The sequence below is a fragment of the Bubalus bubalis genome, chromosome 5 (assembly GCF_019923935.1).
Source record: "Bubalus bubalis isolate 160015118507 breed Murrah chromosome 5, NDDB_SH_1, whole genome shotgun sequence".
In the NCBI taxonomy this organism is placed as follows: Eukaryota; Metazoa; Chordata; class Mammalia; order Artiodactyla; family Bovidae; genus Bubalus; species Bubalus bubalis.
Window position 1 is genome coordinate 128,309,854 of NC_059161.1, and position 141,101 is coordinate 128,450,954.

General features: G+C 52.4%; 3 protein-coding genes and 2 long non-coding RNA genes across 8 annotated transcripts in view; 2 read left to right on the forward strand and 3 right to left on the reverse strand.

Moving 5' to 3' along the window:
* Positions 1–18,439: 18,439 nt before the first annotated feature.
* On the reverse strand, positions 18,440–86,209 carry LTO1 (LTO1 maturation factor of ABCE1). Of its 4 annotated transcripts, none has more exons than XM_025286865.3 (5): positions 85,993–86,209; positions 84,529–84,634; positions 83,409–83,479; positions 40,390–40,540; positions 38,808–39,165 (listed from the first exon to the last, which is right to left on the reverse strand). In XM_025286865.3, exons 1-5 carry the CDS (start codon positions 86,040–86,042, stop codon positions 39,160–39,162), a joined length of 384 nt encoding a protein of 127 aa, XP_025142650.3. In that variant the 5' UTR covers positions 86,043–86,209; the 3' UTR covers positions 38,808–39,159. The 4 variants fall into 4 exon arrangements, with proteins under 4 accessions (XP_025142651.2, XP_025142650.3, XP_006072420.1 ...); XM_006072358.3 differs by lacking the exons at positions 38,808–39,165; positions 40,390–40,540 and adding exons at positions 78,932–80,295; positions 80,550–80,667 and having other exon boundaries at positions 85,993–86,187; XM_025286864.2 differs by lacking the exons at positions 38,808–39,165; positions 40,390–40,540 and adding exons at positions 78,932–80,295; positions 80,550–80,667 and having other exon boundaries at positions 84,529–84,656; positions 85,993–86,149.
* CCND1 (cyclin D1) lies at positions 57,944–70,468 on the forward strand. Its single transcript, XM_006072357.4, has 5 exons — positions 57,944–58,368; positions 59,945–60,160; positions 60,660–60,819; positions 64,637–64,785; positions 67,184–70,468. The coding sequence occupies exons 1-5, from the start codon at positions 58,171–58,173 to the stop codon at positions 67,346–67,348; spliced, it is 888 nt and encodes a 295-aa protein (XP_006072419.1). The 5' UTR covers positions 57,944–58,170; the 3' UTR covers positions 67,349–70,468.
* Positions 86,210–106,464: 20,255 nt separating the features above from the next.
* Positions 106,465–111,795, reverse strand: FGF19 (fibroblast growth factor 19). Its single transcript, XM_025287218.3, has 3 exons — positions 111,331–111,795; positions 110,829–110,932; positions 106,465–108,065 (listed from the first exon to the last, which is right to left on the reverse strand). The coding sequence occupies exons 1-3, from the start codon at positions 111,569–111,571 to the stop codon at positions 107,754–107,756; spliced, it is 657 nt and encodes a 218-aa protein (XP_025143003.3). The 5' UTR covers positions 111,572–111,795; the 3' UTR covers positions 106,465–107,753.
* Positions 111,796–112,624: 829 nt separating this feature from the next.
* On the reverse strand, positions 112,625–113,326 carry LOC123333594. Its single transcript, XR_006550969.2, has 2 exons — positions 113,179–113,326; positions 112,625–112,738 (listed from the first exon to the last, which is right to left on the reverse strand). It is a non-coding gene; the product is annotated as an uncharacterized LOC123333594 (long non-coding RNA).
* A 20,950-nt stretch (positions 113,327–134,276) lies between these two features.
* LOC112585236 overlaps positions 134,277–141,101 on the forward strand; it is a 13,639-nt gene continuing 6,814 nt past the window's right edge. The window contains exons 1-2 of the long non-coding RNA XR_003109705.2: positions 134,277–134,605; positions 136,763–136,888. This is a non-coding gene — a long non-coding RNA (uncharacterized LOC112585236). The remainder of the gene's footprint in view (positions 134,606–136,762; positions 136,889–141,101) is intronic.

Here is a 141,101-nt window from a genome sequence, read left to right on the forward strand (position 1 = left end):
TAATTGCATATTAGTTTTCAATGTAATAATTTAACGTAATTTTAGTTGAGCACCTACTGTATCCCAGATGCTGTTCTGGGCAGGGAGAGCCTGCATGGCCATTTTTGTCTGCCCTGCCTTTGTGAGGCTCACAGTCTGCAGGGGAGGCAACAATAATTGTTATAGATTATGCAAATATATTCTCTTAGACTGCCCATGACATGAAAGCTACCACAGACTAAATTGGGGGAACAGATGGTGAAAGCTGGAGCTGAGACAATGGGAAAATAACGACATATCTCTCTCCCAAGTGCCAGACACCATTTTAAGTATCTTTATATTGTCCCCTGTGGCTCAGCTGGTAAAGAATGTGCCTGCAATGTGGGACACCTGGGTTCAATCCCTGGGTCGGGAAGATCCCCTGGAGAAGGGAAAGGCTACACACTCCAGTATTCTGGCCTGGAGAATTCCATGGATTGTGTAGTCCATGGGGTCGCAAAGAGTCGGACGCGACTGAGTGATTTTCATTTCCTATTGTCAGCTAGGAAAGGTGGTCTCACTCCAAGATGCCCTAATTTATTCACCTAGCATTTCCTGTACAGTTTTCCTGGGTTTGCTTCTTGTCCTTTTTGCTTTGTCATTCACTGATTTTCAGTCATCTGGTGTTATTTGGGTATAGAGCATAAGTGTGGATCTAAGGTTATATTTTTTCCACCCACTCTGTTAATTTATATACAAACTATATTCTACACCCTTTAGGCCTGATACTGAATTTCCTCTTTCATTCCATTAATTTGTAAGTCTGTTCCTATATATAGGCATCATATACCATTTCTATATCTGCACTGCACTTTCATGGGTATTTTCTTCACTGTTCTTGAACATTTATTCTTCTAGATTACTTTTAAATTCTCTTTGTCAGCTTCTTCCAAATATTCTGCTGCTGCTGCTAAGTCGCTTCAGTCGTGTCTGACTCTGTGCAACCCCATAGACGGTAGCCCGCCAGGCTCCCCCATCCCTGGGATTCTCCAGGCAAGAACACTGGAGTGGGTTGCCATTTCCTTCTCCAATGCATGAAAGTGAAAAGTGAAAGTGAAGTCGCTGAGTCGTGTCTGACTCTTAGCGACCCCACGGACTGCAGCCTACCAGGCTCCTCCGTCCATGGGATTTTCCAGGCAAGAGTACTGGAGTGGGTTGCCATTTCCTTCTCCGAATATTCTAGTGGGATTTTATTTGAATTGTGTTAAATATGTAGATTATTTGGGGGAGAGAATTGATATCTTTAAAGCCATAGGCAACCTATTAATAGAAAAGTAGTCTCTGTTACTCAAATCTTCTTTTTCCTCAGTCAAGTTCTAAATTTTTCCTGTTTTATGGTGTTCTTCCTGCAGGTTCCTTGCTTATTACTCAAGGTTTTACAAATTGGGTTGCCTTTGTGAATAAGTCTTGTATATTTCCTACCTGGCTATTATCTGTATGCAAGATAGCTCTTGGTTTTTTGTGTTTTTTTGTATAATTAGTTTTTAACCAGCCACCTTCCAAATTCTCGTACATTCACTGATCATGAATATTTTAGGATTTGTAGATAGACAATCAGATTACACAAAATGGGTGTATTTTATCTTATTCTTACCAAAACTACACTTCTGCAAGGACTTTTGGAAAAATATTGAAGAGTAGCAGCAATAATGAAACACTCTGGCCTGTTCAGGACTTATGTAGAAATGTGTATAGTGCTTAGTCATTGAGTGTAAAAGTAGGTGCTGGAAATTATCTGGATGATTATAGTGATTTTTCTTCCTTTTTAATTCAATGTAGAGAAATATGTTACTAGATTTAAAAATCTAAGCTCATCTTCCTTTCTTTGAATAAACCTGCCTGGTTAGGCTATATGTTTTTAAAAGTCAGTTGGACTTGGGGACTTTCCTGGTGGTCCTATGGTTAAGAATCCACCTTCCAATGCAGGGGTTATGGGTTCAATACCCGGTCAGGGAACTAAGATTTCACACACCACAAGTAACACACCGCCACATGACACAGCCACTGAGCCCACATGTTCTAGAGCCCACGCTTGCAACGAGAGAAACCTGCACGCCACCGGCAGAAAAAGGCTGCATACCGAAATGAAGACCCAGCGAGGCCAAAATTAGAAAAAGAAAAAAAAGCTCAGTTGGACTCGACTTGCCTTTTTTCTCTTCTGGAATCTTATCTGATGAATTTCTGAAACTATGTTGAGAATTTAGGTATGCATGCAGTTTTGTGTAAATAGAGAGACTTTTTATCTTTTTTTTTTTTTTAATTAGTAAAAACAGTCTACATTGGATAGGGGTGACCACTGAGGGTTTAATGGAATACACCCATTTGGGGAGATATTTCTTTGATAACTTTTCAATTTCTCTTATGGGTGTTTGTCTTTTCAGGTTGTCAGCCTTTTCTTAATTCTGCCATTGAGCCATTTGCACTTCTCTAGGCAACAGTGGACTCATCATAAGTTCCCAGTAAACCCGACGGATATATCAGCAGCAAGGGTCACCCAGCCTTCTCTGGAATTGAGTGAATTATCCCCATCTCCAGGACCACTCCCCATTCTCATTCTTATTTTTCTCCTTATTACAGCTTATTGATAAAAATGTTTAATCTGTCTCTAAAAGCAATCTTGACCACACCCCATAAATGTCAGCATGGCTGTGATTTCAGTTTTTACTTCTGTTTTGTCCTAATTTAGAAGAGTGTTTTTTAAAACCCTGTAGCTGGATTATAAATTTCTAGCTTTCTAGCTTTGTAATCACAGCAAATGATTTATGTAAACATGATGAAAGAGTCAGAAAATATTTCTTTTCTCTATTTGTATTTTATATCTACATATATATATATCACACACAGTATCTAGAAAATTTCATTATATGTAATTATATCATATGCTCTATTTTTTGCCTATTTCATGAATCTCCTTATTATAGGTTCACAAACATTTACCCAAATTCATTAGAGTGGGCAAAGATTCAGAATTCAGAATTTTTTAGTTTTTAGAAAGATAATTCCTGGTGGAAAAAAACTGAAAGTGTTAGTCACTCAGTCGTGTCCAACTCTTTCTAACAGGTTTCTCTGTCCATGGAATTTTCCAGGCAAGAATATTGGAGTGAGTGGCCATTTCATCCTCTGGGGGAATTTTCCCAACCCAGGGATCAAACCCGGGCCTCTTGCATTGTAGGCAGATTATTTATCATCTGGGCCACCAGAGAATTTTATGCAAAACCCCAAGAGATTGACTGAATAATATTTCTTTAGTGACATACACAAATATTCACAGTGAGTGAGATGAAACTCTACATGAGTTACTTAAGCTCAGGTCCGGTTTTTCTGTCTCTTTGGCCTCAGGTTTATGAAGCAGGTTTTGCCTTTTAGAGTTTTAGGGGGATTCAAGTATGAAAAAAAAAAAGATGGTGAACCTTGGTGGATTTCTGTCCATTTCTCCTTATAGTTCTAATGATTTCACATTATATATTTTGGGGAATAATTACCTATCACCAAAAGGCTCGGGTCAGTTTGTCTTTATTGTGAGTTATATCATTTCTCAAAAGGTGATTACCTTCTTCCATCTGCTTATGCTTCTGTTGTTGGATTTTGTTTGGGCCAGTTTTATCCTTGTGATCCACGCTTTCTCTTTTATTTGCGTTCATTTAGTGTACCTCCACACTTACTTTCTGCCTTCTGAAAACTATTTTTAAGTGCATTTCATAGAAATGGCATGTTTCAATTATTTTATCCAATTTTACAGTCTTATGAATAAAGAATCTATTACATTTACATTTACTTACTATTATAACTAAGCTATTCAGTCTTATATCTGTTGCCTTAATCTATGATCAAGTGCATGGGTTTCTGGTCATTTATTTTGTTTCTGTCTTGGTATATATAATATATGCTAAGTTTAACACTGTAATTGCCTATAATCAGACATGGGAATTTTATAGGGTTTTGCAAGGTTTGGTCTGATACACAGCCGTTGTCTTTTCTTTTGCTGTTTTGTCCATGTTAATCTGTCTCTTGACTTTTTTTTTCTTCTAAATCCTGTAGGTCATTTCCACGACACTTCGTCCTCTGGACACTCTCCCATGTTTCCTGGTTTGTCCTGTATCAGTAAGCTTGTTCTTTTCAGCTTGTTTTCTTGCTTTTAAAAACTCCGAGCAAGCAAGATCTGGTCAGGTGCTATGTTTGTAAATGAACAGGCACATCAGTCACGTTTGTTGGGTTCCTTTTCTGAGATCCCAACAGGAAAGCAGATGTTGCTCAGTTCCCATCCTGACTCCCAGGTTCTTTGGTAGGTTCTTGCCCAGGACACCATCTCTCTCTCCCACAGGAGTGGATTTTCATCAGTTTCTCCCCAGTTTTGACATGAGGCTTTCCTCTCTCTGTTTTCTGTGGCATCACACATTTTTATGTTACCAATGTCTTTGGGCACATTTAACTAGAACTTTGAAAAGAATGATCTCTGGTTTCTATCTGTCTGTACTCACTAGCTAACCCATCTCCCACCAACTCATGCTACCACATCTCATGTAAAGTTTGGCTCTTCTGAGTCATGCACTGAACATCTTGAAATTTCAGCACAAACACGTAAACACAAAATGATGATGGTGAACAAGACAGACCAGAGTGTAAGACACGTACCTTCCTCTGCTGCTGCTGCGTCGCTTTAGTCGTGTCCGACTCTGTGCGACCACATAGACGGCAGCCCACCAGGCTTCCCGTCCCTGGGATTCTAACTTCATCTAGACACATATAACATTGGCTTTCTCAACCTCATACTGACCACACGTCCTTTGCCAACGATCAGGGTGACAGGCCCAGCAAAAACTCTGGCAATCACAACATCAGTGCTTAGCCTTAAAAAATAATGCTCCTGAACTTCCCTGGTGGTCCAGTGAATCCACCTGCCAACACAGAGGAGACAAGTTTGATCCCTGGTCCAGGAAGATTCCACATGCCGTGAGGCGACTAAGCCCTGCAGGCTCCGCACTGAGGCCAGCTTCATCATGCCCAGAGGCCTCCTCCCCGCCCCCTGAACATCATTTGTCCTCTCCGTGGCTCTGCTCCATCCCTCAGCATGGCCCACCCACCAGGAGGAGCCCCCCTCCTTCCACCGACCTCCTGCTCTTTCTGGTAAATCCAGCTCACCCTTTAGGACCCACAGTCTTCCCTGACATACCACAGCAGGCTCAGTCGGTATCTCTGGGTCCCATCAGAACCAGGCCTCATCCCAGCAGGTGCCCTAAGCCATCACCTCGTGTTCTCATGGCATCACAGTCCTGGGACTTTGAAGGACGTGCCCAGGGATGGGCCTGGGAGGTGTGCGGCAGAGAACACGGGTTTGGGCTCAGACCTCCCAGATGCACAGCCCCGGGAGGGTCAGTGGTCCTTTCCACCTCACATTCCTCATCCAAACTGGAGTGACCGTCCACAGCATCTGCCTCGTCCTTGGGACAAGATGAGAGTGTTCGTCACGGGCTTCCCCATATAGCCCACAACAGATAAAGAATGCTTGCTTTTTGTTGTCACTGTGATTGTAGTTCGGTTATCTTCATCACCTTTGTCTCCTGGAGCTTCAGATGTGCCCCTGCCAGGGTCAATGTCTGGAATATAAAGGAACGCCTGTCTGGGAAGCAAAGTCACGCTCTCCCCACATAGCAGTCGGTACCTGACACTTTCCGCTCACCTTTTCACTCACTGTTACACTCCCTCCCACCGGGACTGAAGTTTAAAGCAAAAGAAGTAACTTCCGAAGAGATGAGTCTGGACCAGTGGTGGTCCGGTGGCTTGCTTTGTCTTAAATGCTGTTTACAAACCACATCTAACTGTTTACAGCAGCTCCCACATCAGATGGTTCCCTGTTCACCCCACCCCGGGTGGTTATCAGCTAGGAGCTGGCACCCCTTACGGTTCCTGGCCACACCCTGGGGAGAAAGCCAACAGGCAACGTCATGAACATTCTTTTGCATCTCAATCATGTGTTGATGTTTTCCTGCAGAAAATCTACAGCGCATCCATCGGTAAACAGAACTCAATAGAAAAACCTGCTGAATTTTGACTTTCAAAATTTGCTTGTGGCTCCTTCTCCTTCTTGGAATAAAGAACTCAGGACAGACCCATGCTTCCTCTGACCGTATTCAGGAAATGAATTTTGATGACCAGGATTACGTGTATCTGTGGCATGTTTCCGATCAATGGGAGTTCTCTAGCGGCTGGTGTTTTTGTGTGTTTTTTTGGATTTTTTTCCAGTTCTGTAAGAGCTTGTTGGAACTGGACACAGAAGAGTTGAGTCAAGTTCCTCAAGTTAGTTCTGGATGTTCAATCAACAAATTCAAGTTCTCTGCATGACCCAAGGCTGAATCACCCACAGTCTGGCCTCTGCCCAGGAGAATAAACTTAGATGCTGACGAGTCAACTACATAACTTTTATAACAAAGTCCATTCACCAGGAAGACCGATGGCTGACCTAGGATAACATAAGCCCTGGGAGGGTTAAGGATCTCTCATATATAAAGAGCTCTTAAAAATCAATGATAAAAAGAAGGAAAATCTATTGGAAAATGTAGGAAACACATAAGCAGGCTATGCACAGAAAAAGCCATCCAGTAACCAAGTACAAATACGAAAAGTGTCCAACCTCACTGCTAGTTAAAACAGTGGAGATTGAAATAAGGGCTTTTGCTTTTGTTTTTGCTTTCTACCAAATTGGCAAAGAAGGGCAAGGCTGGCAGCGCCCAGTATCGCTGATTGTTGGTGGGAGCATAAATTGGACAAGGTGGGGACCACGTGGACCTACTGATCAAACTTTAAACTTTATACATTTTAATGGCAATTACACATCTAGGAATCAGTCTAACCTAAAAATATACTTACGTGCACAAAGATAGATATAAAAGGATATTTGCTGTGGCATACCTCTTAAAAGCAAATTTTATAAATACCCCTCCTCCTCGAAAAAGGACCAAGCCTGTATGTTGTTCAGCTGTTAAGTCATGTCCAACTCTCTGTGACCCCCATGGACTGCAGCATGCTGGCTTCCCTGTCCTCTTTCACAATAAAACAGTCCCGAGCCTTTCCTTCCAATACTGTTGAAAACTCTCTCCAGCAGAGAACAAGACAGAAAACTTTCCAGTTATTCTCATAAAGCAAGCGTAACACTGATTCCAAAACTTGATGAAAGCTTTAGATAAATATCTCTTATAAATACCACAGGAAAAATCCAAAACAAAATAGAAGCAAACAGAATTGAGAAGCACATTAAAGAATACTACATTAAGACCACGCCTAAGACAATACTAGGAAATGCGCTAATATACTTACTTGATCGTATTAATTGGACTGCAGAAGAATTAAATGATTGTTTCCATAGTTGGAAAAGCATTTGACAAACTTCGATAAAATAAGAATAGATGGAAATGTCCCCAATATGACATAATGTATCCATCTCAGCCAGGCTCAGTCTCCACAAGGAAACTCAAAAGGCGTCCTGTCCCCACCAATGTAGGCAATAATCATTATCTCTATTGCTATTGATTTGTTCCAGAATTACTGGCAAATGCAATTGGAAAAGAAATTAAAAGTATAAAAATTGAAAAGGAGAGAAAGTCTTATTATGTGCAGAAAACTTGCTTTGATTCTGGAAAACGCCACATGATTTGTTAAAAAGTGATTACAAGCCATAAAAGAGCAAGAGAACCAAGTTACATTAAAAAAAAAAAACAGTATCTTTCATACACACACACATACTCGCACACCCAAAGTTGCATTGGAAGAAAAAAAAAATGATTTCAGGTACTTTTTTAAAAAGATAAAATACTAGACATGAGCTTTATAAGAATTTTTAAGCTCTACATGCTTGGGGCTGGTGCACTGGGACGACCCAGAGGGATGGAATGGGGAGGGAGGAGGGAGGAGGGTTCAGGATGGGGAACACATGTATACCTGTGGCGGATTCATTTTGATATTTGGCAAATCTAATACAGTTATGTAAAGTTTAAAAATAAAATAAAATTAAAAAAAAAAAAAAAGTCTTAATGATGCACATGTTACCCGGGAGGTCATTGTTTTCCCTAAAAAAAAAAAAAAAAAAAAAAAAAAGAAAAAAAAAAAACTTTTTAAACTATTGATGAACACAAAAGAAGACAATTGGAAAAGCAAGCCAAGTCCTAGAGGCCAGTGCTCCCTTTGCTAATTTAAAAGGTTAACTTGATGCCAATGAAAATACAGTTTCTCTTCCTTTGACAAGACAAGGCGATACTAAAATTCATGTGAAAAAACTAAAAAGACAACCAGGAAAACTCTGAAAAAGAAGAGGAACAAAGAGAGAGATTCTCCTGGCAGATATTAAAACATATTATAACACATCGGTTATTAAAACAGTGTGAGACTAGAAATGAAACAGACTGGACTAAGCCACAGCTACAGACGGTCCACATAGACTCAGGTCACGTGTAGGACTGTAGTACAGGAGAGAGAAGGCATCTCACATCAGCCGGAAGAAAATGGCCAGCCTGTGGGCCACTTATCCCATGCGCCAAGATAAACTACAAATGGATTAAAAAGTCAAATGAGAAAAGAAAAAAAATCATCCAATATATAAACAACTCGGCATTTAAAAGCACAAACTATCTGATTAAAAAATGAGCATAAATGAATAGACATTTTTCCAAAGAGGACATGCACATGAAAATATGCTCAACATCGCTAATCACTGGGAAAATGCAAACCACAAGCACAGTGAGAAATCACCCCACACCTGTCAAAATGACCCTCATCAAAAAGAACATGAGTAACAGGTTGGTAAGGATGCGGGGAAAGGGAACCCTCATGCGCTGTTGGTGGGAATGCAAATGCATGAAGCCAGGATGGAAAACAATATGGAGGATTCTCAGAAAACGGAAAACAGAGCTGGCGTATGTCCCAGCAATCCCACACTGGGCACATATCGAAAACTAGTGAAACTACTAATTCGAAAAAACACATGCCCTCCAATGTTCATACCAGTACTGTTTACAAGAGACAAGATATGCAAGAAACCTAAATGCCCATCAGCGGATGAATGGACCTTCACTCATGTCCATGCATGATGTGGTGGACATACGTATACACAATGCAATACTCCTCGGCCACAAAAAGGGAGCAGACTGTTGCCATGCGCAGCAACATGGATGGAGCTGGAGGGCGTTATGTGAAATAAGTCAGACAGAGAAAGACAAATACTGTATGATCTCACGTGCATGTGGAATCTAAAAAATAGAACAATCTTAAAAAATAAATAAATGAAAGAATCTAGTAAGTAAATCCAAAGAGAAACAAGTCACAGACGACAGGGAACAAGCCGGTGGTTACCGGTGGGGAGAGAGTTGGGGAGAAGGGAAAAAGGGAAAAAAAGATTATTATTGAATTACATGAAATCATGTGCGTGAAACAAATCATTGACGAGTCAGAAGAAAACATGGAAGGCTATAATGGGGAAGGTCTTTTCATTGTTTTGATTTCTATACAGACGCTCACAAAACCATGAGTCGGAAGGTGCTGCCATCCTTGTCTTGTTCAGACAGAACTTCTTGCTCTGATAGATGAAAGCAAAGTTCACTTACAGTATCTCCCCACCTCCCTCATACAGTAAAATTAGACTTTCGTTTCCTCTGTGAGATACAGCACATGGATGTGTATATGTGTGTTTCCTTATTGAAGTAGAGTTGATTGACAGTGTTGTGTTAATTACTGCTGTACAGCCAAGTAATCCAGTTATACACATATATACAGTCATCTTTACATTCTTTTCCGTCATGGTTTATCATGGGATATGGAACATAGCTCCCTGTGCTCTACAGTAGGCCCTTGTGGTTTATCCATCCTACATCTGCTAACCCCAGCCTCTCACTCTATCCCTCCCCCAACCCCCGCCCCCTGGAGAATCACGTCTCTTCTCTGTGTCCGTAACTGCTTCTGTTTCGGAGATGGTTCGTTTGTGTCATATTTTAGACTCCAGGTATAAGTGTTAGGATAATATGGTACTTGTCTTTCTCATTCTGACGCACTTCACTTCGTATGATAAACTCTGGTTGCAGCCACGTCGCTGCTCATGGCACTGATTCGTTCTACGTAGTATTCCGTTGCGTATACGCACCACATCTTCATCCCTTCGTCTGTCGGTGGACATGTAGGTTGTTCCCGTGTCTTGGCTATGGTACATACTGCTGCTATGAGCATAGAGCGGCATGCGTCTTTGAACTACCGTTCTGTCTTGATATACGCCCATGAGTGGGATTGCTGGTTCGTGTGGTAGCTCTGGTTTTAGTTTTCTGAAGAACCTGCATCCTGTCTTCCGCAGCGGCTGCACCAGCGTACACTGCCACCAGCAGAGGAGGAGGGTTCCCTCCTCTCTGAGATACATTTTTAATGAAGCAATTAGTTTTCACACAATTGTGACAGGCTCTGGGAATTTTAGAAAGAGAAGAAACGTGAGCGCTCATCTGAGATGACCCCATCAAATCAGGCTGATGGAAAGTCTCATGGGCTGAACTGCACCCACTGACCAAATTTAATATTTTGAGGTGCTGACCCCCCACGCCTCAGAATGTAGCTGTATTTGGAGATAGGCTCTTTCAAGAGGTGATTAAAGTGAAATGAGGGGGCTTCCTTGGTGGCCCAGTGGTGAAGAATCCGCCTGCCAGTGCAGGGGTGGTGGGGGTTTAGTCACTCAGTCGTGTCCGACTCTTTGCAACCCCGGGGACGGTAGCCTGCCAGGCTGCTCTGTCCATGGGATTTTCCAGGCAAGAATCCTGGCGTGGGTTGCCATTTCCTTCTCCAGTCAGTGCAGGAGATGGAACCAATCCCAGGTACAGGAAGATCGCACGTGCCACAGAGCAACTAAACCCACACACACACCACAGAAAGCGAGCCCGTGCTCTGCGAGAAGGGAAGCCGCTGTAATGAGCAGCTTGAGCACCGCAGCCCCTGCTCACCACAGCTAGAGAAAAGCCCTCGCAGCGACGAAGACACACCCCAGTTGAAGTAAATTGCTGTTGCTGTGTTCGTCGCTAAGTCTTGTGTGACTCTTTGCAATCCCATGGACTGCAGCACACCAGACTCCCCTGTCCTTCACTATCTCCCTCAGTTTGCTCAAGCTCATGTCCATTGAGTCGGTGACACCATCCAACCATCTCATCCTCTGTCGCCCCCTTCTCCTCCTGCCTTCAGTCTTTCCCAGCATCAGGGTCTTTTCCAAAGAGTTGGCTCTTCACACCAGGTGACCCAAGTATTGGAGCTTCAGCTTCAGCATCAGTCCTTTCAATGAAAATTCAGGGTTGATTTCCTTTAGGATTGACCAGTTTGCTCTTCTTGCAGTCCAAGGGACTTTCAAGAATCTTCTCTAGTACCACAGTTCGAAAGCATCAGTTCTTCTGCACTCAGTCTTCTGTAAAGTCAAGCTCTCACATCTGTACATGACTATTGGAAAAATCATAGCTATAAATAAATAAATAAAATTATTTTTAAAATGAAGTAAAATGGGGTCACCAGGTCAGGCCCTAACCCACTAGAGAAGAACAATGCTCCTTGCAAGCACCATCTTTTTCCCCAGACGTTGGTAAACAATAAGGACCCATTTCTGGGTGCTATAACCAGCTTCATTTCCACCCTGAAAAATTCTCCAAAAGCAGTCATGTTCCTTGCAGCGCTGCTGCTTCTTCTCACCCTTTTAGAAGCTCAAGTATTTTGAGAGAAATTTAATCCTTATGCACCAGATTCATTTATACTGAAATCATCAAAATGCTTTGTGTCTGTCTAAAGGGATTGTGGTGTTCCTTTTATAGACCCATCTAAGCCATTTTTGCTTTGAATCACGTTTCGGCAGCTATAAATGAATTCAGACCCTCTCCTGTCCCCTGCATCCCGTTCTGTTTCATTGTGAGAACACTCAAAATCAAAAAAAAGCGCTAAATTTGGCCAAACGAGTTTTGCCCTCGTCCCCTACTGAGATTGAATTGCTGCTTATGGAAGAGGTTGCAGGAGGTTCCGTGGGCTCCTGGGACCTGGGGGGCTTACCTGGCCTGTGGCCATGGAGTCCCCTGGTCTGGATTACGAACAAGGCAGAGACCCCAGCTTTGGGGGTCTCTGGGGGCAGCGGAACCCTTCATTTGGAGGGCACACTCCCCACTCCTGGCCTGAGAAACTCTACCTGGTATCTGGCCCAGTGCTTCTCAAACGTGGCTACATCTCAGAATCACCTGGAAGCTTTAAACAAACCCGAGTGGATTCAGCCGGTCGGCCAGTGGGTGGCCTGCCCTCTTCTCTCAAAGCTGCCCCTGGTGCCCCTCCAGGTGAGAGCTGCCTGCACAGTGCCATGCACGTAAGGAGTGCCTGACAGAGACGTAGGCGGGAAGGTTCTGAGGCATGAGGCTCGGACAGCCCTGGGAAAGTGGTCAAGGGCACGGGCCTCTGAAGCATGGCTCTCCCAGCCTCTGCCCGCGGTCCCCACCCACAGGGAAGGCAATGGGGAGCCTCTGGCCACTGGGGTTGCCTCCTTGGCTCCACACTCCTGTCCAGCCTGCGGGGGCCAGGGTGGCCACGTTACCCCTTTAAGTGTCTTCTTGCCTCCTGGACTTTTAACCTGTGTCTCCTCGGCTGGATGTAAATTCCCAAAGGCAGGGACTGTGTCTCTGAACCGCTCGTCCTCCTAGGGGACAGCGTGGGGAAGTGGTCTCCAGGGCAAGAATGAAGATGGAGGACTTGGCTGGTCCCAGAGACCTTGGAGAGTCATCAAAAGGCATAAAACAGAGGCTGACATCACGCAGTGGACTGTCAAGGGGGTGAATGGGAGAATGCGGGAAGCACTTAACGTGGAGCCAGGCAAACCTGCCACAGCCCCCTGCAACCCTCAGACCATCGGCATCCACCTGTCCTGGCCGATGGCCGGACCACCAAGGAGACCAAGATCCATCTGCTACCAGAAGAAGCCAGAGGTTCTTCCCTTAGTGGCAACAGGCCGGCACCTCCACCCCCAGGGAGCTGTGACCAGCGGAGGGGTAACCAGTACCTGCTGAGTCTGCCTAAAATTCGGGGACCCCGGAGTGGTCCTCACGTCTCCCTCCAGCCCTGAGGCCTGGCTAGCTTATAGCACAGCCTGGCCACCACACGGGTCCTCTTGGGACCACTGACTCAGCTCTCCACCAGCTTCATCACAGACGTTTCCCTTCAATGACAACAAGTGGGCCCTAATGTGTCCCAGATCCGGCGACCACCAGACCCTAGGGAGGCAGATGGGGGCGGGGCACAGAGCCAGCCTGCCCAGTGACTCTCTGACTTGGGGCCACCAGGTGAGGGGTGCTGTGACCAGCCTGGCCCTCTCCAGCACCTGGTTTTAACCACCATCCCCAGAGGCAAGAGACAGGCCCTGGCTCCACCTGGGGGTCCAGCTTCTGGGTCCCATCCTCTGGGGCTGCAGTAGGAAGAGGACCTGTCAGGTTGGGCCTGAAACTGGCCCCCCAGGTGAAGATGGAGGGGACGCTACCTGCGGGGCTGCCCACAGTCACCTCAATTCCTGCTGTGGTCTCAGATTCGGGCTGGGAAAGCCTGGCCCAGCCCCAGGCTCCAGCACGTGACTCTGAGTCTCCTCCAGGACTGGGTTCGGCTTGCACACAAATCCAGGTGCATGGAGGCCACCCCTGCCTCCCAACCGGAAGCCCTGGTGATGGGAGAGGGGACGGGAAGCCCCCCAGCATTGTGTCTTCTCTGCCCAGGCAGGCTGATCACCCTGTCCTCTGTCCCTGGGACAGCATCTCTCCAAAGGGTGGTTCCAGCCCACAGCCTCTGTGAGCAGGACGAAGGCTGATTCACAAGATACATCAGTCGCTCGGCTGCAGCGACAGCCCCACACACGGTCCCTAATCAACGGCATTTATCTCTCCCAGTCGGAGGCTGGAATCCCAGACCCAGGTGTGGGCAGGGCTGGTCCTCCTGAGGCCTCTCTCCTGGGCGTGCAGACAGCCGTCTCCTCGCCCTGTCCTCACAGGGTCGTGTCTCTGTGTGTGTCTGCGTCCTGACCTCTTCCTATAAGGGCCCCAGTCCCGTGGGATCAGGACCCACCCTAGTGACCTCATCTTAACTTGATCATCTGCAAAGACCTTGTTTCCGACTAAGGCCACACCCACAGGTCCTGAGGGTTATGACCCCCACATCTTCTGGGGGACACAGGTCAGTGCAAAGCACAGCCTAAAGTAGATGGACTCTACACGTCCATCCCTCCAGGCCAGGAGATGCACTGCCCCGCCCCCACCCCGGGAAGCCAGGCAGGAAGCAGGCCCTGCCCTCGCACTTGCCCTTGTTCCTGTGGGTGAGGGAGCCACGTGAGATTCTTCCTCTCTCCTGGTGGTCGCTCCAGGCAGATGCAACCGGAGGCCAAGTGTGCGGAACTGACCACGCCTGGCCAGAATTTTTTCAATTGTTTACTACTGTTGTCCCTGGGTCAGGAAGATCCCCCTGGAGGAGGGCATGACAACCCCATCCAGTATTCTCGCCTGGAGAATCCCATGGACAGAGGAGCCTGGCGGGCTACAGTGCATGGGGCCGCACAGAGTCGGACACGACTGAATGACTGACGTTTGTACTTGTTGTTATCGTGATGCAGCCACCGTTCCTCTGTTCAGAAAAGAAACAGCCTCAAGCCCCTGTCACTTCTGATCTTGGCGTAAGAACAGGTGTCCCCCAGGTGTGAGCACTGGGCCCTGTCCCTGGCACCTGCCCCTGGCACCATGGGCAAACACCCACTGAGTCCTGGTCTGACGGAGAACTTCTCCAGGAGTCCGACCAGGGAGATGGGACCCTTTCTACAGGTCACCTGAGTCCCACAGCCCTGACCCTCAGCTTGGATGACCATCCCGCCCCGACAAGGAGCTTCTGAAAGGAAAACTGCGACTCTCCTCTCCCGGCAGGACAGCCCTCCTCGCTCCTGCTGGGGGACCACCCGTGGCCCCCAATCACAGTCCCAGCGTCAAGTCTGGGAAGCTCTGGTCAGTGGTTACTCATCCCCCTCGCCAGACCCTGAGGGCCACTGGCTGGACAGTAAGGTGTTCACAGGTGGGGTTTATACCCTGCGGTGCAGCCCCTCCACAAGGAGGGGAGAAGTAGGTACTGGAAACCTTGAGGGCGGGGCTTAGGAAGATATCTGCGTCCACCTGGTCAAAGCCTGCAGGGACCTCTGGACCCCTGGACTCTCCCAGGACTCACAGGCAGGCAGAAGTGGGGGGTGCTTCCCCTCTGCCCAGAGAAGCACCCTGGATTCCAGGCCCAGGAGCCAGAGGCCTTGGGGACTGGCTGGTCGTAGAGGGGCACCAGGGCATGTCCACCCCAACCACTGGACTCCTGCAACCAGAGACGAAGACCCTGGCGGAGAAGCCAGGGCGGCAGCCAGCCTCCGAGCTGGCCCGGGGGCCCGGGGGCCGCTTGGTATTTGTGCTTTTGTGTAGGTCCCTCCCATGGAGAGCGGGATGCGCTGGAGAGGCCGGGTCCTCCCTGGGACCCTCGCTCCGGTGCAGCTGGCCGCCACGTTGTGAGGATGCTCATGCAGCCTGTGGGGAGGCCCGGGGTGAGGACACGAGGCTCCTGGAGGTGGCTTCCCCGGCCCCGTCAAGCCTTCAGATGAGGATGCTCCAGCCACACCTCAAGTACAATCTCACAACAGACCCGGGGTCAGGGCCACTCACCTGGAGCCCCTCCCCAGTTCCTCACCCTCAGAAACTGAGAGAACGAAAGTGTACCCCTGCCTTCAGGCGCTGCACTTGAGGGGTCATTTGTTACACAATTTGTTACACTAGGTAACTGATGGGCTTCCCTGGTGACTCAGGGGTAAAGAATCCACCTGCCAGTGCAGGAGACGCTGGTTCGATCCCTGGATCAGGAAGATCCCCTAGAGGAGGAAATGGCAACCCACTCCTGTATTCTGGCCTGGGAAATCCCATGGACGGAGGAGCCTGGAGGGTCACAAAGAGTCAGACAAGACTTAGCGACTAAACAACAGCAACAAAAGGTAACTGATACCCGCAGCGAGGTTCACAAGCTCGGGATCAGGGAGTGAAGTCTGGAGGCTTGGAGGCTCTGGTCAATTCAGCTGTACAGCCCTGGGTCCTGGCCTGGAGGCGGACACCCACAGCCAAGGTTCCCAGAGGAAGCCACAAGTTATGAAACAGGATCTCAGGCAGGGCAAAATGCTCAGAGAGGACAGAAAGAGCAGTGACTGGGCATCTATGCCCCTCCTTCACCGCCTGCCAGCGTGGACAATTCCAGTGAGGTCGGCCAAGCCAAGACCCAGGTCTTAGACCCCAGGTCTAGTGCTATGACCATCCAAAGTTATATCTGATTATATTTGACAGCTGGTTGTTACCAAGTCACTGGCTCACTCCAGCTAGGCACTGGAGAATAAATCCCATTTTCCAGAGTTGAAAACTGAGAACAGAACAGTTAATTAAGTACCTAGAAGTGAGAGACAGAGACAGGTGTTCCTGGGGGTCTGGGTGCGGTGGAGGTGCTTCAAGGTCGGAGGGACCAAAGTGCCTTCCTCCACCCGAGGCACATCGCTCCCTGCGTGAGAGGACCTTGGCCAACCTGCATGACTTCAGCTTCCCTCAGATGTAGGTCCCGGGAGATACCGAGCCAGCCGGTCCCAGGTCCCACATCCTCAGCATCTGCCTGCAGGTGTCTACGCAAGGCAAAGAGGAATGGCTGACCACAGGCAAGGAAATAGGTTAAAGAGGCTGGAGATGGATGTGGAGACACTCATTCAGACTGAAAGAGAAAAACAAATACCGTGTAATAATGCATGTATGTGGAATCTAGAAAATGGTACAGAAGATCTTACTTGCAAAACAGAAATAGAGACACAGATGTAGCGAACAAACGTATGGACACTGAGGAGGGAAAGGGGGGATGGGATGAATCAGGAGATTGGGACTGGCATACATATGCTATTGATACTGTTACTAATAGATAACTAATGAGAACCCACCACACAGCCCCAGGAACTCTCCGCAATGCTCTGTGTGACCTAAATGGGAAGGAAATTAAAGAAGAGGTGATGCACACATACATACAGCCGGCGTCATAAAGCAGCTGTACTCAACTAAAAATTAATTTGAAAAAAGAGGAACCTGGAGATGCCAAGAAGGGCTGGGTTCAGCCCACCCTGCAGGGGTGTGAGCAGCCCTGCCGAAGGGGTCCCGGGCGACTGTGATGCGCCGGCTTTAAGTGGCGGTGGACGCCTCCCTCGCAGTTCCCAGTCCTCCACCTTCCACACACCTCTGCCTCTTGAAACGAGATCCCACAGGCCGTCTAAGCCTTCAGATGCCTGTAATTCCTTGGCTAATGCTTAGCTTAATTAAGACATTGACTTTAATGGCATTCTCACCGATTACTTTACGAAATGGCAGGTCTGTAAGAGGATATTTCCTGGTGAGCGGGGATATCAGGATGAAATCTCCAAGTCATCATTTCAACACAGGAAGTTATCGGCTACCTGGGGCAGCGCTGGCCCGGCCACACAATTGGGCCGCTGTTTCGAGCGTTATTTAAGAGGCTGAGGCATCTACGTCCCCCAGCAGTCAGTGAGGGGGGAGAAAGGATCAGTTGAGGAGGTTAGCTCTGCCTATGGGCCTTCTAGATGTTTGCTTTGCTTTGATGCAAAGGAAAAGTAAGCGCTATACGTTTGAACCCGTGGCTTTATCTTTGCCAGCCTTCTGGTAGACTTTAAAAAAAAAGTCGTCTTAGGTTCAACTTGCATTTCTCCCTTTCTTTCTTTGTCTGTCTTTATTCCCTTTAGTTTAAAAAAAAAATAAACAGCATATTTTCATAACATTAAGAGACCAGAATGTTCGAAACTCAGCAGTCCCTCTGGAATGAGGCCACCACGCAACTGCTATTAGAACGAGGGAATCCACTAACATCTACAGGCACACCAGCCATCCACCTGATGGTTAGGACTGGGGGACAAGGGGACGGGAAACTGTTCTGTAAGGAATCAAATGCACAGTTTCTCAAATGACTCTAACAGGAGGGGGGTCTACCGCTTTGTTCAGGATAGAATCCCTTTTATTTTTTGGGCCATGTTACAAGCCATGTGGGATCTTAGACCCCCGACCAGAGATCGAACCCATGTCCCTGCTACAATGGAAGCACAGAATCTTAACCACTGGACCTTCAGGGAAGTCCCACATCATATCCTCTTTGTCAGCCTGCAGCTCCTTTGCCAGAACGAACAGTCTGATGGGAGCAGAAAGTGAATATGTCCCTAAGCTGACCTATGGGAGTGCGTGAGGGGACTCTTCCAGGGTCCCTGTCCATCATCAAAACAGGAGCCCTGTCAGAGCTGGGCTAGCAGCACCCCACCCGCTCTCCATACCCAGAGTCCCAGATGGATTCAGCAAGAGGACGCATCAGTGGTTCGTGTCCTTTATTAACCAGACAGGCATTGAGGGTCCATAGCAGGAAGAGGCGCTGCTGAGAAGGCTCAGAACACTGCTCATGAATCTCACAGGATGTCGGCTTTGGAGAGGGTGGTTCCCAAGTCAGCTCTCACCACGTGAACCTCTCCCCGCCTGCGCTTTGTGCCAGATTCAGACGCAGCACCATTCCTGCGTGCTCAAGCACATGACCATCCTCCAGCAGGCAGTGGTGATGGTGATGAAATCAGGAGGGCTTCCCTCAAACCCACAGTGGATGGAGCTGGCCATGGAGGACAGGACCACCTCTGACAAACTGGGGAAGGAAGAAAGCCTGCCGTTAGTCATCCTCCTCCTCACTCTGTGTACCCCTGGGCTCCTCGCCCCACGAGGAGGAAGATCTTGCCCCCTCCCCCATGGCTGACACTGTCCAACTTCTCACTTCCTTGGCCTCTGGGCAGCGGGCTCCTCTGCAAAGATACACAGTCCACTTATATACCCAGTCCCCTCGGATTTATTCATCAGGTTGAAATCACCTCTTTTTTTCCTTTTCCTTTATAGGATTCAGAGTTATGTTGTTTATTCTAAAGGTTAAAAAGAAATCAAGATCATGAAAAGTTTATAAAAAGCAATCAAGTCTGTGATGTTTAACATAATTTCCATAGCTCAAAAGCCACTCAGAAGACCCTTAGAATCCAAAAGCAAAGAATGAGAAATCACCTCTTTTTAATAAAAGCCCAAGGAGAGGCAATGGAAGTAGCTCTCTGTATGCAGAAGTTGGTCCAGGGCTGGCCCACATGGGTTTTCTCATAGCCCCTCTTGCAGATGGCATCATAGACTCAATTGACATGAGTCTGAGCAAACTCCTGGAGATAGTGAAGGATAGGGAAGCCTGGCGTGCTGCAGTCCATGGGATCGCAAAGAATCAGACACAACTTAGCAACTGAACAGCCACTCTTGCAGGGTCCCTGCCACGTGCCAGGCTGGGGGCGGGGGGCAGGCCAGAGAGACCAGGGGCAACAGTGTAGCTTCATCCTCAATTTTCCCCCTTTCAGTAGCTCTGCCCACACCCCACCCTCACCACTGCAGACCCCCATGGTCAACCCACCAACGCAGCCACTCTGTCCCCTCAAGCTCACTGCGCCTCTGGGAAGCGTGGGCACCCACCCAGGTCCCCCAGGAGCTCGGCTGCCAGGAGCACCCCCAGCCTCTAATGTTGGCTGTTCAGGCAGCTCCTGGTCCAGTTGTTGCTGCTATTTTTGCTCAGTCATGTCTGATTCTTTGCGACCCCATGGACTGCAGCCCGCCAGGCCTCCCTGTCCTTCACTGTCTCCCAGAATTTGCTCAAATTCATATCCTTGAGTCAGTGATGCCATCCAACCATCTTATCCTCTGTTGCCCCCTTCTCCTCCTGCCTTCAATCTTTCCCAGCATCAGGGTCTTTTCCAGTGAGTCAGCTCTTTGCATCAGGTGGCCAAAGTATTGGAGCTTCAGCTTCAGCCTCAGTCCGTCCAAAGAATATTCACGGTTGATATCCTTTAGGATTGACTGGTTTCATCTCTTTGCAGTCCAAGGGACTCTCAAGAGCCTTCTCTAGCACCACAGTTCGAAAGCACCGATTCTTCAGTGCTCAGCCTTCCTTATGGTCTAGCTCTCACATCCGTACTTGACTATGGGAAAAACCTTAGCTTTGACCTGCTCCTCAACCCCATGGGAGCCCTGGCTAAGAACATCACGCTTTGGCCATCCTGGGAAACCACAGCCAGTGTCTGGTTAACCTGGAAGGGGGTGTACAAAAAGCCCCCATGGTGGCCTCAAGAGGCATCAAGTCTATTGGTCCCACATCTGACACCCCAGAGCTCCATGAGGGCCCAGGCTGAGGCCAGTCTCCGGCTGAGACCACCACCTCACTGAGGCTTGCCCCCTGCCCCATCCTGCCTCCTTCACTTCCTCTGAGAGACCTCCCTCAGTAAATCATGTGGATCCCAGCCCTTGCCTCAGGCTCTGCATCTGGGAAACCTGACCCAAGACCCTGCCCTTTTGTGTCTCTGGCTTTGCTGTCTCTATAACATCATGAAAGGACCACCTTCCCTTTGTCAGGGGCCAAACTGTCTCCCCCAAAGAGCCCTGTGTTGGGGTCCTGACCCAGCACCTCACGATGTGACTGTATCTGGAGCTGGGCCTTTCAAAAAGTGATTAAGGTAAAAATGAAGTCTTTTGGGCGGGCACTAGTCTCTTAGAGGTCTAGTGGCCTTATAAGAAGAGGCGGTCAGGACACAGACACACTCAGAGGGACGACCCTGTGAGGACACGGGGAGGGGACAGCCGTCTGCACGCCCAGGAGGGGGCCCTAGGAGGACCAGCCCAGCCCACACCTGGGTCTGGGGTTCCAGCCTGCAGGCCTGCCCCTCTGGCTGGGGTACTTTGTGACAGCAGCCTGAATAAACTCACAGAGTCTTCCTCTCATTGAGTTTCCATTTATCCTTCAGAATCCATCTGAAATATCATCCTAGGTTCTCTGAGACAGAAGAAATCATTTATCCGAAATGTTTTTGTGCCTCTGTGCATGTGTGAGTGCGTCCTCAGTCGCTTCAGTTTTGTCTGACTCTTTGTAGCCCACCAGGCTCCTCTGTCCATGGGATTCTGTAGGCATGAGTGGACTGCCATTTCCTCCAATACAGGAGTGGGTTGCCCTTTCCTCCTCCAGGGGATCTTCCTGACCCAGGGATCAAACCCGCATCTCCTGTGTCTCCTGCATTGCAGGTGGATTGTTTACTACTGAGCCACTGGGGAAGCCCAACTCTCTTTATATATATATGTATATACATGCACATATATCTTATCCTCACTTGCCTTACAGTAGTCACATACACTCCTTTCCCTCCCAGTGCAGATTTTGTGATTTAATTTATCCATCCATCCACCCTAGTAAATTCTCCATCCATGTCTGTCGAGCTAAAACGGCCTGGGATTGAGTTTCTTGAGTCCCCAGGCCGGCCACCTCCCTCCTCCCCCGCCGCCCAGTGCAGGGGCACCCCTGATGGTATCGCAGACCTACATGAGGTGCAGGACAGGCTCAAACACCGGCTCCATTCAGACGGCCCTAGGGACACAGGCTGGAAACTTAAATTTCTTCCCATGCGGCCCAAGTCTTCCTGGGAAGTCGCTGACTGAACACACCTCGCCGAATAGATTAGAGATGAAACTGAGCAGCCGGATCGGTCTCGGTTTCCCGGGGGGCCCCTAATCTGCAGGGCCGCTTCCCTCGACATAGCCTGCAGGAGCGCGGCTTCTGGGCGGCTCACCCAGAGGTCGGTTGTCCGATTCGGCGGAGCCAAAGCTATCTGTTTAGCAGACACCCTATGTGCGTGTCAGGATCCACAACCATCATCCTTGATGCTGGGTTTTTTCTTCCTCGTTGAAATGGATCTTTTGAGAGCCAGTCAAGGGGAAAGAATGTGGAAGGATGGAGTGCAGTGGGGTACCTCCGTGAAAGAGGCGCTTGATTATATGGGAAACATTAAAAACAGGGAGTTTTCCCTTTTACCTCTCATTTCCTTCAGTTACCTATAAATTTCACTGTCAGAGAAACTACTCATCTGTTTTCCTGAAGAAGCGGGTAGAAACATCCAGAGTGCAGCATATTTACCACAAATGTTCCCATTGTCAGGAGCCGAGTTTTTGAAGTACATGTACATGCCTCTCTCCCTGCCCCCACCCCCCTAAGAATACTAAGAGCTGCTTTGCATAAGCCGCCGGTTGGGCAGACGGGGAAGGCGAATGCAAATATCATAGCATGGATTATGATCGCCCGGCCCTTGCCTTATGGACAATAGATTTCTCGACAGACCCAACATCAGCGACAGCCAGGTTGCATTTTTAAAAGGACTTTTGTGCATTTTTTTTTCTCCTTCTTAGTACTTAGGAGTCCCTGAAAAGACATCAAAACCGTTTAGTGCAGATATTCAGAATAAATGAAACTCTTTTTTTTTTTTTTTTTGCCCTTGTCGGTTGCCTTTGTAATAAACGGTCTCCTTATGTGTTTGGATACTTATGTAACTTAAGATGAAAAGACATCTTATCGCCTCCAGGCAGAATGATGGGAAATTAGCAGCATACCTGCAACTACCATTTGCCTGGGACGGAGTCCATTCCAGACCATGGGAAAGGGGCGCATTTGCTCCGTGGGATCAATCTCATGCCTTTCAATATTTCCATACAACGACTTTTCTTAAAAGCATGTAAAAAAATACCTTGGCTAACTGGTTTTGTTAATGAACATGAGAGGAAGGTGGTCATGGGGAGCCACGGAGGGTTTACCCAAGAATTTAAGTAACTGGTTTTGGAGTTGATTTGTTGAAATTTTCATGACCCTTACTGATTTAGCGACATTAAAATGAACCAGGCAAGTCGGGGTGGAAAACAGAAAAGTCGAGATCAAAGTCTCCAAGCAAGTCGGCTAATCTTAAAGGGCCTCAGATGACCCTGCGAAGAAATGGGTATAATTATACCCAGTGCATCAGGTCTCTGTGAAGCTTAATGACAACCTGAAAGAGTTCTGAGATCCTCAGATGAAAATAGACCACAAACACAGAGTGTTATTACAGAATTCAAAAGGATTCTTTCCTTTCTGCAATAAAATGCCGTGGGCACCATCTGAACTTTGTCCCTTCCAGCCATGACAACTCCCGCCATGTCCGACTCTTCACCACACCTGCTTCTCAACCCCTTTAAAGTCCTTTGATTTCTGTGGGCCTCTTCACATGCCCCAAGACAATGGTCTTTCATTATGAATACGCTCCTTAACAACAGTCTCCAGGAAGGAAAAGATATCTCTGCTGCGCCCAGTGGATTCTTACTCATTTCTCCATCATCAACAGCATCATCTGGGGGGGGTGACTGTGGTACCCACCACACCTGACTTGGATTCCACCAGATCACAACGGTGCTCTTTCTAAAGAGCAACCAGGGAGAGGTCTTGGGTTTGCCTCTTTTATTTATTCTTTTTTGCTGTAATCAAGCAGAAAGACTTGACTGATCATACTAAACTTGGTCTCTAATAAACGGATGCCTGCTACACATATTTTTGTTTCCCCTTTGGATCTGCCATCTTCAAAACACAATTTTCTTGTCCAGATTATGTCCATCGGGCAAGAAAAATGGATGGAGGACCCTGTGTGGTCTGAAGCCCCTGGGCTTACCAGTACATGAAGCAGTTACATAATCCTGCTAAGCCACTTTCTCAGGGGTATTATATGAAGTTGAATACTTTTTATTTCTAGACACTGAATGCGCTGGAATGGAAAAGACCCTCATCTCCATGAGGTGGTCCCCTGCTATTCCCTCTTGGAGGAGGGAATGGCGATCCCTTCCAGTATTCTTGCTGGAGAATCCCATGGACAGAGAAGCCTGGCGGGCTACAGTCCATGGGGTTACAAAGAGTCAAACACAGCTGAGCGACTAACACATGCTATCCCCTCCATCCAGAACACTTCATTCCTGATGGTCACCTGATTCCCTCCTCTTTCTCATCAGAGCTGCACACAATGTCTCCTGGCCTCTCTAGCTTCCCCCGACCCCACTGCCCATCTCCGTCCACTGGCTCTTGGGATCTCTTTTTGTTCAGTCATTCAGTTGTGTCCGACTCTTTGCAACTCCACAAGCTGCTGCACACCAGACTTCCCTGACTTTACCATCTCCCAGAGCCTGCTCAAACTCACATCTACTGAGTCTGTGGACGATGCCATCCAATCATCTCATTCTCTGTCACCCCCCTCTCCTTTCCTCAGTCTTTCCCAGCATCAGGATCTTTTCTGATGAGTCAATTCTTTGTATCAGGTGGCCAAAGGATTGGAGCTTCAGCTTCAGCATCAGTCCTTCCAATGAGTATTCAGGGTTGATTTCCTTTAGAATTGATTGGTTTGATCTCCTTGCTGTCCAGGGGATTCTCCAGAGTCTTTTCCAGCACCATAGTTCAAAAGCATCAGTTCTTCAGCAGTCAACCTTCTTTATGGTCCAACTCTCATGTCTGACCTTCATCTGTCCGTTTCCCCCTTCCGTCGGACAGAGAATCAGCCCACAGAATGTTGACTTCCCAGCACTTCCAGATAGTGTGTGTGAGGGCTAAGCACACACCCATGGCAGTCCTCAGAGGAGCCTAGGGGCAGGAAGCAAGAGGCATGTTCAGCACGCACCTCCAGCGAGGCACCCGGTGTGGGGGGTGGGGGCGGCGGTGACAATGAGAAATGGCTCTCCTACTCCAGCCTTTGTTCTTGGACCAATAAATTTCAACTTTGGGGGTCACAGCACCATATCTGGCCATTGATTGGGTGCACTGATGGGTAGCTGAGTCGTTCACAGGATGCTCTTGTATTCTCCCAGCCTATCTGCTTCTGACTGATGAGAGTAGGTCCTAAGCCCAGTAGACCACAAGGCCGTGTGTTCAGTGTGGTATCTCCCCAGCTGTAAAATGACTTCACAATTCAAGGTGTGCAGTCAGACCTTGGGGATGGATTCTGTAAGCCCTTTGATGGATGCTGGGAAGCACTGTGAGCAGAGGAAGCAAACCCATACCAAGAGTAATGGCAGTTCCGGAAAAGACAAACTGCTGTTCTGCCCAGATTAGAAGGGCTTCCCTAGTGGATTAGCTGATAAAGAATCTGTCCGCAATGCAGGAAAGATGGGACTAGGGTTCAGTCCCTAGCTCGGAAAGATCCCCTGGAGAAGGGAACGGTTACCTACTCCAATATTCTTGCCTGGAGAATGCCAGATTAAAAGAGGGGTGATGGAATCAACCTGCCACTAAGGGGTCCACTGGTGCTCTCAAGGAAGGGTGTCACGTTGAAGGGTCATCATTTGTCTTGGTTGCTGAAAGTTTGGGTGTCCAGCATGGGTATTGGTGCCTATGGGCCACTTAACATGCCCCAAGACGATAGTCATTATTTCTGAACACTCTCTTAGTAACGTAATTTCCAGGAAGAAAGAGGTATCTTTGCTGTCTCCTGTGGATTCTTGTTCATTACTCCATCATCAATAGCATCATCTGGGGATGACTGTGGTCATCCAAAGAGAGCAGCCAAAGAGAGATTTGGGGTTCATCATCTTTGATTTATTCTTTTGTGCCATAATCAAGTAGAAAGACTGGCCATCATCTCCAGGACAAGTCATCCCGCTGACCTGGTCCCTGAGGGCCTGAACTATGGGACAGGCCCTCTGAAGGCCAGTTGACATCCACACACTTTTGCCCACTGCTGCAGGTCCATCTCCAAACCAAGTTGTTCCCGATCTCCTAATATTGTTCCTTTCAGGCTCCTATCCCATAAGACAAGCCGTTTGCCCATGTCCAGGCGTCTGTGGATTTTCCTGCTTCTGGGTACTTTTCTATGTACGGTGGATGGCCAGTGTGCTGCCTGAGGGATGCCCCCACCGCCCCTGCTGTCTTTCAGGGTTACTTCTCAGAGAGGACGTGATGCAAAAAGAGTCAGTCTTCAGCCAGCTCATGAGAGACACTTCAGCTGCACAGCCACCTGGAGTGCCTTGGCCAGGTGCTCCAGCCCTGTTGGAACCTACTAGCAATTCACAAGCTGTTCTTCAAACCACCAGTGGCTTCTATATTGTAGAGAGCACATCTTGGGGCTTCCCTGGCAGCCTAGTGGTTAAGACTCTGCACTTCCAACAGAGGGGGGCACAGGCTCAATTTCTGGTCAAGAAACTAAGATCCTGCATGCTGCACAGTATGGCCAAAAAAAAGAAAAAATTCTAGAAAGAGCATGTCTTCACTCAAGAACTCCACAGGTCTATGCTGAGACGCTCCTGGAGAGGTTTTCTGCACTCTCCACCTGTGCAAGCCTTCATCACCTTATCTGGTGGATCACAAGCCCCTAGGGACAGAGAAACTTACACTCCAGCCTCTGCCTGCCACCGAGCCCTCTAAGACCTGCTCTGGGTCTCACATGAGATAGAAAGCCTTTCAAACCACTCAATAAGCTGGTTAGAACAGAATTCCTGAGAGTGATATCGATTTCCGCCTCCCCCCAAGTCCAAACAACTTTAAGTTTTGTGCTTCTTTCCTGCTAGCTGTAGAAGATGTAGGATGGGCAGCAAACGGTTCTTTGCTTTAAAGGGAAGCCTTCATTGGCATGCAGCCCTCTATATTGTCATAAGTTTCTTTCTCACTTTCTGCATACTCTCTGCTCCATGCTCACCACTTCCAGTTCACATGGGTTATCAGTATAGAAGACCAGCCTGATCTATAGAATATCAGGATGACTATGGTCCCTGTGAGGTGTCTTGTTGGGAGAACAGGAGAGTTAGCTCCAGTATAGAACCAGAGAGTGAATGTGAACTGCTGTCCTTCTCCTATGATGACAAATTGCTTTTTATCCTCTTCACCAATGGGATTGGAGAAGAACACTTCTAGATCAATAGGTGCATGCCATTTAACTTCCATTTCTGGCTCCCAGATGGAGAAGTGACTACCAGAGGAAGCTTCCTGCCATAAAGAACCAGAAAACTGGGGGGAATCAATATGAAGCAATCTTGTTTGGGCAACAGAAAGCAGGCATTAGAGACTGTGATCCCTGAGAGAAGGGAAAGTCATAAGGCAATCCCATTAATTGCCCCGCCTCTCTGCCTGGGGAAATTTCCTGACCACAGTATAGGAGCGAGAGCAGAGAACAATCTTATTGAGCGGAGGGGACGGCCAAAATGACGTGAATCTGTGGTCAGGGTGCCAGAGAGGAGGCAGCTGTGCCCACAGGAACACCTCAGACATTTGCATGAAGATTAGCTGCAAGTCTTTGGCTAAGAGTGGGGTTGTGAGTATACAGGGAAAGACTATGCAAGAATTACCTGAGATCAGGTGCTGTGGAGTTGAGAGACCAAAGTTTGCTGAGACACACTGAAGTTCCCAGCCAGCCAGAAAGGAGAAGAGACATCAGAAAAGTTGTGCCTTAGGAGTAAAGACCATAACTTACAGCAAAATCTAGTCTATCTAAGTCTAGAGCCTTAAATCAACTCTCAACAAAGCTTGAAGACAGAATTCAGAAGGAGAGTCAAAGAAACTTAGAGGGGCCCAGGAAAAGCCAGATCCAAGTCTATGCAAATTCAAGTTATCAGCCAGGAATATCCACCACCTACAAGAATAAAACCAGCAGTACTCAGAGACAAATATCAAATTCCAAATCTCTAAAATGTGCCATCTGAAGTTCCAAATAATAGGAAAAAATCTAGACATGCAAAGCACCAGGAAAATATAACTCATATGCCATAAAATAGCAGTCAATTGCCACTGACGCGAAGATGGCCCAGATATTGGACTTAGCAGATATATAAAGCTATTATTATAAATATGTTCAAGGATTTAAAGGAAAATATGGCCCTAATGAACAAATCAATAAAGAATCTCAGCAGATAAATTAGAACTTGAAAAGAGAACTAAATGGAAATTCCAGAATTCACAGGCACAATAACAAGTGAAAAAGTAAGTGGATTCAAAGAAGATTAGAAATATCAGTAGAAATTACCCGAAGACAGATCAATGGAAACTATCCAATCAACAGAGAGGCCTTCTCTGGTGATTTGGTGGATAGGAATCTGCCTGCCAGTGCTGGGGACATGGGTTCCACCCGGTCTGGGAAGGTTCTTCATGCAGCGGAGCAACTAAGCCTGCACACCACCACTGCTGAGCCCAGGCCGCCTGGAGCCTCACATGCCTGGAGCCTGTGTTCCACAAAAGAGAAGCCACTGCAGTGAGAAGTCCGTGCATCTCCATGAGGAGTAGCCGCCACTCAGCACAACCGCACACAGCCACAAACCCAGTCCTACCAGAGTAAATAAAGAAGTTTTTAAACATTTTAAAGAGAGAGAGGGAAATCTAAAGAAAATTAGCAAATGCTCAGAGACCCTTGGAACAAAGTCAAATGGCCTGGAATATGTGTAGTTGCAGTCCCAGAAATAAAACAGAGTGAAAGGAAGCACAAAAAGACTGAGTAAATAAAACAAAAAATTCCCAAAGTTGAAGATCTCCATATAATAGGGAGAAAGCTATTTACAGATCCAAGAAACACAATAAATCCCAAATAGGATAATTACAACACAAAACCCAAAAAAAGCCTGAAAACCATACCTGCACTCATCGTCATACTACTGAAAAATAAAAAGTCTTGAAAGCAGCCAGATAAAAGAGCACATTACATATACAGGAAGAACCCAACACTGATGGCTGATATCTCATCAAAAACAAAAGAGATCAGCAAATAGTGAGAAACAATATTTAAAGTGTTGGAAGGAAAGACTCACCAACTCAGAATGTTAAACCCAATGACAATGTCCTTCAAAAACAAGAGAATTGAAATAAAGGCATTTTCAGATCAATAACACACAAGGAGATCAAACCAGTCAATCCTAAAAGAAATCAGCCCTTAATATTCTTTGAAAGGACTGATGCTGAAGCTGAAGCTCCAATACTTTGGTCACCTGATGCAAAGAGCCAACTCATTCCCTGATGCTGGAAAAGATTGAGGGCAGGAAGAGAAGAGGAAAGCAGAGGATGAGACGGTTAGATGGCATCACCGACTCAATGAACATGAATCTGAGCAAACTCTGGGAGATAGTGGAGGACAGAGGCACCTGCCAGGCTGCAGTCCATGGGATCACAAAGAGTTGGACTTGACTTAGCAACTGAACGACCACACAAGCAAAAATTTACTGCCAGCTGATCTGTACAGCCAGGACATTCTTCTGGTGGAAGCTTCACCCAACTGAAAACAAGAGTTTACAGGAGGAATGAAAAGTGCCTAAACCTGTAAATGAGTGAGAACACAACCACATACAGCGTCAGGGGCCGTGTCAGTCTCCTCGTTACCATACACCGCCTCTGGCGTGGTTTACAGAACGTCCTGCGCGCTTTGGGGTCAGATGGGTGAGTGGAATGGGAATGCGATGGGGCAGGACCCCCGCATCCTTAAGTGTTTTGTGATGCACCAAGTCTTTGCAGCTCCTCCTGGGGTGGTTTTGCTTCTGCCTCACTGCCTCAGCCAGGAGGGTACAGTTTCAAGTGGCTCCACTTGGCCCCTCCCACCAAATGACTCCTTTTCTGCAGGTCACAGAATCAAAGCCAGGGTCCTGCCGACTCTGGATTGCAGCCCCCCAAGTTACACAATAAGGGACCAAGAAAGTGATTGCAGGTCAGCCCCTGGATTCGCTGTGACACAGAATTGGGCCAGGACTCTATTTATCACTGTCACTGGGGTCAGCAACAGAGTTTCAGGTCTCCTGGTAGCAGACTCTGCATCCAACAATCCTGGAAAGTCTTTTCTCAGGACACAGGTACCATGGTCAGTAGCCATATATCTATCACTTTGGGGAAGGATCAGGAAAATAATGACGGCATCAACCGGCAGTGACATTTACAGGATCTGTCCTCAAGGAGACTTGACTTCTACTTAATCGATCAATAGTGTCCGGGTCTGTGAACGGAGCCAGACCAACCATCGCATGTATTTTCCTGGTTCCGTTGGCACCCATTACCAGCGCCTGCTCTCTTCATTGCCTGACGTATTTCTCCTCTGCAGACATCCTGATGGCCAATCTTAGTTATCAGCCTTACCAGTCGATGTATTAAGGGGCCATGGGTTCCGTTAGGGAGGACAAGTGTCAGGTGTCTTGAGTGAGGCTCTGGGGAATCTCTCAGAGAAAGGGGACACGTCCCCTCTGTCAGGGGTAAGGAGATTGCTCCTGTTGATGTGGTGGGAGCCTGTGTGTAAGTGTGACTGCTGATTTCAGGGTGCAATTTCATACCCAGCCCAGCCTCCGTGGCACTGCGAACTCAGAAGTTAACATTGTCAGCCAGGGGACTTCCCTGGTGGCCCAGTGGCTAAGACTTCAAGCTCCCAAAGCAGGGGATCACAATTTAATGCCCGGTCAGAGAACTAGACCCCATGTGCTGTAACTAAGAGTTCGCACGTCACAACTAAAGATCCTGTGGGCTGCTACGAAGACCCGGCACAGCCAAATAATTCTTTTTAAATTATTAGACAATAGGCTGCCCGGATGATAAACAGAAACCTGCAGATCTAAAGACACTGAAATCCCCTGAATGTTCTGGAATTCATACCAGAGTCTGCCTCATTCCCGGGTGGCTCAGTGGCAAAGAATCCACCTGCAATGCAGGAGACCGGGGTTCGATCCTTGGGTCAGGAAGATGCCCTGGAGGAGGGCATGACAACCTGCTCCAGTGTCCTTGCCTGGAGAATCCCATGGACGAGGAGCCTGGCGGGCTACAGTCCATGGGGCCCCAAAGAGTCAGATACGACTGAACGCACACGTGCTGCCTCATCCCAAACCTCTCGGTCTGCCTACTAGACAGATTTTGTTCTGAGAATTCAAGACCACCAGCCCAAATGGGCCCCTGGTTACCTGAAGAATAATTCGAGTAGGGTGGGTGAGGTTCAAGTTTGCTTAAGGAAGAGGCCCAATAAGCCAGTGGACTCCTGAGGGCTCCTGAGGGCTTCACTGTGGCCTCCACGGGCAGGAAGGTTGCTGTCTCCCCGAGGTTGCTTTCTAAAATGTAAACACAGCTTTTCTCCTCCTCCTCCTCCTCCTTCTTATTTTTCTTCTCTTCTTCCTCCTCCTCCTTCAGTCTGTGGGATTTTCCTCTTTGACAGTACAATTTGCTAAAAACGAACATTTTGACAAGAAAAATATGTGGGCACCAGGGCCAGGAGGGAAGCTGTGAATTCTCTGCCCGCTGTCCCAGAGGGAGTCGGGGGAGTGGGGGCCGGCCTCGCGTTCCTGCCCCCGGGGAGGCAAAGGGACTCTGCCTGGCTTCCTCGCAACGTCTGATGAGGCCGCTGTCCTCAGTCCTTCCCTGCAGGGTGGTTCCTGGTGTCCCCCACCACCAGCCAAGCGGGAGCCCTCTTGTTGATGAGCGGGAAAAGAACCAACTCAGCCATCCCAAGTCCAGTATTCCCAGTGCCTGGCCTTAAGCCACGTGACCTGGGGGTGGGGGCCAGTGAGGCTCAGAGACGTGGAGCTCAGAAGGAACAGGGTTCGAGTTCAAAACCAGTCCTTCGGACCCCAGACCCCTTGCCTTATTTTTGCTCCACTCCGGCCCAGAGGCAACGCTAAGCACCAAGGATGTGGCTGAAGGCAGACAGAACTCCTATTTGGTCAGAGAACTCCTCAGCCAGAGGATTCAGGGATGGAAAGGAGCTCCCAGTCAGGCTGCTCCTTACCACCTGCCCAGGTGTGAGCGGTCTGGGTCCTCGGGGAGTCTGGAAGGGCCTTAGGGGTCTTGGAGGGCCTCCAGGGGTCTGGGACCTTCAGGGATCTGTGGGGGCCTCTGCGGTCAGGGAGGAACTCAGGAGTGGACCTTGGGGAATCTGGGGGCCAGCGAGGGGATTTGCGATCTCAGTGGCCTCGGGGGGCCTTGGTGGTCTGGGGAACCTCGAGGAGTCCGGGGGGACCTCGGGGAGTCTGGGGGGAACTCGGGGAGTCTGGGGAGATTTCAAGGAGTCTGGGGGACCTCAGGGCATCTGGGGGATCTCAGAGAATCTGAGGGAACCTCAGGGAGTCTGAGGGGACCTCGGGAAGTCTGGGGGGACCTCGGGGAGTCTGGGGGAAACTTGGGGAGCCTGGGGGGACCTCAGGGAATCTGGAGATACCTCTGGGAATCTGAGGGGCTTAGGGATCTGGGGGATCACTGTCTTACTGAGAGAAACCAGTAGGATTGGGGAACCCCAGGGGTCATGGGGCACAGAGCTTATTCCCCAGATTCAGTTCATGGTGGGACGTCTTGCATGCTTGCAGCCATGTGCCACTTCCTACTCGGTAAACCCAGTGTGACCAGCTCCAGGATGGGAAGCCAGGCAGGGGACCAGGGAACATCCCTGAAGAAGAAGAAAAGTGGCAGCCGTGCAGCCAGAAAGCCTTTCAACTTTCAGGGTCAACACAGCCCCTCCAGATGCTCCGAAGTTAGGAAGCGAACGGCAGCGGCGAGGGTGCCTCGGGGCTCTGCCTGCCTGACCATAGAAGTCACTGTCCGAGTGAGTCACCGACATGTTCCTGCTCCCTGCAGCACAGGGCTGGGCGCCAGGACCCCGAGCAGGCCATCTGCTCCCGGGTTCCATCAGCGAGGCCACCTGGCTTCAAAGGAACCGGAGTGAAGTCACAAAGAGAAAATCTGTGTTTAAAAGCTCAGGGCCTTTGGGGTCACCTCATCATGGGAGCCTGGACCTGGGCGGGGCGGGGGGGTGGGCTCCCACAGTGGCAAGGCACACAGCGAGGAGCCCGGGGAGCCTGTCCAGTTCATCCTGAGCAGATGGCCTGGGGCACTTTCTCGGATGTGTGGCCCATTCATGACTTTCCTGGAAGGTTTTTAAAATTTTTATTCATTCCTGTGACCACATCCTCCAGGAATCACATCCACAGGGAATCATCCAGAATGCTCTGATTTCAGGGCTCAGGTTTGCATTCCTCGGGGCGGGGGGGGGGGGGGCGGTGAAAAGATTACCAGGGAAAGGGGTCTGCATTATTTCTGCAACGGAAACTTGTTATTGTTGTTTGCTGTTTGGACGCTAAGTCGTGTCCAACTCTTTGCAACTCCACGGACTGAGGCATGCCAGGCTTGCCTGTCCTACACTCTCTCCTGGAGCTTGCTCAGACTCATGTACATCGAGTCGATGATGTCATCCAACCTTCTCATCCTCTGTCATTTCCTTCTCCTCCTGCCTTCAATTTTTCCCAGCATCAGGGTATTTTTGCAATGAGTCAACTCTTCGCATCAGGTAGCCAAAGTATTAGAGCTTCAGCTTCAACATCAGTCCTTCCAGTGAATATTCAGGGTTGATATCCTTTAGGATTGACTGGTTTGATCTTGCTGTCTAGGGGACTCTCAAGAGTCTTCTCCAGGACCACAGTTTGAAAGCATAAATTCTTTGGCACTCTGCCTTCTTTATGATCCAACTCTCAGATCCATACAAGACTACTGGAAAAACCATAGCTTTGACTATACAGACCTTTGTCGGCAAAGTGATATCTCTGGTTTGTAATATGCTGTCTGGGTTTGTCATGGCTTTTCTTCCAAGGAGCAAGCGTCTTTTAATTTCACGGCTGCAGTCACCATCCACAGTGATTTTGGAGCCCAAGAAAATAAAGTCTGTCACTGTTTCCATTTTTCCCTTTAATTGGCAGCAGCTAACGGAGACCAGCTGGACACAAAGAGAACACTGGCTCCTAGGCAAGGATGCAAGATGAATGAGACACCCGCCCCCTGGAAAAGGTTCTCAGTTTACTGGGACTTCCCTGGTGGTCCAGTGGCTAAGACTCCACACTCCCAATGCAGGGGGCTCAGGTTCAATCCCTGGTTGAGGAACTAGATCCCACATGCCTCCCCTAAAAATGATCCTGCGTGCCACAACAAAGACTGAAGATCCTGCGTGCTTCAACATAAGACCGAGCACAGACAAATAATAAATATTTTAAAAGAAAACAAACCCCCAAAAAAGAAGTTTGCTGGTTAAGGGGTGTGATCGCCTAGGCGGACTAGAGAAGAGGCAGCCCAGCCTGACCTTGTACTGCAGAGTCAGAATCCCACCCCCACCAACACTACTTCCTGCCCTCAGCCCCGTCCACTCCATCAGAACTTTCCTCCGCATGAAGACCCTGGACATCCTCTCTGCATCCCTGAAATAAATCCCAAACTCTCTGGCCTGACCCCCTGCCTCCTCTACTCGTGCCCCGCCCACTCCTTGAAGTCGCCCTTCCCCCATCCCCACTCGCCCCGCCTTCCCCACCCCTGCTCCCAGGGAACTCCACCCTCCTGTAGGTTAACAGCTCTCTCTCCTGGGGACATCCTCACACCTCCAACCTGAGAGCCCTCTCCTCTGCGTGTCCTCTCTGTCTCCTGACGGTTGCCCATTGTTTTGTGATGGTTTGTGTAGGAGTCAAGTGTCCACCTGGTTGCCTGCTCCAGGCGGGGCGAGGTGGTACCACCTCCCCAACAAGCAGGCTTCTCTGGTGGCTCCGTGGTAAAGAATCCGCCTGCAATGCAGAAGATGCAGGGTTGATCCCTGGGTCAGGAACATCCCCTGGAGGAGGGCGTGACAACCCCGTCCAGTATTCTTGCCTGAAGAATCCCATGGACAGAGGAGCCTGGCGGGCTACAGTCCATGAGGTCACAAAGAGTCGGACACGACCGAGCGACTTAGCACACACGCACCCCACCCAGCACAGCTCAGGATACAGGAAGAGGCAGGAAGATGCTCAGGAGCCCTCAGGTGAGTCCCTGACCCAGGCTGCAGGGGACCATGGCAGAGGGCAGAGAAGAGACTGAAAAGGGGCGGGGACCTCAGAGGGGCTCCCTGAATGGGTGAGGAGGACTAGCACCTGCCCCTCTGAGCTCTCAGATCTGGGAGTAAGGGGCTCTCTAGAGCTGGTCCTTGGGTAAGCTCTGCGCCCCACCCCCCGCCCCGAAATCTTCAAAACTGTAAAAGCCATGAGATACAACAGAAAAGCCTCCTGCATCCGTGCTCTGCTCCCCCACTGCACACAGCCTCAACCAATTTTCTTAGAAAATCATATTTGAATCTCTGACTGCACCTTTTCAGGAGGGCGGGGCAGACAGGGCTGGCCCGCCTGCAAATGGAAACTTTGCCGAGAATGCTGTGGTCTGGTGACCCAAACAAGCCCATTTGCAAATTGGCAGGTGGAATTGACCCCGTGGAGATAAAAGGCTTGATTGGGGAACATTTGAAGAAGTTGTTGAGTTTGGTTTTTTTTTTTTTTTACTGAGTGCAAAAGCAAGAGAGGGCAAAAAATAATCAAGTTAATAAAAATTGTACTGAATGAAGTTAGACACAATGGTAGTATTTTAAAGCAACAACTTCCACGGAGGCTTTTAAAACAGATTTTTACAAGCTGTTTTTCTCTTTCCTTTTTTCTTGCTTGTTTTAAACCATGCTCGGCGAAAAGCCTTCTAAATTACTGTTGACCACATTATTTTCAATTCTTGAACCACGATTTTCCCCCTGTGCCTGGGGAGGCTCCATCTCCGAATTTACAGACAGGCCAGTTCCCAAAGGACAGCTGCTATAATTCAGCTCTAAGATTCCTCAGTGTGAGTCTGCAGAAGCGATTTAATGATAACCGTGATCCCAAGGGACCCCAAAGGCCTTTGATGGGAGACTTAACCCTAGGAGCCCTTGTGGTTACTCAGCGGCCCATCTCCACGTCCTCCCAAAATGAGAAGATGGGGTGAGGAAAGACCCATTTGTGGCAATAAACCATTTGAGATCAAAAGGAGGGCTGTGGACCGAATGTTTGTGTTGCCCCAAAGTTCATATGTTGAGGGCCTAGGGAGATGGGAGTGAGCTTTATTCACGTCTCAGCAGAGAGAGTTTGGGAGGTTCACACGGTTCTGGGAAAGGAAGGAGGCAGGCTGGTCAGAGAGCTATGGGTCGCCAGGGAGCTGCCCTTGTTGGCCATTATGAGGATGGAGCTGTGCCTGCCATGCTAGGGGTGGGCACAGGCATCCTTTGCTCCGAGTCCAGCCCCAGACTCCCCCTCCTGCATCCCCCACGCTGGCATCTGGGTGCCATCCTGCCAGAGGAGCTGCCACTTCTGCGGACACTGTCGGAAACAGAGCAAGGGTGTTTCCCCATCCCCGGAATGCGCCTCCTTTTTATTAATTGGCATAGAACTGCTTTGCAGTGTTAGGTTAGTTTCTGCTGTACAGCGAAGTGAATCAACTACATGGACACATATGTCCCCTCCCTCGTGAGCCCCCCTCCCAGCCCACCCCCATCCTTCGGTCATCACAGAGCAGCAGGCACCTGCTACACAGCAGGTCCCCATTGCTTTATACGCAGTGGGGTGTTAACGTACATGCCAATCCTGATCTCCCGACCCGCCCCACCCGCTCTTTCTCTCCACGTCCGCACGTCCCTTCTCTACATCTGTGCCTCTATTCCTGCCCTGCACAATGGTTCATCTCTACCTTCTTTCTAAATCCTTTGCATGTGCACTCAGTCACTCAGTCATGCCCAACTCTTTGGGACCCCATGGACTGTAGCCGGCCAGGCTCCTCTGTCCATGGGATTTCCCAGGCAAAAATACTGGAGTGGGTTGCCATTTCCTTCTCCAGGGGATCTTTTCGACCCAGGGATCAAACCAATGTCTCCTGCATTGCAGGTGGATTAATTACCACTGTGCCACCTGGGAAGCCCACATGCATTAATATAGGAGATTTGTTTTTCTCCTTCTGACTTACTGTACTCTGTATGACAGACTCTAGTCCATCGACCTCTCTACAAGTGACCCAGTTTTGTTCGTTTTTATGGCTAATACAGAATGCCCTCCTTTAAATACAGCCCCATCTTGCCTACCAGGTCCAGCTGTCTGCACTTCCGGCTGCTGTCTGCAGGCCCTGAGGTCTGCCCTGGCCTCCGCTGCTCTTTCATTTCAACACTGTCCCCAAACCAGAGCGAGTCAACCCTCCTCTGCGGGTGGAGAAGCCCCGGGCTCCCTGTGTCAAGGATGTGCTTGCCCTCTGGAAGGAGAGGTAGGGGACTGAAAGGAAGCTCTTGTTCCTTTGGATTCTTCTAGAACAGCCTGAACACAGATGCTTATCACCATATGGAACTGCCCCTATATGTCTGTCCACCTGTCTGAATCATGGAAAATTCATATCCTTCAAGGAAGAAATAGTTCTTCTTCCATTCAATAGACTCTTATAAATATGTATATGGGTGGGGGACAAATTAAGAGTTTGGGATTAGCAGGTATAAACTTTTGTATATAAAATAAACAAGGTCCTACTGGATAGCACAGGGAGCTATATTCAAGGCCTTGTAATAAACCATAATGGAAAAGAATATGAAAAAGAATATATATGTGCAACTGAATCACTTTGCCTTACCCTAGAAACGAATACAACACTGTAAATCAGCTATATATATAGAGAGAGAGAGAAAGAGAGAGAGTACATTATGTAAGTATAATACAAATATAGTTTTGAATCAAACTGAAAAGAACAGAGAAAAAGTATACTCTAGCCTCAATCACGGAGAAGGCAATGGCACCCCACTCCAGTACTCTTGCCTGGAAAATCCCATGGATGGAGGAGCCTGGTAGGCGGCAGTCCATGGAGTCGCTAAGAGTCGGACACGACTGAGCGACTTCACTTTCACTTTTCACTTTCATGCATTGGAGAAGGACATGGCAACCCACTCCAGTGTTCTTGCCTGGAGAATCCCAGGGACAGGGAAGCCTGGTGGGCTGCCGTCTATGGGGTCGCACAGAGTCGGACACGACTGAAGCGACTTAGCAGCCTCAATCATAGCCTAGGGATGCAAACACTAAGGAAAACTGGAAAAATCCAGTGAAGCCTGGAGTTAACAGCAATGTCCTGATGTTGGTCTCTTGGCTTTGACGCCCCGGCTGCAGTTATGTGAGCTACTAACAACAGATACGTCATGAGGGATATATAGGAACTTCCTGTGTATCTAAATTATTCTTAAAACAAAAAGGGTATTTTAAAATTCTGAATATGAGCAAAGACTTTCAGCACTTAAAAATATAAGTGTCTACAGCAACCAAATAGGGTCTGTCCCAAAAATATTGGTGGCGATAAAGTAGGAAAATGACTTATCATATCAGCACAAGAAATAATAAAAGGTAATTGAATTATACCAATAGATATCAATGAGCCACTTTGGGAAAAAATCATTATTTAAAAATTTGTAACAATTAAACACATTTCTTATTTTAAACACGATGAAATTGTGGATTTAGAACCAAAAGCCAATATCACTTAAGTAACAGGTCATGAGCCTTAAAGATCAGTCATCCTGTGATGTGTCCTGTCCAGTGATTGTTCCTATTTTAAAATAAACCTAGAAATATCAGAGAAAGCTACTTAATAAGGAAAAGAAATAACATAGAAATGTAGAAAAAGGAGGCATACAAATATTCTTTCTCTTGTGGTCATGAGTATAAGGGCTTCCCTGGTGGCTCAGAGGTAAAGAATCTGCCTCCCAAAGCAGGAGACGAGACGTAGGTTCAATCCCTGGGTTAGGGAAGGTCCGCTAGGGAAGGAAAAAGCAATGCATTCCAGTATTCTTGCCTGGAAAATCCCATGGACACAAGATCCTGGAGGGCTACAGTCCATGGAGTTGCAAAGAGTCAGATACGACTTAGTAACTAAACAACAACAATATCACAAGTATAAACCTGGGAAAGCAACCGGTAAATTAACTCTGGATGATACGGCACATACAAAAGCGAAGGTTACCAATTGTGTATTATGCAAGTGTCAGGCAATTACAAAAAATGCTTGTAAAATAAGAGATCCCAAGAGCAGTAAAAAAAAATCAAATAATTCATTTTTAATCATTTTAATTTAATTGTTTAATAATTCCCTTCCCATTTACTAGAGAACATACAACATAGCCGGCCCTAATAGGAGAGGAAAAAAAAAAAGGAAGGCAAAAAGCAGAACTTTATTTTGCTCTTGAGGAAGAAGAAACCCAATAAAGACGATGGGCCAGTGGGCAGAACCCAAATGTTACATATTCAGGAAATTCACAAGACATTGGCCACGTCCTAAAGAGCTCGAAATCAGCCATGTTGGCCACGGTAGCAGTATTTACACCAAGGGTATCACCAAGCATCTTGAATCGGGTCTTTCCTTCCTGCAGAGCCGTTTTCCTAAACACCATCACATCTGGTAAAGACAAAAGATTTTTACTGGTACTCTTAGCAATGTGATAAATTGACTTTGAAATTCCAAAATTCCAGAGGAAGAGTGTACGTGCCCCTGTGCACATGGATAGATATATGCGTGTGTATGTGCATGGGTGTGACCACTTTAAAAAATTAGAGTTAAAAATGTTTAACTCATGTATGAGCACGAGGGCTTCACAGGTGGCTCAGGGATAAAGAATCTGCCTGCCAATGCGAGAGATGCAGGGGGTTCAATCCTTGAGTCAGAAGATTTCCCTGGAGGAGGAATTGGCAACCCACTCCAGTATTCTTGCCTGGAAAACCCCAGGGACAGGGCAGTCCATGGGGTCGCAAAGAGTCGGACATGACTTAAATAAATAACAATGAACAAACAGAAAAATCCAAAAAGATATGTAAAGAATATTACCAATGCTAGCTGGGTGGTAAGATTGTAGGTCCTTATTTGTTTTTCTTATTTTTATTTTTCATAACAAACATCTATTCTTGTATGATTAGGAAACCCTTTTTCATTTTTTTTTTCAGGTTTTAACAAGCTAGAAGAAAGTAGAATAGTACTTTTTTCCCCATCCATGTAAAAGAAATTCTGACTAAAAAAATGGAAAAATCTCATTGGAGACAAGATGGAGGGGTTTGATTATGTAAAAAAAAAAAAAAATTTAACTTCTTTCATAATCACATGCATGATAAAATTTTAAAAGAGCAATGCTATGCTATGCTAAGTCACTTCAGTCGTGTCCGACTCTGTGCGACCCCATAGATGGCAGCCTACCAGGCTCCCCCGTCCCTGGGATTCTCCAGGCAAGAACACTGGAGTGGGTTGCCATTTCCTTCTCCAATGCATGAAAGTGAAAAGTGAAAGTGAAGTCGCTCAGTCGTGTCTGACTCTTAGCAACCCCATGGACTGCAGCCTACCAGGCTCCTCCATCCATGGATTTTCCAGGCAAGAGTACTGGAGTGGGGTGCCATTGCCTTATCCAAAAGCATTGGGGAAATGTGTAATAAACAAATAAAAGTTATAAGAAGTATCCGTATGCAACATACAAGATCAATATTCGGTTTCAACTTAAGTGATCAGAGAAGGAAAAACAAGTAAATTTATACACCAGAAAATTATGGTGACACATTGTCACACAGGAAAATGCAAAGCTTCTTCACTAGCAATTAAAGAAATAAAACTCTAAACAACACGAAAGTATTATTATACCCCTGTGAATCCAGCCGAAAAAACCAAAACAATAAGATTCTCTTGGAAGAGCTGAGGGAAAACTGTATCTTCACACACTGCTGATGGTGGGATCTGCTGTAATCTGGTTGGGTCTGGCGAGGATTCTGACTGAGAGGATCTGCAAGGATGCCTGATTGAGAAAAAGAGACAAGCTATTTATATTCTTTTATATCACGTTGGAAAATATGCTGTGAGGCAGGGTTTCCCAGGAAAATTTCTGGAACCCAGCCAAACAAGCACGTTTCTACTCTGCAGGACTCCTCAGTGCCTTTCCATGAATCCCCAAGAGTGTGTGACATATACCCAGTTAGTTGGCCCTCAGAATCTTTTTTATGGTAACTTTATTGGCACCCCCCAGCACACTAGGCTACTGGAAATCAGAGAGAAAATAAGAGAAGTATTTTGTCTAAAGATGTCATTTCTTAACGTGAAATCTTGGAGACAGTCTCAATTTACCCGAACGCGGGAAAGGTTGTTCAATTCCCTTGTACCTGGTAAGAAATCTTTTGCGTGGAAGTTCCCTCTTGTCTGCCAGGTAGATAAGCAGGCTTTTTCGACTCCTAACTGAAGTCATTAAGAAAGACTTGAATAGGATGAGAGCCCTGTGCTGTCACCAGAGCTCCGTGTCCTGAGATGCATTGCTCAGGGGTCCTTGTTTCACTGGGAAACTAACTGGATTCCATTATCATCTTATCCAGAGATATAAAAAATCACATGCCCTACTGCAGGCAGACCGGAAAAGTATTCTCAGCATTAGATGCACGCATATCTCGGTTAACCTTCAGAAAGGGGAAGAAACCGAAGCCTGGTTCCCCATTGATGGTGTCAACTCAGCCAACTGACCCCTGATTAGATCTTAGTTTGAGTTAGGATCGGAAGGATAGACGCATGCACATCTTATTCAGTCTCGTATTCTGCCGATGTGTTTGCCTTCAGGTTTCCTAGAAAGCATTCCTGTTTGAAAATGTCCAGTCTTCTCCCAGCCACATGGAGGGAAAGAGGAACTTCACACTGCTTTGGTCACTGGTGGGGGTGGGGAATTGAACCAAAGAAATATAAGTGGAAAACCGGAGCATCAAAGACTCACGCACAGGTTAACATACGTTTACAAGGGCAGTGGAGATGAATGCAGCCCATGCCACCCTGCAGGGACAGAGAGGCTGGGGACCCACAGCTGTGGACAGCATTCCCCCGACCCCCACCCCTCACCTCATCCAACCACTTGCATCCCATGCCTCCCACAACATTTCACACATACACACACACGCACACACACATGCACAGAGTTTGTCTGTTTTCTCAGTAGCCTGATCTTGGTAATTCAGGAAGCAAGAGAAAGTACCAAAGTGGTCACTAGCCAGAGAGAACCCATGTGTTCCCAGCAACATTCAAATGACCTTGGCCGTCAGGAAGACCTCTTGGGACACACCCCAGCCTGGAATGACCCCTGAAGGCCATCACTCCTCAAGCCAAAGACACATCTGTTCCCGTTCATCCCATTCACTTCTCATTCCTTGGCCCAACACATCCGTGCAGAGCCCCTCAAGGTGCATGACCCCAGAACGGGGTGAGTTTTCTGTCTCCCCTCCTGCCGCCAAATGTTCACAGTCTAGGACACGGAGCATCTCAAAGACCCATGTCCAGCAAAAATGAAGCCGGCCGGCTGCGTGCATTTAGAACGAGATGGCAAATGAGACTTGTATTTCCAGGTTTCCAAAGCAGCCATGGAAAGGGCCGGTCTCCACGGCCCAGGAAGGCCCAGGCTTCGCAGCCTGTTGTGGCTGCAGAAGGGCCTGTGTGCCACTGGCTTTGATGGCTGCCCCTGGGGCCGTACTCCGTGGCTGGTCACCAGCGGAGGTTTGCGAGTTTATCACATTAACTGTGCCTGATCCCCGAATCCAAATTACAGGCCAAAGCCACAAAATTGTCTCCCAATCAGAGGCCTCTTGCTCAAGTCCCCCACAAACACCAATCCCCCTTAATCAGGAACCAGGGGACGGGCCAGGCACTCTGCAATGGGGAGCACACTCATTTTTTTTTCCAATTTTACAAAGCTCCTCTTCAGCCTCCCTCTAATTTTCCAGCTCAGGTTCTTTTGAGGAGGTTTTGTGCCTTGCAAGCCAGAGTCCTATGGCAAGCAGAACAACGGCAGGAACGGCAAAAGGCCAAGCCAGAGCCCAGAGCAGGCTGCCAGACCAGCCTCCACCCCTCGAGGTCTCCTGCGAGCTTGGCGTTCATGTGGTCTTGAAGCTTTAGTCCGGGCATCTGACCACGAGACGCTCGAAAGCTATGAGCTCCGTGCGTCTGCGTGATTTCCAAAGAGCTAGCTTTGCAGGCAGAATCCCACCTCCCTGCATCCCAGCCCTGCATCCAAATTCAGAGGGAGACAGCTTCCCTGGAGGACAACCTGGGTTTCTTTTTCCCTTGAGCTCCTTGCAAGGCCAGGCTGGTGGTGGGAGGGGTGAGTGGTCACCGATTCTAAAGGAAGCAACCTAGGCCCAGCCATATGGGTGGGCCCCACAGTGTGAGAGGCGGACCGCAGAGCAGCCTTTGCACACAGCGCTGGGGTCTCGCGTGAAGGCCAAGCTGTCATGCACTTGGGGCTGAAGGACCACTGCAAAGGGAGACTGGATGCCAAGGGCAGAAATAGAGGAGTGGTGCACGCGTGGAGGTTTTATAGGAGGAGTGGGAGGGAAGGGAGGAGGCATGGACGTGGGCAAAGAGGGTCTTGGAATGCCAGGCTACTCATTGGAGAAAGTCTTCAGGGGGCCTTGAGGGGCCACTAGGGGGTACCTCAGCTTGGACACAGAGGACTCAGGTGCAGCCCGCAAGGAGATACGGGAAGAGGAACAGTTACACCAGAGCAGTGGAACAGTCCTGACGTCAAGCCAGGCGATCATTATAGTAACAACACACGCCTTACTCTCTTGGTGGCTCTGTTTGTCTGCACAGCTTTACAGTAAGTCCTGAGGCCCTAGTATCAGTCCTCAGACTTTGTTCTTTATACCGTGCTGGTTTTCGCCTGCCCATATAAACTTTAGAATCAGTGTGTTGATATCCACAAAAGAACTTGCTGGAATTTTGATTAGATAGCATTGACTCTCTAGACTAAATTGGGAAGAAGAACTGATATCTTGAGAAGCTTTTTTTCCTAAACATGGAATTTGTTTATTTTGTTCTCTGATTTTTTTCATCAGAGTGTTGTCGTTCTTCTCAGATAGATCTCATACAAATTTTGTTAGATTTATTACCTAAGTATTTTATTGGGAACGGGGTATGCTAATGTAAGGGCTTCCCATGTGGGCGCTAGTGGTAAAGAACCCACCTACCAATGCAGCAGATGTAAGAGATGTGGGTTTGATCCCTGGGTTGGGAAGATCCCCTGGAGGAGGGCATGGCAACCCACTCTAGTAGTCTTGCCTGGAGAGTTCCATGGACAGAGCCTGGTGATCTACGGTCCACAGGGTCACAAAGAGTCAGACATGACTGAAGCGGCTTAGCACAGATGCATGCATGCTAATATAAACAATATTGTATTTCTCATCTCAAATTCTACTTGTTCATTGCTGGTACTTGGTAAGCAGGACTGACTTGTTTATTAACCTTATATACTGCAACCTTGCCACATGCCTTTGCCTTTTAATGATTCAACCCAAAAGTTTTACTCATCACTTTTACTCATAATTTGTTGGCTAGGACAAGTCACATGGCCGTACCAGCAGCATCTTTCCGTGAATAACAGGTGCCAAGGAAAAATCCCATTTTTGTAGGGAATGGATATCAGAGGATGCAGTGATACCCAGCCCCTAGCCTCCTCCCTGGGCAGTCTCTCCTTGCGTGATTCTGTCTATACGATGCCCTTGTTAGGAATCCAGCCTCCTTCTAGGTATCTTTATTTGTCCTGGTAGACATCAGGTAACCACTGGATCAGCACACACGTGTTTCCCAAGTTCAGTTCAGTCGCTCAGTCATGTCCGACTCTTTGCGACCCCATGGACTGCAGCACGCCAGGCTTCCCTGTCCATCACCAGCTCCTGGAACTTGCTCAAACTCATGTCCGTTGAGTCGGTGATGTCATCACCAGCTCCCAAGGACCACTTGAATTCTTAGAGATGATGCGGCCCATGCCCACACCAAGGGGAGGACAGCTGCTCCAAGTGCCTCTCATTCATGCTCCCAGCACCAGCGCAGCCTGGTGAGGGAAGAGCATTTTACACGTTGGTCTCCATCTGCAAGCTCCTCTTTGCATTTCCTCCTGTCTTCAGCCAACACCCTGCATCTCAGGGGGCATAGTCTGGACTTCCTCTGCTCTGAAGTGGTCACTGCCCAGCGATGATCATACTGGCTATGTGTTTAAAAGTGTCGTCTACCCTGGGGCCCATTAAACTCTGCCTAAGGCACCAGCTTCCCACCCCTTTGTCTGCTGGAGCCATGTGTGAATTCAGGCTCCTCCTGGCCTGGCACCTGGGATGCTCCTTGGTGACAAGGAGAACCCCATGAGGCCGCATCCCGACGAGCCACAGGGAGTCTGGCTCAGGTGTCCCAAGGACAGACAGGGGGCCTGAGGGTCTGCAAAATGCCTGGGTATCCTTCGGAGTTGTTTTGGGTTTGATTCTTTTTTTCTGGTTTTAATATAAATATTTGTTCATAAGAGGATAGAGTATATGGAAAGGACGTGGTAGAGCATAGAAGGAAGGGGAAAAATCAACCTTATCAACCCCTCAAGGCTCAGCTCCTTCCATTTTGTGATATGTCCTTCAAACCAGCTGCGTATGTCTTACAGTTGAGCTAGTGTGGTACCTGTATTTCAACCTCTGGATATGCCATAATCCCCTGTGATTGGACATGAGATCATTTCTAGGATGACTCTTGTAAGTTTCTTGTTTGGCAGTGAGGTCACAGGTCTTCGTGCAAGCTGCAAACGTGCTCAATCGTGGCGTCCTTCTCCTCCAAGTGTTCGGTTGCAAGCAACTGAAACCAGTGCTGATGGGGTTAAGCAAGAAAGGAAAACTAGATGGCGAAAACGGGCAGGGCCAGGGGAGGTGAGGCAGCATGAACTCCAGCCAGACCGGGCCCCAATCCTGTCTCAGGAGGAGCTTGAACCATCCCCAGCACCGGACCTACGCTGGCCCAGACCTGGTCAGCAGGCGCTGTGACCTCATCGCTGCGCCTGAATCTGGACACCCTGCCAGCCCTACAGGAGGGATTTCCTGCCTCTTCTGATCCTGTCCATCACCGGTTCCCATTCAGCACGGTATTACCTCCACTGCGGCTGAAGGGACAAAGCAGAGGGCCCCTGCATGGACACACCCCAGATCTTTCCCCACAAGATCTTTCTTCATAGAGCATGGACCTGTGCATGGCTAATTAGGACACATGCCCACCCTGTCAAGTTTCTTAATGTCTCACACATGCGCACACACACACACACACACACAATTTCTAATGCACTCTTATTCATGGCTCTAGACCTTAGGACCTCCCTGAAGATGGAAGAGAAAAGATGAAAGAGAGAGGACAAGAGATAGAAGGACCAGGCAGGAGGTTTGACCAATGAGAAGCCCTCTTTGGATGTGTCTAGATCTCTCCAGTCCCAGAGAACAGCCCTCCCCTCAAGACTGACCCTTCACTTGATTGTATAGAAAAGATGACCCTTGATACACAGAGAAATGAAAACATGAGTGTTCAGAACAGCATTATGCTCACAGTCCAAACACAGAAGTAACCCAGATGAATCCATAAAATGTGGCACAGCCATCCAGTGGGATATTACTCAGCCATAAAAAGGAATTAAGCACTGAAATGTGCTACAAAACACAGATGAACCTTGGAAACATTATGCTAAAGAAGACACAAAAGCCCCCATATCAGAGGACTCCATTCACGGCAAACAGTCACATTAGGTAAATCTATAGCAATAGAGAACAGGTTACTGGTTTCCTGGGGCTTGAGGGGGTGAGGGGCAGAGGAAAAGGGTGTGTCTATTAATGGGTTCATGGTTTCTTTCAGTTCAGTTCAGTCGCTCTGTCGTGTCCGACTCTTTGCGACCCCATGAATCGCAGCACGCCAGGCCTCCCTGTCCATCACCAACTCCCAGAGTTCACTTAAACTCACGTCCATCGAGTCAGTGATGCCATCCAGCCATCTCATCCTCTGTCGTCCCCTTCTCCTCCTGCCCCCAATCCCTCCCAGCATCAGAGTCTCTTCCAATGAGTCAACTCTTCGCATGAGGTGGCCAAAGTACTGGAGTTTCAGCCTTAGCATCATTCCTTAGCATCATTACTCCCATTCCTGGGAGTTTGAAAATTCAGATTTTCATCATCATTTCCTTCCAAAGAAATCCCAGGGCTGATCTCCTTCAGAATGGACTGGTTGGATCTCCTTGCAGTCCAAGGGACTCTCAAGAGTCTTCTCCAACACCACAGTTCAAAAGCATCAATTCTTCGGCCCTCAGCTTTCTTCACAGTCCAACTCTCACATCCATACATGACCAATGAAAAAACCACAGCCTTGACTAGACCATGGTTTCTTTAGGAGTAATGAAAATGTTCTAAAATTAAATAGTGAGAATGGTTGCACAGCTCTGCAAATATACTGAAAATCACTGACTTACACACTTTAAATGGGTGAACTTTATGGTGTATAAATTATATCTCAATAAAGCTGTTTTTAAAATGGTGAACACTGCAGTTTCTAGGGGCTTCAAAATTTGTCATTCCCTCCCCTGGGTTTTACTGTCCGACAAAGCCAGAAGCATCCCAGCTTTGTCATAGCTAATGACTCTGTGGGCCTCGATTTCCTCATCTGTAAAATGGGGATGAAGTGACTGTCCTCAGAGGCTGATGTGAAGATGAATTAGCTGCTCTCTGTAAAGCAGCTGTGTGGGTAGAGAGGAAGAGGACCGTGTGGGGGTGGGTGGGGGGGGCAGTTCCTAACTTTCCTTCCTGTTCCCACCTTCCTGATCGCTGGACTCCCCTCTCCTCCCGCCCCCACCTCTAGGCATTGCAATCACACCTTGCTTGCCACCATCCCTATCTTTCATCTCCTCTTTCCAAACCCCCTCTTTCTATGACTTTGAAACTTGCAAGGAACTTGCGGGTGGGTGGACTCCGAGTTTGGACTCCTCAGCCAGAAAGGGCAGGAAGAAGGGACAGGTGAGGCTTGGGAGGGGGCCAAGAAGAGCCTCCCAGGTCTCCCTCTAGGAAAGCTCAGATTCCTCTCCCCCGAGAGCTGCTCTGATGTCACCCCTGTGGCCCCAACCCTGCCCTCTGTGACCCTCAGTGGCTCGCTTCCTGCTGTTGTAATCCCAACCTGGGAAGCCACAAGGAGTTTTGAGACCTGTTTCCAATCCATCCAAAAGCACAGAGCAAAGAGTGCATTCAGCCAGGACAAGGCAACAACACCCAACTCCCGCGTATTTCCCCCAAGTCTGGAAGGCTACTCGGCCTAACAACACTGCTACCTCACTGCGCAGAGCGGGGGCTGCTCTCCAGTTGCGGTGCGTGGGCTGCTCATTGCGCGGGCTTCTCTTGTTGCGGAGCAAGGGCTCTAGGCGCGCATGTTGACCGATCTTATTGGCAGTTACAGAAGCTTTTGATTGAAAAAATGGGGAGTTGAGCTGGCTGTGACTTAATGAAGGGGCTCTTTTACACGACTACAATTTTCAGATTCATAGTCCGCCTCAGGGCTTCCCTAAAGAATCTGCCTGCAATGCAGGAGACCCAGGTTCCATCCATGGGTCAGAAAGACCCCCTGGAGAAGGGAAGGGCAACCCACTCCAGTATCCTTGCCTGGGGAATTCCATGGACAGAGAAACCTGGTGTGCTACAGTCCATGAGGTCGCAAAGAGTCAGACACGACTGAGCAACTGCATTTTCACAGCTAATAATGGCTGCCCTCCCCGTGCCATCTGGATTCACCCGCCCGAACTCATTTAGTCTCGGTGAAAACCCTGTGAGGTCAACACTATCCTTAGCAGTCCCTCACATCCACGGGTTCCCTATCGTGGATTCAAATCAACCACGGGTCAAAAAATACTCCAAGAAAATGAAAATCCCAGAAAGCTCCCAAAAGCAAAGCTTGACTTTGCCGCACAGCGGCAACCACGACCGAGCACGGACAGTGTCATCGGCGACACCCGTAAGCACGAGACGACTGCAAGTGTATGGGAGGGGGGCTTCCCTGGCGGTCCAGGGGCTAAGAACCCGCCTTCCAACCCAGGGGACTCAGGTTTGATCCCTGGTCGGGGAATTAAGATCCCACCTACTGTGGGGCAACTAAGCCCGAGTCTCAACTAGAGAGCCTGCATTTGGCAGCTAGAGAAAGCCCGAGTGCTGCAAAGAAGACCCGGCACAGCAAAAAGAAAAAAAAAAAAAAAAAAAACAGAAAAAATTTTAAAATGAAGCCTAATGGGAAGCTGTGTGTGGGTTATATGCAGACACTATGCTTTTATAAATAAAGGCCACAAGTACCAGCAGATTGAGGCATCTAAGGGGGTTCTGGAATTGGCCCCCTGTGGATAATGACAACGATTTATCTCCGTTCCCCCCACCAATCTGCTTTAAAGGGTTCAGACTCTTTGCTTTTCAGCCAAGTGCATACCCTGCAATCTCTCCTTGTGGGATTTCCTTTATGCTGTTCAAACACCTAGAACATTGTCTCCTCTCTCTTAGCCTTCCTCATTCTTGGATAAAGCCTTTCTCTTTATTCCTCCCTAAAATTCTAACTGTGGGACTTCCCTGGTGGTCCAGGGATTAAGAAGCTGCCTTCCCGTGCAGGCGGCGTGGGTTCGATCTCTGGTCAGGGAACTAAGAGCCCACATGCTGCAGGGCAATGAAGCCCTCGCACTGCGACTCAAGAGCCTGTGGGCCACAGTCAAGATCAAACCCAGGTCTCCCACACTGCAGGCAGATTCTTTACTGTCTGAGCCACAAGGGAAGCCCGACTAAGATCCTATGCAGCCAAAAATAAAGAATATTTTTAAAAGAAAATTTTAATCACAACCATGCTTTTCATGACTTCTCCTTGTCTATCTCTGCAAAGGAGTAAATACGACAGGGATAGTGATTGCCTATAGAAGGCATCTGCCTATTTTGCCACAAACTTTCTCTTATAAATAATATTTCCATGTATTATTTCTCAGGCCTCCAGTGGAAAGTCCTGGAAGACACACACCATAACTCAGTTGTGTTTGGGCCCTGTCCCTCTGCCCCCTGACACAAACCAAGACCTTATCAAACACAAGGATTTGATGGCAGAGTTTAAACTTTAAGAGCCGTCCCATCTTTGCTCTTCTTCCCGCCTGTGGTGGGCTGAATGGTGGCCCCCAAGAGTCATGTTCCCCTCCTGACCACCAGAGCCTCTGCATTCGATGGCTTTTGGAAATAAGGTCTTTGCAGAAGTAATCAAGTTTAGGATCTTCTTGGATTATCCAGGTGGTCCCTAAATCCAACAACAGATGTCCTTACAAAAGACAGAACAGGACAAGACACACAGAAAAGAGAAGGCCCTGTGAAGACGGAGGCAGACACTGGATTGATGTGGCCACAAGTCAAGAGACAGGGGAGCCCCAGAAGCTGGAAGAAGCAAGCACAGGTCTCCCCAGGATTCTGCAGAGGGGACAAAGCCCTGCCAACTTCCTGATTTGGGGCTCTAGCCTTCAGAACTATGAGAGAATCAGTTACTGTTGTCTGAAGCCACACAGTTTGTGGTCCTCTGTTACAGCTGCTGCTGCTACTGCTAAGTCGCTTCAGTCGTGTCCGACTCTGTGAGACCCCATAGACGGCAGCCCACCAGGCTCCCCCGTCCCTGGGATTCTCCAGGCAAGAACACTGGAGCGGGTTGCCATTTCCTTCTCCAATGCAGGAAAGTGAAAAGTGAAAGTGAAGTCGCTCAGTCGTGTCTGACTCTTCGCGACCCCATGGACTGCAGCCCACCAGGCTCCTCCATCCATGGGATTTTCCAGGCAAGAGTACTGGAGTGGGGTGCCATTGCCTTCTCCGTCTGTTACAGCAGCGGGGGGAAAGCATACTCGGCCTGACTCACCAGGACCAAAGAAGGGTGGAGGCTCACAGGGGAGGGAGCAGCGTGACCAGCCCTCTCACCTCACAAGAGCTCAAGGAGCATGTATTTGCCTGTTGGCCAAGCTGACAGCACTAAGCTTGCATTTTGCTCGGAAACTTCCCAGCTGCTTTTTCCAGTTTCCTCTTTGGGTTAGAAAGGCGATTAAAAACTTTCTAATCACCAGGAAAGAAAAGAAAGAAAGTGAAGTCGCTAGTCGTGTCCCACTCTTTGCGGCCCCATGGACTGTAACCTATCAGGCTCCTCTGACCATGGGATTTTCCAGGCAAGAATACTGGAGTGGGTTGCCATTTCCTTCTCCAGGGGAATCTTCCTGACCCAGGGATTGAACCCGGGTCTCCTGCCTTGCAGGCAGATGTTTTACCATCTGAGCTACCAGGAAAGCTCCATTCTAAAGGCTATGACAAACCCAGACAGCAGCATATTAAAAAGCAGAGACACTTTGCCAACAAAGGTCCTTATAGTCAAAGCTATGGTTTTTCCAAAAGGCATGTATGGATGTGAGAGTTGACCATAAAGAAGGCTGAGCACCGAAGATCTGATGCTTTTGAACTGTGGTGCTGGAGAAGACTACTGAGAGTCCCTTGGACCGCAAGGAGAGCAAACCAGTCAATCCTAAAGGAAAGATCAACCCTGAATATTCATTGGAAGGACTGATGCTGAAGCTGAAACTCCAGTTCTTCGGTCACCTGATGTGAAGGGCCAACTCATTGGAAAAGACCTGATGCTGGGAAAGATTGAAGGCAGGAGAAGGGGGCGACAGAGAATGAGATGGTTGGATGGCATCACTGACTCAATGGACATGAGTTTGAGCAAACTCAGGGAGATAGTGAAGGACAGGGGAGCCTGGCATGCTGCTGTTCACGGGGTTGCAGAGAGTTGGACACAACCGAGCGACTAAACAATAATCACCGAAGGAGAGAAGGGCTGACCAGAGTCCTTTGGGCACCGGGAGGCCCTCCGGACTGGTGGTCCAGGAGTCCTCTCTCGCCAGTAGGCCCAAGCTGCAGCTAAATGTTTAAACCAGCCTCCCCTGTCCTTCTTCCCTTCGGGGCCCCTGAGGGCAGCCTGTACCCTGGCCATGGGCTGACGCTGTCAGCAGCTTCCAGTCCTATGGCTTCTTGACACTTCTGCCTCTTTGCTTCCGCCAGTGTCAGTGACCTGCATGTTTGGTCAGTTTCACTTCTGATCACCTCTCCCCACCCCACCCCTTTTTTTTTTAATGACTCTGGGCCCCACCTATCCAAAGACCTGGGTAGGGCCTCAGGCTGTCCACCCTCTTTGACCACCAGAAATCCCCCTTTTTGCTTCTGACCCTCAGCCTTGCCTTGACATTTTAACCCTTAACTAACATGCTTCCTTTTTTAATCATTGGGGTTTCCCTGATGGCTCAGCAGTAAAGAATCTGCCTGCAATGCAGGAGACAAAGGAGACGTGGGTTCGATCCCTGGGTCAGGAAGATCCCCTGGACAAAGAAATAGCAACCCACTCCAGTACTCTTCCTGGAGAATCCCATGGACAGAGGAGCCTGCTGGGATGTAATCCATGGGGTCACAGAGAGTTGGACATGACAGTGACTGAATGGCAATTTTTTAAATTCACTTTTTTACTTCTTTTGCATGTTGAGAAATAAGAAAGGAAGATTATCGTGGTTAAACTTTTTTTTTTAATGCATGCTCTAGGATTTAAATCTCATGAACACAGATAGCTCAGGAGAAGTCAGCAAATAAAAGTGAGTTTATAGACTATAAAGCCATTTTTTAATCCTCTTTCCGAATATAAACTGAAATGTTTAATTAATTCCACATACAGCCTGTATCACATGGCCTTCATTCTGCACAAGAACAAATACATGAATGAATAAATCCAACAGGCCTTGACATATGCCAGGCCCCAGGCTAACGCCCTACACACGTTACCATAATTACTCGTCTGCACAGCCTTCCAGACACTCAGTCATGCTCCCTTTTACAGACGGAGAGAGATTTGCCAGATGCACACCTACTGGCTGATACAGGTCTGTGTGTGATACTCTTCTGCAAGCTCACAGATATGGTTGCAAACTTCCTGGCACCCTGAAAAAGTGGTTTGGTTTTGCATGAATTTTTGAAAAGTACATAGATCATTATTCTGGTTCTCAGAAAAAGACCCCTCAGGATTTTTTTTTTTTTTAATAATATAGGTAGCAACCCACTCCAGCATTCTTGCCTGGAGAATCCCATGGACAGAGGAGCCTCGCGGGCTCAGTCCATGGGGTCACACAGAGTCGGGCACGACTGAGACGACTGAGCACGCATGCTCTGATGGTAAAGAATCAGCCTGCAATTCAGGAGATAAGGGAAATGAGGGCTTGATCCCTGGGTCGGGAAGATCCCCTGGAAGAGGAAATGGCAACCCACTCCAGCATTCTTGCCTGGAGAATCCCATGGACCCAGGAGCCTGGCAGGCTACAGTCCATGGGGTCACAACGAGTCGGACACGACTGAGCACCTAAGTACAGGCAGCTTTATGGACGTTCCCTATGCCCTAAAAAGGCTTACCTGGTGGCTCAGAGGTTAAAGTGTCTGCCTGCAATGCAGGAGACCTGGGTTCGATCCCTGGGTCGGGAAGATCCCCTGCAGAAGGAAATGGCAACCCACTCCAGTATTCTTGCCTGGAGAATCCCATGGACGGAGGAGCCTGGTGGGCTACAGTCCACGGGGTTGCAAAGAGTCGGACACGACTGAGTGACTACTTCACTTACTTCACTATGCTCTAAGGACGTCATAGGTTCTGTTTCCCAGTCTCACGGATACTGGGTTGAGCCACCGACTGATTTGGAATAGTCAGAAAAAGAAGAAAGTCCTCCTCCGCCTGCTGCAAGTCCTCCACTAAGCTCTCACCGCTGTGAAGGCAGAATGGTCATCGGTCCGGTTCGGTGACGTTCCTGAGATGGAAGTCATCCTCCTGACACACCAGTGGGACCTACCAATGGATGTGTCACAACTTCAGCTGTACGCTCCTTGTTACATAAAAAGGAGCAACCTCTGGCTATTCACCCGGACAGAGTAGGCAGGTCGGGATTCACCCTGGGAGGTCCGCAGGCGAGCCCAAGCTGGGGTGTGCGCCTCTCTTCTGAATCTTACGGTAAGCACGGCGCGCGCCGCGACCACGTGGCGGCGGAGCCGAGGCCGGGCGGGAATGTGCGGAATGCGCGGCGCGGCCCTGGAGCCCCGGCCCGGGTTCCCGCGGCGCGCGCTCTTCCCTCCTCTCTCTCTCTCCCCGGCGGGGCCGCACCCCAGTCCCCAACTTCGTTTCCCCGGACTCCCAGGGCAGGCGATTCTAGCGCAAGCAGGCGGGCGGGGCGTGGGGACAGGGCGCGGCCTTTCGAGCCCCTAGAACCCCGAACCTCAGAATTCCCCAAAGCCGTGTCCCGCCACTAGCCCCGACGTCGCGAAGCCAAGGGACCCTAGGAAACGCGTGCAGCGCGCTAAGTACGCAACCCCTCTCTCCGCACTTGGAACTCTGCCCCCGCCCCCATCCCCGAAGCAAGTGTTGGGAGCCCTGGAATGTCTAGACGGCCCTTAACTAAGACCCCCCCCGGCCCTTCCCCAGGGCCAATTCAAAGGATGGGAACGTTTTCAGGGCGTTTCCACGGCAGAAAGAAGCAGGCTGGAAGGCTCTAGTACAGGGGGTCCTCCCCGCAGACACTCTCCGGGAAAAGGCGAGGACGGGGGCGCGAGTGACAAGTACTGAAGGAGGCGGAAGGTGTGCCGCGGGAGCCCACGGGGGTCTTAGAGAGGCTCCTTCCAGCGGAAGTTTTCCGACGCCTCGCGGGTCTCTGCAGTGGCGCCCTGCTCTCTAGGCGGAGGTTGGGCGTCGGGGACGCGGGGCGAAGGAGGGGGCGTGGGGTGGTGTCCTGGTCAGCCGCGGGTAGGCTTGTTCGAGGGAGACGCGGGAGGAGTATGGCCTCCTAGGTCGTTATCCCCACCCGCCGCCCAATTCCTTCGCCTTGGCTGGAGGTGGTTATCTGTATCAGCCGGGGCACTCGCCCCGCGGTCATTGGTTAGAGACCGGCCAAGGGGCCAGGCAATTCCTGGTGAACTTTGGGGGTTCGTATTGCTCAGGGAAGCAGGCGGTGCGTTTTGAGGGGCAGAGGTCAAGGAGTTCGAATCTCCTTTCATCTCCGAGCGTGCACCTTCTCCCTTGGGATCCCAGAGGCTTTGAGGGAACCGGGCCCCGCCCCCCAACCTGTTGGGGTTTGTTTTTAGCTCCCGCGCGCACTTCGCCCACGGCCTTAAGGGCTGAGGGACGGTGGTCCCGTCCCCCGCTACCTGCCCGATAGCTTTGGGGCGGTGGGAGGCGAGGCTGCCCCAGTTCCCAGCCTGTGAGTGTCCGGGTGGGCCCTGGGGCCGGAGTTGGCTCCGGCTTGTTCCGCAACTTTGGGGCGCAGGGGATCCGCACCGCGTATCCCTGGCGGACCTATCTCAGCACGTGGACCGCCGTACGCGCCCCGCCAAAAGCGAGCACTTTGTGGGGGAAGTGAAGCCCCCGGAACCCCGCGGCCCGCACTCGGAAGCGTTTTCCAGAACGACTTAAGGGCTTAACAATGGAAAACTCGCAGAGCTGGAGCCAAGTCCTTTCAAGTCGCCGCCAGGTATGCGGCTGCAGGTGACCCCACCTGCACGCGCCCGCCCGCCGCCCAGTGCTCTCCGGGGAGGGCAGGGGCTGGAGTTCTACGGCCGGGGGAAGGTCTCCGCTGGGCCCTGCACCCCCTCCCCAGAGCCCCCCGGCCCAGCGGCGCGCAGCCGCGGTGCGTCCCGGAGTCGGCGCCGCGGCGCGCTGGCTCCTGAATGAACGCGCTCCCTTCCCCCGCCGTGAATGAAGGTTCCCACAGCCAGGGACGGTGGCAAAGGCGCCCGCCGCGGAATTGGCCCTCTCGGGGCTGGCGTCCCTCCCGGCTTGAGGTCACTTCGGCGAGGGGACCAGGGGGCGAGGAAAGGTGATCTAAGTGACTTTTGCATTTTCTTCCCAACCAACTTGGTTTCCCGTTGAGCCACTGGCCCTTTGTTTCAATAGCACAGAGCACTCTAAATGAGCCCAGAACTTGTAGTTCCTGCTTCGTGGTGGGTTTTATCAAGGCCGTGCAAAATTAAACCTTAAGCAGTGAAGTTTTTAAAAGTTGCTTTTTCTCTCAAAAAAAAAAAAAAATAAAACGCGTCCCCTGCTCTCCTATAGGCAGCCTTTATTAAAGGCCCGAAGCTGTAGCCGCCACCACCACCCCCTCCCCACCCGGGTTCTCCAGGGAATGCGGATCTGGGCTCCTCGGGGTGGGGGCTGGGCGGCGGGCTCTCCCCACCCGGCACCAAATTCCAGCGCCTCCCCCCGCGGGTTCCTGGACGGCTCTTCACGCTCGGAAGCCGGGCTTGCACTTTTGCGCCCGTCCCTGAGCGGGGAAATCAACGAAGTTCCTCGTCTAGATCTGCCCGGCCCGCCTAGTAACAGCGCCGCTCCCCCATTGGCTCATGCTAATTCCAGTTTCCTCCGTCTTTCTCCGGGGTTAGGGGGAAGCTCCCTCCTGGACCTGGAGTCCGTCCCGCCGGAGTGGGCGATCCTCTTTACGACCCGCTGCCCCTAGCCGTGGCCAGCCTGCCTCGGGCCCGGGTGCGGGCACACGCGGGGCTCGGGCCCCTTCGCCTCCCGCCCTCCGGGACAGAAGCAACCCGGTGGTAGCGCGCAACCCCATAAATCATCCCGGCGGCCGCCGGGTCGGGATTTTATGAATGAAAAGCAACCCCGCCGCCCTCGTGCACGGGCTGATGCTCCGAGGCTCCCGCGTGCTGGGGCCCAACGCGAGCCTGGGTGCCCAGGGAGGGGGACACGGCGGTGGGCGCGCCCTTGTCGGGCCATCCGCTCCTCCCGAGGCGTGAGCCCAGGGTAATTACCCTCCTGGACCCGGAATATTAGTAACCCTGATCCTCGGCGGGGGAGGGGCGCGGGAATCAGCTCTGAAAAGTGAGGGGGTCTTGTCCTGTTGTGTGCGCCCTTGCGAAGGGGAGGGGGGGGCTTTTTAATCCGTTTTCTTTGAGCCTTTAACGTTAGGGTATCAGATGGTTTGATGACACTAGACTACATTCAGAGGGAAGTTAATGAACAGTGTTCTTAATTTGGGGCAGGTAGAGTAAAAACTAAAAAAAAATGTTAAGACTGGGTAAGATGTCCTTTTATTTTAAAAATAAGCACCAGAGACTGAATCTTTTCATTTTAAAAAACTATATTCTTTTATATTCTTAGAAGTTTGCGATTAATATTGGGGACTCGCGTATAGCCACGAATATATATAGGTTTTGTTTAAAATCATCAGATCAATACACCTATTTCTTTAACTTGTAATTGTTCTGATTGTTGCCAGACCCCCGCCAACCGCCTCAGGCTCACGAATGCAGCCCCCGGGCAAATTCTAAAGGTGAAGAGAGGTCCACACCCCCAACAAAGCCAATTAGGAAGTTTCCGGTGGTCTTCTCCCAGGCGGGGAGGCGACTAGTATTTCCAGCGATTTAGCTTAATTTTTAATTTAAAAAATGAGACAGGACAGAGACCACTGTTTTGCAGCCTTCCTTTCAGAGTGTTTTTCTAGCTGTTAAATTGCCGGCACAGGGCGGGGACGCGGGGGGAGGGTTGCGGGCCCCCCGCAAGAATGGACTAGCTAAGGTAGGAAGACAGCGCGCAGATCCCCCAGGCGAGGAGGACAGGGCGAAGGAAATGCTGGCCACCATCTTGGGCTGCTGCTGGAATTTTCGGGCATTTATTTTATTTTATTTTTTGAGCGAGCGCATGTTAGGCTGAAAGCCCTTTAACTTTGGGGGTTACCCCTCCGGCATTTGCACAGACCCCCCTCGGTGCGGGAATGAAACCTCCACCGGAGTTGTCGGCTCTGCCGTGAGTCCCTGAATGGTAAATGGTTCCTGAAATTTACACGTGTTAATGAAAATGAAAGAAGACAGACGCTAAGATTCCTTGGCTGCCTCCTCCCGTGGGTGCCCTCGTGGCGTTCTCGGAAATGCGCCCATTCTCCCGGCTCAGAGTGTCACCGAACCCCAGCGTCCCCCCTCCATGCGGTCTCCCCCAGCTGCGTGTGGCCTGCCCGCCCTCCTAGTTGTCCCCCTCTGCAGAGCCACCTTCACCCAACCCCCCAAATCCTGCGGGACCCGCTCGGGGAGGACAGACCTCCCCCCAACCCCCGCTCCTGCACCCCTCTTCCCCGGCGGGGAGAAAGGCTGCCTTAGGACGGTTTGCATTTCTATGAAAACCCGGCTTCGGGGGCAACACCGCGCGATGCAGGCGCGGCGCCTCCGGGATGGCTTTTGGGCTCTGCCCCTCGCCGCTCCCCGGCTCTCGGCGCCCGCGCCCCCTCCCCCTGCGCCCGGCCCCCCTCCTTCCCGCTCCCATTCTCTGCCCGGCTTTGATCTCTGCTTAACAACAGTAACGTCACACGGACTACAGGGGAGTTTTGTTGGAAGTTGCAAAGTCCTAGAGCCTCCAGAGGGCTGTCGGCGCAGTAGCAGCGAGCAGCAGCGTCCGCGCGCTCCGGCGAGGGGCAGACGAGCTCGAGGGAGCGCGGGGCAGCAGGAGCCCGAGCCGAGCGCCGACCCAGCCCCGGACCCACCGCCGCCCTCCGGCCACCTAGCCGAGCCCCCAACCATGGCACACCAGCTCCTGTGCTGCGAGATGGAGACCATCCGCCGGGCGTACCCCGATGCCAACCTCCTCAACGACCGAGTGCTGCGGGCCATGCTCAAGGCGGAGGAGACCTGCGCGCCCTCGGTGTCCTACTTCAAGTGTGTGCAGAAGGAGATCCTGCCGTCCATGCGGAAGATCGTGGCCACCTGGATGCTGGAGGTGCGGGGCTCCGGGCGGCTGTCTTAGCACTTTCCTGCGACTTGTTGCGCAAACCCACTTTTCTTTGCCACTCATCTCCCTCCCTTCTCTCCCACCCGAACTTTGAAGTTTGCCAGAGTGTTGCTAGGAATCGTAGTTCCAAAATATATAGATATTCAGGGTATTTTTTTGAACAAGGAGGGGGTGGGGGTGGGGTCGTTAGATAATTATTTTCGTGGGGGGGGCGGCGGCTGTCGAAGAGGGGTACCCTGGGAGAAAGCCACTGCCCGGGCACCCCAGTTGGCTTCGGGGTGCGGGCCTGTAGGCTGGGCGTCCTTTGTGGCCCCCGCCGGGACCTCCACCGCGCAGCCCCGCTGCGCCTCCTCTTGCCGCCGCGCGGCTGCTGAGCCGCCAGCTCCAGGGGGAGGGGGCATAGATTTGATTTTTAAATTAATATCCATGGACACGTATGCAAGGGCAGCTCGTGCCAGTATTATGCGCCATCTTTGTTCTTTTATTGCAAAGCAAAAGTGTTTATTAATAATTGGGGGCAGGGTGGGGGCGGGGAGCGGCCGGCCAGGCGCTTGGGGCCGCCGCGAGGGGCCGCGCCGCCGCCGGGAACCAGCGGGAGGGGCACGGGGACAGAGCTCGGGTAGTTGTGGGGGGACCCCTCTCGGGAAAGGGGGCCCCTTTGTTCAAGCAATGGGTCCCGGGGCGTCCCGCAAGGCCAGCTTGGGCCGGAGAGCACGCCGGGCTGCAAGGTCGCGTGGCCCCCAAGACGCTAGGAATGGACCCTTATCTGCCGGGATCTCAGCTTGGGGGACCTGTCTGGAGCGAGCTGGGGGCCAGGGGCACGTTTGCAGGCTTTCAGAGGGCTCCCCGGGGCACCACAAGTATTTTAAAATAATTTTTGTAAGTGCGGCGTGGTGCCCTTGCGAGAGGGAAACGGCGCCCGCGCCCAGGGGGAAGGGGAGCCCCCGAATTTGAATTCCTGGGGCTCTCCCCTGAGCCCGCAACGAGCTCCCGACTCCAGGCCTGGGTAAAGGACAGTCTGAGGGTCATTTTCAGGGGATTTTTATGTACCCACTTAATTTTTTTATATTTTTAAATATTTTTTGAAAAGATGACGTCTGGGGAAATGCGGCGCGGCGGCCTGGGACGCCACCTTTGTGTCTCGCAGGCGCTGCGAGCGCGGCGCCCAGCCCCGCGGCCCTCCCCGCTGCCCTGCGCCCCATTTTTTGCCGACCCCAGGTCTGGTGGCTCCCGAAGCACCCACGCGGGCCGGGGTCCCCGGGGCCCACAGCCCGCGCGCGGCACACGCCGCCCAGCCGTGCCCGCTCCCGCCCCCACTGTGCCAGCCTAGCTGGGACTTTCCCTTTCAGTTTCGGGGTGGGTGGGTATTGGGGACTCCCGGGGAAGGGGGGCGCGGCGGCGGCGGCTTCTGCCGCCCCCTGCCCCGACCCTCCGCGCGCTCGGGGACCCCGCAGTCCAGTGGCCCTGGCGCGAGCCGGGTCGGGGGGCGCGAGGTCTCCGCAGAGGGGGCCGGGCGCTCCCGGCGGCGGCGGCGGCGGTCACGGCCCCCGGTGCCCCCCGGCAGGTCTGCGAGGAGCAGAAGTGCGAGGAAGAGGTCTTCCCGCTGGCCATGAACTACCTGGACCGCTTCCTGTCGCTGGAGCCCGTGAAAAAGAGCCGCCTGCAGCTGCTGGGGGCCACCTGCATGTTCGTGGCCTCGAAGATGAAGGAGACCATCCCCCTGACGGCCGAGAAGCTGTGCATCTACACTGACAACTCCATCCGGCCCGACGAGCTGCTGGTAACCCTGGGACCCCCGCCACGGTCCCCGAACGCCCCGTTAGCCGCGGGACCCCGGGGTGGGGGAGGCGCGGGGGTCCCAGGTGGGCCGCCGAGAGACCCTCGGCCCCCGAGGAAGGCGGCCGCACGGGCGGGGCCCCGCGCCGCCCCGCAGCCGCGCCGCCTCCCCCCTGTCTTTCTCTCCGACTCCCACCGCCTCTGCGCCCCCAGCTTTGCGAAAAGTGGGGGGCGCGCGCCCTCCAGCGGCGGCGGCGGGGCGGCGCCCGCGCAGTTGACCCGGCCCCGCGTTCCAGGTGTGGGCGGACCCCTGGTCTCCGCGGGCCCAGGGTAGGCTGAGTTTAGGGCAGGACCCTTGGCGAGCAGCACCGTCCCTGCTCGGAATGTGGGGTCGCGCGCTGTCCCCCTCACTTCCTGGATCCTCCAGCGACCCGCATCCCCTCTCCCCGTCCACTGGGGTCCTCGCCTGCGCCTCTCGACATGCGTTTCCCCCGGGTCCGCAGCACATGGAGCTGGTCCTGGTGAACAAACTCAAGTGGAACCTGGCGGCCATGACCCCGCACGACTTCATCGAGCACTTCCTCTCCAAAATGCCGGTGGCCGAGGAGAACAAGCAGATCATCCGCAAACACGCGCAGACCTTCGTTGCCCTCTGTGCCACAGGTAGGGTGCTGGCCCCCGCCGCTGGTGCCCGGGAGGAGCTGCTTGGCCCCCGCCTCGGTTTCCCCGTTGGTGGAGATGGTCCCTGGGACCCTCCCGTTCTTGGAAGGTCTCCTCTGTCCCCTGTTCTGGGGAGCAGAGAGGGCTGGGCTGCTTTTAAGGGCTCCAGGGAGGGGGGCGTTGCCTCCTGTGCGGGGGCAGCAGAGCCTGGTCTGTTACCACCCAATGCCTGGGGGCCGCGGGGGCGGGTGGCCCGCCTGCCTGTGTCCAGCTGCTCTAGCTTCTGCTCCCCACTGCAGGCAGGGGTCACTCTGTGCTGAAAGGGGTCTACCTTGGCCATCCAGCCCCCACTGTCCCCCTCCCCACCCGTTCTTCCCATGTCCTCAAGGAGCCTGAGCTGCGGGGTCCCCCTCCTGGCCTCTTCCAAGCTGGGCCACCTGCCAGGGGCGCCTCCAAGGGTGGGGAGCGCCGGCCGGCAGTGCCTGGACCACGTCCTCTGGGCCGCAAGCTGCGGCCCTCGTGCGGGGGTGGCCAGCAGAGGCGCTTGTCTGCCTGAGGCCCTGCCAGGGGCGCCGGCTCTGCTCCCTGCTCTTCCTGGGAGCGGCTTCAGAGCGCCTGGGCTCAGGCCGCTGCGGTTGGCAGCAGGAGCCCCACCCACCCACCCCCTGCAACTCGCCTGGCACCATTCTGGACCATCCCTGGGGGACCCTCCCTGGCAGGGCCCTCTCCCCAGCCCCCACGCGGCCAGTCACTCAGAACCCAGGGAGACACAGATGCCACCTCCTGCTTCTCCCAGCCCTGCTGCCTGAGCCCTTTGACCCCTTCCTCCCTTGGATCCCATGCTCTGGGCCCAGGACTCCTGGGGACCCTGACCAGGGACCCAAGCCCCATCCTGCCCAGCTCTTCTGCAGGCCGTCTCTCCCCCTCACCAGGCCTCAGCAGTCAGATCTGTCGGGGGCTCCCTCTTGGCAACCTGAGGACCACGCTCCACCAAAGAGGGGTTGACATCTTTCACCCCCTCCCTAGAAGGGGTGGGGTCCCCCACCCACCATCTGATGTCACTCTCTCCATGTCCAGGGGCTCTAGTGGCTGAGGTTTCCAGGTTAGGGGAGGCGGAGAGATTGTGCTACCCGCTTCTTCTGCCTGCTCAAGGCGTGAACTCCTCTAAGAAGGACCCCTCAGAAGTCCTGCCAAGTGAGCCGTGGGGTGGGGGCAGACAAGAGGCCAAAAACATCTCAGTTTGGATGGATCTGAGGGGTGAGGGTGCCCCCTCCCCTGGCTCTCCTGCCCCACAGCACCCACCCTTGGGCAGGGACAGTGTGGGGGGGCGGCTCTCACACATGTCTCCCCGGCCTCCAGGGGCCAGCCCAGCAAGCGGGCAGGGAGGCATTCTCTGGCTGGGATGCCTCCGAGAAGAGAAGCCTCCAGAGATTTGCAGGCAGCCTTTTATGGAGCTGAAAGTGGTTCAGAGAAACGACCAAGTTTCCCGCAGATAATGCAAGGAACGGTTCCTGCACGCGCTCCCCCGAGGATGGCTGGGACAGCCCGGAGCCCCCCCCCCAACTCCAGGGACCCCTGGGAAGTGGGGTGTGTGGCCTGGGTGGGATGCAGACAGCACAGAAGCTGGGCACAGAGGCCATGCCCACGCTCTGGTGGCTGTCTGAGAACCGGCCCAGCCAGCGCCCCTGGCCTGAAGTTACACAGATACCTTCTCACACCTGGGGTGAAAGGGGGGGATGGCCTGGGGTGACTCAGCATTTCATCTGCAGCAGCATTTGGGGGGGCCTAGGGAGCAGCACCCCCCAACCGGGTCCTGAGCTGATGAACTTAAGCGGCACAGCTGTGTGCTTTAGTCACAAGTGGGGGTGGGAGGTAGTTTCTTGGATGAGAAGGGCATGTTACAGCCTCAAACAGGTTTTGTGAAGTGGAGGCATGAGTACGTGTCCCAGGAGATGCTTTGCCCTCCACATAGCAGGGGTCCCGTTAGAAGGTGCTGGAGAGGGGGGCGGGTGTCTGCTCCTCCTGGTCCATGTGCCTGGCAGACCTAGGTTCCTGATTAGGTGCCCAGGGGTGGTGGGGCACATCACCCACACACCGGGTAGGGTTTTGCTCTACTTCTAATGTATGTGTCCACGTGTGCACGCTCTGTGCTCAAGTTTTGCTCAGTTGTGTCCGACTCTTTGCAACCCCATGGACTATAGCCCACCGGGCTCCTCTGTCCATGGGCTTCTCCAGGCAAGAATACTGCAGAGGGTGGCCGTTTCCTCCTCCAGGGGTATCTTCCCAGCCCGGGGATTGAGCCTGGGTCTCCTGTATCACCTGTTCCGGCAGGCAGATTCTTTACCAGGAGTGCCACCTGGCCCATGGGTGTATGCAGTACAGCGTTTCTTGTGAGGAGCACCTCTTTGAGGCTGGCACAGTACCAGGATAGGAGAACAGGCCCGAGGGGGGTCAGCTCCAACGCCCACTGGCTGTGTGGCCCACTGGACTCTTGGCCGCTCAGTCGTGCCTGACTCTTGGCGACCCCATAGACTGGGCAGCAAATAGGAACAGCACACACATACGCACGCTTATGCTTGTGCACACCGTCCAAGCATGTCATCCCTTCCCTGCTGGACGGGGCTCTCAAGGTGCAGCCAGTCAGAAGCCGTGCTCTGGCCACAGCGATGTCTGAGATTCTGATGGGCCCTGATGAAACGCTCCCAGGCTGGGTGGACCTGCTCCTGTTTAGAGGGAAGTGGGGGGCACACCTCGCGGGGGCATTTCTTTTTTAAGTGGTTAGAGCGTGCAGCCCCAACTTTGTCTCCCCTTCAGGGCTGGCTGTCTTTCTCCCCTCCCAGCCCTTCTGCAGGCTCCTGCTCCCTGGAAGGAGGCCCTGGCTGTTCGCTCTTACAGTGAAATCTCAAGCCAGGCAGTGGGGCGGGGGCGTGCTCCCCTGTCCCCTGGGGGCCGCATTGCCTTTGTGCCTTGTCCCCTCCCACACAACTCAGTGGTGCAGGGTGAGGCGGTGGGGACTGACCTCCTAGAGCCCAACTTCAGGCCGAGAGGACCCCCTCCGACCCCCATTCAGATGCTGAGATCAGAGGCCTCCCGCCAGTCATTCCTCGTTGAAAATGACAGAGGTAGCCTGCAGGCCCTGGGTCACTTCAGTGTCCTTTGTGGCTTTTCCACCTTCCATGACACTGTTCCCCCTGAAGGGAAGCCAGGTGTGCGTACAGCAGGAAGTGGCCGACGGGTGACCTTGGCTGGGTGCCACCCAGGGAGCCAGCCTCCGCCCACCGCCCCGCCGCCTGGGTGGACATTTGCCCAGCAGCGTGGGGAGAGCTGCTGAGGACACGCAGATGCAGTGATGAAGTCACGCTGCACCCCTCCCAAGTCCCTGGGTGCGGGTAAATGGAGTGAACATCTGGGCACGGCTTCCTACGTGGAGGGTGGCCGCCCCGGTGCTTGGGGTTCGCGTTGTAGAGGGACACCGTCTTCCTTGTGGGTGTTCCCCACCTTCTTACGACTCTTCTATGTACTGTGTGAATAAGCGATCCGTTCATAGGCTTACATGCCAAGGGGCCTCCGCCAGCGGTTTTCCTGGTCTGCTTTCCTGGCGTCTGTAAATGAGCGTCTCAGGCCGTGTTCGGGGAGCCTGAGCTGACTTGCTCTCTCTGCTGCCCAGGGTGATGACCAAGGCTGGGGCGTGGGGAGCCTTGCCGACTTTCTGACCATCCCTTTGAAATTTGCAGGACAGGCCGGGGTGGGGAGCCCTGAACACAGGGTCCCGGGGCACCCTCACTCAACCCCCTTGCCTCTCTGTCTCCCCGTGCCACAGACGTGAAGTTCATTTCCAACCCGCCCTCCATGGTGGCCGCCGGGAGCGTGGCGGCCGCGGCTCAAGGCCTGCACCTGGGAAGCGCCAACGGCTTCCTCTCCTATCACCGCCTGACACGGTTCCTCTCCAAGGTGATCAGATGTGACCCGGTGAGTCTCCCGCTCCCGCGTGGGCAGGGGGCCTGCCCGGCTCTGGGCACTAGAAGTTATCAAGGGCCTGGGAAGCAGGGCCCACGTGGAGGATGGATGGACCGGCGGCTGTCTGCGTCTGGCAGCACGGGCCAGGCTGCGGCCTTGGCAGAGTGCCTGGGGGCACTCCACGCCCTTTGCCGGGGGGTGGGGCTCCTTTGGGGAGAAAAGACTCCAGGAACTTGTCAGTGGGTAGGAGGGTGGTCCCCGGGGGCCCCTGGAGCCTAAACCCCTCCCGGGGTAGGGGAGCCATCCAGGAAGAGGGGCCACAAGGCAGGCGGGGTCAACGGTCCGTGCCCTAATGCCGTGTGGGGTGGGGACCGGTCGAGCTTTGTCCGGGTGACAATGTGGATGCCCGATAAATGGAAGCTTTACAAGGGCTCCTGTGAGGTCTCCCTCCACGGCGAGCCGCTCCAGACAACTTGTTTTTATGGCCCCTTTTGAGAGGCTGCTTCTGTGAAAGCCAGAGTCCATTGTCTCTTTTTCCTTAAAGATGCCATTGTCTTATCCCCCATTCTTTTCCTAAACAATTAAAGTGACAATTACAAGGGTCGGGGGCATTTACCAAATTAGACCAGCAAGGTTTGGTGGCGGGGGAGTCACACCGGCCCTGCCAGGGTCCCATGGGGGAGACAGTGACCGCCTTGACCCCCGTCCAGGTCTGGCTCGGGCTGCTGGTGATCCCCCCTCGAGCAGGCGGGAGGCAGAGGAAGGCGGGGTGTGGGGTGGACGCCCGCCTGTCCTCTGCCAACGGCGCTTGGCCGCAGCCTGCGTGACCCCCAGAGGAGGAAGCTTTCCTGTCTGGAGGCGTGGGCATCTCAGAGAGGGAGTCCCGTGGAAGGAGCAGGCATCTCAGCCTCACTGCCAGGGGTCAGCCTCAGCCAAACACGCCACCGATGGTGCTGTCCCCAGACAGTCGTAGGAAATGACTGCGTAACCCCTCATTTGAATAGAGATTGTTTTAATTAGACCTGAGACAAAGGCTTCCCGGCTGAAGGATGGGGCAGTGGGGGAATCGTTAGTCTGGTGACCAGGTGACAAACAGCACTGAGTTCAGACAGAAAGTTCTCGGTGGTGGAGGCGTGGCCCCGTCTGCCTTCCACGGGATGAGGCTGAGGGGGCTGTGGGGTGCGGGGCTCCGCAGAGAGGGGCCCTTCCTGTACCCCTCTGCTCTAGCTCCACCACACGGCCCCCCGAGTTACAGGGGCAAGTGAGCTGTCCCCGGGAGGGGAGGGGCCTTCCTGCTATGGTGGTGGTGGGGCTTTCCGGAGGCAGTGGTGGGTGTTTGAATGGGAGCCTGAGGGGGGTGTCGGCAGTCTTGGGTCCCCCGCCACACCTTCCGGGCCTCAGTTTCCGCTTCTGTAAATGGGGCCATGTGCACATACATGCCTTCTTCCTTTGCCGTGATGAATATTGAAAAGGTGTCTCGGGAAGCCTCCCCAGCCCGTAATCCCTGTACCCGTGGGAGATCCCCAGGGGTTCACTCAAGCCCTCCTGGTCCAGCTTCACTTTTCTGGGATGATGTTCACCGTAGCCAGCCCCATCTAGGTGGATGCTGGGGGTGCCTTCCCATGCCAAACCTTGCTCCTCCAGTGGGAAAGACATGGGTCTGGGCTCCGGACTGCCCTGAAGCCTTCTCCTGGTTCCAGAAGAGAAGGCCTGTGTGGACTCTGTTTAGCCCGGGAGCCATGGCCACCCGACTGCCAGAGGCGCCTTTGAGCTGCTGGGAGATTTGCCCCCGGGTGGGACCAGCAGAGGCCCACAGCCTCCATGGTTCCTCCTCCCCCTTGAACTCGTGGGGTGGTCGCTGCGGGAGGAGGTCTGTGGCAGGCGGGAGCCGTGCCTGGCCGGAGCATCTTCCGGGATGCAGGCCCGAGCAGGAGAGGACGGCGGTAAAGGACCCAGGTCCCACAGGGCCGCCTGGCATTCATCCTCTGTCAGGCATGGCCTAATGCTTCTGACGGCCGTTCATCACGGGAGGCTGGGTTCACCACCGGGGCTGACATAACAGAGGTTAAGTCCAAGAAGCGGGGCCTCAGAGGGCCTCCTGTCCGGGCTCAGATGATGCTGCTGAATGTGCTGAGGGGGCCGTAGTGGGGCCAGTGGGAACCTGGGGGCTGGGCTGTGCTGGGGGTCCGGGCAGGTGGGCAGGGTCAGCCGTGTCCACCGGAGCCCCTGGGTCCTGAGCGGGCTTGCCACCGCCTGGGTGATCTGTGGGCTCCTTGGGCCAGGGCAGGGGAGCAGCTGGTGGCCAGACAGGGTCAGCACTATGGATCCTGGGGTCTGGAGTCTGAGGGAAGCAGCATTTGAGGTTAGTGGAGCCCCTTCTGAGAGCCCCGTGCCCACCCCCCTCGCCCAGGACTGCCTCCGCGCCTGCCAGGAGCAGATCGAAGCCCTCCTGGAGTCCAGCCTGCGCCAGGCCCAGCAGCAGAACTTGGACCCCAAAGCCGCGGAGGAGGAAGAAGAGGAGGAGGAGGTGGACCTGGCCTGCACGCCCACCGACGTGCGTGACGTGAACATCTGAGGGTGCCGTGGCGAGGGAGGGGCCGCCCCGGCCTGGCCCCCTCAGGGGGAGAGCGGCCCCCTCCTCACTGTCCTGGTGTTTTCCTTTGCTCTTTTTCCCTTCCATCTCTGACTTAAGCAAAAGAAAAAAGTACCCGAAAAGCTGTCTTTAAAAAAAAAAAAGGAGAGGAAAAAAAAATAGTATTTACATAACCCTAAGCTGGAGAGAGGGAAGAGGGTTGTGCTACAAAAATAGAGGATTTTAAGCCCCGTAATCAACTAGTTTTGATGTTCATGTGTTTGTGTCTCCGTGTTGTAAGAATAGACATTAACACAGAAGCGAGTCTGCGGGAGAGGATTAGATTTGATTCTTTATGTGTTTAAAACAAACAAAAAAAAGCATAAAAATGTTTCTTAAAAAAAATAATAGAAAAAAGTCCACATCCCATTTTTAAAGTAGAAGAGGATTTTAGATAGGGGAGCATACTCGTGTGCTTTTCTTAAGGACACGGCTTTAAAGCAGTTCTAGGCATCCTGTATCTTGCTTATGCATGTAGTCACTTTATAAGTCATTTGTTTATTTTATTTTGTAGGTAGGCGTGTAACCTTCACCTTGTCAATGGCTGATGTAATGTAACCTCTCGGCTAGGGTAGCATTAGAGTTTGGCATCTTGGAAAGGCTAATCCTCTTTCTCCCTGTGGACTGACCACCGGGGGGGGGTCTGTCAGGCGCCGGCCTGCATCACGGTGACGAAGGCCGCCACCAACTCCTAGTCCACTACCGGAAAGAGAAACCGCAATAGTGACCTAATATATTCTATTTTTATAATCTTCATATTTTTGTAGTTAACCTGTTTATGAGATGCTGGTTTTTTGTTTTTTTTTTCACTCAACAGACCTGCAGCCTGCTTATATCCAGGTGAAATCTACAGCTGTTCTGTTCTGTTTTGTTGGTTTGTTTTTTTTTTCCTTCTCGATATTCCAAAACCATTCCATTTCAAAGCACTTTCAGTCTCTAGGTGACATCTCTGCTTCTGTGGTGTGTGGAGGGCGGGGAACAGTTTCCTCATGGAATGGTTTGGGGATATTCCAGTCCTACGGTGCAGACAGGACGAAGGCAGGTGCTTGTCTCTGTGGCGTTAGCGGAAGGCGGGTGACGCTTCGGAGGCCTGGGCTCTGGTCGAGGAGAAGAAAGTGTGCACTCATTCTTCACGTTGCCAGGATGCTGTGTTCCTTTCCTTTTCTGTAGAGAAGCTGAAGTTTAGGAATCCTTCAGTGCCAACTGGTGTTTGAAAGTAGAGGCCTTAAAGGTTTGCCTAGAGAACCAGCAGTTTCAGAGTTAACTTTAGATGTTTTGCAACGGAAGGTTTTTAAACACTAAAATATATAATTTATAGTTAAGGCTAAAAAAGAATATTTATTGCAGAGGGTGTTTGTAAGGCCAGTATGATTTATAAAGTAATGCAATCTCCCCTTGATTTACACACACACACACACACACACACACACTTTTCTGCCTTAGATGTCGCAGGTGTACGACAGTTTATTAAAGTTAGATCCTTTTATAGGAGAGGGGGGGAAGATCCCGAGAGAAAAACACAAAGACGTGAATTCAGCTGATCTGGCCTGTTTGGTGTTTCCCAGAGCGATCCAGTTGGAGAGGCATCAGTTTCAAGGACAAGTAGGGTGCTTGGAGACAAGTTCAGTTCTAATACGATCTCCGACCCCTCCTTTCATAAAAGAAACTTAGCAACCGATAGGTAATTTGCACATCTTGGCTGTGTACCTTTTTGTAATTATTCTGTAGGGAGTGTTTGAAGGGAGCAAGGAGGTGAGAGTGGAAGTGTGCCGAGGGGAGGCGGGCGGGGACCACGCGAGGGACAGGCTGCGGCTCCGTTTTCTTTGTTCGCTGCTACCGATGACTTCCCAGAACAGTCTGGAAACATCCACGTTGCTTCTCTTTATCTTTCACATTGTTTTGCTGCTATTGGAGGATCAGATTTTTTTTGGTTTGTTTTACAATGTCATATACTAGCCATGTTCTAGTTTGAATTTTCTCATAGAAAAAAAAAAATGTATTACGGATGCCTTTTTTTTGTAGGTTTTTTTTTTTTATGTGATCAATTTTGACTTAATGTGATTACTGCTCTATTCCAAAAAGGTCCCTGTTTCACATACCTCAAGCTTCACTTGGCCATTTGCAGACCAGGCGGTCAGGCTGTCTGACCCACGGCCTCCTGCTTCGGCAGACAGACACGTGGACGAGAACCCAAACAAAGGGGCCCGGTGGGGATCCCCGACCCCCGGCCATGTTCACGAGGACCCCTGGGCGTCTCTGGAGACAGGCCATGTCCGTTTCCTCTGCCCTGCGCCTGTTGTGCTGGACTTTCCACCTGACCTGAGATTGACCGTCCAGTAGGTTCTACAGCTGTGTCGCTCTTTGCGTTTAGCTATGAAAACTGCATTGTTGTTGTGGTTGTTGTTGTAACAAGTGTGTCTCCATGTGCCACCGTGGTGCTGTGCTGTAGGACTTGCTCATTTGGCATGATTGCAATCGCTCCCGGACCATGTCTCGGTTTGGGGTGTGTTGTATGTGTTATATTATTAGTGTTCTGTTTGTGGTTCTGGTCATTATAGCAAAAAAGAAAAAAAAAGATGCTCATTTAGAGACTTCAGATCTCAACGATAAGCCAGCTAACAGGGCTGTATGCCCAAGAGCCGCCAAGCACGCTGCCGAACCAAAAGGACTTGCGCTGTCCACCGCAGCCCCAGGCGGGGCAGCCGCGACCCCCAGGCCCCTGGCGGGTGCAGCCCCACCTCACCCACCCTGCAGCCGGACCCCCGCTTGCGCTTACCTCAACCCTCCTGGCTGCGGCGCCTCTGTCTGAACCAAACGGGGTCCGAGCGGGACGATCTGTCCATGGCCAGGGGTGGGGGAACGTGTGTGCTCTGAGGCCAAAGGCGAGGGGGGGGTCTGGGGGCAGTCTGTTCCGGGGTGGCGAGCGGGCGGGCGCTCGGGGGGTCTGTGTGTGTTTATGGTCGCACACCGCGGTGTTTCCCAGCACAGACATGTAACCGGCACGTTTCCAGCAGGAAACAAGACAAACGTGAAAAGTCTAGAAATAAAATTGGTAAAACCCCAGTGCAGCGCCTGCTTGTCTGTCTCCTGGGGCGGGGTGACAGGTGGGCCACTGCGGACACCGGGGCCGGGTCGGGCCGCCCCAGGCGCCATGGGGTGTCGCAGGGTGTCTGCCCGCCTCCCTGGCCTCCACCCGCTAGGTGGCAGGACGTCCAGTTGTGACAACCAAGAACGCCTCGACATGTCAGCGGTCCCCTGGCGAGCAGCAGGGGGAAATCCAGCCCAGAGGTCTGCGGTGGGGTGGGCCACGTGAGGCCCCCAGAGATGGGGGACATACTTGCAGGTGGCCCTGACCGCTTCAGACAGCGGCTCGGGGCCCAGTCATGCGACCGTACTGTCCCCCAGTGGATCAGCCCATGCCCTCCCCAGTTATTTGCAGATAGTCAAGTAAAGTTGGCATTCCTTAACTCGTCTGGCGCAAAATGCTGTTTGCTCCAGGTGAATCGTGGCCTCAAGGGGCCCTGAGCCCGGGGGAGTGACGTGAGTGTCCAGTCTGCGGTCCAGTGGCCTCCACCCGGACCTGGCGGCCTGGGAGGGCTGCTGGACACCTGCGAGGCCTCCTCTGGGCTTCAGAGGCCTGCGAACTGTCCACATTCCCAGCGCCAGGGGGAAGTAGTATGTGAACCCTGGTCCCAGCCCTGCGGGGGCCGGGGCCTCTTCTCAAAGCCTGGGGGTCCCCGAGGTGCCCTCCCCTCCCCTGACAAGCGTTCACTGACCTAGGAGCTCAGGAGCCAGGAGCAGCCCTGGGTCACGTGGCCAGTCCGCCAGTATGCACCAGGTCAGCTCACTGCAGCCCTTATGAAGCCCCTGCTGTGTACCAGGCTGCAGGGAGAGGGGTGGGGGACCATGAGTCCGGGGAACCTGTAGCTTCTGGGAGAGGGTAGCTGGAGGGGCTTGAATTGCAGCCTCCTCACACCAGCACTGCCAGCTGGATGTGGGGAAGAAGGCAAGGTCCCTGCCCCGCGAGCCCGCTGGGCGCTCTAAAAGGGGGTCCCATACGGCAGGGACGGAGGGATGGAGCTGCGGGGTCGGGGGCACCTGAAGGCCAGGGCCCGGTCTGCACCTCTGCAGTGGCTCAGCCCAGGACGTGCCCAGCCTTTGTCAGCACCAGGGCCCAGAGACGTTGACGGTCTGTCCCCGCGGACTGCAGGCCTGGAGGGGCCCAAGTGAGTGTCTGATGCCACCAGGGCCTCGGGCAGTTTCGGGGGGGGGGGGGCGGGGGCTTCCCTGTTGGCTCTGTGGGTAAAGAACCCGCCTGCAGTGCGGGAGACACAGGAGGCACAGGTTCAATCCCTGGGTCCAGAAGATCCCCTGGAGAAGGAAATGGTGACCCACTCCAGTCTTCTTGGAGAATCCCATGGACAGAGGAGCCTGACGGGCTGCAGTCCATGGGGTTACAGAGTCGGACGTGACTGAACACACCTTCCTAGAGGCAAGAGTGATTGCGTTAAGTTCCAGTGAGAATCGACAGAGGAAGCTGTGGGGGCAGGGGGTGGGGGGAGGTGGATGCTGGGGCGGCCGGGGCTGCGGGCTGTTTTATGGAGTCTAGGGTTTCAGGTGGAAGATCTGTTCGTGGGTTGACAGGTCGGACAGTGGAAGGAACAGGGCGTGACGGGGAGGTGGCCCTTGGGTGTGGAGCATGGGAGGCGGGGAGCCAAAGCGGGGGACCCCGTGTGGATGAGATGCATGACCCCCAGCGCACAGAGGGTCTGGGCTGAGGGTCCTCCGGGGCCCATCTTTCCAGCACCGAAGCCCCTGGGAGGAGGGGGGTGGGCTCCCTTCAGTTGTGCTGCATGCCCAGAGCTCTCCAACTGCCACCGTCCCCTTGGGGCCCCCTCCTGGGACGGCAGGGAACGCCCCGTCCCCTGGCGGTCTGGCTGCCCCTTGCCTGTCATGGAAACAAACCCGGGCCTTTGCGGGGCTTTGGAGACAAAGCTGTGCCATGTCAGTCCACCGTCCCCTTCCAGAAGCCTGGTCTCAGTTGGGCCCACGGCCACTCACCTGGGGCCTCCCTGCCTCCCAGCCGGTCTCCCTGCCTCCGGCAGCCCCTCCACCCTCTGCCAGACCTCCCTGGGGCTTCTAGCTCCTTCCGGCTCCGTCTGAGGTCCTGGGGCCTGGGCCCGTCTCTGGGACCTCGCCCCCATCTCCCCCAGCGTCACCCCCCTCTATCCCCGAAGTTCCCGCCCTCAGGACTGCAGGACACGCCGGAGGACTAGACCCCTTGGGTTTTGTGTCTGGAGTCCCCTCCCCCAGGTGACCTAAGACCCTCTGCCTGCATTCCCCACCCCACCCAGACGGGCGGCTCTGGGTGGTCCGGGAACCATCGCACACGGTGCTTCCCCGCTCCAGACTGTGAGCCCTGGAGGAGAGCCGTCTGGCTGGTGGGGTGCGCCCCTGGCCTGCACACAGTGGGGCCGCGTGGAGCTGCAGAGGCCCTTCGGGACCCGGGTGTGGTGGGCAGGCCCCTCGTGTTGTGAGGAATCCGGGGCTGGGGGCTCCCCTGGAGCTGGCCAGCTCCTGATCCTGCCGAGGAGGTCCAGTAAGCCCCGGGACACAGCCTGTGTGCTAAGGCTGGGGCGGGGGGTGGTCCCTGGGCAGGCATGTTTGCAGAGGAGGTCACAGTCAGGCCCTGGGTGACCACGGCCTCGGGCCAGGCTCCCACCTCCCCCCAACCCCGACCCTGTCCCCCTGGAAGCCAGGCAGCCATATCTCTGGGCCCTGCAGGTGGCAGGGGTCGGCTGTCCCATCATGAACCCAGCCCCAGCTCCGGGGGGCGGTGAGGGGGGGGCGCCTGTGTGGGGCGTGTGTCCCGCACGCTGGGCCGCCTCCGAGCGCACAGGGCTTTGTCATCCCAGGAATGCCTTTGATCAGGAGTTGGTGCAGGGGGGACGCAAGCCGGCCCCTGGCCTCTAATCCGTTCCCACAGTCCCCCTGCCCGCTGGCCCCTGCCCTGAGCCACACCGGGGCCCAGGAGACAATAGCTGCGGCCGGTGGGCGGGCAGCTGAGCGATGGGGCTGGAGGCCCACATCCGGGGGCATTGTCACCGCCAGCCCAGGGCGCACGGGGGGACGCAGGAGCCCTCACCGAAGGGCTGCCACCGGCCGGGGCAGCTCAGCTCGTCCTTACGAGCTGCAGCTAACGGCAGCCGAGATGGCCTCTCCAGGGCGGTCCTCCAGAGCAAGACCCGTTTAGGTGGAAGGTCAGCCCACAGCCTGGAGCTCGCCAGGCAGTGGTCCTCCCGGTCCCATCGCGGGAGGTCAGTAGCTCAAGTTCACCAGTCACGCCCTGGGGACCAGATATCGTGCTATGGGCCAAACACGTCACTTCTCCCTAAATCTTAAATCAGCCCCCAGGGATTGCTGACAGGCAGGGGGCATGCCGGGGATGGGTCCCGCGGAGCCCACGTTCACTCTGGGAGGGACAGTTACCCCATCTTCCAGGTCAAGGGTTGGCAGGCTTTCCACAAAGGGCCAGGCCAGGCAGTGGGCACTTGGGACTTCACAGGCTCTGTTCTCCATGCAGCTCCTCGAACCTGCTGCATGGAGCCCCGGGCACAGCCAGCCTCGGTCTGGGTGAGGGCAGGACTGAGCCGACCTCTGCAGCAGGTGTGGAAACAGGCCCAGAGAGGTGAAGTCACTGAGCCAGGACCACATGGGGAAGTGACGGAGCCAAGCCAGTGGCCGGGTTTGTGTCTCTGGGGCCTGCGCTGCCCCCCCCCCCCCCCCCGCATCAGTCAGCCTGGCTGCCTGCTGAGAAGGGCACAAGGGCTTCAAAAATGCACTTGAAGAAAATGCACGCAGCCTTCATTTGAGCGTTTTCACCCTATGCCAGTGCTAGAGGAAATCAACCCTGAATATTCATGGGAAGGACTGATGCTGAGGCTGAAGCTCCAATACTTTGGCCACCTGATGGGAAGAGGTGACTCATTGGAAAAGACCCTGATCCTGGGGAAGACTGAAGGCAGGAGGAGAAGGGGACGACAGAGGATGAGATGGTTGGATGGCATCACCGACTCAACGGACAGGAGTTTGGGCAAACTCCGGGAGGTGGTGAAGAATAGGGAAGCCTGGCATGCTGCATCCATGGGGTCACAAAGAGTCGGACGTGACTGAGCGACTGAACAACAACCACCCTGCACTTAGTGCTTCCACTCAGGGCCCTGATGTGCCCGGAGGCCCAGGGGCTGGGGTCAGGTCCACCCCAGGCGTCTAGTCAGCGGTCCCTGTGGTCAGCGCAGCATCCTGGTCAGCCAGTCGGGAGAATGGAGGCCAGGCCTGCTAGCAGCGGCATCTGATGCGGTCAGTGGTTGTTTGAAAGACACACCCTCTCCCCCATGAGCACATTCAGAGGAAAAGATCCAGCAGGTGGATCTCAGCTCTGCAACTTTCAGGCTGTGTGGCTTCTCCTTCTGGGCCTGGACTTTCTTACCCAGAAGATGGGGACTGTCGTGGGACTTCCCTGGGGGTCCAGTGGTTAAGAATCTTCCATCCAATGCAGGACACACGGGTTCGATCCCTGATTGGGGAACTAAAATCTCACATGCCTTGGAGCAACTAAACCCACATGCTGCAACTGCTGAGCCCTCGACACACAGCTATTGACAGAAGCCCATACAAGGCGATGAAGATCCAACAAAGCCAAAATTAAAAAAAAAGAAAACTGGCACAGCTCTGTCTATAAGAATGGAGGCTCCAGGAACGCGTGCTAACGTCTGTGACACGCCCAGCGGGAAGCGAGATGGGCTCTGTCCAGTGCCCGCCTCCAGGGGGGATGGGAGGACCGATGACTCAAGGTCCATGCGGCCCTGAGCACACACCAGCTGCATGGGCATCACTCAGTAAGGGGCCCCGTCCCGCCAGGGCCATCGCCGTCACCCCGCGCAGTGTCCAGCTGAGCAAGGAGGCCCCACTGGTCCCCGAGGGCGGTTCCCTCCCCTGGCAGTTCCTGGTCTTCATGCCTCTCTCCTGGTGTTGCCAGCCCCCAGATTTCACTCGGTGGGAAGCACCATTCTCAGCTCCGTGGCTTTGGGGGGACTGACCGCCTCCCAGGCCCCAGGACAGGCGCTGAGGCGCTCACAGCCAGCAGCACATCCGCCCCCTGGGAAGAGTGGCAGGTTCAAGGCTAGATGTGAAATTTAACAGCCAGCGAGACTCGGGGAGAGATTTTTCTGGAGCTTCTGGCAAAGAGAGCCCTCCACCCTGATCCTTAGGACTCTGGGGGTTGGCACGGCCCTTCCGCCGCCTTGCGAGGGGCCACTGAGTGGAGCCTGAGCGCAAGCTTGGTCAGGCAGGAGAGCAGGCGGGGGACCAGGCCTCCAGGAAAGCTGCTGGATCGAGCCAGCCCCCCTTGTTCCAGGAGCCCAGGACTGTTCCTTACTGTTGGAGTTCGTCTGATGTGGCCTTCCCGGCATTTTCAGAGCTTAACTGCCCCACGGTCTGCATGTTTTCGACCTATTTCCAAAGAAGGTCCCATTCCCAGGTGCCAGAGGCTGGAATGTTCTCGTGTCTTTTAGGGGACACGGCTCAATCCAACAGGTGTGTTTGAGCTCTCAGAGCTAGGGAGCACATTCGTGGAGCACCCCATGATCTCAGGGGTGCACGTCCACTGAGAAAAATGGAAGTTCAGTAAATCCTGGCTGAAAGGGTGGAGACACCCGCCACAAAGTCTTCAGTTTCGTGGCTGTTTACCCGAGCGAGGGGTTCCCCGCTCCGTCCCACTCTTTAGTCAGCAGACAGGACCACATTCAGGTTTCACTACGACCCCGGCACCCACAGCCCAGCCGACGTGATCGCGGGGCACCCAGGAGCTGGGGCTGAAGCGCTGGCTCCACGGGCCCAGGGACAGGCCAGCCAGGGCCTGGACTCAGGTGAGGGGTAGTCACCATCAGGGCTGCGGGCAGCGACTGTCCTTCTTGGAACCGTGACGTCCCTACTGACCCCATAGTACCGATGGCGTGGACAGGACCCTGCTGCCCTCGGGTCCTGGCCCGGCATCTGCGCAACGCTCACGTCCTGGGGGAACTGAACAGAGCGCTCGCTTTTCTCTGCCCTGATCAGACTCACTTGGGGACTCGTCTCCTGGGCTGCAGACTGGTTCCTCACTTCACTCACTAAGGACTGGAATAACTGTGGAGTTGGGACCACCTTGCCTGTTAACTTGCAGCTTTTGATCTCTCCAGACTACACAGTGTTCTCAGGCAGGGTGGAAGAGACATTCTCCGGGGTGCTGAACGCAAACGAAAGTGCCCAGTGAGTTGTGCCAAGGTCACCTCCTCCAGGAAGCCTTCCTGCCCTCCTTCCCACTCCCTTATTCCCCAGGCAGAGCTGAACACACCCCCCACGCACATTTCCAGACTCCCCACCCATACTTCAGCGAGCCCTGCTCACAGGGTTGGGGGCAGGTGCTGGTCCGTTCTGCTCCCGCCTCTACTACCGCAGCCAGCACGGGTCCCGACCCATAAATCCATCCGCCTCCACTCCAATCAGCTAGATGCAAGACTGGTCACACAGACAGGCTGTGAGTTATCAGAAAAATGAGGCTCTGTCCTGGCTAAGGATAATTCATGCAAAGCGCTCGACCCCCGCTGTGCTTAGTGAGGCCTGAGGTCGGCCACTTACTGCAGCCGTCGGGTTCATCACTCAGCTCAACCGGGTGCCCCATGCCTCCATCTGCAGCGGGGGTGGGGGGTCGGGGGGGGAACAATGGCCCCACCTCGCAGGCTTTGTGGACGCTTCAGGGACCTGAGGAAGGTCAAGGCGGCCCCGGACAGCCACTCGGCAAGTTAAGACTTCTTATCCGTCCCCCAGATCACTCCATTCTCTCCTCACCGCTGGTGGAGAAATACAACAGGCTGAAGGTGAAATAACTCAGTGTGGCGGCTGCCACCCGGCCCCAGGTGAGTGAAAAGCCCTTCAGCCATCACGGTGCCTGAGAGCGTAGCCCCGAAGGGTAAGTTTAGCTGGAAGGTGGATTAGTCCGCTTATTCCCAATTATAATGTTCAAGAAAAACAAAATGGAGTTACTTCAACTTTTAAGTGGAATGGTGTTCTTCTCTCCCAAGTCAAGTCTGTCCAGGCAGCCAGACGGGGTGGCTCTTATGGGCTGAATGATGCCCCTACCAAAATTCATAGTGGAGAATGGATCCCCAGGACCTCAGAATGTAAAGCCGTCATCAAGGCAGACCCCGATCCAACAGGGCTGCGGTCCTTAAGAACACAGGATGCCCACATGAGCACATGGGGAGGAGATGGCCATCTATCACGCCCAGGACAGAGGCCTCAGGACGGACCAGCCCTGCCCACACCTGGGTCTCGGATTCCAGCCTCGACTGGGAGACAGCAAACACCTGCTGTTTAAGGCCCTCGGTGTGGGGCATCTGCTGCGGCAGTCTGGGCTGACTGATAACGTGGCAAGAATATGCTGGGGGGTTTCCGATGGGGGAAGAGCAGGCCTTGGGAAACCTGAGCCCCCCAGAGAGGGGGTGAATCCTTGGTGAAATCCAAGGGTTAGGTGGACAGGAAGAGATGGGACAGGATGTGGGAGGTGAGCAAGGCATGGAAACCCCTGCAAGAAAGACAGGAGCAGGGCGCCATTTCCTTCTCCAGGGGAGCCTTCCCGACCCAGGGATCAAACCCACGTCTCTTGCGTCTCTGCCAGGCAGGTTCTTTATACCATTAGCGCGCCACCTGAGAAGCCCAGAACCAGGGCATGCACCAGGCTCCTGTAACTCGCAGTCAGCCAGTGGGCACCTCAGGGGCTGGTTGGCACAGCTGCTAGGGGACGACATCAGGGGGTCCCCCTGGCTTGGCCCTGCCAGGCGCAGGGGTGGCTCCATCAGTAGCTGCCTGTCAAAATTCTGGTATCACAGCCCCAAGGGACAACTTCCAAAAGAGATCCCGTCTCCTCCTTCCCCCAAAGCCCTGCAGCATCCTCCACCATTCCATCAGCCAGAAGAGCAAGCTCTCTGGACCCCGTGGCTGGAGGCAGCATCGTGGGGTCAGAGTGTGAGCGACGGAGCGGGGACTCTATACTACAATCCAGGACGTCTCTCCGGTAAGCAAGGTTTCCAGGCCACGGGGTCTCATCCTCCAAGAAGGAGCTGGGTGGGCACAGGGCAAGCCCAGGGTCCAGAGGCCCTGAAGACCAGCGACAAGGCAGCTGAGCCCCACGGGATGGGGGAGAGGAAGGGGCTGCTGGGGGGCTGGCTGACACCGGGCACGGGAGAGGCCGAGACGGGGCAAGAGGGAAGGGGGGAAGGGGGGAAGGGGGACGCGCGAGGGGCTGGGAGCACGGGCAGGGGGCAGCAGGACCGCCCTCCCACGGAATCCGCCTCCACGTGTGTTAGTTGAAGCCGGACACAAACACAAGAGGGGGCCGCCTGGTGTGACCCTGGTTCCTGAACCCCAAATACCACGGAGGAAGGAACGAATTCACCAGAAGTCGCATCAAAAAGGTCCCAGACAGCCTTTGGCTTTAAAATATGCTGTTTATTTTTTTTTTTCTCCAATTATAAAAATAATACATTATCCAAACAGCTAGCTTAGGAAACACAAAATTCCACCCAGGAAAATGACGACGAGAGCCCTCCACCCCGCTGGACGGAGACGAGCTGGTGGTCTCTGCGACGACGGCATAGCCGAGGCCCGGCCGCCCAGAGCTGAGAAGGGGCTGCAGGCCAGGAACGCACAGCGAGACGCACGGGGCGGAGCTGCAGCGCGTCCACCAGCCTCAAGACGCCGACCCGCCCTCCTGGGCGCCCGGGAGCCCAACGTCCAGGCCCCGCAGGGACCCTCAGCAGCTGCCAGGGGAGCAGAGCGCACCAGATGCTCTGGGAGGATTTTAAAAGCTGGACTAGACTCACAGCAACCCCAAGGTGCCTGCATGCGGAGCGGCGGCCTTCAGATCTCCCCCGGGACCATTTTTAACGACGAGTACCGCCCTGCACCCGGGGACGCGGAAGAGCATGTCCCGGCTCCCCGGGCACAGGGCCGGCCTCTCCTCCTCTCAGCCAGATGCCCACGTCCACGGCACAGGAGGCAACGAGCACAGCACTGTTCGCAGGCAGGGACCCCGGGCCTGTGGGTGTGAGCGTGCGTCCCAGGACACCAGGAAACAGGACGAGCACCAGGGCCGGAGTCCCAGTTCTGCCGCCCGCAGCCCTTGGACCGGGCGGTCTCTCAGGCCTTGGGTTCCTCTATAAACCACCAGTAACGCCTGCCTCGTGGGCTCCCGAAGGGAATAAATAAAACACCAGAGGCAGGTCACAAAGCGTTGGCGCTTCTCAAGAGTCACTATATGCCACAGTACCCGTCACTCCTGCCATGCCAACCCTGTCCCCTCATTTCTGAAAAAACAGCCCCTCTGAGCACTGACCAAAGCCTGAGGAGGAACAGGGGTGTTTCTTCCATCCAGAGCCAGGTCTGGATCCAGCCAGGCCTGCCAGGTGGCAGGAACCCATGTGCCGGCGGCCGGACCCTGGAGCAGAGACGAGCAGCCCTCGAGGGCTCTGCCAGGGCCGCGCCCAGAGTGTGGGGCAGACAGGACCTGACCCAGGACGGGCTTGTGCGGAGGGGCCCCCGGCGGGGGAGGACGCAGGCCACGCGGGGGGACCTCGGGGAAGGGGGCCCTTTCACCGGCCAAATTGGACCCGACCCTGCAAAACGATGGATCCTCCCCACTGTCTTGCTTTTAATCACGTTTTTCAACACTTAACACGTGAACATCTGCTCCTTGACGTCCCCTCTTTGTTCATCTGTCGTCCTCAGAATGAAAGTCCAGAACCTTCTGTGCTGATTTTAAAGTCGGGCTGAACGTTCAGTAATGAACAAAGCTGGAAACACAAGAGGAAAAAGGTGGCTTTTTAAATGAGCGCAGACCTCTCTCTAGGCCACCACCCTCCACGAGGTCCTCGCATCTGCTCCCCGGAGGGCCCCGTTTCCTCACATTGAGGTATACGAGGACTTGCTTTATGGACCAAAGACACGGCTCTGGTGGCCCCAAAACCACCAGCAAAGGGAGCCCCCAGGGCACCCAGCTACGCCTCAGACAGGCGCCCGATCAAACAGAAATATGCGGGACACAAACCTGCTTAAACTTCCCTCTAATTCTGTCTAAGTCTTCGTGAAGTTTATCATAAGTAGGGTCATCGTAAGGGAACTTCTGAATCATCCCAATCAATGCCTCTAAGACCTTCATCTTTTTGCTGTAAAACACAGAAAGAAAGACCTTCAGTCCCCAGCACGGCAGGCTCGGCCCAGGCAGCAAGGTGCCGGGCTCGCTCCTTAAGGCAGTGGTGCTGAGCACGCCGGGGTTCAGGAGCTGGCGGCTAACGCAGTCATCACTAAACCACCTTCCCCCACCTGGCGATGGGCGCCCGCCCACCCCTGCGCCCGACATCAAGCGAGAACCGACCTCGCCGGGCCGGCTGCGGCCTGGACCAGCAGCCGAGGAGACGCGACAAGCACCCAGACCACCAGTCCCCAGGCCTGAGCTGGGAGCAGACAGAACCAGAAGGAAAGAGCGCTGGGCATGGCCACACCTGCTCCCATCTGGGGGGTTTCTCGGATCCAGAACCTTCACACTCAGGGCCTCAGGGAGTTTAACAGCAGGTAAACACCAAGCCTGCTCCGTCCACAGTGTCTGCTGCCTGAGTTCAGCCCCCTTCCCCAGGAAGACGAGGGGCTCAGGCTGGAGCAGGACTGCCCCCAGGCACTCAGGGACTTCACGGTTCTGGGACTTGGCGTCCTCATCTGTAAAATGGGGCCCTGATGGCCACCTCCCAGGCTCAGGAGGATCAGTAATCCAGAGAAAGCCCAGGACATGCCACAGAACAGCGCTGAGTAACCGTCAGTCTCCACCACACCCTGGAGGCCAGGGCTCCCATTGGGGAGGGCAGGCGCCCTTCTGGGTCATGGACAAGTGACCCTGCCCATCTCCGATCACCGGGCGTCAGGAGCATACTAGGTATCTGTTCCCAGGAATTTCGAAGGACTTGTCCTTAGGATGAAGCGACAGCCATTCAAAGCAACCAGGACCCGCTCACGTTTGCTGTTCTTAAACCAGTTTACAAGAATTACGACAGCTGCCTCTCGGGGAAAACACAAAACTGCGAAGCATCACGGAGAGTGAAGGAAAGCAACCAGGCGCTCGGTTTCCAGCAGACGGAAGGCAGATGCCCACACGTGGGAACGGCTGTGCGTGCCGGACGCGGGGACCACCGCCCACTCTCAAGGCTGCAAGCAGCCCCGCCCAACAGCCGGTCACCCCAGCTGCTCCAGACGCACTTAGCCCGGCACACGGTCAAGGCCGGTGCACGCCAGGGGGGTGTGGCCCGCTCACGGCTCGAGTAAGGAAAACGGGGCTCCACCATCCTGCGGGAGGGCAGGGCAGCTCGGGGAGGGTCAGAAAGCCATGGTCACCCGTTGGACACCCCATCCTGCAGGCTGAGACAGGCTCCCACACGCCTTCTCCGGGTGAGAAGTCCCTGGCTTCACTGAGTGAGGCCGCATGGGGTGGGCACTTCTCCTCTAACATCTTCACTTGGAACATAAGGCAGCGGAGCTACCATTTTTCTTTTAAACTGTAGAGACTTAGAAAATCCAAAAATCACTCCTCTAAGATGAAAGGGTTTAGGCTGAGGTTCAGAGACCACCAGGCTCTGCTGGTGGGGTGGGGGCAGCGGGGCTCCCACCAGCCCTGACACAACCCATGTGACCCTCCCCCTGATGGAGCCTGGGGGCACAGCTTTAGGACAGCGGGGGGTGGGGGGGTGGGGGCGACCCCTGCCCTGGGGCGTGAGTTGGCAGCCCCCAGGTACAGGAACCTTCACACCCTCCGTGCGCTGCAGACACCAGCAAAGGGACAAGGGGAGGCTGCTGGAGAATTCCACGACTGGGCGCGCCACCCCCACCTCCGCGGGCCGGGAGCGCAGAGGCACCTTCAGCCCTGACCGCCACCCAGTGCTGCCCGTGCTGCCACCCACCGTCCCAACCAGATCACCAGCTACGCCGCCGCCCCGCTGGGTCTTTAGAGAAAAACCTCCTCAAGGTGGCCCTGCATGGTGGATGAGTCTGTTCAGCTCCCACTTGATCAGTGATGGGACAGGTCAGAGAGCAGCAACCCCAGCATCACCCAGACCCTGTCTCGAGCATCCCTGCTCTGACACGTGAATATGGCAGTGGCACAAATTCTAGAAATTCAAAACATTCCAAATAAGCCGACAAGTCACGTGGATGGGGGAATGCCGCTTCTGCCTCTGTCACTCACGCTCCTGGAGCCCCTCCCCGGCCAGGCAAGGCCACCAGGCATCCGAATGACGGGGAGCGGCCGCTGAAGCCCTGTGTCGGCTCCCCTGAGCGGCAGCACAGCCTTTCACAGACGGCTGAAGAGTGAAGACCGCGGGTGGGGACAGGGTCCCGGGGCTTCAGGAAGCGGCACCCATAAGAGCAGGTTCAGAAGGCTACAAACGCTACAGAGGACAGCTGACGGCGCCTTACGCTTCCTGACCCAGCCCGGTCGCCTCGTTAGGCCTTCTGGCTGCGTCAGGAGCCCCAGTGCCGGTGCACTCACCACTTCTGAGCCTGGGTCACACCCAGACTACCGTGCTCTGTTTATCAGAAGCTCAGGGGAAATGAGAAGATAAAATTGTTTTCAACCTGCCTTGACTGGCAGGGAGTGCTTGAAGGCCTCCATGGAAAAGGCAGGGGGGATCAGAGGACTCTTGAGAAAACAGTAGGTATTCATCCAACACCCAAAACAGGCCCAGCACCTTCTAGGTACTATTTCCTGTAAACTTTGTAACAATTTCATGAGGTCATTTCAACCCGATTATTTTCTCCGTTTTACAGATGCGAAGACTGAGACTCTAACCACCCGCGATCAGGGTGCACCACAGAACCGCAACTCTGGTCCAGACACCAAAGAAGAAAGGAGGTTCGGCCTTACCTGTCTCTCTCAGTGGCGCAACTGTGCAGGAGACCTCTCCAAGCAAACGCGAACCCTTGGTAGCACCCGATCTGTGAATTGATGAGACATTTAAGAGTACAATGAATAACCGAGCACTGTATTTGATCTAATTATCAAGCTCTCAAAACTAAAGTGGGGGAAGGCGGGAGGGGGTGCTTCTTCTCGTGCTGTCCTGGAGCAGGAAATGGAAGTCAGAGGTCGAGTTATCAGCGGGACAGCCGGCCTCCAAGGCAGCCCACTGGGACCCACCTCCCACTCCGCTGGTACTCATGCCTGCGTGGTCTCCCGACTCTGTCGGGTGGCCGTGATAAGCAAAACACAAAGAGGTGGCACGTGACCTCCCGATTAATGGGCAATGTCACCTCTGCCCTGCCCACCTGGGCAACCCACACAGGGTCAGGAGAACACTCGGGCAGCCCTAAGGAGAAGTCCACGTGCTGAAGACCCCGAGGGGGCAAGCCATCTGACAAGTACCTCCTCTGGCCCCAGGCAAGCCTTCGAGTGGCTGACTCTTAACTCCAGCACCAAGGGGCCCTGAGCCAGAACCACCCGGCTCAGCTGCTCCCGGACCACGGACCACCAGGACCTCTGTGACGTAAGTAACACTGGTTATCTTAAGGCCACGGGCGTGGAATGATTTCACTTTGAAGCCACGGATGCCTAATACAGTTCCAGTGCCCTCAGACTTCACTGTTTATGGCTGGTCACCTGTAAGTGAGGGCCCATCCAGGACAAAAGGCAGGAGAAAAGGAAAATCGGGCATTTTATGGAATTCCTAGGTAAATATCAACAGCATGCTTTCACAGGACACAGGGGTGCTCACCCTGCAGGAGGACCACAACACTCGACATCCACCGAGGTGATGAGGGACCTGTTTTTTTCTCCAGCCCACCCGACTGCGTCATCGCCACACAGCCACATGCTCTGCAGGCTCTGTCCTAGGAATATGCCTCCATCAGCGTTCTATCTAGCCTACTGCCACTTTAAGAGGTCTGAAATTGTGGCTTCATCATACTGACCATCAAGGTAAACTGTCAACAGTAAAAGAACAGGACTCCTTTCTAAGTGACGGTGGGTCAGGGGGGAGGTCCCCACTCACTTCAGATCCGATTTTAGCTCCATGGAGCGTGCCATGCTGTCTCCCTTCGATCATACCCAAACTGCTTCCTTCTTCATAGCCTTCTCGGTACCCTTCCCCGTGAAACCTGCGACGGAGAAGCAGCAAGTCTGAGTAAATAAACAGGAGAAAGAGGATTCTCTCTGGAAAAACTCGTCTCCTCCACGTGACCCAGACCTAGACCCAGACTGCAAGACCAGACCTAGTATCACAGAAAAACAAGAGAACCTGAACCATAAAACAGATCCAGTGTCAGCTCCACCCCTCCCTGAGCCTCTGCTGTGGCAAATCACTATACTCCTTGAAGCCAAATTCAGCTCTTTTACAATGAGGAAGCTGGGATAAATCAGGGATTCCCAAACCGGGGAGAATACTGGAAACACACAGGAAAATCCCAAAGATACAAATTCAGGAGCCTCGCCCCCTCATCTCAGTAAAGCTCAGGAATCTGCTTTTTGAAATCTCCCCAGTGACTTAGTCAGCAGCCCCAGTTCTGTAAGTCTGTAAGCTGGACTGTTTGGGCAAGTGCTTCAAAACAAACAGACAAACGAAACTCTGCCGTCTGCACCAGGCTTTCCATCACACGTTAGGAGCCAGGCAGGGAGAAGGGCCATCAGGTCACCACAGTGTACCATGACTGCCGGGCCTGCGGTGGAATAAAGGCTCGGACTTACAGGGACCGGCAGTGGAACTGTACCAGCACAACCCACGGGCCACCAAAGTGAAAAGGGCTGGCTGGAGCCCCCCGGTGAGGCCAAGTGTGCCATTCCCACTTATACTGACTCCCCCCCGGCCCGGGAGTGACCCTGCCTCCCATCCCAAAGACAGGATCTAGTTCACAAGTAGGGATAAAATAGATAACGGGGGTAAAAGGCTTAATTCAGCGAGCGGCTCACAGCAAGTTCCAAATGAACTGTCAGCGACTGATCGCTTCCAGCTCCCTCTTTCTCAGGGACGTCTATCGATGTCTCAAGCGGGCTGGGCACTGGAAGACAGCCATCAAAGCGGCCAAGAGCTCCCCCGCCCCCGCCACCCCCCAACCCCGCCTTGTCACAGCCCCTAGGCGCTGCCCAGGGGCTCAGGAGGGAAAAGGATGACGCCTGACACCTTGATGAGCCTGTCCGTGAATGCGGCCGTCTGTCCTACTACTGAGGAACAAGAAAGAGGTGGGCAGCGCCCAGATGGCAGAGGTCCGCCCCACCCGAGGACGGGGCGTCCCTGGAGGGAGGCAGTCACCAGGCCGAGCAGATGCATGGGGGCAGCCCCGGAGGAGGGAGGCAGGTCCCGAGGAGCAGCTGGGCGCCCTGCGCTCGCCCGAGAAGTGGAAGTAACAGCATCCTGGGCCCTCCCGCGCCGGCCACCCCCGGGGCCCCAGTGCGCTCCCCCAGGGCCGCAGCCCAAAGCTGAGAGCCGGCACGCCAGGGCTGGGGGCCCCGACCCACCCACCTCTCATCTGCCATCACGACAGCGTCGAACATGTCCTGATCCCCGGCCATGGCGGCCGCCGACCAGCCCCCGTCCGTCGGGCTCCGCCGCCCCGCGATGGAGCCGCGGACACGCGAGGCCACAACTCGCGGAAACCCCGGCCACTCGCGACGCCAAATTCACTTCCGGGGGCGACCGCGCGGGGCAGGCCGGGTAATGACGGCACGCCGGAGGGCTCAGCACGAGCCGGGGCGGGCCCAGGGCGCGTGCGCGGCGGCGGCGGCGGCGGCGGCGGCGGCGCTGGGCGGGGCTAGGCCGGGACGCGGCTCCGCCCCGAGACCCCTTGCCCCGCCCTTCGGCTGGCCGCCAGCCGGTTGGTCGGTCCCCACCTGGAGCATCCACCTGGCCACGCGGGGCTGACCCATGATCTCACTTTCCCAAAACCAGGCAGAGGCCACCGAACTGCCAACAGCGGCTCAGAAAGGACCACGGAAAGAAACTTGGAAAATTTATCAAAGAACCAAACGCCTCCCCCGGAGCTCTGGCCAAGAGGCTCTGGGCCCGTGGGGTTTGGGGGAAAGAAGTTCCAGGAAAGGCAATTCGCAGAGTGGAGACAGTACCCAGAGAAGAGTGGCCCGGTCCCCCGCCGACCCCGATCCACAGCCAAGGGCCACCCGCCAGGACCAAGTCAGACTTGAGACCCCCCCCCCCTTTTAGGCCACTGAATCCACGATAACAGTATTCCAGGGCATTTGGGCTTTTGTTCGAGAAACAACGCAGGGCTGACCCGACCCCCCGGGAATCTGAAGCAGCAGTAGGTGACAGGAACAGCCTAGGTCCTCTTAACACTCAATGAATAACTGACCATAGACTGCCAGGCTCCTCTGTCCATGGAATTCTCCAGGCAAGCATGTTGGAGTGGGTTGGTATTCCCTTCTCCAGGGGAATCTTCCCAATTCAGGGACTGAACCCGGGTCTCCTGCATTGCAGGCAGATTCTTGACCATCTGAGCCATGAGGGAAGCCCCAGTAAAAGTAGTGAGTGAAAGTGGCTCTGTCATGTCTGACTCTTTGCAACCCCATGGACTATACAGACCATGGAGTTCTTCAGGCCAGAATACTGGAGAAGATCTTCCCAACTCAGGGATCGAACCCTGTTCTCCCACTTTGCAGGTGGATTCTTTACCAGCTGAGCCACAAGTAAAAGTAGACCTATTCAAAATGCAGGCAGAGAGTCAAGAATCAGCACAAAAGGATTTGTAATTAACAACCCCCAGAGCCCTCTGTTCAGCTGAAGGCATCCCCCCTTAAAAAAAAAAAGATAATAGCTTCTGGTGTTAGTCCTCCCATTTGTCATTTCCACAGCAGGTACTTCCTGGACACGATTTTTAAAAGGTATGTCAAACTATCAGCCACAGTGGAACATAGATATGAATTACCAAAAGCTTTCCCGTTAAAATTAGGAGTAAAGCAAGAATGCTTTGAACACATCCAGTAAACCCAATCAGTGCAATAAAATTGAGCAAGAAGTCTTAACTATCTTTGGGAAAAAAAGACAACAAAGTGCCATTATATGTAGGTGTGGTGGTCCATCTAGAAATTCCAAAATAAGCATTTAAGACCCTCTCAGAATTCGTAATACAGTTCAGTAAGTAGCTATGCAGTTGAATTGCCAAAAAAAAAAATCACTTGCTTTTTGTTATTCTAACAATAATTAATACTGGTCTGAGCAGGGGATACTCAGAGAAATCCACTTTAGCATGGTCACAATAAGATCTCAGCAGAACCTATACAAGAATAACTACCCCGCCACCCAAGATAGGAAGAAATGCAACCCCACATGATCCACATGATCTGGGGGAAATGTGTCAAACTCTAAATTCTATCTGGGAACTCCCCTGGTGATCCAGTGGTTAAGAATCCACCTTCCAATGCAGAGGATGCAGGTTCAATCCGTGGTCAGGAAAGTAAAATCCCATATGTCATGGAGCAACTAAACCCTTGAGCCACAACAAAGACCCAGGGCAGCCAAAGCAATAAAAAAGTAAAATAATAAATCAATAAATTTCATCTGGATGAATAAGTTGAGAAGAATAACTAAGATGCTTTTGAAAGAGAGAATGATATGGAAGACTTGCTATACCAGATGTGTAAAAAGAAAGTATCCATAAAAATACGGCTTCCTGTGTGGCTCGGTGGTAAAGAACCCATCTGGCAATGCAGGAGACATGGGTTCTGTCCCTGAGTCAGGAAGATCCCCTGGAGAAGGAAATGGCAACTAACTCCAGTATTCTTGCCTGGGAAATCAACCCCATGGGCAGAGGGGCCTGAAGGGCTACAGTCCATAGGGTTGCAAAGAGTCAGGCACAACTTAGCGACCAAACAACAGTATCCATAAAAATACTGTAGCATGTTTGTTCAAGAACAGACAAATGAATGAAATAGGGATGGAATGGCCTGGAAGGGGACTCAGGAAATGTAAAGCCTTCCCACAGGATAAAAAGCACCACAAATTAATGGGGGGAAGGGATATTCATCCATCACTAAAATGGGAAAACTTGTTGTCTGGGAAAAGTCAAGTTCCATGTATATCTCACGTACTCAATCACTCAGCCCTGTCTGATTCTTTGTGACTCCATAGACTGTAGCCTGCTAGGCTCCTCTGTCCATGAATTTCCCAATCAAGACTATTGGAATGGGTTGCCATTTCCTTCTCCAGAGAATCTTCCCAACCCAGAGATCAAACTGGTATCTCTTGTGTCTCCTGTGTCTTCTGTGTTGGCAGGTGGATTCTTTACCACTATGCCATCCGGAAAGGCTTTATATCTCATACCATTCATCAAAATACTTCTAAATGAATTAAAGACTTTTTTTAGAGAAAAAAGCAAGACGTTTAAAAATTTAGGAGGAACATTCAGATAAGTATGGAGATTCGTTTTTAACACATGAAAAGCCACGGGGAAATCGCAGAGGGAAAATCAATGCAAATTTATGCAAGACCAAGCGTGGTAATCGGACTTCCCAGGTGGCTCAGGGGTAAAGAATCTACCTGCCATGCAGAAGGCGCAGGAGACATGGGTTTGATCACTGGGTGGGAAAGGTCCCCTGGAGAATGGCATGACAACCACTCCAGTATTCTTGCCTGGAGAATCCCATGGACAGAGCAGCTTGGTGGGCTACAGTCCGTGGGGTCGCAGAGAGTTGGACATGACTGAGCGACTGAGCACACACATGTGCAACGTGGTAATGAACAGAATTAAAAACCAAAGAATAATCTGGGGATGTATTGGTCATAAATATTATAACTAAAGAAATAGTATTTCTGGTTTATGAAGAATCTCTTAAAATGGATAAGAAGTTAATGCATCTTAACAGGGAAAAGCATGGTCCAAGGACTTGAATATACAATTCACAGAAAAGAAAAATATAGTTTGCTGGCAAACAAAAGTATAGCAAAGACAGACTTACTAGTAGTAAAAAAAAAAAATGTGGATCAAAAGAACGAGCCTCATTTTTTACCTTTCAAAATGGAAAAAAAAAATCATCATTTTTAGAAGGAAAATACTGTCAATGACCACAGATGCCCAAGTTAAAGCAACCTTTTGGCCTAGCAGTTCAAAAAGATAAGAAGGACAAAGGACATTTTAAATGTTTTTACCCTTCTGCCTAGCAATTTCCTTTTTAGGACTTCAGCTCAAGGAAATAAACAGAGAAAAGTGAAAATTCTTTGTACAATGATGTCCAATAAAGTATTATAGCACGAGCTACAAAAGCCAGAAAGAGAAAGCAGTTTACGACGGCAAAGTGAGGATGAAGCTACATATGGTAGGATACTCTCAGTGAAGACTTTTAAGCGCCCACCAAAAATAATATTTGAAATAAGAGTAATGTCACAGAGAAGGCTCCTGATGTTTAAAGAAAAAGAGAAAAAAAAATCCAGTACACCTAAAACGTGATATGGCAAATCAATGATATTTCAATAAAAAATACAAATAAAAAAATAGAAACAAAGGGTAAAAAATAAAGAAAAAGCTCTACATATACTCTGATACCAATGACATTAAATAATTATGCTTTTAAAAAACTAAAGTAAGTACACCCAAATGGTAACAGTGATTATATCTAGATTTTGGAATTACAGTAATTTTAAATTTCCTCTTTTATATTTTTTTCTGAATATTCCGTGTTCACACAGCAAACATGAGTTACTTAAATAAAAAGTCCAACAAAAATATATTTGTGAAGATGAAGTGAAGTAGACTTTGTATTATTTTGTTACCTTCTCTTTGTTAGTTTTTTTGTCCATTTTTCATAAACAAATCACAAAACATTTGGGATGTAAGAAAAAGGGCAAAACACACAGCAAACAAATCCACTCTTGTCACCGATTCATTTCTGCTAATTTTGTCACATTTTCCCCTTTGAATTTCCACAGAAAAATAATCTTCATATATGTACAACTTTACATCCACCCCCACCCCAAACACTTCACATCGCATTGCAAACACGTCCCACGTAAGGGAACTGTTCTCTTATTATTACATACATAAAATACATGTCATGAGCATAACCCGTTATCTGCTGAAAGAAAGTAAAAGCTCTATCTTTTGTCACAGGGAAACTGATGTGTGATGAGAGAAAAAGAGACCGATTATACTGTACTGGGAAGATTCCCTGGAGTAGGAAACGGCATCCCACTCCAGTATGCTTGCCTGGAAAATTCCATGGACAGAGGAGCCTGGTGGGCTACACAGTCCACGGAGCCACAAAGAGTCGGACACAACCGAGCACTCCCACATAGCTATACGGTAAAACTCACGGGTACAAAGACTTGTACAGAAGAGCACGAGTTAATTTCAAGCTTTAAAGAAGTGTGCAAGAGCTTTGAAAGATTATATGTGCTACAAAAATCAACATTACTGACTCAAGCTATTAGTCTGAAAATTAAAGCTTTACAGGGACTCCCCACAACCACTGCATTTATTTCTCTGACTGTGTTCCTAAAATATTGTTTTGAACACAGATTGTCTTAATGTTGAAGGCCAGGAGTTTGATTACGTTATTTTGGCTTTTTAATATTGTTTTCACAAATTGCTTCCTTTTCTAACAAGGGCCAGACTTTAAAGCTAGGGCCTTGAAGGTAGAAAAAGGCTAAGTTTTAAGTTCAAATATAATTTGTTGCAAAATTTTTACCTAAATTTCAAATTTGGTGCCCGAGTTAGCAACTGAACCCATAAGAAGCAAGCAGGAAAAATCGGAATTGGTCTCTCTCCTTGTTAAACCAGTTTCTGAGAAAACGCTGTGATGTTTGCTTGTATTTATCTCAGGAACTGAAATTTCTCCATCTAATTGAATGGAATGAAAAATGGTTTGGGGAATTCTCTGGTGGTCCAGTGGTTAATGCAGGGGACATGGATTCGATCCCTGGTTGAGGAACTAAGATCCCACATGCCACGGGGCAACTAAACCCAAGCCCCACAATGGCTGAGCCTGTGCTCTAGAGCCCGTGGTCTGCAACAGGAGAAGCCCCCACGGTGAGAAGCCCGTGCACCCCAACTAGAGAAAGCCCGTGTGCAGCAGCGAAGACCCAACACAGCCAAAAATAACTAATTTAATTTTAAAAACAAGAGATGGTTTATATGGGTACAATGGAAACTATCTAAAAAGGTTTTCAAGGGTATAGAACTTTCTAAGCTTCCAATTTTAGTTTCCTCTGAAAGCTGCCTTAATTGCACTTATTCCAATGGTTTCAAAACATTAGAATTCCATTGACTATATACTCCATGGGGTCACAAACAGTCGGACACAACTGAGAGACTTTCACTTCACTGGGAGTTGATTATTCTAGCTCCTTCAACTCCCAGTGAAGTGAAAGTCTCTCAGTTGTGTCCGACTCTTTGTGACCCCATGGAGTATACAGTCCATGGAATTCTTCAGGCCAGAATACTGGAGTGGGTAGTCTTTCCCTTCTCCAGGGGATCTTCCCAACCTAGGCATCGAACCCAGTTCTCCCACATTGCAGGCGGATTCTTTCCCAGCTGAGCCACAAGAGAAGCCAGGGATCTACCATATTAACAAATAAAACACAGTTTTAAAAACAGAAATGTTTTCCATATTCTTCTTTCAAAGAGAACCAGGTGGATATAACTGAAATGAAAAACTTCATCAAAGTTGATTGGAAAGTGTTGTCTTATTGGAAATGATTTTTTTTTTTAATTTTTATATTCACAGTGAAATACTAGGCAACCTCCAAAATGAGCCAAACCAAACCTGATCTGAGCTCTATAGTGGCTGACCTGGAAACACGACCATTTTATTAGAATGAAAAAGCAAACAAAGTTAAAAACAAAATGTGTCATTTGCTCCTGTGGTGGTTGAAGAAGGAACCTGTAATACTGACTTTTTAATATATGTTCAAAACTACATGGCAGAGTTGGGGTCCCTTTCCTAGTGTAGATTAATCCTATCCAAGTCCTTGAGTTACAGAGCTTCCTCTCTGGGGGATAGGACTGATGAGATCGTGAATAATATTTATTTTCTATGTTTTTATGAGTTTGATTTTTTTTTTAAATCACAAAGTAACATAGCCTTTTATAATCAGGGAAAAAACGGATTTCAATGTCTTAAACGGAAGTCATTAAATGACAACTCACTTCCAGGAAACAAATCTCCGTCTTGTACTATATGCATCATGAAGTGAAAGTGTCAGTCGCTCAGTCGTGTCCGACTCTTTGAGACTCCATAGGCTATATCCTCCGTCCCCGGAATTCTCCAGGCAAGAATACTGGAGTGGGTAGTATTCTTCTTCTCCAGGGGCTCTTCCCAACCCAGGGATCAAACATGGGTCTCCTGCATTGCAAGCAGTTTCTTTACCAACTGAGCCACCCATAAGTGAAAAGGATTGGACAAAGGTATTCTTCAGGCTTTCATCCAAGTTTGACCCACTGGGGCAGGGGACCGAGAATCCAAGGGTTGAGTCCCTTCCAGCCTTTCTGGCGGAGTCTCTTCTGCTCCTTGCCTGCCAGAGGCTCTCTGGAGCCTGCCTGCAAGGGCCATTTTCCACCTGCCTCCACAGGAATCCCCCGCAGCCACAAAGCAGGAGACCTGGGGTGCGGGTAGGAGCCTGAGTTGTGACCCGTGCCCACCACCAGGGGTCCCCTGAGCACCTTGAAGCATGGGTCCCCAGTCTGAGACCTGTTAGGAGGCAGTGCACAGCAGGAGGTGAGCGGTGGCGACTGAGCCATCCGAGCTCCACCTGCAGCTCCCCATTGGTCCCTCCCGAACCCCCACCCCGCCACCCGGTGGAAAAATTATCTTCCACGAAAGCGGTCCCTGCTTCCAAAAAGCTTGGGGATCACTGCCCTAGAGAAGGGCCCTGGCCAGCAGGGGTCAGTCTCTGCCCCCGAGGCAGCAGGGACCCCTGGGTGGTTGAACAGCACAGGCCAGGGCTGTGCAGGACAAGCCCTGAGATGCGGACCAGACTGTGTGAGCCCAGCCCCCCAGCTCCTGGCCATTCTCCTTTCTGCCTCTGCTCCAGGATCCACAGGGGCAGAGCCTTCGATTCCAAGTGCTGGAAGGAGAAGCAGGGTTGACTACCACTTCCTTTCTTGAAGGAAGCAAGGGCCAGACTCCTTGCTTCCTTAAACCCAGGCTGATCCCCGGGAGTAATGTGCTGACTGAGAAGCAGAGAGGACTTGGGGAGAGTAGTCCAAAGACAGGGCAACAAGCCCTCCACTGCGGGGGCAGGGGGGGGGTGTGGGGAGTCAGAGGGGAGACTGCTCACCTTGTGTTAGGCTGAGCTAGGCTGGGCTGCAGGAACAAAGAAACACTGCTGTCTCAGGGGCTTAACCCAGGAAGGGCTATTTCCCATTTACACAGAATCCATTATGGGCTCAGCAGTGGTTTCTCCAAACCCAGGGGTTTCCCAGATGGTGCAGTGGTAAAGAACCTGCCCCACAGGCCAATGCAGGAGATATAAGAGATGCGAGTTCAATCCCTGGGTCAGAAGACCCCGTCTGGAGCAGGAAATGGCTACCCACTCCAGTATTCTTGCCTGGGAAATCCCACAGACAGAGGAGCCTGGTGGGCTGCAATCCATGGGGTTGCAGAGTCAGGCACGACAGCATCTGAGCACAGCACAAAGGTGGAAAATACAAGATGAACATCCTTGAGTGTTAGTATCAATAGATACCAAAACTGCAGAGCTCATTTTGTGCAGGATCAAGCACCGTGCAGATGCCCAATAGATGGCTGTTGAATGAGTAAGTAAGAGGCTGTTGAATGAATAAGTGAGGGGACCCAGGGACTGACAAGCAGACCCCCAGCTCCTTGGAGGGAGGAGGGGCCAGAGGCCACCATGGCTGTGTTTGCCCACAGTGCCTTCCCGAAAGAGAAGGTGATCACAGAAAGGGTTTTCTTTCCAGAGCTCAAAGATCTTTCACCAGGAAGGGAGGCAGCCCTCTAGGAATGTACTGCACCTGGAGAGGCAGAGCCCCGGACCAGGCAATGACCAGTCCAGCCAGGCATGGTGTTCCAGAAATGGAAGGGGCCTGCTGAGGTCAGATGATGGGCAAAGGCACAACCCGTCCGTCCTGCAGGGCACACATGACTCATGACCCCAGAGCGGGGGCCCTCCAGTGTCTCCACATGGCTGACACCCCTTCCTTTCCTCAGAGGGGCCTCAGCTCTGGGCCTCCAGTGTCTGCCTCCCAGCTCTGTAGCCCCTCTGGCCTGGGACCCCTCTATGGGTTTTCCCGGCGCTGCAGCCCTTCCCCCTCCAGGCAGCCCCTGCCCCTTCCCCGTTCTTCACCAGCTGGAGGGTGGCATCCGGAAGGCCCCCAGTCAGGCCCAGAGTGGAGTCTCCAGCAATAACGGTGGGGTGGCGGGGAAATGGTCCTCAACAGCCTGCCCTTCCCTCCTCTGCTCTGCAGCAGGAAACCAGCTTTGGCATCATCTGAAATGGAGTCTCACCCACTGGGCGTTAGTAGAATTCCCCTGCCGGTGCCTCAGTTTGCCTATCTGTAAAATGGGAGGCGGGGGATATTGATACCCTGATAAAAGGATGAGTACCTGGCACGTGGGAAATAGGATGAATTCATAAATATTATAAATACATTTTTAATGTCAGGTTGCAGAAGGGATGAAGCGTTCCTCTCCTTTCACACTCTCCCGGAGTCCATGATAGGAGACTCTCCCGCCTCCCGGGAGAGGGCCGTCTGCGAAAGAGGACGGGTGGGCTGCCGCGGATCAACCCCAGGATGAAATCTGAGCTTGAGGATGGAGATGGCGCGGGAGCTGGCAACGTGAGCCTCCGGATCCGGAGCCGCCACTTGGGGGCACCATTGCGCTTCGGCTGTGCTTCCGCCGCACCCGAGCTGCCGCCGGCCTGGGCCAGAGCTCCCGTTCTCCCTAATCGTTCCTACGGGTGCTGGAACATTCTACTCCCCAGCTTCCACTTCTCCAGCCCGGAACCATAACCACGATAAGGACCCACTGTGTGTCAGACCCTCTTCTCAGGTTATCACTGTCATCTTGAAAGCAGACGTGGAGACGGACTTTATCAGCATTACTCACAGAAGCTCCGGACAGCTACCGGGCTTTGCAGAGGCAAATGTCCAAGCCGGGAGGCCGGGGTCAGCCACCTCTGCTGCAACTAGACTCAGCCCCCTGACTGCCCAGCCCCGGCTTGGGACTGATCACTGAGCCCTGGCCCACTGCCCCTGTCGGCTCAGGGCCCTCAGATCACACATTAGGAGAAGAAAACGTGGGCCAGGGGACAGGTCACCTGGTTCTGATGGAAAGGGCCGGATTATGGAGCCCCGCCTTCCAAGTCTCCCAGGGGTGTCCTGGAGCCTGGTCCAGCCAGGTGGCTTGAATCTGAGTCCTGCTTCAATCCACGGTCTCAGACTCCTCATTGTGGGCTGGCGTTGGGGTCCAGGCTTCAGCCTCAGTCACTCCACCTGGGACCCCGGGCCCTGGATAGAAGAGCTGACAAGGAAGGAGGTGACCCCCATAGCCCCCAGCCTGCCTCAGGCCCTGCCAGCCCTGACTATGGGGAAGGCAGGGCTCCCAGCCCGGGCTGGTGTGGGTGGTGGGTGAAACTCTGGATGAGGCATCATCACCACCTGTTCTCAGTCTCCCCAAAGTAAATGGAGGTTGGACCTTCTGATAAGTCTGTCTCGTGTGCCCAAGCGCGTGGTAACGTTGCCCCTGGATAAACTGAGGATGCAGTCTGACAGCCTCTGGCAATGTTTTAAACGTGCGTGTCCTTTCCAACACAGGGGCTTCCCTGGTGGCTCACGTGGTTAAGAATCTGCCTGCAATGCAGGAGACCTGGGTTCGATCCCTGGGTCGGAAAGAGCCCTTGGAGAAGGGAATGGCTACCCACTCCAGTAATCTTGCCCAGAGAATGCTATGGACAGAGGAGCCTGGCGGGCTACAGTCCATGGGTCCCAAAGAGTCGGACACAACTGATTGACTAACGGTTTCCAACATAGCAATTTTACTAATGTCTGTCCATCTGTCGTAGGTTGGATGGCCCCCAAAAGATATGATTAAGTCCTAACCCCAGAACCTGTGGATGTGACCTTAGCTAGAAAAGTGTTTTTGCAGGAATAAGGCTCTGATGGTGAGAACACCCTGTTTATTACCCACAAGGCCCTAAATCCAAGGTCCAGTGTTCTATTGTGACACAGAGAGCAGACACACAGGGAAGAAAATGAGGGCACGTGAAGATGGAAGCAGAGGCTAGAGGGACTCGGCCACAAGCCCAGGGATTCCTGGAGCCCCCAGAAGCTGGAGCAGAGCTCTGCCCACACCTCCATCTCAGACTGCTGGCCTCCAGAGCTTGTTGTTCAGTTACTCAGTCATGTCCGTCTCTGCGACCCCATGGACTGCAGCACGCCAGGCTTCCCTGTCCTTCGCCATCTCCCAGAGCTTGCTCAAACTCATGTCCATTGAGTTGGTGATGCCATCCAACCATCTCATCCTCTGTCGTGCCCTTCTCCTCCCACCTTCAACCTTTCCCAGCGTCCGGGTCTTTTCCAATGAGTCAGCTCTTCACATCAGGTGGCCAAAGGATTGGAGCTTCAGCTTCAGCATCAGAACTGGCCCCCAGAACTGGGAAGGACAAATCCGTGCTGTTCCAGTCTCCTGGTGTGCGGTCCTTTGTTAGGGCAGCTCTAAGAAATGACCCCAGCACCCCGGAGAAGTGCTTGCAGCTGAGCATGGAGATGTGTTCCGGGACATCTCTGCCGATGAGGGCGAGGCATCACAGCATCTGTGGGCCTCCACGGTGCCGAGAGCGGTCCATGCGTGGGACGGAATCCGGTGTAGACAAAAGGCTGGCTGGGTTAGTCAGTGTGGTCTGGAAGGTCTGCATTGAAGTGTGGGGGCGAGATGGCTCCAGACAGAGTCTAAGGGTGAAGGGTCACGGGGGAGGAGCCGTGCAGAGGCCGGAGAGGCTGGCAGAGAGGTGGGCGGCCGGGAGGGGGAGGTGGGGCGGGAGAGGAGAGGGATGAGGCAGGGGTGATGGGCTTGGGACGACAGTGGTGGCAACCATGGATGTAACCACTCACTCAGCGGTCCAGAACGGTGAGAGGGTGGGCAGCAGTGGGTGAGGTGGGGACAGGCCTTTTCTTTGCTCATAGAATTTGCTCTTTCACAAAAATAACTCATGCATCGTTGTTAGTGTGATTAAATGCACACCTTTCTGAAAAGAAAATCACATTGAATCCAAAGACCCAGGTTCGAGCCCCCATTTTACAGGTGGGAAGATGGAGGCCCAGAAAGAACCAAGCTCTGCAGCTGACGTCTGAGCTGTGACTGGTAAGGACTCTTCACCAGGTTCCTCACTCCCCCTAGTTGTCCATCAGCCTCCCCCCAGAAAAGAAACTACACCCTCCAGGCCTGGAGCAGGTACAGGTTCCGCAGGCTCACACGCAGGGAGCCTGCAGGTGTCCAGGGGCTGGGGGGACAACAGGGAGTGAGCATTAAAACCTGCCTCAAGGAGCTTACGTGCCAGGAAAGATGTGCTACCTGCAAGTTAAATTCTCTCATCTGGACTGCATTCTCAGCAAAAATAAGTGGAGATATTTATTAATTTGCTAAGTGTGTCATGGGCTTCCCTGGTGGCTCCATGGTAAAGAATCTTCCTCCAATGCAGGAGACGTGGGTTCGATCCCTGGGTCAGGAAGATCCTCTAGAGAAGGAAATGGCAACCCACTCCAGTATTCTTGCCTGGGAAATCCCATGGACAGAGGACCCTGGTAGGCTACAGTCCATGGGGTCGCAGAGAGTCAGACATGACTTAGCAACTAAATAACAACAAGTGTGCCATAGAAAATTATCCTGGAGTCCCACTCCTGGGCATATATCTGGAGACGACTCGAATTCAAAAAGACACACGTACCCCAGTGTTCACAGTAGCACTATCTACAAGACGTGGAAGCAACCTGAATGTCCACCGACAGAGGCGTGGATAAAGAATGGAGGACTCCATCATATACATAAAGAATGGCATTTATGTATAGAGTGGAGAAGTATCATATTCAGCCATAAAAATGAAATAACGCCATTTGCAGCAACATGAATGGACCTAGAGATTTTCATGCTGAGCGAGGTAAGTTAGAAAGAGAAAGACAAATACCATGTGATGTCACTTATATGTGGAATCTAAACTATGATACAAGTGACCTTTACAAACCAGAAATAGTCTCACACAGAAAATGAACTTATGGTTACCAAAGGGAAAAGGGGAGAGGAATTAATTAGGAGCTTGGGATTAAAATATATATGTCACTATATCTAAAACAGATAAACAGCAAGAACTTACTGTATAGCACAGGAAACCATATTCAGTATCTTATAATAGCCACTCATAGAAAAGAATCCATTAAAAGGTATATATATATATATATATATATATATATATATATATATGCTGCTGCTAAGTCGCTTCAGTCATGTCTGACTCTGTGCGGCCCCATAGACAGCAGCCCACCAGGCTCCCCGTCCCTGGAATTCTCCAAGCAAGAACACTGGAGTGGGTTGCCATTTCCTTCTCCAATGCATGAAAGTGAAAAGTGAAAGTGAAATCGCTCAGTCGTGTCCGACTCTTAGCGACCCCATGGACTGCAGCCCACCAGGCTCCTCCATCCATGGGATTTCCCAGGTACGAGTACTGGAGTGGGGTGCCATCACCTTCTCCAATATATATATGCACACACACATATATGTATATGTATGTATGTATAACTGAATCGCCTTGCTGTACACCTGAGACTAATACAACGTAACTCAACTATTTCAATAAAACTTATAAAACCACAGACGAGGGCCTTAAACAGCAGAAACGTATTGTCTCTGTTCCTGAGGCTCTAGGCTGGAGGTTCCGCTCCTCCTGAGGCCTCTCTCCGTGTCTGGCAGCCCGCCTGGTCCCGTGTCCTCCTGTGATTTTTCTCTGTGTGTGCGTCCGGTGTGTCTTCTTCTCCTTATAAGGACACCAGTCATGTTGGATGGGCAGCCCACCCTAATGACCTCCTTTTAGCCTCTTTAAAGACCTTATCCCCTCATACAGTCATGCCCAGAAATATACTGGGGGTTACGGTGTCAACATATTAATTTGGGGGAATGCAATTCAGTCCATAATACAGATATATATACAGACTATATCCATGCTCTCTGTACTTCCTTCCGGAGAGGTCCCCTGCACACAGAAGCCTCTAGGAAGGACGGCAGTTGGTGACATTTGCCTTAAATCCTAGATGGGAGGAAGAGAAAGCAAGCAGGAAGTTTAAAGTTATCAAGGAAGTTAAAAGAGAGGATGGAAGGAAGGAAGCTTATATAGATGCTATGGGTGAGGGGATGGCTGGAGGGGTGACGGATGGATAGATGGATGGATGGATGGATGGAGGGTTGGTTTAGATGGATGGATGGATGGATGGAGGATAGATGGTTGGTTGGACAGATGGATGGATAGCTGGATGGCTGGACGGAGGATGGATGGGAGAAGAAGAGGGAAGAGGTTGAGTTCTATCTTGGTCCAGCAAGGACGCCCCAATCTCAGATGAAGGAAAACCAGAAGGATTTGTTGCCAGCAACCCTACCAGTAAAGAATGGCTAGAGGAGGTTCTCTGATGATTCAAAGAATTTAGAAGAAGACTTGGAACTTCAGAGAGGAAAGGAGAGCATCAAACTGAGCAGTTACTTGTCGCACCAGGGGGTAAATACTAAGACCTGAGACTGTCCTTCTCAAGTGTTTCTTAGCATCCCATTAGATAGGTGAATCAAAAATGATAACCTCTGATGCGGGACTCAACGCTTACAGAGGAAATACCTAAGGTGACTGTACTTAGAAGGTGGGTCGGGGAGCAGAAGATCTAAATAAAAAGACGCTTCCTCCCCTCCACTCACAACATGAAGAGCCTGGAATCTCCTTTCTCCATGATGAGGCCGTCCCCAGCCAGCAGGGACCCCTACAGTGAGGGGGTGATGTGTCTCTTGTGACACCCAGGGTCTCTTTCTGTCCTGCTCTGTCTTTCCCCCTTGTTGCAAAACACACTCCTCCTCTCTACATCCCCTTAGTTGAGCCTGCTTTCTGGTGCCCCGATAGCGCGGGAGGGGAATTTAAGAGTGGGGCTGGGAGGTTGTCCTGCCCTTTGCGACTGGGTGAGCAGTTTCTGCATCCTGGCATGGGGCCGGATGCAGAAACTGCACCCTTTAGATTTTCCAGTCTTCTGGATCCTTTGTAGATGGCATGTCCTGACCCAGAAGCGAGACGCCCAGCCAATCGAGCACTAAGTGGAGTGTGTGTTTAGTTGTTGAATTGTGTCCGACTCTTTGGGACCCCATGGACTATAGCCCTCCAGGCTCCTCTGTCCATGGAAACTTCCAGACAAGAATACTGGAGTGGGTGCCCATTCCCTTCTCCAGGGGATCTTCCTGACCCAGGGATGGAACCCGGGTCTCCTGCATTGCAGGCAGATTCTTTACCATCTGAGCCTCCAGGGAAGCCTCAGCCCTAGATGGTGGATGTAGGCATTTACACGGAATTTCTACCCCCCTGGGTTTTCCCCTAGGCAACCAACCCCTCCTCCAGCCCAGAGCTTCATGGGGACAACTCCTCCGGGAGCTAGAGGAAGTGACACAGCCCTGGCCAGCCAGAGCATTGTGGCTCCTGGCCGTGGAGATCTGGTGTGGAAAGAAGATGGGACATGGTAAGAGTCCACCAGACCTGGGACTCCTGCAGGAGCCGTTGATAGGAGAGACTTGTGCGTCACCCATACTGACGCGGCAGGAGGATGGAAGAGAAGCTGGAACCGCTGGGGACGGCCTCGTCATCACGGAGGATGGAGATGCCTGGGAGCAGAGACAAGACCCTGACCCCGGATGCCGTCTGGGCCCAGACCCAGCATGCACAGGCCTTGCCGAGGTATCAGGACTCTCACTTTACAGATAGGAGCCGGCCCAAACAAAGAATAGAATTCTACAAGGGTGCCCTGCCCATGGGGTCTTTCGGATTCTGCTTCTGGGCTCTGATCCCTGGCCAGGCTTGTCCAAACGAGCAACTTTCTGCCCCTGGCCCTCCCTCATCACTTCACCCCATGTCAGTGGTGAGGAGCTAAAGCTAGGATGGCCAGATGAAACCCTGGACATCAGTTTTACGTGAATTTCAGATGAACAATCAATAATTTGTTACTGTTGTTCAGTCGCTAAGTCGTGTCTGACTCTGTGATCCCATGGACTGAAGCATGCCAGGCTTCCCTGTCCTTCACCATCTGGAGTTCATTCAAACTCGTCCATTGAGTCAACGATGCCATCCAACCATCTCATCCTCTGTCATCCCCTTCTCCTCCTGTCCTCAATCTTTCCCAGCATCAGGGTCTTTTCTAATGAGTTGGCTCTTCACATCAGGTGGCCAAAGTATTGGAGCTTCAGCTTCAGCATCGGTTCTTCCAATGAATATTCAGGGTTGATTTCCTTTAGGATTGGTACTGGTTTGATCGCCTTGCAGTCCAAGGGGCTCTCAAGAGTCTTCAGCACCACAATCCAAAAGCATCAATACTTCAGTGCTCAGCCTTCTAAAATAAATTTTTAGTATGTCTCAAATATTGTATGGGACATACTTATACTGAAAAAAAGAGAGACAAAGCTTTGCTTATCTGAGATTCAAATTTAACTAGGCATGCTGAACTTTCTTTGCTAAATTTGATAGCACTATCTAAGCAGGGAGGGGAAAGACAGCAAGAAAGCAATCCACCTTTCTAGGAGGAGGCAGGGCAGGGGGGGTGGGTGGTGAGTGAAAATCAAAAGTGAAAGTCACTCAGGTGTGTCTGACTCTTTGCGACCCCATGAACTGTAGCCTGCCAGGCTCCTCTGCCCATAGAACTCTCCAGGCCAAAATACTGGAGTGGGTAGCTGTTCCCTTGGATACACAACAAGGTTCTGCTGTATAGCACAAGGAGCTGTGTTCCACATCCTGTGATAAACCATAATGGGAAAGAACATTAAAAAGCAATGTACATGCTTTTAAATATATGTGTGTGTGCATGACTGAATTACTGCTGGGGACCTTCCCAGCCCAGGGATTGAGCCTAGGTCTCCCGCATTGCAGGGTGGTGGGGCGGGGGGGGGAGGGGTGCGGGTGCTGAGAGACAGTCTCAAAAAACTAATCTTCCCCATTTCCTGCCAGAGTACCCACATAATCCATAGAGACAGTCATCACGACTCTTTGGCCTCTGGGTCAAGTGACAATGTGACCTGAAGAGAAGGCACATCAACCATCAACACTTTAGTATAAGTTAGTTAATGAAGTTGTGTGTTTACTCATCGTCAGCTATGCTGTAGGGAAGAGGCTCCAGGGTGGGAGGCACTTCATTTTTCTCCTAGAGTGTCTGTCTCTAGAGTAAAAAGGATGGAGTGTAAACTGTTTCTCTGGTTCTTAACCTAGGCTGCAGAGGAGAACCAGGGGGGAAGATTTAAAAAGTCCCTCTGGCCTTGAAAAGAGCTTTGTGGTTGCTAAGGGGGAGGGGTTTGGGAGAGGAGTGCGGCGGGAGGTTGGGGTTAGCAGATGTAAGCTATTATATATGGGATGGATAAACAAGAAGGGCCTACCGTCTAGCACAGAGAACTATGTTCCGTACCCTATTATAAACCATAATGGGAAAGAACATTAAAGAGCAATGTACACATATGTATACATATGCGTGTGCGTGTGCACGACTGAATTACTGCTGTACAGCGGAAATTAACACGATGCTGTAAGCCAAGCATACTTCACTGTTTTTATCCCTGTGTCCAGACCACACGTATTCCAATTAAATCAGGATCTCCAGGGATGGGGCTAATCATCCCACCCCAGGGGATTCCAGTGTGCAACCTGTCGACTGAAAAGATACACCACCCAGAAGTTGAGAATTATGTTCTACTCCACGGACTTTTTGAGAACTTGAGCCTCTCAGACAGCTCTGAGGGACCGCTTTAAGAAGAACCCAAAGATAAACAAACAAAACCAGGTACTCGCATCAAAACCTTAGACATCAGAAGATTACCGTTACAGAAAAGCCAGACATCTCAAGTTAATGAATTTAGCAGTTTTCTCTGTACGGGCAGATGCAGGAGTCTGGGCTCATTGAAATCACTCCTTTGACTGAATCTCAGCTCTCTGGGGCCAGCAACCTGCTTTTCTCCATCCTGAAAGCCCTTGGGGTGCACAGTCTGGGGTGGCCGCCGTGACTGGGGGCTTGATGGCTGCAACGCCCTTTGTTGACTGATGTGACAGGTGACATTTTTATCCGTAGCCAATCTGAGAAGCAGTGGAAGCGATGGTGCGGGTGGAGTGTTCTAGCCTCGGGAGGGCTGCTGTTGCTGCCAGCCTACGCTGTATCAGGATCTTTCACACAAATGACACTCAACTGCAGGGGCTTCCCTGGTGTCTCAGAGGTAAAGAATCTACCTGCCAATGCAGGAGACATGGGTTTGATCTCTGGGTCGGGAAGATCCCTTGGAGGAGGAAATGACAACCTCTCCAGTATTCTTGCCTGGGAAATCCCATGGACAAAGGAGCCTGGTGGGCTACCATCGATGCTAAACAACTAGGTTTACAAAAAAAATACTCAATTTCCTCCAACAGTCCTGCAAGGCAGATATTGTTAATCTCACCCTTCTCACACAGCAGGCCAAGGGGCTGCGGATTCCTTGCCAGGTTGGCCTGACCCCAGAGCCCTTCCGTCATCCTGCCTCTGGGCTGTGCAACTTTGGATGTGTGCCTTCCCCTCTCTGGTCCCACACTCCCTCGTCTATAAAACAGGGCTAGAGGATGATGCATCAGTAAGCGCTGTTGCGCAGTTCTGTCTGCCCAGGATGACGGGGCATTAAAGAGGGAAAGGCCCTCCTGACATGCAAATGAAAGTGAAAGTCGCTCAGGCATGTCCGACTCTTTGCAGCTGCATGGACTACACAGTCCATGGAATTCTCCTGGCCACGATACTGGAGTGGGTAGCCGTTCCCTTCTCCAGGGGATCTTCCCAACCCAGGGATTGAACCCAGGTCTCCCGCATTGCAGGCGGATTCTTTACCAACTGAGCCACCAGGGAAGCCCTGATGTGCAAATGGCAGGGGTCGATTCTGAGCGCTTTGGGGGTGTCATCAGTGTGAAAGATGATTTAGAAGGTGGGTACCACTTGCTGGTGCAGTGAGAAGAGCCCAGTGAAATAGCTTTCATAGACTTTAACAAGGCTTCCCTGGTGGCTCAGATTGTAAAGGATCTGCCTACAATGCAGGAGACACGGGTTCAATCCTTGGGACAGGAAAATCCCCTGGAGAAGGGAATGACCCAGTTCAGTTCAGTTCAGTCACTCAGTCATGTCCGACTCTTTGCAACCCCATGGACTGCAGCACACCAGGCTTCCCTGTCCATTACCAACTCCCAGAGCTTGCTCAAACTCATGTCTATCGAGTCAGTGATGCCATTGAATCATCTCATCCTCCATCATCCTCTTCTCTCCTGCCTTCAATCGTTCCCAGCATCAGGGTCTTTTCCAGTGAGTCAGTTCTTTGCACCAGGCAGCTACCCACTCCATGGAGAATTCCATGGACAAAGCAAGCTGACAGGCTACAGTCCATGGGGTCACAGAGTCAGACACGACTGAGCAACTAACACTTCAAACATCGTAAGAGGCCCACCTAAGCACCCAGTCACCCTCTGCTGAGTGAGTTAAGCCGACATTTGTCCACACCAGGCACTATTCTCTGCCCATTTTACAGATGAGGAAGTTGAGGCTCAGCTAAACATGAACAACCAGTAGGTGGAGGAGGATCTGCTGAGCCTCCTGCAGTCCATTTTCCAGGCTTCACTCTTAGCCTCACTGCATTTGTGACCTGGATGGCTTGAGGAGCAAATATTTGAGGATTTTATGAAGTCAGAGAACAGATTCATTTTGTTTGGGGGTCTTGAAGGAGCCTTATTTTTAATTTAGAATTATTCTAGAAAAATTCTAGATTCACAGTAAGTGGCAAAGTTAGCATAAAGAGGTCCTGTATCCCCTTAGCCCAGCTTCCCCCAGTGTTTACATCTTAAGTAATCCTGGGGCCACATCAAAACCAGGGAATCCAGGTCAGTCAAAGGCGTGTGCAACTCTGGCATTTTATCACACGTGTGGAGCTGACGCCACCACCACCAGGGAGACGCGAAACTGTCTCACCACCGCCTTTACAGTCGCCCCACCCCCAGGCCCTGGCAGCCTGGTACCCGTGACTTCCACATTTTGCAGCTGAATCCACGCACCTGTACGTGCATTTAGGAGGTAGGTCCTGAATTGGTCACTCCATGGATACCAACCTCCACGTCCTTTCTCACTAGCAGACACCCGGCCCCCATCCCCTTCGATCAGAACAGCACTGCGCCCCACCTGCCACCTGCTTTCCCAGCCGGCCCTGCAGAGGTGGTGGGGTGGGCCTGTGACCTGGCTCGCTGGATGCAGGTGGCATCTGTTGGAAAGTTCTAAGAAAGCTTCGGCTTTGCAGATGAGAGGCCAGGGCAGCTGTGAGTCCATGTCCCTGGCTTGAGAAGACAAAAGTTTCTGCTGAAGGCTCAGTACCCACGCTGAGACCACAAAGCCACACCATGGAAATGCCACGAGAGTCACAGCACAGCCTGGGTATCTCTGGGCCCGTGATCCAACGTTGCCACGTGCTTTGTTACTGGGCACAAGAAACCCTGTACGTTTAGGCCAGAGGTTCTCAATCAAATGAGAGGGTGCTTTTGTCCCCCAGAGAAAGGTAGCGACTTCTGGACATTTTTGATTATCATGACTGGGGTGAGGGGGTGTTACTGGTGCATTGTCAGTAGCGGCTGGGGACACTGTTCATCATCCTAGAACATTCAGGAACACGTGCCCCCAACAGAGAATCACGTGGCCCCAGTGATCCAAGTCTCAGACACAGCGGACACAGGCCCCTTCCCTCCCCTCTCCTCCTGCACAAATATTCCAGATAATTTTTGATACAAATTCCGCTTTAATGTAGAAAAAAAAACAAACTCGTGTACATACATAAATACCATTTGGGGGTATAAATAAAGTAAGAAAATAAAGAGATGTACATATCAAACACAATAAATTACTCATAAATATCACAGTGGAAACCAAGTGCTGGAAAACGGACTCGATCTCCACGCGGCTTTGACAAGTTACCGGTGAGATTCGGGGCTTTCAGATCTTCTTTTTCCTGGCTTTGGAATGAAAGGGTCAGGACCCCAGGCGGAGGACTCGCTCTGACCTTTTCAGGTCAACATCCCAGCGGGTAGAAAGGAGGTGGAGGTCAGACCCCAGAATGAGGTGAGTGAACTGCGGGGAGGAAGCCTGTAGGGTTCCTTCTCTAAGGGCCCTCAAGTGACAACCCGAGATCGATTCCCTGGAAACCCCAGCCACCGTGGCAAGGAAGATGCTGCCGGGACTGGCCATGCCTCTGAGCAGGCGGCAGTGTGGCCATTCACCTTAGGGGACCAGCCTGACCCCGGGTAAGTGTTGACCATGTGCAGAGCACTGGTGAAGGGGGGGAAGAGGAGGGATGGATAGACTGCCTTATCTGCCCTGGGTGGGTTGCCAAGGGGTCCCGTGAGGCTGTCGAACCCAGAGCCAGCCATAACAGGGAGTTCTCAAGATCGACCCCAGCTGGAGGGGCCTCTGGGCTCCCCCTGCTCCTGGAGCTTGGTGGTGCCTGCACGTGGTTACTTCCATGCTGGAGGAGCTTGGGGAGGCCCAGTGGTCCTTCTTGGAGTTGAGATCTGGAAGAATTTTCCCAGGCAGTAGAGTCAGATTTACCTGAGGTTTCACAAAGTTGATTACCTGCCCATCAGTTTAAAAAAAATAACTGCTTTTCCTCTGGCCGTGCGTGCTGCAAAAGAATAGGAGGAGAGAACTGCTGAGAAGTTCAGCTTGGCATAAGAACCTTGCCAGAGGCAGTGAGCTCTCCGCCAGTGGAGGTACTCAGGCAGAACCAGGGCAGCACAGACTCGTCCAGCAGGGTTGAGGGGCTGGGGTAGGTAGAAGCTGGGTGGGTGGGGTGGAAGGCTTACCATTTTATGATCGTACAAGTCTATCCGCTAGAAACCGGCACAGCCCATGTAAAACTTTGTCTATGTACAAGTTCTAAATATTTCCTCCTAAAGCTACATAGAACCTGGACTCAGGATCATACAGGAGTAGAAAACCCACTCCGCAAGCACCTCAGGCCTGGGGTCCTGGTCTCCAGGGCCAGGGTGGAGGGGAGAGGACAGAGCCTCCATTAATTATAGAAGCTGGGACTCTTCACCGATCCCAGTTTGGTGGCGAGCCCGAAAGGGTCCATGCTATCTGTTTTCAGGGGCAGAAAGAAATCAGGCTTCAGGGGTTCCTGGAGGTCTTCGGGTTCGGCCGGGATGGTGGATAGCATGGGCAGGAAGTGAGACAGCGGCAGGAAGCCCCTGCTTTTAAACAGCTGCCTCTGCCTGGAGCTGCTCAGGGAGACCGGGAGATGGTGCTTCCTGGACCAGTACACGTTGTAGCCGTCAGGACGGATCTCCTCCTCGAAAGCGCAGTCCTCGGCTGAGTACTGGGTCTGCGAAGCAAAGAAACAGCCTCAATCGGGGCCCACCGGGCTGGGTGACCAGCAGAGACAGCCGGACAACCAGGAGCAGGCGTCCATGCCATTGGCTAACGGCCCACGCCATTAGCCAAGGATGTATGCAAGTTTATAAAGCACGGAGGTGTATAAAGTACATATATAAACACATATATATTTAGTATGATGTTATATATACACACATATAAAATGCAAAGCGTGTGTTATATTAATATACCCATTAGATATTACATCATATTAACATATAAATGTTATAATTAATATATATGTTATAAATAAAACATAAATTATATAACATTAAATATGTGTTAGACATTAAACATATATACTAAACACATACGTTAGCATTGCAGGCGGATTCTTTACTGGCTGAGCCACAAGGGAAGCCCCAAAATATATATAGGTACTTATATATTTAGTATGAAAGCTTTTTGTTATATATTAATATGCTCATTAAATACACATCACGTTGAATTCACATGTAAATAGTAATGTCACAGAAAATACATGTGTAACATTAAACATATATACTCAACATATTAGACATATATGTACTTTGTATACCTCTATACTTTATAACCTTCAACTATACACACATACTTCAGGTATATTTCATGTGTTCAGTGTATATTCTCAGTATCTATACATAGCTCACATAGATCTGTTGTATTTTTTCACTAAGTCACATCACTTTTTAAACTTGGTCTTGTTCTGAGCAACATCTATAAAGTCACAGCCTTGACAGGCATGCAATGCTTCCCTCCCCGACGTTAAATATATAATTATTGCCATGAAAAAGTCCCTTGTATTCCACAGGCGGTTTGGGAAACACTGCTAACTAAGTTATCCTTTTAGGATCAGTCTTTTAATTAAGAATCACGAGTAATCCAATCTGGAGCCCAGATGAAAGCATCTATTTCCCATTTAGACCCAAATGACTGTGGTCTTGAGCCTTTTTGTCTAGAGCTCTGGTAAGAGAAACCTCAGTCCCTCTGGCTCCTTTATTCAGTAGCTGCCCTCCAGGCAGCCTGCCAGGATCGTGGAGATAAAGGCAGCCCCCTCCCCCCAGGCCAGGAGGAAGCCTGCACCCCGTGGGTGGCCAGAAAGTCAGAAGGCAGAACTTTGAGAGTGAGCCGATGGAGTCCCAAATGCAGAGGGTCAGTTTGTCTTCAGGACACAAGAGCACAGCCAAAGGCGGGGAGCCAGGAGGGCTCGGCCATAAAATGCCCTGGGAGGCACCCAGTCTCATTTGTGCCCAAGCCTACAAAGGTCACTTCACTGCAGGTGAGGGAGCACTGTGCTTAGATAAGGCCCTGATAAGGCCTGTATCCAATGGAGCAATATGCCCAGCTCCCGTGCGGGGGAATAAGGCCACCAGACTGAGGGGAGAAATGCAAATTGATAAACAAGGGAATTAAAATCAAATAGAGTGACTATTTCACCCTGCTGGTTCTTTGGGAGAAACTGACATCGCATTTGCCAAAGAGAGAGTGAAATGACTTCGAGTTTCTGGGAGGATGTGGAATTGTTTATTTTTTTTAATCTTCAAGTTTTGCTAAACTGTGACCGCAGGACCTAGAGGCAGAACAAGATTTTAGTTGAGGGACCCTCAGTTTGGATTAGAATGATGATAGGTTAGACCCAGCCGCCCCTGCGGGGGCTCTGCCCCTGAAGCCCCCACCACCCCTAAGTAAACCTCACATGGGTTGCAATTGCGGGGGCTCGGAGTGGCTTTGGGTATCAGCTTTCTTGCCTCCTTTCTTGTCCTTTCACGCGGGATGCCATAAAACCTGAGCCAGGTTTATTTATCTCTGGATAAACAGAATAAAGGGGCACCAGAGCCACAAAACACTGAGACACTAAAGAGATCTGAGCTGCGGACAGGAGGGCATCCTTGGAGGGCCGGTGCCCTCCCCTGCCCCTGCTGCCCCCTGGCCCCTGGCCCTCCATCCGAACCCCGGCCCAACAGGGCTGCATGGAGGCCCTGCGCCAGGCCGGGACCTCACACAGCCTCCGCTGCGCGCCCGGGGGTCTCAAGTTCCCTTTGAACTCTCAGCCTTTGTTCCGGCGACCAGAGAGCCGGCATCTGCACACTTCCTGCACCCCCAGACTTCTCTGGCTACCTAGGCCTGCCCTCCCACCGCCACCCAAAGAGGCCTCTGCCGTACAGGTGAGCCCGACAGGAGGATGAGTGCGGCCACGAAAATAGGACCCCAACGCGGCTACAAAATAATCTATTTTTTAGCGGGTAAAAATTAATTTTAAAAAGCCTCTTCAATCCCAAATGTAATTTTGCTTCTGACTTAAAAAAAAAAAAAGTTGTGGATACACCCTTTTTCTTTTTTTCCTCCCCAGCCACCCCCCCCCCCCCCACTTAAAAAAAAAAAAACACACACAAAACTACTGCAAGGAGGGAGGGGAAGGCGAGCGCCACGCGCGCTCAGGGCAAAGCCGAAAACGCCCACGGTGGGCTCCCCGTTTAACATCGAAGCGCCGACTTCCTCCGTCCGACTGACCTGCCTCTAGTTCAGGGGGAATGCGAAGGCGGGGCCTCACCCGTTCTCCATAAACTTACAAATTAGAAAGTGGGACAGAAGAGTAATCCGGGCCTCGCCGCCTTCCCCTCTGAGTTCCACACCGGCCGGGACAGAGCAAACAAGGAAACTGAACCTGACCCTGCGCGCCCCCCTGCCCCGCAGGCCCGGGCCCCCGCGCGTCCGGCCGGACCGAGACACCTACCAGCCCTTGCATCTTGCCGTCGGCGTCCATGCAGAGGTACAGCACGCTGCGCTCGCCCTTGATGGCCACGGTGCTCAGAGCGACCGCCCTGATCTCCATCAAACCTGGGCGGGAAAACAGCACAAAACTGCAGCCGGGACTCGCGGGGCCCACAACTCGTGAAAGTGGTTGGTGGGTGTACAGGCCCGTCCTCCCTAACCCCCCAGCCCCTCTCCATGTCTGGAGGCTCGGGATGGGAGTGGAACGCCCAGGTGCCAAGACCTGGAGTTCCCCGGAATGCGGGCGGGGGGAGGTCCGCAGAAGCCGAAGTGGGGGAAGGGGAGGAGAGCGCATCGGTGCAGTAGGTCCACGCACCCATTGCCCCCTCCCCCAGCTCCTCCCGCAGTCGGGGGGTCGGGGAGGGAGTAGATCGCTAAGTGCCAAGAGCCGGGGTTCCGGGAGCGAGAAGGGGGCAAAGGGAAGAAGGGGCGCTGTGACGGGTGGGGGCCCGGCGGGCACTCACTGTGCGCGCTCTGGACCTGCGCGCAGTCCACGGCGCCGTCGGAGTGGATACGCAGAAAGCAGCTGTAGAGGCCCTGCGGGCCCGCGGTATACAGGTGCCGCAAGCGAACCGACTCGCCCCAGCCGTAGTGCACGTGCGGCCCCGCATCCGAGAAAGCCAGGGGGCGCCCGGATGCGGCCAGCCAGAGGCCAGCCAGGACCAGGGCGCGGGCCACGGCGCACCGGCTCGGAGCGCTCCGCATGGCACCTCTCTCGGGCTCGGAGCTCTGCGCGCAGATCTGGCGGTGAGGGTGCGGGAGGCTGGGCGGCGGCCCCGAGGCCCAGCGGGACAGAGCGTGCGGAGGAGGGGTGGCCGTGCCCTTGAGCCAGGACACCGCTGCACGCTCCGGGCACCTGGGCACCTCTCCAGCTCCGACGGCGTGTCGGCTGGCGGCCGGGGACCTTATATAGCGCGTCTGCCCGCGATGCGAAGCCCTTATCGGGATTGCATCAGCCCTCCGCCCCTTGCACACACCCACTCACACCCCGCCCCCCGACCCAGCCTCTCCCTGGGCCCCGCCCGGGTGACCCCGCCCATATCTGGAAGTGAAGGAGGCCCTCTTTCGCTGGAAACTTGAGGGGAGCTCCTCCTGGCGGCGCTGGGGCGAGGCCAGGTCCCTTCCGTCTGGGCGAGTTTGATTTTGTAAAGAAATGAAGCGGACGGCGGAGCCCACCCCCACCCCCTCGCCCAGGCCATTGGTTTCAACCCCCCACCCCCCAGGAATGTTTTCGTCGCCGGGCGCTGGCCGGGGCTGCGCGGAGCCGGGGTCCCGACATCAAAGACGGGGGCGGGGGACACTGAGCTTTGCATCCTTCACTCCCGGTGGGAAAAACCCCGCCTCGGCTTTGGGGCTCCCTCCCCTACAATCCACATCCACTCGCTCACGCCACGATTCCAGCCCTTAAAGCCCCGGGGGTAGAACGGTCCACTGGAATTTATTTTCCCCCTGCAGCTCAGAGCCTCTCACGTTCTCCGGCTTTATGTTCTTCAGATTCCTGCCCGGCCCCCCTTTCCACGCCAGTACTTTGTCCCCCGGCTTGGGGCCAGGCGCGACCTGGGCTCTCGGAGGAACAATAGGGTCGCGCGGGCGAGCGCTAGATGGCGCTTCAGCCCGGGTATCGGCCAGGCCCGGCCCGCGGCGGTCCCTGGACCCGGAGCCTGGGAGGAGGGCGCCTGGAGGGGGGCAGGGTGGGCTTGCAAGCTGCAGACTGGGAAACTGACTTTCCAGGGCGCGTAGCGCAGGGAGGCTCCTCTGTTTTTGCTGTGTCTTTCGTCGTCGGTGCTGTCCTTGGGTCCCTGAGAGCTTCTCCAGGGGCTGGGCGTGCAGTTCGCGGGGCGCGGGGCGGGCAGGAACAGGGGAGCACCTTACCTGGTGGGGAGGGGCAGGGCTACAGTGGTGGGCGCTGCTTGCGGGGAGGAGGGGAGGCGTGTGGGGGGTGGGGAGAGGCACCAGTTGGGGAAACTGGGGCCACCTAGTGAAGTGGCCACCCCCCCACCGCGTCCCCCCGACCCGCAAATCGGATGGCTTTTCTGATGAGGCTCAGAAAAAGACCACATCTGGAGAATGCCCCTGCGGGAAAGAGAGGGGTTCTTCTAGGGACGAATGTTGGCTCAACACTGGTTCTTTCTCATTATTCCTCTAACAACCTGCCCCCCAACTCCAGGATGTGGGGCTCCAAGGAGGCTGGTTTTGGGGAAAAGCCACACTGGCTGAGCCCAGGAGCGCCGGAGGAGGGCCCACAGTGGAGACAGGGAGAGAGAGCCACGCCAGGCCTGATGAATTTCAATGAGTAAAGACCACGTCCATACCCCAGCCGGTGACTGGCGTTAATGACGGAGCGCGCAGAAAATGTCACCAGGAAAGTCTTTACAAAAAAAGACATCATCTCGAAAGCTTTATGGGCCGGGGACCCCCACGCTGAGTGTCTTGGTTCAGAAAGCTGGGGCTTCTGTTAAATCTAATTACTTCCCCCCTGTGGCTTTAAATCGACAGCGGCTCCTATTAAACTTAATTACCCTCCCCTGCAGCTTTCCTTGTAAAGACCCTGGATAAATGCAGGGCATTGAAGAGGATGGCAGAGGGTGCGCTGGGGGCCATGCCCCAAATCTGGCTGGGGGAGGAGGGGAGGCGGCCTCTGGTTCCACCCACAACATCTCTGCTGCCCCTCCTAAGGCCAAGTGGGCGGAGAGAGGCCTGCCCCCACCCCCTCGGCCCCCATGCAGGAGTTCAGGAAGCTGGGAGAGGCCTGGGCAGCTCCCTGCACCCAGGCCCTGCTCTGAGCATCTTCTGCCCTCCCCCAGTGAACAGGTCTCAGTTCAGTTCAGTTGCTCAGTCATGTCCGATTCTTTGCCACCCCATGGACTGCAGCACGCCAGGCCTCCCTGTCCATCACCAGCTCCCGGAGTTTACTCAAACTCGTGTCCATCGAGTTGGTAATGCCAGTGAACAGATAGGGGGCCCCAGAGTGACCTGAGGCTGCCCGGGTCAGAGTGCCAGAGTGACCCAAGTTCGCACAGTATCTAAGTGGTGAACCCAGGCTGTCAGGCTTGTAAATCTAGGTCAAGCTGCATTTCAGGGAGGCTGTGTGGCCTCCTAAAAGGGGCGAGGGTCCCAGGGTCAGACCCTCGGCAGCATGGATCACGCCCGGCCACTCCCCGGGCAGGTCATGAACCCGCTGGGGCTTCTTGCCTCCTTATGCCTCCAGCCTTGTCTGGAGTCGCACTGGAGAGTGGACAGACAGTGCCTCAGATACAGTTCACAGATAAGGATAACCATCTGCTCAGGGGCTGCTGCGTACGTGGAATGTCGTGGTCAGAGCAGTGCTCTGCAAGTTTCGGTGATTTATCCGTGCTACATGTGAGGAAGCTGAGGCTTACAGACTTGGCCAGGCAGCCAGCGAGGGTTGACACCCCGGGTGGTCGGGCCCAGCGCCTGTGCTGGCTTGCTGGTACCCCTGGTCTGTGTCAATCCTGAAGGAAATCAACCCTGAATTCTCTCTGGAAGGACTGATACTGAAACTGAAGCTCCAACACTTTGGAACCTTTTTCATTAGAAAAGACCCTGATGCTGGGAAAGATTGAAGGCAAAAGGAGAAGGGGGCGACAAAGGATGAGATGGTTAGCCAGCATCACCGACTCAGTGGACATGAATCTAAGCAAACTCCACGAGAGAGTGAAGGACAGAGAGCCTGGCGTGCTGCAGCCCATGGGGTCGCCAAGCGTCTGAAACGACTTAGCGGCTGAACAACTGGTGTGAGCGGTTGGAGGAAGCGGGGAAGCGCAGAGGAAAGGCGGCGCTGGTCAGCGGGGGGCGCTGTTGCCCACTGTGGGGCTCTCCAGGTGAGAGCCTGATGGAGATGAGGACCAACCGGCTGCCAAGCTGCTCACTGCAGACCCCGCCCCCTGCAGCCCCCGGTGTGCTGGGTGGAGCCGGTTTTCAGTGTTCAGGCTGCGTTTGATTTGGTCCAGGTGGCTGAGCCATCTGACTCACCCCGGTGAGTGGAGTGGACAATGCAAGCCAGGTCCAATCCCCGCCATGCCCCGTCATCCCCATGCAGGGCCCCAGGGGTCTCAGGCCCAGATGGCCAGAAGAGCTTGGCTTGGCGGCTTTGTTCTGGATCTGATGTTGGCTGCCCTTTTTAACCGCCCTAAACCCTTCTCCTGGGGTCTCCCCCCCTTCATCTGGGCTTGTTGGTTTTGTTCTTCTGATGGTGGTCAATTTCCATTGTTTCTAAACCCACATCCCAACAGCTACAAAGATCTCCTCTTTTAGCTTGACTTCCGGGCTTTGCATTGTAAAAGTAATCCCTTTTCTTTTCACTTTTCAGTTAGAAATTTACATTACAATGTCCGACGTGCCTTCTTAAATACACAAGTACTTCTCTGTGCTCATCCCAAACCCCCTGCTCCCACCACTTGGCGGAGAAGTACTTTGTAATTACAGAAACTTCTGGGTGTTGGTAAAAATAAAAAGGAAAGAAAGAAAATCTTCATCAGTAAAAAATAAGAACTTGAGGGCAGAAAAATGGTGAAGTCTTGGATGGGTTGGAGGGGGACAAGCCACACAGTGAGTTCTGGACCTCCCTGAGACTGGAACTCTGGGTAGGGTAGGGGACATCTGAGTCTTAGCGTGTGATATTTTTGCTAGAATCTATTCCCTGGTGGCTCAGACAGTAAAGCGTCTGCCTGCAATGCGGGAGACCCAGGTTCGATTCCTGGGTCGGGAAGATCCCCTGGAGAAGGAAATGGCAATCCACTCCAGCACTCTTGCCTGGAAAATCCCACAGATGGAGGAGCCTGATAGGCTACGGTCCATGGGGTGGCAAAGAGTCGGACACGACTGAGAGACTTCACTTCACTTCACTTCACCCAGGTGGCGCTGGTGGTAAAGAATCCCCCTGCCAATGGAGGAGATGTAAGAGACTTAGGTTCAGTCCCTGGGTTGAGAAGATTCCCTGAAGGAGGGTGTGGCAACCCACTCCAGTATTCTTGCCTAGAAAATCCCCTTGGAAAGAGGAGCCTGGTGGGCTACAGTTCATAGGGTTGCAAAGAGTCAGACACGACTGACTGAGCGACTTAGCACGCACACACTGGGACATGCACTCTTTTCCCCAAAGTGTTCGGTTTCATTAAAGCCCATTTTCCCCGTTAGGATCATTATTCTAAAAAGAGGGCTCCCCGCTAGGCCAGAAAAGGGAGGTCTTCCATGAGCCTCAGTTTCCTTATCTGTGAAACAGAAAAAGGAATGCCGCATATTTACAGAGCATCCACCTGGCGAATGAAGGTGTGTGACAGATGGCTTATCTTTGCCATGCTTATTATTTATTTTAAGATGTAACAGTAACACTAAAGAGACCCATCTAACCTACAGTGGCAAACCAGGCTGTGGTTGCCCGAGGCCAGAGAGGAGGTGAATCTGCTGGAAAGGATGCCTTCTGGAACGACAGGACAGGCAATGACGTTTGTCCAAACTAGGCGACATCTTATTTTAAATTAAGCCTCAATATAGTTGATATTTAACATTTTCATTGCAAAAATAGGCCTTGTTCCTGGTAGAAAATTTGGAAAACACAGCGAAGCACAAAGGAAAATTTTGAAACCTGGAATATCGTGACCCCATTCTGAGTCACCATTTCTAATTGGGTGAATTTCTTCCTCAGACTTTTGAAAGTGTATACGTATCTTTTTCTTTTTAATTTAAAGTATTTGAATTGTATCCTCCTCTTACCAACTTGTGATCCAACTGTGTGGAACACAGCAAACTGTGGAAAATTCTTCAAGTGATGGGAATACCAGACCACCTTACCTGCCTCCTGAGAAATCTGTATGCAGGTCAAGAAGCAACAGTTAGAACTGGACATGGAACAACAGACTGGTTCCAAACCAGAAAGAAGTACATCCAGGCTGTATATTGTCACCCTGCTAATTTAACTTATATGCAGAGTACATCATGTGAAATACTGGGCTGGATGAAGCACAAGCTGGAATTAAGATTGCTGGAAGAAATATCAGTAACCTCAGATATGCAGATGATACCACTCTAATGGCAGAAAGGAAAGAGGAACTAAAGAGCCTCTTGTTGAAAGTGAAAGAGGAAAGTGAAAAACCTGGCTTAAAACTCAACATTCAAAAAACTAAGATCATGGCATCTGGTCCCATCGCTTCATGGCAAATAGATGGGGAAACAATGGAAAAAGTGAGTGTCTTTATTTTCTTGGCTCCAAAATCACTGCAGATGGTGACTGCAGCCATGAAATTAAAAGATGCTTGCTCTTGGAAGGAAAGTTATGACAAACCTAGACAGCATATTTAAAAAGCAGAGACATTACTTTGCCAGCAAAGGTCCATGTAGTCAAAGCTATGGTTTTTCCAGAAGTCATGTATGGATGTGAGAGTTGGACTATAAAGAAAGCTGAGCACCAAAGAATTGATGCTTTTTAACTATGGTGTTGGAGAAGACTTTTGAGAGACCCTTGGACTGCAAGGAGATCCAATGAGTCAATCCTCAAGGAAATCAGTCCTGAATATTCGTTGGAAGCTGAAACTGAACTGAATCTGAAAATCCAATACTTTGGCCACCTGATGTGAAGAACTGACTCATTGGAAAAGACCCTGATGCTGGGAAAGAGTGAAGGCAAGAGGAGAAGGGGGCGACAGAGGATGAGATGGTTGGATGATATCACCGACTCGATGGACATGAGTTTGAGCTAGCTCCGGGAGTTGGTGATGGACAGGGAGGCCTGGCGTGCTGCAGTCCACGGGGTTGCAAAGAGTCAGACACGACTGAGCAACTGAACTGAACTGTTACCCACCTGGGCTTCTAGATGGCGCTAGTGGTAAAGAATCCCCCTGCCAATGCAGGGGACCCAAGAGACTTGGGTTTGATCCCTGGATCAGGAAGGTCTGCCTGGAGGAAGGCACGGCAACCCATGCCCTATTCTTGCCTGGAGAATCCCATGGACAGAAAGCCTGGTGGGCTACAGTCCACAGGGTGGAAAAGAGTCAGACAGGACTGAAGCAACTTAGCGTGCATGCATGCACATTACCGGCTTACTGTAAACGTCTCCCGTGGCATTAGATGGCCTTCTGCATGTGGCATCTCTCGGTGCCCGTAAACCCGAGTGGGATACCCCGGGCCATGCAGTCCGTCCCCTGTTGCTGTCTGTCTAGCTTGTTTCCAATTTCCCTGCCCACATCACACAGGGGAGGACGTCCGTGGAGGCATATCTCACACCTGTCCACTCTCGGAAGGGGAATCACTGGACTCTGTTCCCAGTGGATCCCATCAGCATGAGGCCACTAGGTCCGCGCAGGCTGTGGGGACTTTCTCCTGGACTTAGGGAACTACCCTGCTCTGTCCACGCTGAGGGAGGTCCACCTTCCTCCAGACATCATCGGGGCCAATCTGTTCTTTGCTTTTTTAAAAAAATATATATATTTGTTGTTGTTGTTGAAGTATAGTCGACTTACAATGTTTCAGGTGGTCAGAAAGGTGATTCAGTTGTACATATACACATACGTTATGTTTAAAATCATTTTCCATGATAGGTTATTATAAGATATTGACCGTAGTTCTCTGTGCTATACAGTAAACCTTTGCTGCTCATTGCATATCTATTTTTTACATTGAAATCTAGCATTCTATTCATACTAAGTCAAACAAGTAGAATCAAAATGTCATAATTTTTTTAGTTAGGTAAAAATTCATCAATTCAGTTCAGTCGCTCAGTCGTGTCCGACTCTTTGTGACCTCATGGACTGCAGCACGCCAGGCTTCCCTGTCCATCACCAACTCCCAGAGTTTACTTAAACTCACGTCCATCAAGTTGGTGATGCCATCCAACCATCTCATCCTCTGTCGTCCCCTTCTCCTCCTGCCTTCAGTCTTTCCCAGCATCAGAGTCTTTTCCAGTGAGTCAGTTCTTCGCATTAAGTGGCCAAAGTATTGGAGTTTCAGCTTCAGCTGAAAATTCATAAGTGTTCTATTTTTGGTCATACCACACAGCGTGTGGGTTCTTAGTTCCCCAACCAGGGATGGAACCTGTGCCCGCCGTATTAGGCGCACAGAGTCTTAACCACTGAACCACCAGGGGGTTCCCCACTGGGTGAGTCTGACACTGTGTTTAGGTCACGGCCACCACCAGTGGTCACCAAGGGGGCAGAGTTGCTGAGACTGGCAGCCTCTCTTGCTGTTGACTCAGATGCTCACTCTCTTATCCTCACCACCAGGGCTTGAGACCCGCCAGCCAAGCAGCCCCACTCCCCACCCCACGTCAAGCGGGGCCTGGGTGTGGCTGCGCCTTACTTGCGTTGTTTGCAAGAACAGGAGGGGGCAGGTTTTTCCGGGAATGGATGGATTCCTGCCTGTTTGGCCACAGAGGCGATTTCTGCCTGAGAATTCTATTTTCTCACTGCCTCTGTCATCAAAACGGAAAGGTGTTCCAATGGAAAAGATTTGGACCCGTCGGCGTAGTGACGTGAAAATGCAGCCATGCCGGAAATGTGACCCAGGGAAGGAAAAAGTCGCTTGATGAGAAAACAGTAACCGTGCTAGTTCTGACTGCCTTGAGATAAAGTTGGAATACTGAAATTGGAAAGTACCGGGACCCCAGGCTGCCAATCGAGCGTCCACCAACTGACTGTTCTTCAGACTTGATACACAAAGTAGTTTGTTTGTTTGTTTGTTTGTTTTTTGGCCTTTTTCCAAAACAGCAACAACAGATGCATTTTCTCTTCGTGCGTTCAAAGGTGGTGGGAAATCCTGAGAGATGCACAGCCAGCCCAGTTTGTTGAATGCCTGTCATATACCATAGCCTTGGCTAGACAGACCTTTGTTGAGACATTACTTTGCCAACAAAGGTCCGTCTAGTCAAGGCTATGGTTTTTCCAGTGGTCATGTATGGATGTGAGAGTTGGACTGTGAAGAAGGCTGAGCACTGAAGAATTGATGCTTTTGAACTGTGGTGTTGGAGAAGACTCTTGAGAGTCCCTTGGACTGCAAGAAGATCCAACCAGTCCATCCTAAAGGAAATCAGTCCTGGGTGTTCATTGGAGGGACTGGTATTGAAGCTGAAACTTCAATATTTTGGCCACCTGATGTGAAGAGCTGACTCATTTGAAAAGACCTTGATGTTGGGAAAGATTGAGGGCAGAAGGAGAAGGGGACGACAGAGGATGAGATGGTTGGATGGCATCACCGACTCAATGGACATGAGTTTGGGTAACCTCCGGGAGTTGGTGATGGACAGGGAGGCCTGGCGTGCTGCAGTTCCTGGGGTTGCAAAGAGTCGGACACGACTGAGCGACTGAACTGAACTGAACTGAGCTGCTGGTTTTGGTGATGCTGGTGATGGTGATCCTGGTGATGGGATGAGGACGGGTTTGGGAGTGGCAGGCACTTAGTTAATGCTTAGTACGTGCCAGCAAGTGTGCTGGGCACTTTATGTTCTCACCTTTAATTTTCACAGCGCCTATTGTATTTTTATTGGAGTCTAGTTGCTTTACAATGTGTTTACTTCAAATATATGGCAAAGTGATTCAGTTCTACGTATACATGTATCTATGCTTCTTCAGATTCTTTTCCCATATAGGTTATCACAGAGTACTGAGTGCCCTGTGTTATACTGTGGGTCCTTGCTGATTATTTCAGGACAGTGGTATATATATGTTAATCCCAAACTCCTAATGCATCCTCCCAGCCTCTTCCCCTCTGATCTCCATGCATTTGTTTTCCGTGTCTGCAAGTCTGTTTTGGATTTGTAAAAAAGTTCATTTGTATCATTTTTTTTAGATTCCGCATATAAGAGATCTCATATGATACTTGTCTTTCTCTGTCTGACTCCCTTTACTTAATGTGATCATTTCTAGGTACATGCATGTTGCAGCAAATGACATTATTTCATTCTTCTTTATGGCTAAGTAATATTCTTTTCTATACACACACACACACATATATCACATCTTTTTTATCCATTCATTTGCCACTGGACACTTAGGTTGCTTCCATGTCTTGGCACTTGTGAATACAAAGGACCCATTTTAAAGATGTGGAAAGTGGGACTTAGAAAGCAGTTTGCCCAGAGACACAAATAATAAACAGCAGAATTTGAATTTGAATCCAGTGCTATCTGAACTCAAGTTATAAAACTCTTAATTGTTTCACTATATTTTTGAAGAACAGAAAGAAGGGAAAACCAGAAGCAGACTCTCAGAAAGTTGAGAGGCCTGCCCAAATTCAGAGGCTAGGCCAGGGCCAGGACCCTGCCTGGCGATTCCTTAGCCCATCACTTGTCTGGCTATTTTCCAAGAGTGGTCATCTGAGCCCCTGGATTGATTCCGGGCAGGAGAGCAAGAGAGACCCAAGTGGGACGTGGGGTCATTATGGCTCTGTCTCTGCCCCCTCCTGGACACGGCTCCTCGGACCTCGTGCAGATTCCAACACGAAGTCGGTGGTCACGAAATATTGCTCAAATCATTTAAAGGAGCCACGAGGTGTTCACATGGGCCGTGAATTCACCGGATTGGACTGTTTGTCTGTCCTTTCCTTGTTCATTCTGTCCATCCTTCCACCCTTCCCTGGCTTTCATCACCGTGTCGGTTTTTCATTCATCCGCCAGCCCTTCTGAGCATTTCTGATGGGTCAGACCTCCTGTGTCAGACCCTCTTCCTGCCCTACAGCTCCTGGAGTCGGGGCTTCCCCCACAGCTGGGGTGTGCTTGGGGCATCCAGAGATGCAGACAGGGAGGCCCTGCACGGGTGTGGTTGGCATTTCAGTCACAGTGTGGTTTGGGCCCGCCGGGTAGCGTAAATGAGAACTTTCTCAGAAGTCCGAAGCAGGATAGCCCCCTGTACCGTAATTACACTTCGGAGAGCACTGCTGGACTCAGATGTCTGCTGTTGCATTCATCGTGACCCGAGGAATGCTGGAATTCCTCTTGGAGACAAATTGATAAAGAGAGAAACCCACCAGTGTTATGGGGAGGAGGAATGGCGACTTTACCCGCGATCAGACCCAGTTCCTGTGCCTCAGAGACCTCATCTCTGGGGGACGGTCTGCGGTTTCTGCCTTTGTTGCACAGAATTCCTGCAGCAGTGAGCCGGCTGTTGACTCATTTGGCAGATGAGAGATGGAGCCTCAAAGCCAGGCTGAAAGACCCACCGATAGGTGAGGGAACCACGAGCGGTTCTGGGAAAGGAATTGAATGAGGTCACCTGGGGGGTCAGGGATGGTCTCCTCCTTCCTGGCCCAACTGCCCCCCAGGCCTGGCCAGAGACCTTGAGTCGGGACGGATACTCCCTGATGCTAAGCTTATGCGTACTAAGTCGCTCAGTCGTGTCCGACTCTTTGCAACCCTATGGGTTCTGTCCGTGGGGACAGAACGTCTGTCCGTGGGGATTCTCCAAGCAAGGACACTGGAATGGGTTGTCATTTCCTCCTCCAGGGGATCTTCCTGACACAGGGATTGAACCCAAGTCTCTTGTATCCCCGGCATTGGCAGGTGTGTTCTTTACCAGGGAGCCACCTGGGAAGCACCCAGGGCGTTGAATGTGCTGTCCTATGCTATGCTAAGTCACTTCAGTTGTGTCCGACTCTGTGCGACCCCAGAGACGGCAGCCACCAGGCTCCCCTGTCCCTGGGATTCTCCAGGCAAGAACACTGGAGTGGGCTGCCATTTCCTTCTCCAATGCATGAAAGTGAAAAGTGAAAGTGAAGTCGCTCAGTCGTGTATGACTCTTAGCCACCCCATGTATTGCAGCCTAACAGGCTCCTCCATCCATGGGATTTTCCAAGCAAGAGTACTGGAGTGGGGTGCCATTGCCTTCTCCGTGTGCTATCCTAGCTCATTTGAAATGGATGAACTCAGAATTCTGAGGCTGGACAGGACCAGCAAGACAGTTTCCTAGAAACTCCTCATCCCTAAATGAACAAAATAAAAACTAAGGAGGGGAAAGGATGGGCCCAGAGACCTCCAGCCTGTGGACAGAAGAAAGGGGACAGTAACTTAATCCATGCTTTTATTTTTAAATTAAAAAGTTTATTTATTTATTTGGCTGCACTGGGTCTTAGGTGCATCATGTGGGATCTTTATTTTCAGCATGTGGGATCTATTTCCAGGGGTCAAATTGGAGCCCCCTGCATTGGGGGTGCAGAGTCTCAGCCCCTGGACTGCCAGGGAAGTCCCCAGGAACATATTCTATTGTAGTGACATTCCTTCTGCTCCTCCCGCAAAATCATACACAGTCTAGTGTGACATTGGATTGGAATAAGTCTTTAAAAAAAGAACCCTCCCCCCACACACACGCTCTGAACACCCCTGCCCAGGGACTTCACCTGGTGGTCCAGCGGTTAAGATCCTGAGCATCCAGGGCAGAGGGGCTGGGTTTGATAGTTGACTGGGGAACTAAGATCCTGCATGCCATCAACAAATTAAAATTTTTTTAATTAAAATAAAGAGGGAAGAGTACTGCCAAAAGAAAAGTATTAAACAAACAAAAAACACCTGCTCAGTCGTATTTCAAGAGAACGCCATGCTTGGAAAAGATCCCTGCACCTCAGTGTTCATAGCAGCACTATTCACAGCAGCCAGGACACGGAAGCAGCCTAGGTGTCTATTGACAGAGGAATAAATAAAGAAGATGTGGTGCATATATTATGGAATACTACTCAGCCATAAAAAAATGAAATATAGCCGTTTGCAGCATCCTGGATGGACCTAGAGATGATTGTACTAAGTAAAGCAAAAAGAAAAAGACAAATATCATATGTTATCAGTTATATATGGAATCTAAAAAATGATGCAAATGAGGGAATTCCCTGGCAGTCCAGGGGTTAGGACTCAGTGTTTTCACTTCTGTGGCCTGGGTTCAGTCCCTCATCAGGGAACGAAGTTCCTGAAAGCTGGGAAGCAAGGCAAAAAAAAAAAAAGATACAAATGAACTTATTTACAAAAGAGAAACAGACTCACAGACTTAGAAAATAAATTTACACTTACCAAAGGGGAAAGGTGGGGGAAAGGATGAATGATAAGTTTGGGATTCACATACACACACCACTATACATAAAATAGCTAATCATCAAGGACCTACTATATAGCAAAGGAGACTCTATTCAATAACCGGTATGGGAAAAGGATCTGTGAAAGAACAGATGTATGCGTGCCTGTGTGCTAAGTCACTTCAGTCGTGTGTGACTTTTTGCGGACCTGTGGACTGTAGCCCACCAAGCTCCTCCATCCAAGGATTCTCCAGGCAAGAATACTGGAGTGGGTTGCTGTGCCTTCCTCCATGGGATCTTCCCAACCCAGGGATCGAACCCAAATCTCTTATGTCTCCTGCCTTGGCCGACAGGTTCTTTAACACCAGTGCCACCTGAGAAGCCCAGATATGTGCATACGTACCTGAGAAGCCCAGATATGTGCATACATACCTGAGAAGCCCAGATATGTGCATACGTACCTGAGAAGCCCAGATATGTGCATACGTACCTGAGAAGCCCAGATACGTGCATACGTATAACCGAATCATTTTGCTGTACTGGAAACTAACATAACGTTGTGACTCAACGATACTTCAATATAAAATAAAAATTTTTTTCATTAAAAAGTCTTAAACCCATCAAAAGAAAGTAAACTGCTGTGAAGAACACTCCTGAGACCAGTGGGGAATGCGAATGTGGGCCGTCTGTTGGCTAACTGTCTGTGATGGTTCAGTTTCCCGAGTTTGCTCCTAGTCTTGTGGTTCTGTAGGAACTGTCTTTGCTTGCAAAGTATTTAGAAATAAAGGTGTCACATCCACAGCTAACTTTCAAATGGTTCAGAAAAACATGTGTGCAGCAGAGTAAGGAGGTACTTCCCAGGTGGCTCAGTGCTAAAGAATCGGCCTGCAAGGCAGGAGATGTGGGTTCGATCCCTGGGTGGGAAGATCCCCTGGAGGAGGGCATGGCAACCCACTCCAGTGTTCTCGCCTGGGAAAGCCTATGGACAGCGGAGCCTGGCGGGCTGCAGTCCATGGAGTCACAGAGAGTCGGACGCAACTGAGCTCACACACACAGGAGAGTAAGGACACAAACATGGCAGACACCAGTAACTGTGGAGGAAGCGGGGAATGGGGGTTTCTGACGCTGTTCGGGAAACTTCTCTGGAGGTTCGGAATTTTTCAAAAGTAAGCATAGAGGGGGAAGCCCCACCCACCTGCCTGGAACCCACTCATGGCTTCTCGTCGAGCCAGTGACTGACCCACTGAGGAGGGTTTTCCAGCCCCCAACCAGGTTCCCAGACTGCAGCAAGAGTGCTGTGATTCCCCACGCTTGCTGTCATCACACCATTTTCCAGAGCAGGAAACAGGTCCAGGAGGCCACGTGGCTGACCCACGGTACCACGCACGGCACAGCGCCACGAGGGGGAGAAGTCGGGCTATTTTGGGTCCTCCAGGGGCGTGTCTCCTGGATGAACGGGAGTCACGTTGCCTCCCTGATGTCACAGGACATATTTTCCGAGGCAGCCGTCCCCTGGGCACTGACCCCAAAGGCTCTCCAGTCCTCAGAGGCTCTTCCCCACCCCTCCCTGCCAGCAGAGAGTGGCTCAGTCTGGCTTCCATCAGGAGCTTCTTTTCGCTCATGAGCAATGCTGGTTTCTTTGTTTGCTTGTTTGCTTGGCTGCACTGGGTCTTAGCTGCTGCACTCAGGATCTCGGATCTTCATTTCGGCATGTGGAATCGTGTTCCCTGACCAGAGATGGGGCCCTGGCCTCCTGCATTGGGAGTGTGGGGTGTTACCCCTAGACCACGAGGGAAGTCCCTGAGATGCTGTTTTTAAAAGTGGGAAGCCATGTTTGCAGACTTGGGTGCTGGGTCTCATTCCATAGTGGGGAGTCAGCCCCCTCTTTGAAGGGATTACCTAAGAGGCAATCCCAAGCCTAGAAAACAGGAAACAGCCATTTTGGGAATCGGAAGGTGGTGAGAAGTCCAGCTTCAACCCAATGTTCCAGAGCATTCTGCACCGTTTATTACTGATGGTCGTCACTGCAGAGCTGAGTCCAGGCTCTGGGCCAGATACTGTGTGCACGTGTGTGCGCACCCATGAATGTGCATGAAGGCGTGTACTCGAGTGTGCTCGCGCATGTACCTACCTATGTGTGTGTGCTTGTGTGCATATGCCCCTGGGACCTGTGGTTCGGGCCGTGGCCCCCCCAAGGGTACTGTCCCCATTTCACAGCTGAGGAAATGGAGGTCAGAAAGGACCCTCGCCTGCTTTACAGAACTCACAGTACTTCTCACCAAAGGATGGTTTTGGCCGTTGGTTCCGTATCTCCCTCTGCCCGGTGTCTGAGAGCTCCGTGGCGGGGGCGCTGGAGGTGTTCGCAGGTACTGAAGCCCCAGGTCCCCGCCTGGCCCTGGCGTGCATCTGACCTGATAAACATCCACTGAGGGAAGGGGGGAGCCTATGAGAGCGGCGTCCTGAGCCGCCCAAGTCTCCAGCCCTGCCTTTCTGGAAGGTCAGCGGAGACCAGAGGTATTTCTGTTTTGAGGCGTTTAAACAGATGCTCCGACCTCAGCTCCAGCTAGGGTTTCTGGCTGCACATACCACAGACCAAGGGCTTGGAGATTCCTTCCAGAGGCTCCCATGGCAGGCCGGGGACCAGCCCTGGACCCAGCTTCCCCATCTAGGAAATGGGACGAGACTTGCCTGCAGAGGGTGGGCCCCCAGGGTGGACCAGGGCCCGGGCCTGTCTGGAGGGCTGGTCCCCGCCCCCAGCACCGCTGCCGAGTGGCTCCCAGGCCGGTTGGCCTGCACCCCGCCGCTCGGTCCACAGGAGCTGGTTGCAGCCTGCCCTCCATCCCAAGATGTCCCGTGAGCTCCCAGGCGACCTGACCCCTTGTGTCTGGTCTGAGTCTCATTTCCCCACCGTCTACAGGACGCAGCCCCTTTCTGCAGACGGGGAGACTGAGGCAGGGAGCAGCTGGCCAGCTGACCTTCACCAGTGGAGGTAGAAGGATGCTCCCAATGCCTTCGCCCTCTTTCCCACACACTGCCCGGCCCCAAGTCCTGGTTCAGGTCTTGATGTCCCTACAGAACAGCATCGGCTCATTCCTGGTCCCTGGATCCAGACCTATGAGCCCCCGAATCTCTATCCTGTCTTCCAGGAAGGGGTCAACAGCTTCAGCACCTTCTGCAAGCTGTTCCTGATCCCAGGACGCCAGGAATCCATCCCATGGATGGGCCAGGTCCTCCCCGTCCGAGGCTGGCCTTGGAGGAGACCTGACCAGGGCCCGCCACGTACAGGCCACTCCTCCCCGCCAACCTGACCCCACTCCGGGCAGTCCTTTGACTGGATTCAAAGGCCTGAGTCTGGCAGCGGCCCTGTGGTCACTCCAGAAGGCTGTGTAAGCATCCCCCGAGGGTGTGTGGTCATGGGGGTGTCCCTTGCAGAGCTGCTGGCCCCCAGGCAGTGGAGGGGACCCCTTCCCAGCGTGGAACACCTGGCCTGTAGTGAGTGGAGCTTCCTGTTCCATCTTCAGTGTCTAGTTCCCATGGGTCCTCTTGCTTCCTTCTAGAAGCTTCCTCAGGAGCATTGGAGAGATGGGATGTGTTCCCCTTGATCTCGGAACCAGTGACCCAGATGAGGAGCTGGGCTGAGCTCCGGTTCCTCCACCCTTTCTGACGTGAGGTCGGCAGCTGCACGGGCCACAGGCCCCTCCGGCAGCCCTGAGACTCCCCACCAGGCATCACAGCCACTGCCTCCCACCAGGCCACAGGAGATACTCCTGAGGGGTGGCCCTTGGCTTCCCGTCCTCTCTGACTGCAAATTGCCTGATGGCCTTTCCAGGCACCTCCGACGAGTTAGGCTCTACTACTACCCAGGTCCTCACCCCTGCGTGAGGGCATGGATGCCCTTTTGGGGGGGCCAGGGTTCTTCCAGGCAGCAGCGCAGGGCTCCACATTGCTGTCCAGGGGCGACCATACACATGACCCCAGCTGGGGCGGCTGGCACCCGCCAGCCAGTCTCTCAGCGTCCGGAGCCTGGAAGCCCAAGATCTCAATGTGAGCAGGGCTGGTTCTTGCCCGAGAGTCTGAGGGAGGGTCCTTCCTGCCTCTTCCGGCTCAGGGGCCTCCAAGTGTCCCCCAGCCTATGGCCGCCTCTCTCCAGCCTCTGCCTTCATCATCACATGGCTGCTCTCTCCCCTCGTCTCTGTCTCAGATGTCCCTCTGCCTCTCCCCTATAAAGACACTTGTCTCTGGATTCGGGACTCACCTGGGTAAACCAGGATGATCTCTTTTCAAATTCCTTGATTCGATTACAACCTGGGAAGAAACAAAGTCAGTCACTCAGTCATGTCCGACTCTTTGCGGCCCCATGGACTGTAGCCCACCAGGCTCCTCTGCTCATGGAATTCTCCAGGCAAGAGTTCTGGAGTGGGTTTCCATTTCCTTGCGAGGACCTTTTGCCTAAATAAGGTCACACTCACAGGTTCCGGGTAGACATCCTTGGGGACACAGGTCAGCCCCCCATCAGCAGGCCGAGGTCAACGCTGTCCCACTCTGTCCACTGCAGCACAGTGGACCCCACCCTAGATGGCTCCTCCTTTGCCCAGAGAGAGGCTTGTGGGTGGCCGGGCTCAGAGCGTCCTGGAGCAGAGGCAGGGGATGTACCTGTGTGTGTGTACCGGGGGGAGGCATGGGGTCCTCTGGAAGGGACATGGAGAGAGCAGGGGGGACGCCCAAGACTGGCCAGAGAGGATCACCCTGGGAGAGGGCCGGGTGGCCTCTCCACACTAGCTCGCCAAGGGGCTCCCCTCCCGGCACCCTGGGGGCCGAAGGGCCCATTGGCCTGGCTTCCCTCTGGCCTGCCAGGTTCCCAATGCGCCCTCCCCAGGCCCCCTGCGCTCTGGAACACCCTGGCATAGTCCCAACAGGCCAAACCCAACGATTGGAAGCTGGGCCTCTGCGTCCCATACCGGGCGAGGCCTGGGGAGAAAACCTGTGAATCTGAAACAGAGGGGAAGGCTGCGTGCTCAGTGCTAAACAAGCGGTCAGGTGAGCAGGGGAGCAACCAAACTCGCGGGTCCCCGATTGGAATCGTTTCCTTGGGAGGCTGAGCGCGCAGAGCAGGACACCAGCTGGGCGCACAGTGGCTTCTGACTCTGAAAACAAGAAGGGAAAAAAAGAACCAAAACATGCACCGAGCTACAGGAAAAAGATAACTCACCTGTTTCGTTCCTATTTGCCTGTCTGTGCTTTCTCTGTCTTTGCTACACTGAAAACAGATCATCTTTAAAATCGCAACACAGAAGCTCTAGCTAGAATCGACTGTTTCCGAGACGTTGACTCGGGGCAGTGGACAAAGGATTCCCGAGGAACGCTTGAGTGATTCGGATCTGTCAACACTGCGTGACCACACGCAGGGACGTCCGTGCGGCTTCAGTGGTCAAAGGTGCGCGGACAGCCCAGCCTTACACGTCCCCAGGTGTCACCTTCCTCCCAAACATTCCCCGGCCCTGGGCACAATGGCCTGGCTGCTCCGGCCCCGCCAGCCGGAACCTTCCTGCCACTTCCTTGGAGGGTCAGGGGAGCTGCCCTCTCGGGTGGAATCCGTGCCTGGCCGAGGCTGTGACCTCCTCCCGGGGGCCAGCCTCTCGTGGCCACTTTGTGCTCACAAAGCAGGCTTTTAACTCTGTGAAATGCTTTCACGGTTCACGACCATGCCTCCTCCCAAGGGCTCCATGAAATTCTCAGAGACCTGTCACACCCAGTGAATCGGGAGGGCTTTGATTTAGCGGACAGATGCTTGCCAGCTGACACTCGGAGAGACTGAAGGAGGCGGGGAGAATTAAATAAGAAGTGGGGTGTCAGCTCCCAAAAGGTGGCATATCTCTGCCCTAATTCCTTGACGCCCAGTGTGCCTCAGAGGTCGGGGCTGTTAATGGGCAGGGAACAAATTGGGTGCTGCCACCTGTGGATTTTCCAAGGGGGGAGGGGGCTCCCCTTTTACGGTTCAGGGGCCGGTTTACTTTGAGTAAAGCCCAGGTGGTCCAGGGTCTGACACTCACCTGCTTTGTGGTGCTCGCCAGCCTCTCTGAGCTTCTTCCATGATGCTGATACTTATAGGAAAGGTGGATCAGAATACCTAGGCCTTAGGAGGCTTTGTCTGTCAGCTTCCTGGTCTCTGTGAGTCGGGGGGCCCTGGCACAAGGCCGCCATGCACAGTGGCCCGGGCTGTGCCCTGCACAACGCCACAGATCCTGGGGTGATGCAATATGGCAATGCAGCCGGATAACTGTGGGGTGGGGTTAGGGAGAGAAGAGACTCAGGAAAACCTTCTACCCCAACACGACAAGACATACGTGACTATTTTATTCGTACGTTCATTTACTTTCATGCTTCCCCTGCTGACGGCTCTTGAGGGCTTGTCCACCTGAATGGCGCTGTTTCTCCAGCACCTAGCACCTGCCCAGCATGATGTGCTGCTTGGGAAATATTTCTGGTGTGAACAAAGTCAGGGTTCATGTGCAGGGTGAAGATGGGCAAAGGGAAATTTACGAGCTACCGGCTAGCCCAGAGCTCCAGGCAGCCACGGGCGGACCAGCTTCACTCTGCATACTGCCCACCCTGGTTTCCCCACAGGAGGGTTAAAGAAGTCGGGGGCTCGGGGTGTGGGTCAGGTGGGCTCTCAGAGACAACACAGCTGCTGACCTGTGTCTGGCGGGGAGGGAGGCAGTAAAATGATGGCCTTGCTTCCCACCTGCAGCTGAGGGAAGACCGTGTGACCCCAAACTCAGGCCTTCAGTGCAGAAGTCTATGTACAGTGGCTTCCAATTCAGGACAAACAGAAACCCAACATGACAGGGAAGAAAAAAAAGCAGAGGAAATAGACCAGGTGACGGCGGCTCTGGGCGGGGGCTGTGGCGGGCTCTGTCTGCCCTCTTTCTTTTTCTTCCAACTCCCAAATTTTCTCTAAAGACCACGAACTCTATTTATAATGATTAAAAAAAAAAAAACCTGGTTAGAAGCAGGGGAACGATCACAGAAATGGGTAGAAATGTATATATGGGTAAATTCGGTCTAGTCTTACTCACTGGAGTAAGAAATGGAAACCAACCTCAATGTCCAGCTCCTGGACAAGGTTTGATTCTCACACCATGAGCAGCTGTGCCGGTTTGGGAGCGAGGTGGATTTGCCGGAGCTCAAGGTGCTTAATAAACCCAGGCTTCTAAACAATACCCACGTACAAGCCCGTTCTGATTGTAAAGGAAATGTGCCTGTGGTGATAAAATTACGCAATCAGGAGGGCAGAAAATGAAGCATGAGCTTAGCTCCGTGCTCAGCAGCCCACTTGCTAACAGGTTTTGGCTGGGACTTCTCCTCTCTGAAGCGTCCTCTGCACACACAAGCACTTACTGGGGAGCCTTTGGTTTTGTGTGGGCACATACTGACCCCACTGCCATTTCAAAGGGGGCTACAAAAAAAGTTGGCTTTAAGAAACAGTTGGCATCGTTCTGCCACGTAGAAGCTCTGAGTGTGCCATGACCCACAATCCCACTGCCCAGCAGGATCGGCCTGCCCCACCAGCCCTTCTGAGCAGCTACATCTCCATAGCTAAAGCCTGAAACGGTCCAGCTATCCCTCTACAGGGGAATGAATAAATGAAGCATAGCATGGTCACACTGGGATATCACACAGCAAAGGAAGATGAATGAATTCCGAGTCCGTGGGGCCCAGGAGCAAAGCTCACAAACGTAAGACAGAAGGAGAAGGCAAAGCACGGAGCAGCTAACATCAAGAGGTGTGTCCAGGTTCAAAGAAGGAAATTATTTTCACAGAAGTCAGAAGGGTGATTATGTTGGGGAAAGGGGGCTGGCCTGGGGCTGCAGCAGGGCTGGAGGAAGGGTTCTTCATGCCCAGGTTCTCCTTCCCGTCTGGGTGTTGCTTCTGTGGGTCTTTGCCTTACACTTGTCGGTGAGTCTGTTTCATAGAGAAGCTCATTTGTGTCATATTGTAGATTCCACATATAGGTGATGTCATGTGATATTTGTCTTTCTCTGACTGACTCCACTTAATATGATAATCTCTAGGTACATTCATGTTGCTGCAAATGACATCAGTTCATTCTTTTTTACGGCTAAGCAATATTCCACTGTATATATGTACCACCTCTTCTTTATCGATTCCTCTGTAGATGGACATTTAGGTCCTTTCCAGGTTTCGGCTATTGTAAATAGTGCTGCAGTCCATGGAGTCGCAAAGAGTAGGACAAAACGTAGCAACTGAATAATAACAACCATGAACAATAGGGTATATGGTGAGGGAGGGATAAATTAGAAGTTTGGGATTAGCAGATACAAACTGCTATATATATAATAGATACACAGCAAGGTCCTACTGGATAGCACTGGGAACTACATTCAATATCCTGTAATAAACCATGTTTTTCAGTTGCTAAGTCCTGTCTGACTCTTTGTGACCCCATGGGCTAAAGCACCCCAGGTTTCCCTGTCCTTCACTAGCTCCTGGAGTTTGCTCAAACTCATGTCCATTGAGTCGATGATGCCATCCAACCGTCTCATCCTCAGTCATCGCCTTTTCCTCCTGCCCTCAATCTTTCCCAGCATCAGGGTCTTTTCCAGTGAGTCGGTTCTTCACATCAGGTGGTCAAAGTATTGGAGCTTCAGCTTCAGCATCAGTCTTTCTAATGAATATTCAGGGTGGATTTCCTTTAGGATTGACTAGTTTGATCTCCTTGCAATCCAGGGGACTCTCAAGAGTCTTCTCCAGAACCACAGTTCAAAAACATCAATTCTTTGGTGCTCAACCTTCTTTATAGTCCAACTCTCATGTCATAATAAACCATAATGGAAAATAATATGAAAAAAGAATATATATAAATATATATATATACACACACATGTATATGTAGGACTGAACCACTTTGCCATACATCTGAAACTAACACAGCATTGTAATCAACTACTCGTCAGTTTTAAGAGGGCACCAGTGACCTGCACTGTGTCTTTTATGTACTTTCTAGCATAGATGCTATTTTCCACAAAAACAAGAAGAAGAAAGCAAAAGGTCCCAAAGAGAGACCCCAGATAGTAGCAGGCTGACCTTTGGGAGGTGAAATGCTGGGTAATTTCCACTGTCATGTTAATAAAATCATAACCATCCCCTGAGTGCTTGACATCTGTCATCTAATTTAATCCTCACAACAATTTTGAAACTAGCTTTTATTACCCGCCTTTCACACCTAGAGAACCCAAAGCCCAGAGAGGTGGATGGTGTTACACGGGGAGGTGGGATTCCTGCTCCCATCCTGGGGGGCCAGGCACTTGGATGGTTTGACTTCAAAAATGACCGTAGGTGACTTCTGTCAACACCGCCAGAGAAGCTGGGCAGGAGGAAAGGCCACCATGGCCCGGCCGGGCTGGGCTCCAGGTGGCTGGACCTGGGCTGCCCTGGCTGCCCCAGCCTGGGGCCAAATGGCGGGGCCGCCGAGGCTAGAGGAGTCCAGGGGCTGCTGCCTTCCTCGGTGCTACAAGCAGGTTGTAAAGCACTTTGGGGACCAATTGACACCAGGATAGGGAATTGCACCCTCGAGGTGGTTTGTGACCCCATAAATTGCCCCGAGGTGGGAGGCAGCTGGGAGCAATGTAGCCAGTTCACCGGGGGCTGTGACTCTGGAGGTGTGGCATTCCACAGGGCCATGGCCCTCGGCTGGGCGAGACCCTGGAGCAAAGGTGGACGAGTTCCAACCCCCCAGGGACAGGGCTGGGGTGCCTCTTGGCACTGCAGACCGTTGAGAGTGGGCTTGTGTACCTACCAGGAGCCTCATGGGGGTCTTCCTGGATACCCAAGTCAAGGTGCCTTAGGTCCAGAGGTCAGAAGGGCCACACCAAGCACTCATGCCTTCCAGGTGTGGACAAGCCCACCGGGAGCATCGGCTATGTTACTGAAGAGGCACCTGGTCTGCCTGCTTGCATGCACGGAAACACCAGCACCACCCGATTGGGTGTCTGAGCACTCTGTGTGCTGCGTCTTGGCCGTCCTGACATTTAAGGGATGGAGGGAGCCTTACAAGCTCCTGTTTCCAAGGGGGAAACCGAGGCCCAGAGAGCTAACCTGACTCACCAAGTCCAGCAGGCCTTGGGATCCAAGACTTCCTGATTCAAGCACAGCTGCCCCCACTAGCCTAAAAGATGTTCTTGCAACTGAGAAAAAGGTGCCCTCACTCTCTACAGATGCAGCCCCACACTGGGCATCCAGCTTGGTGGGCCTGCCAGAGTTCAGGCTGGGAGAGCCTTTGTGCAGTGCACAAACTGCACAGCTGTACAAGGCAGACCTGCCTGGGCCGTGTGTGCAAGGTTGTGCACTCGTGTGTGTGTGTGTAATGCATGTGTGCACTTCCCTGGACAGCCTGTGGGTTGCTTTCATCAGGTTCTCAAAGGGGATTGTGACCTCATATAATGACAACGATCTCTGGAACACTGGGGACCAGCAGCTCCTTGAGTCACCTAAGTTCAACAGGGCTTCCCCAGCCCATGGTGCCAGGCCTGTCTGGGGTTTGGGAGACAGAGTGCCCAGGAGCTGGGATTTTCTTCCCCATCTGTCGAAAGAACAGCGCACTATCGTGTTGGATAACCCTCAGAGCAACACTGCCAGACCACGGGTGCTGCGGTTGCCTTCATTCTGGAGACCAGAGACCAAGGCTTGGAGGGCTGTGTGAACTTGCCCAGGCCCAAGTGGCAGGTGAGAGGCGGCGACTGCCTCATGTCGATGGCAGAGTTGGCCCAGGCCAGGGTGCATGTCCATCTGGGTCTCTGGACCCCAGAACCAGCACCTGCAGACACACAGGAGGATGTGGTGCCCGGCAGAATGCTGGCCACAGCAGAAAGGCTGGAAGGCTCCAGCATGGGAGGTTCCCCCGCATGCTGCCTCCCCGAGCGCTTCCTGCTCTGCTGTTTGTACTCAGACCCTTGGGTCTGAATCGCCAGGGTCAGGTTTAAGAGCTGAAGGTCAGAGGTTGCCCAGGCACCCATGCCAGGCCAGAGGGCTGACCTTTGTGTGACCAAATCGAAGGCCCCGGGACCCAAAGAGGGGCTTCAGACCCCTGGCCGCCATCTGAAATGCTGCTTGGGGGTTGATCCTAATCTCCCCTAATTTAGGGGCCAAATGGCCAATTAAGGGACCGTTTGAGAGTCAGAGAAGCAGAAGATGAACGGAGGAGACAGATGAAGCGCAGCTGAAGCCCCGCGTTGGAGCTGGTCACGGGGTTCAGCCTGGGAGGGAGGGGAACTCCTCTCTTGGCATCAGGGGACCCTGGGGTCTGCTGTCCTCCCCCTACCCTGTGGTTGCCAAGGGCCCCAAAAGCCACCAGAGTCCCAGTGGCAGCATTTCCATGAGGCTCCCTGCAAAGTGAGCCCCCTGCAGCCGCTGGACTTGGGGGTCCCCGCCCCTGCCTGCTCACTATCATCTGAACGCCCACCGGGTGCTTCCACCAAAGCCAGGACCACTCCATCTAGACAAAGCAGAGTCCCCACCCAAGTGGGGCACCAGGTCTCCTGTGTGTGTGTGTGTGTGTGTGTGAGTGTGTTTATGAGAGAATCCATGAGTGTGGGTGTGTGCAATTGTGTAGTACATGTATGTGCGGGTGTGCATGGGTGTGCAAGAGTAAACATTGTGAGTGTGAATGTGTGTGCCCATGTGGATGTGAAACCAAGAAACACAAGAAATACACAAGCAGTGGAAATATCAGACGGTACCACCGCTGAACTGAGTGGCTTTACACAACCAACTCTGCTGGAAATCCTGTGTGCAGGAACTGGGGACTCTGCAGCATCTGCTCACATGGCCCACTGGGCTCCTCAAGGTGGCTTTCATGCACAGGAGGCTAAGAAGTGCCCGTGGCCACCATCACGGCGGGGCCTGAGTGCCCCAGCCCCCCGGCCCCACCAGGCCCCCGTCCAGGGCCTCGGCCTCCTCGGCTTCTCTCCCGAGCAAGGCCGCCTTGCACCCAGGCCCCACGTCCCAGGTACTCAGGGCAGAGGAGTGGGCCTCACCTCTGGAGGGCCTGGTGGGCATCTTAGAAAACACCCACCCGAGAAGAGTGCTCCACCCACAGCCAGGTCCTGGGGCCCGTGGTGCAGAAGGCTGGACAAGAGGGTGGATGTGCCCTGAGCAGCCAGGTCACTCTGTCCAGGGAAGCCCGAAAGCCCGGGAGGGAAAAGGGCTGGGGAATGGGGGCGAGGCAGGTGGGACGGGGGTCTCAGAAGAGCCTTAGCTTTGCTCTAAAGAGGGGTCCCGGAGGGCCAAGCTCAGGCAGGAATCCAGGGAGGCAGTGCAGGTGGATGGGGTGGGGGGTGGGGGTCAGAGGTCGTGGTCAGCAAGCTGAGGGCTAAGAACGGGCGACTGTTCTGTCAGTGTGAGAAGCAGGGCCAGCTGGAGGAGGGGGTCCCAGGGCAGTTTATGCTCAACACGAGGTGTCTGCTGCCCAAGACAGAGGAGAAACTGGGGTGGAGGAGGAGGAGGCAGGGATGGGTGAGGGAAGGGTCCAGGCCTGGGAACAGGAGGCAGGAGGGGAGGAGCCGTACTTGGGTGGTCTTCCAACTGCTCCATGTTCCCCATGAACTAGACTCACGGTTCCCAGGTAAGACTGAGGAGAGGAGGTCTGGTGGGAAAAGCTCTTCTCCAAGGTTCTACGGACCAGACACTTGAACTCAGAGAGGTTGGGTCACTTGCCCAAGGTCACACAGCAAGCACACACGTGTGGATTGGACGTCACTCTCCCGGTTCCTGGCCCATCAACTGTGCCTGGAGAGCTTGGGAGTGGGGCCTGGAGGGATGAAGGCAGCCCCCTGTGCACCCCAGCCCCCTGGCCCCTTCTCACTGTGTCCTTGCTCCTGGCAGGACCTCCTCGCCATCCACTGTGGCAGGGATGGGGACAACCAGTCCTGGCCATGGACACCCCTACCCAGCATCAGCCAAGCATGGAGGCAAGAGCAGACCCCAGCGCGGGAGTGGAAGATTCCAGAGGTGAGAGAGGTGTCCTGTGCCAGCTGCACCTTACAGATGCCCTCTGGCAAGTCCCCCCTGCATGTGCCAGGGGTCCTGGGGGCAGAAGCCATGCAGCGCTCACCCCACCTGACCTGGCCTGGTGCTGGGCTGTGCACGCAACGGGTGAGCACCAGGTGCTTCCTGAGTGAATGGACCAATGGTGGGTGGACACGGAGGGGGAGGGCTTGGTGTTGAGGGGAGGCGCAGGTCCAGGCCCCGTCACTCTGCACCGCCTGTCCAGGGGGACTGGGGGGTCCCCAGGACTCGGGCCTTCCACTGCTAAGATTGGGATGTGCCGGTCACCCTATCTGTGACTCAGCCAGGGAGCCTCCATGCTCTCCCGCCCTGAACCAGGGCTTAGAGCAGCTGCCAGGGGGGTGCCCGTGAGCCCCACGTCCACAGAGAGTGGGAGACCCCGAGTCCCTCATGATCCAAATAGAAAGGACCCCTCAGTTAATGATCAAGCCCCAGCTTGGCCGGGAAACGCCACCCCTGCTCCCCAAACACACGCCCTCCTGAGTCCCAGGTTAAGGCACTCCTGTGCCAGGAGTCCTCCAAACCAGCTTGCTGACAGAGGTCTCAAGGCAAAGGCCCAAGAGTGGCCTTCAGTCCTGGCTACTGGATGGAATGGGGGCCAGGGCCCACCCCCACTTGGGGACCAGTGTGGTTCCTCCATCCCCACCTGTGGCTTTGTGGTCTTGGGGTCTTATCAGTTGCTCTGTAATTGAAAGTGATTTGTTTGGGCTGAAAATAATCTGTTTTGGAGGCTAACTTGATTATCTCCCGGAGGGAGTTGGTGGGGGGGGCTTGCTACCTGTCCCCCCAGGCTGCTCACCATTACCATCCATTACCATAAAGATCTTCTTCAAAGGGCGTCCCCTCCCCCAGGCCAGCCCGTTAAGAGCAGGGCTGAGGCACCAAGGGCGGCAATAAACTTTCTGCTGTTAAATGATGGCCGAAGTGTCAGACACGTGAGGTGAGCGGGGCCCAGGCCTCTGTTTGTCAGGCTGAGATGCCTGCTAACTGGGAACCCGGGTCTCTGCGGGGTTTTCCACAGTCCTGCTCATTCTCCACCACCAGACCCTGCGGGCAGCACCCAGGTGACCGACCGCCATCCCCTATGTTAGGCTCCCAAAGTCCTTAGCAGGTCCTTAGCAGGCTCCCAAAGTCCTTGGCCGATCCTAGGAAACAGTCTCCTGAATCTTCTCAACAACCTGTGAGGCAGGGTAATTTGTGCCCATTTCACAGATAAGGAAACTGAGGCTCAGAGAAATGAAAAGACCGGTCCAGGTCACCCAAGGAGGAAGTGAATGATAACGGGATTGAAAGCTGGGCCTGAGCACCCACCAGTCCATCACGAGACCATGAAGACACGAATTCCCAGGTGTGGGCCCAGTGGTTTCAGCTGTGGGGTGTTTGTGCGACACTTACTGAGGTCACTCAGGCCCATGGCTCACTTAGGCCAGGTCTGATGGTCCCAGCGCCTCACACAGACCTCTGGGGTCCAAAAGGAATCAGGCAGCAGAGCGCGAGAAGGTGGGCAGGTGGGCCTCCATTAACCAGACATCCTGGGAGCGGCCAGGATCCGTTGGACGATGGTGTACAGCAGGCAGGCATCCGGGCGCTGCGAAGAGCTGCGTCTGTGTTGGGGGACAGTGGTGTCCAGGCCCTGCCAGCCAGTCCCCACCCCCTTCAAGGCTGGGGGCAGGGCGGGCATTGGGCGATCGTGTCCTGTGGCTTCTCCCCGCTTTTCCGGGGGAGACAGCCCATCTGCGGAGATATCCTGCAGAAGCTGGAAGCCCCAGGCTATAGTCCCTGCACAAACATCAAAAATCCATAAGGAAAAGGGAAGTCAGGAAAGCGGGCTGCTTTCTCCCCCGGCCCCCGGGGGCCACCCTCCACTATAGCAGCAGCTGTTTGGGTGGTGCCGGACGGAGAAGAATAAGGATCTTTCATAGACACCCTGGCAGGCCGCGTGCAGAGTGAAGGAATGTAGAAGAGGGTGACCTTTTGCAGAAATTCTCCTTTCCCGGCCGCCCAAGTCTCTGCTGGCTTTTCTTGGGGCTTTTCCAGGGGGTTTCCCTGGAACCTCTTCCTTCCCTCCAGTTGGAACACCCGGGAAGGTGAGGCCTCTCTCTGGGGACTCCCGGGTGGGGGCGCAGGTCAGGGGCCCTCCCAGGTCTCCCCCCTTGAAGATGAATCGAGCCAGCATCCGGCGCCAGCCTCTGCAGGGTGCAGCGGTCCTCCTGGCCGATGGCCGATTCACACTTGGTTGTGCTGCCCACCTACCTCTTCCCACCAAAAGGAGCGTTCATGGGTGGGGGAGTTAGTTGGCAGTGCCAGCCAATGCTGGCGACATAAGAGACATGGTTTCAACCCCTGGGTCGGGAAGATCCCCTGGAGGAAGGCATGGCATCCCACTCCAGTATTCTTGCCTGGAGAATCCAATGGATGGAGGAGCCTGGTGGGCTGCAGTCCATGGGGTTGCAAAGAATCAGAACGACTGAAGCAGCTTAGCATGTACACACACACACAGGATAAAGAGGAGCCAAATATACGTAGAGGTGGTGCCCGAGGCAAGATGAAAGCACAGTGTCTCGGATTTCTTGCGCAAACTCTGGGGGTATTTGCTGGACAGTGATGTGCTGGTGACCTCTTACTACTGATATATGGCAGCCACCCCACAGCTTTAGGGCGTAAAACACCAGCCGTTTGTTCACCATCCTGAAACCTGGGCGGCGCTGGGATGCTCATGTTCCCTCTATGAGGGGGCCTGTGCCACTCCAGTGGGCACCTCCATCTGGGAGCTTCATTGGGTCTGGAACTTCCAAGGTGGCTGGACCCGGCGGGCAGGTACCCCCCGGGTTGCACAAGCTGGGGGCTGCCAAGGCCCTAGTCTCTCACTGCACGGCCTTTCCAGGAGGGTGGGTGACCCTTTGCCAATGGTTCTTTCAACCGGAAGAAAGGAAAAGAGGGTAGGGGCCTGCTTCTGAGTCACTGTGGCTCTTCTGCTCACATTCTATTGGCAAGAGGTGGTCCCAGGGCTCTATCTAGATCTAGGAAAGGCTGGAAAGTATACTTATGGAGAGAGGAGATGGAAACTCATTAGCTACAACCCTACCCTGAATGATGTAGCAGTCAGGAAAGCCTAGGTTATGCTGCAGTAACAAACACCCCCCAAATCTCAGCAGCTTGAAACAGCAAACTTTATCTTTCAAAGCCTATGTCCTTCTAGGGTCAGCAGGGGATTATTTATTTGTTGCTCAGAGAACCAGACTGATGGAGGGGCCCCCTCCCCAGGTGCCTTCACGGTTATAGAGGCAGGGGCACTGTGAATCACTGGTTCTTAAAGCTTCTGCCCAGAGTGGCCATTTTATTGGTCAGAGCAAGTCACCTGGCGACGGCTGGGTTCAAATGATACCAGGTTCCCAGGATGAGAGAAGCGAGCTGCTCAGACATGAGCACAGCAGGAGTCTGAATCTCCTTGGGTAGCGGGCTACCCTAGCACTGAGCCCAGGAGCCACCAGGCTGTGCGAAGAACACAGCTCAGTCTTCTGTGTCCTTGTCAGCAGAGATCCAGCTCTGACTGTCTCCAGTGTGGGAAGAGCCCCCAGAAGGTAGGCTGTCAGGAGGTGAAGACCCCAAATGTGGATGGCTGGAAGTCCCACCCAATCAATGCACCTTTGGCTTCATCCTGAAAAGAAGGCCACCCCCAAGGGTTAGGGCTGGGGAGAGCATGGTTGGTTTTAAAAGAACACACTAGCCCGGTAGCCAATGTCAAGGGTGAATCAGCTGTAAGTAAAGGAAAATGCAACCCAATTATTTAGGGGAAGAAAAAAATGGAAGGAGAAAATTATTGATTCGTGCAACTAAGTAGGTGGGGATTTCTGCCTTCAGGTCTGGTTTGTTCCAGGAGTTCAAGAGGATCATGAAGACCTTGCTTCTCTTTCTCAGTCTCTTGGTTCTGCCTCTTCTAGGCTGGATCCAGGCCCAGATAATCACTTCTAGATGGCATAACACCCAGTCCCAGAGGATAGGATGAGAGCACCTCCCCAGGTCCCAGAGTTTCCCTGCTTGGACGAGCTTGGGCCGTGTGCCAACTCTGAACCAACGATTGCTATTGGAGGACTGACGTGCCTTGGTCGGCCAGGCCTGGGTCACATGATTTGCCACGTGGGGGAAAGAGACTGGG

Bases quoted from the DNA above. Each gene is read 5' to 3' on its own strand.
- LTO1 (XM_006072358.3), bottom strand. From the start codon at position 86,042: ATGGCCGGGGATCAGGACATGTTCGACGCTGTCGTGATGGCAGATGAG. The intron at 80,668-83,408 runs GTAAGGCCGAAC...TGTGTTTTACAG, and splicing joins TGCGCCACTGAGAGAGACAG to CAAAAAGATGAAGGTCTTAG. The intron at 80,296-80,549 runs GTTTGTGTCCCG...TTGTGTTTCCAG, and splicing joins TTAGAGGGAAGTTTAAGCAG to CTTTGTTCATTACTGAACGT.
- CCND1 (XM_006072357.4), top strand. From the start codon at position 58,171: ATGGCACACCAGCTCCTGTGCTGCGAGATGGAGACCATCCGCCGGGCG. The intron at 60,161-60,659 runs GTAACCCTGGGA...CCGGGTCCGCAG, and splicing joins TCCGGCCCGACGAGCTGCTG to CACATGGAGCTGGTCCTGGT. The intron at 60,820-64,636 runs GTAGGGTGCTGG...CCCGTGCCACAG, and splicing joins CGTTGCCCTCTGTGCCACAG to ACGTGAAGTTCATTTCCAAC.
- FGF19 (XM_025287218.3), bottom strand. From the start codon at position 111,571: ATGCGGAGCGCTCCGAGCCGGTGCGCCGTGGCCCGCGCCCTGGTCCTG. The intron at 110,933-111,330 runs GTGAGTGCCCGC...TTTCCCGCCCAG, and splicing joins GCAGGTCCAGAGCGCGCACA to GTTTGATGGAGATCAGGGCG. The intron at 108,066-110,828 runs GTAGGTGTCTCG...TTTGCTTCGCAG, and splicing joins ACGGCAAGATGCAAGGGCTG to ACCCAGTACTCAGCCGAGGA.